Source organism: Lepidochelys kempii, chromosome 11, assembly GCF_965140265.1.
Source record: "Lepidochelys kempii isolate rLepKem1 chromosome 11, rLepKem1.hap2, whole genome shotgun sequence".
NCBI lineage: Eukaryota > Metazoa > Chordata > Testudines > Cheloniidae > Lepidochelys > Lepidochelys kempii.
In genome coordinates this window covers 62,957,789-63,101,967 of record NC_133266.1, presented here as the reverse complement: position 1 = coordinate 63,101,967, position 144,179 = coordinate 62,957,789, and the positions used below count along the sequence as shown (strand labels likewise).

Here is a 144,179-nt window from a genome sequence, read left to right as displayed (position 1 = left end):
AATAAACAATAACAATACATGTCCTGCAAAGCTCCTTTAAGAACAGCTAAGGGAGCCAGCCTGTTTTCACTGGCACATAATCCTTCATGGTTTCGTCTCTCCCCACACAACCTGAATTTCATCCCTAAAATTTGCAAGCGTACATAAAAAAGTACAAAATAACATGCACTGCTTAGAAATTATAAAATTAGTTCCATAGGCAAGGGCTCCATGTCCAATAATTGCCTAGTAATTTGTTATTTTAACCTTTCGCACATCATTTTTTGTAAAGGATAAAAAGGGCAAAGCGAGGGTTCAGTGAGCAGGGTGAGAGTGAGTGACGAAGGGTTATATGGCAGTGGGGAGCTAGCTGAATCCCTTAGCAATTCATCCCCACATTTCTTAGCACTTGGGTTTTTGTAAGCTATAGATTTGGGGCAAAGGAAGTATAATTTTACGGGGTTGTTACCTGGACTGCAATGAAACACACTCCTTAAGAGTATGGCTTCATTGCAGAGTTAACCCAGGTGATTAGCACTTGGGGCTGAGTGCCTAGCTGTGAGCAGCAACATTGCAAAGCCCTACCTGACTTACTGCATGCTCACCAGTGCTGCAATCCCTTGTGTGTTGCTAGGACTTCTGGGGGAACATCCCATTGTTCTTAGCGCTGCAGAAAACTGAGCAGCTGTAGGATTTTTCCCCAGTGAAATGTGGGAGAACTTGTCTGTCCTAGGCACACAGGAGGCAATTGTGGGAAGGCACGGGAGGACTATTAGCACTTGAATGGTTTAGCATGGGTCCACAATGCAAAGCAGGTGGGGAAGGTTATCAGCCTGAGTGTAAGCAGTCCCTGGACTTTAGCTAAATAACATGGCTTGGTTCAGGGCAACATCTGAGTAAGTGCGCAAGCTAACTCTGCAGTGAATACAGGCCTTTTGTGTAGAAACAGCAGAGTTCAGACCATATTTGGCAGTGCACATTCTTTGCGCTAAGTCTGTATTCTGAGGTCTCATGCAGTTTAGGGCGAATGTGCGGTCTGGCCATGAGTCAGAATAACAAACATGTCTGTCAGGTCTCTTATCAGTTCATGCCATTGCTGAGTGCACAGAAATGCATGTCTACACCCCACCCTGGAAAAATAAAAACACTCTGAATTTCACATTTTAGTTTGCGGAATCCCTTGGCAAAATACCTCCTGCAATTGGCAGTGCATTCTTGAATTTACTTTGGGAAAAGCCAGACCAATATATGGAGAGGAAGCCTGAGAGAAAGGGGCTTCATACTTTGTTTAGAGCCTGTTGCTAGGCAAACAGAACAGTCCTTCTGGGCTTGTAGGAATTCAGTATAGAAAAGAAAAGACAAAAGCCCACCGTATTTGCAGACCCTCCCATCCCTTCTTTGCATCATGCTTCCTTTGCACACACACATTCCTGAGGGCAGCAGCCACAGCCTGAAAACACAGTAAGGGTCAGAGAAGGGGCACACCCTGCGTACCTGGGAGCATGCAGACTGTAGGACTCACACACACGCCCACCTGTACCAAAATCATGTACAGGGCTCTGCTGAACAAATCAGGCTCAAGAAGTGATGCTGTGGTGGAGAGCTCTGAAGAGAGCAGAGGCAGCTGGGTTTTGCGATGGAGGAATGGGGCAGCATGGGAGAGGGCCAAAGAGTTGCTGGCAACACACCCAAATCCATTTGCCATTCTCCTCTTCCGCAGTAACTGACCCTTTGGCCTGGTGATCTTTGTGCTACCTGTCCTGGCATGGTTGTCTATCAAGCCTTACTCCAGGAGCAGTGCACATGGGCAGTGCAGAGCATGGCTATTAAGAGGCACTATTATCCTTCATTATCACTAATGGGAAAGACACATAGCTAAGCCTCCACGGACTGAGCCAACAGTTTACTCCCAAGTGTCTAAATCAGACCTTTCGTATCCCTTGTCTGGCTTTCCACTGCACGGGCGGATGGCACCCAACTGCTGGCCAGTCCCATCATGACGCTGCTCCACGGGGAGCTTGAGAGAGCAGGGTAATCTCACAGTTTCCAGCGGGGGTTCCTTTGGCTCCAGCAAGGAGATGTTACGTGGGATGGACGAGAAGGGTGGAAATAGTAAAACAAAGGGAAGTCTGCAGGCCTGGATTCTTCATCGCTCTTCCAACCAGGGGGGCAGATCTGCAGAAGAAGGAAGTATAGTCTTATGGTCAAGGCACAGTATGGGGGAGATTGGGGTTTCATCTTTGGCCCTGCCATAGGCTCCCTGTGCGCCCTTACGCATATGGTTTAGGCTAGGTTTTTCAAAGGTCCCTGTGGGAGTTACGTACCCAAATCCTCCTGGGTTCCAATGGGAGCTGAGCAGTGAGCTAACAGATGTGGGGCCTCAGCTCCCACATGTGTTAAGTGGTGGTGGGGGGGATAATGATTCCACACCGGTGTGCTGTGAGGCTAAATGAGTTAAAGCGAGCCAAGTGTCTGACTTGCCACCTCAGCCTTGAAAGCGGAACCAAACGGACTCATTCAGCACCAAGCTAGCAGGAGAACCTGCTGGTGCTAATGGGAAGCGCTCTTGGGATTCCAGGAGTTACCTGTATACTGCAGTGGGAGAACAGGGCCTCTGGCTGTGAGTGGCAGGTGGCCATTTGGACACCAGGGCTGACAAGCAGTGAAGTCTCTCGCGCTCTCCATGCACACAGTTTCTGCCTATTGAGGCTCCCAAGGCTGCTAATCAAGGCTCCAAACCAGCTTCAGAAACTGGAAAATTACCCAGGGATGCTGCTAATTCTTGCCAGGAAAGCCCCAAGGTCCGGTGTTTTTCTGTTATTTAAGCTTAAGGACCTGGGCGCTTTCCGTGTGGTACTCCTGATTTCCTGTACATTTTTTCGTTTGACTTCTTGCCTGTCTATTCATGGTGCAGTTTTCCTGTAAGCACAAATGTGCTGTAATCTGCTGGGTCCACCCTTTGTCTCAGGCAAGAGGAAAATAACCACCTGTTCTCAACCCTTCCACGCCTTCTCAGCCCAACGTCACCCATTGGTAGAGCTGCTGAGAACTGCGAGATGTATGCCAGGGCAGTGGGCTGTAAAATTAAAGAGGCCAAAACCTGGACCTTTCATCTAACACTACGAATGCTAAATTTTGGTGGTGTGGCTAGGAGGAAGGATGGTCCAGTGATTAGGGCATTACCCTCAGGCTTGGGAAACCTGGCTTCAAGTCCCTGCTCTTACAGACTTCCTGTGAGACATTGAGCAAGTCCCTTAGTCTCTCTGTGCTGTAGCTGCGGATAATAGCACTGCTATACTCCCAGGGGGTTGTGAGGATAAATAGATTCAAGATTGTGCAGTGCTCAGATGCTGTGGTAATGGGGGCTAAATAAGTATCTAACCTAGATCTAAATCACGTGCGATGTTGGATTTGTATAATCAATCCTGACTGATTAGGTCTTGCCAGACCAAAGGTACCTCTCAGCCAGCTCCCATTGAAGTCAATGGAAAAACTCCCCTTGATTTCAGTGGGATCCAGATAGGGTCTATTATAAAGATGGGACAAAACCTGTCTGAACCCTCCCATAAGGCAGGTGGTTTGGATAAAATAGAACCCAAATCCAAATCAGTCCTGGCTTTAGTTTTGGAAAAGCAAAAGCTGACTGGTGAGGTTTCTACAAAAGAAAATCGCCTTTAGTCTGCCCTTTATAGACATGACAAAACCTATATCTGGTGCCTCACTCCTTTCTCAGCTCCCCTGTGGTGGTTTGGGTAAAATGGGATCTGGACCTGGGTTTTGCAAATACGCCATAAAATGGCCTGCTCTTCCCATCTCTTATTAAACTGCATCATGAAAGTCCCTTATGTTTCAAAAAAAAGAAAAGGAGGACTTGTGGCACCTTAGAGACTACTTTCTCAGACACATCCATAGCATCCCATGCTCTAGAGCAGGAGTGGGACTGTAGTCTCTGACTCAGGGCCAGGGTTGGTCATTTATTTATTATAGGCATTTTGGCGGCACCTGTTATTGGAATATTGAAGCAATAACGCAGTGAGCTTCACAGCACACCTGAGAGAGAGGGAAATGTCATTTCCATTCTTTAATGTCTATTTCTTTTGATTTATAAAGAGCGGTTAGTCACAGAGTCAGTGCCCATCCCAGGTTCTGGACACCTTTATGACATGTAAAATGCGCTCCCTCGACCATTGTGCCATTGGGGAAGTGGGGCACAAAGTGGCAAAGCTGCCCAGAGTCACAAGGAAGTCTGTTTCAGAGTAACAGCCGTGTTAGTCTGTATTTGCAAAAAGAAAAGGAGTACTTGTGGCACCTTAGAGACTAACCAATTTATTTGAGCATGAGCTTTTGTGAGCTACAGCTCACTTCATCGGATGCATACCGTGGAAACTGCAGCAGACTTTATATATACACAGAGAATATGAAACAATATCTCCTCCCACCCCACTGTCCTGCTGGTAATAGCTTATCTAAAGTGATCATCAGGTTGGGCCATTTCCAACACAAATCCAGGTTTTTCTCACCCTCCACCCCCCCACACAAATTCACTCTCTTGCTGGTGATAGCCCATCCAAAGTGACAACTCTTTACACAATGTGCATGATAATCAAGTTGGGCCATTTCCTGCACAAATCCAGGTTCTCTCACCCCCTCACCCCCCTCCCAAAAACCACACACTCTGTGTGTATATAAAGTCTGCTGCAGTTTCCACGGTATGCATCCGATGAAGTGAGCTGTAGCTCACGAAAGCTCATGCTCAAATAAATTGGTTAGTCTCTAAGGTGCCACAAGTACTCCTTTTCTTTTTAAGGAAGTCTGTAGCAACACTGTAAATAAAAACCCAGATTTACTGGTTTCCAGTCTAGGACTTTAACAACAAGACCATTCTTTCTCCCCTTTGGGGTTGCCTGTAAACCAATTCTGTTTTTTGGTGGGATAGAAATTTATTGAGTCTAAAGCCAACAGATTTTGGATCCCTGGCTGATCAAAAACTCCCCCCTGCTCCAATAGATGAACTTCATATATCTCATTTTCCTGTGGTAGGGCACTGGACCGGGAGTAAGAAGATCTGGGTTTGAGTCCCTGCTCCCTCACAGACTGTGTGACCTGCGACAGGTCACTTCATCTCTCGGCACCTCTGCTTCCCTTCTCACCCTCTGTCCATCTCGTCTATTTAGATTGTAAGGGCCAGTCTTGATTTCAATGGGAGTTAGGAACCTAAATACCTTTGCGGATCTGGGTCTAAGCTCTTTGGGACAAGGGCTATTTCTTGCTATGAGGATGCACGGTGCCTAACTCAATGGGTTCCTAATCTTGGCTGGAGCCTCCATGGCACACTGGAATACAAACAATTCATGGTAAGTGTAGTTCTCAGAGATACTTTGCGTTAAATTTCTCCCCTACTACTGGTTTTTGGTCTCATCCCACCTACCAAGACGAGGAGTACAGGTAAAGCACTGCAATTCAGGACGGCGTAAAGTAAGCTATTTCCCTTACTCTCCTGTGATTTGTATTTTATATTTTGATGTGTGCTTGGTAAGGCAGGTACTTTTTTTGGACTGACTCACTTAATGAGCTGAGCAGCAGCTCTCAATTGCTGCCTCCGTTGTTTAAACGATGTTCACGGAAACTGTTTAACCAACCCTTGAGAGGCCGAAGGATGTCACTTCCTGTAAGCAGCCTGCCCCTCTCACGGCGTCAGCCAAACCCGCTGTGTGCCTTCAGGGGTGTGTGTTACACCTGTGTCGCCACTCTCTGAGTCAGGACCGAAGTACTGCTCCCTCATCTTGGGGCACAGTGCCGCTCAGGCTATCTGTAGCTTAGATCAGGGGTGGGCAAACTTTATCGCCTGAGGGGCACATAGGGGTTGTGAAACTCTATGGAGGGCCAGGTAGGGAAGGCTGTACCTCCCCAAACAGCCTGGCCCCCACCCACTATCCGCCTCCTCCCACTTCCCGCCCCCGATTGCCCCCCTCAGAATCCCTAACCCATCCAACCCCACATGCTCCTTGTCCCGACTGCCCCCTCCTTGGACTCCCCCCCCCCCAACTCCCCCCCCGGGACCTCACCCTCTATCCAATCCCTCCTACTCCCTGTCCCCTGACTGCCCGGACCCCTGTCCACACCCCTGCCCCCTGACAGGCTCCCCGGGACCCCACCCTCTATCGAACCCACCCTGCTCCCTGTCCCCTGACTGCTCCGACCCCTATCCACACCCCTTGCCCCCTGACAGGCCCTCCGGGACCAATGTTCCCTCTAATTTTTGACAGGCCGTGTGCACAAAAAATTTCTTCTGTGCGAATTGTTGTGCTTCTGTGCGAATTTCTGTGTGCGCAGTGTTTTGCCGTGTGCGTGGGGTTTAGGGCCTGTGGGCCTGCACACACGTGCACAGCTTAGAGGGAACAGTGCCCGGGACTCCCAGGCCTATCCAACCCCCCCCTATTCCCAGGCCCCTGACCACCACCCCCACCCAACTGCCCCCTTCTCCCTGTCCCGTGACTGCCCCCCCGGAACCCCCTGCCCCATATCCCACCCCCCCGCCGCCCGCCCCCTTACCGTGCCACTCAGAGCAGCAGGAGCTCGCAGCCCCGCCGCCCGGCCGGAGCCAGCCACACCACCGCACTGCCCGGCAGGAGTGGCGGCCCAGAGCACCGGCGGCACGTCGCGCTGAGGCTGCGGGGGAGGAGGGACAGCAGGGGTGGGCCGGGAGCTCAGGGGCCGGGAGCTCAGGGGCCGGGCAGGACAGTCCCGTGGGCCGGAGGTGGCCTGCGGGCCGTAGTTTGCCCACCTCTGGCTTAGGTACTTATGTGGCCCTTATTTCTACAGTATCAGAGCACCTCACAAGCTGTAACGTGCCCAGGCGGAAGAGGAACTCACACCCAAGTCCTAGCCAGGCAAGTACCGTAACCAACGGACCATCCAACGGTCAGAGGAGATGTGAAGCTGATACAACGAGCGTTTGTGGCACTTATGCTCACAAGAGTCGAGGTGCCGTCCTTGGGGTCCTAGCCAAACTCCAGCTTAGGGAAGTATATTTTCCTATTTAACCCCCCACCCCACTCTAGCTTTACCTATGTACACTTTATTTTGCATTCTGCCCTAAACTAGTGCATAACAACACTATACACGAATGAACAGCTGTTGTGTTCCACCCCAGAAGGTGCTCCATTCAGTGGGGGGCTAAGTGGTTGCTGTATTTTTTTTTACAAAAATCAATAGGTAAGATGCTTCAGGATCCTTGTGCCCAAAAGCATAGGTGGCCTATTTCAGGTGTCCAAACTGGGACAACTTGAAGGAGCCCAATTTTCAGAGCAAAGCCACATTCCCCGCCCCACCGCCTCCACCCATGAGGCCTCTTTAAAGTGATTCAAGCTGGGCACCCAAAAATTACTAGCCACGTTTGAAAATCTTGGCCATACACAGCTTATTCTCACCCCCTTCCCATACAAGAGAATATATTTCCCATGGAGCCCTCTAGATTTCAGAGCCTTCAATGGAGCAGTGAGAATTTACATCAACTGACAATCTTCCCCCCGCCAAGCCTCTTGCTCAAGCAAGCTAGGAGTGCTCCAGACACAGCCTGTCATCCCCTCGTCCCCGCCCCCCAGAAAGGAATACCTCATGCTGCCTAACCTTTGTCTAGTTCAGGAGTGGTATTGACAAGCTTTGAAAGAAATCCTTGCCAGTTCTCAGATAGGGACTGTGTGTGTGTATCATCATGGGTGAGAAATATCCCTGCAATTAAAACAACCCATCCTTGGATGAACAGCCATGTTTTATAAATCAGGTATCTCTGATCTCACAGCCAGCCTTTGCTCCCAGCCCCAGGCAATGAATGGCTGTATCTGTGAGGACTGAGTGATCCATGTTAATAGATAGTATGTTACATTCATGATAGGGAGCAAACCATATAAGGCCAGATCCTCAGCTCATTAAATGGGTGTTTGACGTTGATGGCAGCAGAGCAGGGCTGATCCACGCTAGCTGACGATCTAGCCCCTGGTTTCTGCAAAGTGGCTGCTACTTCTGGAGCAATCTCCCTTCAAATAACTTCTCCTGTTGCTCTAAATATATTTACTTTGCAATGCTCTTTCTAAATGTTTTTGTACCATTAGAGCTTGGGGTTGGGTGTGCGCTTTGCTACCTCGGTCCCTGCCCCTGTTTGTTTTGTTCTTGCCCTGCCTTTCATTTTGTTTTTACTGGTCTTCTGCCCACTCTTGTTTGTTTCCCTCCTGTGTGTCGGGAGAGGGAAAGAGTCCCTACTTTTGGTCTGTCCTGTGTTTTGCCTGCTTTTGTGATGCTGCCTCCTTTGAGTTTGGCTGTTCCTGCTCCTGCTGCCTCCCTAGACTTTGTTGTGGTTTCCGCAGGGCTTTACGCTGCTTATCTTTCTTGTGCTGCAAAGTTTCCCTCTCTTGTTGCTGCATCTTTCCCTGGATCTAGTCATTTTAGCTGGAGGCCTTCTCTGTCTGCACCTGCTTCCCCTAGAATTTAGGCCTGATTGGTGCCTCCTGAAGATTCCTGAGGCTGCTGCTAGCTGCTCTTTGGTTCAGAGCTTCCTTGACTGTCAGCAGTGTCACTCAAGCCTTCCCTCTTGCTCGCTTGTTCATGACTTACAGCTTGCTGTTCTCCTAAGGTTGGTCTGCCTGGTGGAGTCTGTCTGCACTGCTGGGCTTCCAGGCCATTCCCACAGGCCTGGGACTCAGTTTCACCTTTGTGTGTTTGTTATGCTTGGCATCGCTCTCGTACTGGTAGTGTCACAACTTTCTTCAGGTTCAGTCATGCCCAAGACAGGAGACAGCTCCCTCGGACAGGTCAGTCCATGTATCTGAGGGTGCCCCATAGATGGTGAACACAATTTGGAGATTAGGGATTTAAAAAAACCGATCAGGGCTCTGGGGCAGATCCTCAGGTGATGTAAACTGACATAACTCCGTTGTGGACCTATGACCGCTCACACGGTCTGAGGATCTGGGGAGGGAGGGATAGCTCAGTGGTTTGAGCATTGGCCTGCTAAACCCAGGGTTGTGAGTTCAATCCTTGAGGGGGCCATTTAGGGATCTGGGGCAAAAATTGGTCCTGCTTTGAGCAGGGGGTTGGACTAGATGACTTCCTGAGGTCCCTTCCAACCCAAGATTCTATGATCTGCCCCTCCGTGTTTAGGGTTAACCCCCACATCCGACTGCTATCCCCTGAATCCATTTCTCAGTATTAAGGCTGGAATAAAAGTGATTTAAAAAAAATATTCCCTACACGACCAAGTACTACAGCCAATAAGAGACCATTGGCTCAAATGCGCAGTCCCGGTGGTTAGCCAAGAGCTAGCTTGCCTATCAACATGAGCTCCTGTCATCCCACCGCTGCTGCAGCGTTGACTAGTCAGCTCCCTTCCCCCAGAATACACACATGTTGTATGGAAGGGTTATTGCTTGTAAATCAGTGCAGACCCTGCACCGATGAGGCAAGTCGCATCCTTTGAGTCAGAAATGCAGGTTCATCGTTGCAGTTTTGTGAACTTCTGTACAAGATGATCAAGAGTTACATTCCAGTTCTAAATTCAAAGGGCCAGATCCTCAGCCGGTGTATGCAATTTATGCCACCTGAGAATCCGACCCATGAATTAAACGTTTAATCCAAACCTTTCCCCTAAAGCTGCTATTCCATTATTTCACTGGACTGATTTAAAATCTATTACAGAACCAATGGCCTGTCAACACCCAACGTCAGAATGGCAACGGGTCAGTGGCAGGGCTCCAGCAATCCTTTGTGCCTTGTTCACTCCCTAGAGGATCACAGTGGCCTTAGAATCCGTGAATCCGATGCCACTGAAGTATGGGATGAGGATCACCGGCTATATTAGTGATTTAAAACTCTCTTAACTATGGGCTCTATATTAATTAATGCTTAATTAAGTGAATATTAAATAGAGCCCAGGCGTCTAATACCTTCATTAAAGATTCCTTTCCCCAAATGCTGGACAATTCTTTCTTACTTTGACTGTAAGCTCATTGGGGGAGGGACTGTATTTCTGTTCTTTGTTTGTACAGTGCCTAGCACAGTGGGCTCCTGGTCCATGACTGGGTCTTTGGCAGTACCTCAGTACATATAACTGATAAATAGCCACAATCCCTTCTTGATTTGGTTGTTTTCACCAAATCATCCTGCTTCTGATGGTTTCCTAAATTTCATCATCAGCTACATTTCTTTTTGTTCATCCTCAATCCTCCTGCCACGATCTACAGCCACCAAAGTAGTTTCTTAGGACTTCTAATTTTAACCAAGGCTCCTGCTCCTCCTCATCCTGCCCACCCGTGACTCTGTGGAAGCTGCTGTTGAAAACCACGCAACTCAGTCTCACAAATAATTTATCACTTTGGTTTCTGCTTGGCTTCCTGCTGTTCTTTTGACTCCACCAATCTCTCTCTCCCAGTTCACTCATCTTCTTCACAATGCAGGATTGGGAACAAGAACCAGTTTCATTTTATTGCCTCTCTTGGACATAGCGTATATGAAGCATTGTTGGATCAGTGTAGACTTCAGGCAGAGCTATGATGCCCCCTGGAAGGAATACAAGTTACCAACTTTCAAATCATTAGACAGATTCTTAACCCCACCAGATGTCTTGTTTCGCCTCAGTCAGGTGATGCCAGCCTTCCATTATCTACATTTAATGCCTTTCTAGCATCCTTCTGATTTGCCTGGTGACAAAACAATGACCAGATGTGAACTTTCTTCTGTCATTGATAACCATTCCTATTGCTAGTGCTGGTCAGAAAAAAAAAAAAGGGAAACCAGTTTTCAGGAACATTTTTCAAAATGTTCAAGTCGTTTTCATTCTGCCAGCTTCAGAAAGGAGCCATCTTTTTTCGTTTGTTCAAACTGAAAAAAATGTCACTGGGAACTCTGTCTTTGAAAATGCTCATTTTTAGTCTTTTCAGTTTCCTTTTTTTCTCCCCTTCTATTTTCATTTCTTCAGTCTTTCAGTTTAACTGTTTTTTTGCCCTTGTTTCCATTTTGCCACTGAAAATAAGGAAGGCACAGGGGAAGAGAAAAAAGAGAAAGGAGGGTAGAGAAGAAAAAATTAAAAGGAGCTTCCCCTAGATTTCCCCCTCCCTCCTCCCCACCCTTCCAGTTTCAAAAAAGGGGAACTTTTAGGGGAAAAAAATACCCCCTTTTCAAAATCAGAAACTTTCATAAGGTATTTTTAGACCAAAAAAACTTGACAATATTTTGATCTATTGCCCACCTCCAGAGGGACTGCAAAAGATGCAGATGAGGCTGTTGACACTCCATCGGGTTGATTCTTCCTCCACAGGATGCAAGATCAGGTCCATCTGACCTGATTCTCAGCTGATATAAATTGCCCCCGTGGAGCTACAACAACCCACCAGTTGAGGAGCTGGGCAAAATCATTGACTTTGATGGAGCTAGCCATCATTTCTAGTGTCTTCCTGCAAACTTGCTATGTGCTAGAACGTGTCTGTGATGCTGCATTGTCAAATGATGCTGTTGCCATAAATAGCTATCACAGCTCTTAGTGGATTTAAGCTAAATTAACGTAAAGAAAATGAACACCACTTTACTTGATGGCAGAAATGGAACCACACCATTGTGTTGAAGCCTGCAGCTGTACCTTGGGTTGCGGCGTTGGAGTCCCAAGCTAAGCTGAGTCAGGCTGGATTGACACCTAAAAGGGAGACTTGAAACTTTTAAGGTGAGGGAAAGGGTGTTGGTGCCAGTGTGTGACACCTTCCCCTGAGTGTGAATAATGAGCAAATATCGGAGCGTGAGGCTGGGGAGCAGCGTGCTGGGATAGGTGCCATCTTTTTAATGATGTGCCCGGTACAAGGAGGCCTTGACCACAAGAGGTCATGAAAGGACCCCAAATGCTGTTTGCAAGAATAGATCGGAATGTTGCTCTGATTGTCCACCTGACCAAATTACAAGTCAAGCAACCATGATCTACCTCCCTAAAATATTCCCTTCAGTTGCAAATAGATACAATGGCAAAATGACTTCAATGGGGCCATCCATTATACTAAAAATGTCTATCCAAAACTGCCGTATAAAGTGCTGTTAAACAGAGATGGCTTAATTTCAGTAACAGCTGAAGCAATTCTGGTATGACTATACATACCAATGGATGGGGAAGGCACTATATAAATAAAAACCTCTAATGGTGGAAACTGAAGGAGAAATAAATAAGTTCTACTGTAGTAAATTATTAGCAATTACCATGGTTTTCATGATTCCAGGAGGGACCTTTTTCTTGTATTACCCACGCAGGCTGTCAGTACCCATTACAGGAAGCTAGCTATTCAAAGGCAATCAGAAATCTCCCTCACGCCTCCTTCGGGAGGATGCAGTCAGAGATTTCAAGAAGCTTATGCCAATTATTTTCTCTCACTGTCTATCAGCACAGTGAAGTCTGACATACAGTAATCATACACGTCAGGTGCTGCATAAAGCGTTTTCCTAACCTCCATTCATTCAGTCATTTCTCTTAATTCCTCCCCCGCCCCTTTCTGTATTTTCCCAGCTGTCAATCCTATTTGCATAACTGCAATGCACACACTCAGTCCCAGAGCAGATGCAATACAATGCACCTTTACCTGCCTTCTCTTTTAGCTTTATTATGAATTCACACTCAGACATGAATTTTCTTTGGAAGGACTCACTGAGAACGTAGCCCCTCGATACTCTTATGACTGCCATTTGCCTGACAGCTCCAAGGAATAACCTTATAATCATGTTTTGGGTTGTTTTTTAAAACACAGATTTGCTACAAATTCTATGTGGTGACAACCAGGACCTAGAATAGCCTACAGGAACTCAGGGAAGTGGTCATCAGATATGGAACCTTTACCACTAGAATCCTGGACACACTGAAGTTTAATGGGGCTTTTGCCATTGACTTCAGTGGTACTAGCATGTCACCAGTTTGAATAAGGGGTAAATAGGGAATGATTGAAAGCCATTTCTCATGGTCAGGTGATCTGTTTTTAGTGATAAACCACCATTCTCTCTCAATCCCGATTTCAGAATTAGGATTTGATCCCCAGTTACCGTTCACCAATTCTGCCTCCCCATCCCAAAAGCCTGAGTTTTGAGAATTGTCTCATGAGGCCAGCTGTCATTTTACTTGGCCTATTTGACAACAATGCTGCAGCCCCTGGAGAAAATTTCAGTGCTGGCTGTCAGAGAAGCTGCAGATAAACATGTGCGATAAATATAGCCATTGAAAAATGGCCTTGGGGCCAGATCCTCAGATGTATTTAGGTGCCTAACCCCCACTGAAATCAATGGAAGTTAGGTGCCTAAACACCTTTCAGGACCTGGGGCTAGATCCTTAATGAAGCAGCGTGATGGAACCTGCAGTGAAGATGCCATTGAGGATGCAAATCAATTTGTTGAAGTCAGAAACATTTCACTTTTTTTAACCTTAATGGAGAAGCCATCAGCTTTTATATTCCCTCCCTTCTTCTCCTTCTACACTCCCAGCATCAAAATAAATTGTACAAATAAATCTAATGGATGAGATCCTCAGCCGGTGTAAAACAACATCGCCCCCCGACATCAATGAGGCTATGCTGCTATATGCCAGCTGAAGATCTCACCCAATATTTTAAATGTCCCCCAAAATTACAACTGAATTTTCTCAGCTGAGTTTTAACCAGAAGCCAACAAAAAAAAAAAAGGCCTCCAAAATCAAGTGGCTGCTAGTGACTCTTTGGTGGCCTGAGATGATTACTCCAGTTGTTCGTGGGTAGGTATCCACCTCCCCAACCCCCCAGCTTCATCTGCACTACGTATCGATATCAGAAGACAAAGAGAGGACTGCATTAACTCAGGACATGAACCTGTCCTCCCACCCATATGGGAGATGCTGCCAGAAAGGGGGCTGAAGGTCAGTGCTAGGAAGCCTGCAGTGCTGCGGCCTTTGCTATTCCTGCTCCGTTGATTAACAGGGGACTCTCTGGTCCTCAGAGCGGTCAGCCTAGAACCTCTCACCATCACTAATTTCACTTAGAAAAAAATACAGTCCGTCATTTTCTTAGAAAGGCTGCCCTGTGCTCATGCATCCAGAGGTGTCCTTGTTCGGATCCATCCCTAAGCTGAGCTAGAGCAAATGCCAGTCAACAAGATTTGAAATTCCTTTCGTAGAGTTGAAGGTCACCAGCTTCCTGGGCTTTGATTGCATCATTCAGCCCTCTTACCCTTCAATCCGGTCACTCTGCTCTGAGCCACACTGCCTGATTTTTAAAAATGATGGTAGCAGGTGCCTTTATAACTTTAAAATGCTCATTGCAGCTATTTGCTGTGAAAATGAAGCAATGAAAAGGGTGTGTGCTAATGTGAACTACTGGTCTGTGTGTTGTGTCCCTGTCTGAGCCCGATCCAGAGAGGATCTAGGACCGTTACAGCTCTTAGCTTCAGAGCTTGGAGCTTCAGCTCAAGCTGTAAACGCTCATGCTTTCCGTTCTTCCGTTCCGGTGGCTCCTAGTTGAACTGTCAGTGCTGGGCAGGATGGCAGTGGTCACGACATAGGGCAGGAGTGTGTAATAAGGGTCTGACACACAGGAAGGCTGGTAAGAAATGGAACCTTTCTCGCTCTTCCCTTTCTGCTCCCTCCCTAAGTCCTGCCACTTCTTCCAGCCAGATCCTGATCGCAGTTGCCTCAGAATAACCCCAATAACACAGCAGAATCTGGCTCTTTAATGTCACCCTAAACCACTCCATCCTCACCACCCTCATCGTTAAGATCTTTCTGTAGCTCGATTCAGACCTCAGGCAACTCTTGCCTTGATTGTTGTAGACTCTGCCCCCCTTCCTAGTCTATCTTCTCTCATCGCTCCAATCACGGCTCCCTTCCATGGCCCTTCTCTGGTTCTTGCCTCCAACTGCAGCAGATCCTCTTCCTCCATGATTCTCATTGCCCTCTCCTCACCCCACTGCTCCTCACTGTACCCTTCCTCTCCCAGGCCTGCTCTCCGCTTCTGCTTCCCCCATGCTTAGTCCCCTTTCTTGTTCAACAAATGCCCTCTCTCCCCCCTTGAAGTTCCTCCACACAAAGATGGCTTCCAGAAACCCTTTCTACTCTTATTTCCCCCCACCAATCCCCTCTCCACCCTCCGTTACCTGCAGAACGCATCTCTTGCTTTTGCTTGCCTTGTCTGTCATAGACGGTAAGCTGCTTAGAGAAAGGAACGAATGTGTCTCATTCTGTGTTTCGTCAAATGCTGTGTACGTGTGGGGTGCTACTGACATTATTGTTATTTAGTGACGTCTGAATGGACTGCAAATGTCTATCTCGCAGGTCGCTACAGTACTATCCAACACAACGTAAGCGTGAGCACCACCGTAATGACAATCCTGCAAAAGCCACATCCATTTGCAAAGTATGCCGCAGGACGTGTAAGCTCACTAGCACTGTGAAAGCACAGACAATGGGAGGAAACATGGTACCTCAGATGGGACATATAGGCTCCACACAGCGGTTGGCAGAGTCCCTGAATAGAGGAGCGATGCCAAGTCTCTCCCCTAACTGCCTGGATTTCAGAGGAAACCAGCTATGTGAGAACGTGACTGGGTTAATTAGGGTAATGGATCCTACCCGCAGAACAGCCCAGCCATATGGGAATGCAACTGAACCCCTGGGGGAACCAGGGACAGCTCCTCATTGTGCTGAGCTACCAAGGGTTCTGCTCTCCTGCAGCAGGACATCTGTGGCTGTCACTGAGTTGTGTCTTGTGGAGCAGAATAAGGCAACCTAGTGTCTAAGAGGGGAGGGGTGAAAAAGTCTGTCACAGGGTGCACTCACTGCTGGAACGCACCCTCAGACCAGGGCAGAGCACTGCAGGGGTTCTTCCCCTCTAGTGCCCCCTTATCCATCCTCCTGCTTCCACAATAGTCTGTGGCTTTTGCAACCAAGCCCACTGGCCAGGTCACCTCTCAGTCCCATCCCCTTCTGAGATTAACAGAAGAGTCCAAAACAGGAAAACTCAAACTCTAGCAGCCTCTGAGCCAGGTCCTGAGACTCCATCTGGGACTCATCATTCCTGGCCTCTTTCAGCCCTGAGGCCTGTCCTTCACCTCTTGCTGGGGGAGAGCCCAGATCCACCCTCTCCAGGCACCCTCTGTTAGACTGATTGCTCCTTACAATCCCTCACCACTTCCTGGGGCTGCTCCTACCTTTCCCTGCTGTTCTGTGTCTCCCCCAGGTCTCTGGACTCCGCTGCTCCAACCCTGGATCTGTGGCTCATCACCAAATCTTCCCAACTGGTTACTGAGCGGCTTCCTCAAAGCATCTCCCAGCACCTCTGGTTTCCCTCCTCAAGACAGCAATTCCCCAGCTCTCCTCCCTAGAGCTGGGTTATATCTTAGGCCAGTTGTTGGGCTTAGCTGTTTCTCCTTCAGCTGGTTTCTTCTCCAATTAGTCCTTAGGCTTGGAGGGCTTAGCAGGTGGACCTTCTCCTGGTGCTATCAATCCTTCTATGAGGGAGGCAGCATATATACTGGTCCCCTGTCCAGAGCTCAACCCAATTGGCTGAGAAAGAGGCGAGCCTTGCCCCACCCACTCTGTAAGGCTCTTGGTCCCAGGCCCTTAAAGAAACAGTAATAGGATTTTCTCCCAAACACTAAATGATTCCCAGGACCACCTCCTCGCTACCAATAACTCCTAGGTCCTTGTACATGTCAGACCTCTCAAAATCTCAATGCGCCACGCCACATGCTGGGTGGGAGGGGCTGCCCCACCACTCTGAATGGGACAAACAACCTGCCACAGTGTCAGTCTCTTCCTCAGTGCCGACACAAAGGGCCATGGATTGGCACCAATTTATAGCAGCTCTGAACATGGCCCATTGTGTAAAAACTGAGTAACAAAGAGACCCCCCTAGCCTTGCCCTGATTCTATCTCTACCTTTCCAAAAATGCCATCAGAGAAGTGATGGTCGAGGTGGTTAGCACATTAGTTTGGTGTCTTGCGTGAAACCTGGCCTATCTAGCAACATGCTTAGGCACTGACTCAATACTGACCTCCACTGGAGCACTAACACCCAGGGTACAGAGTTTCCTGGGAGCAGAGGTAACATTATTATTATTCAGGGTTGGGAAAAGACCTTGAGGATGAGATTTTCTGCTGGCATAGATCAGCAGAGCTCTAGTGACCATGTGGCAAAGACTGGCCACAAAGGAGTTACCCCTGTCTATTGTCACCATCACCATAGTATTTGAGCACCTCACAATCTTTAATGTGTTTACCCCCACAACACTCGTGAGGTAGGGAAGTCACGTTTTACAGACTGGGGACAGAGGCATGGAGAGAGTAAGTGGCTTGTCCAGGGTCACACAGGAAGTCTGGGAGGAGCAGAGATTTCAACCAGGTCTCTTAACTACCCTAATCCCTGGATGGTCCCTCCATTCTGGTTGATTTGAACCTACCGAACAAAACAGCTGGTTCTCCATGTGGTATTAAGTACTGGCACTCAAAAGAATAAGAAGCTTTTTGCTATGACAGGATGTGAACTAGGAACCTTCTCTAAAACTGGAATGTCCCTCTGTGTTTCTGACATTCCTATTCATTTCAGTGGAAATCTTGGCCCAAATCCAGCCCTTGTGCAAGTAGGCAGAACTCCCACTGAAAGCAATGGCTCATATTCAATAGTAAATAGAAAAGCTGGGCAAGGGGAAGTGTGTCTGGAATTCTTGCAGATATTTACATGGTTTCATTAGGGCTGATGTGTATTTCAATTTGCGGAGACTCGCACTGTTAGAGGGGAGAAGTTGATTCAGGTTTTTCAAGAGATTTTCATTATCAAGCCTTACCAAGAGCCTTCAGCCAGGATGGGAAAACTACAGGCCAGCTCGAGCAAACAACTGGGCTTCTGTGCACAAGTAAAAAATACATTTGAACAGGGAACTCAGCAAGGCGCTGTTCCAGCACTGCAGAGTGAAAAAGTAGGTCATGAAAGTAGGTTTGACAGAACAGAGAGTTGAACTTGTCACCTCAGATTCCATTGGTGTAGAAATTGAAAACTGCCAGCATCAACTAGCGAGCAGAACGGGGCGTCCTGCATTAAAGGAGCAGTCAGGAGGCAGGGCAAACCTTTATGCTCCCCCGTAAAGCCACCAGTATAGTATGCAGTCCCGTGATTATACCAGTCGGCGACAGTGGCTGAAGATCTCCCAGGAGATGCTTCGGGTTCTGCAGTTTCCAAACCACCAGCTGCACTTGCCTGACTGATAATTGAAGCAGGATCCCAAACCCAGAGCAAAGGCACTAATTACAAATAAACACTGCATTCTAGGAAGCTGCTGGATAGCAGTCAGGCCGCCAGAATGAAAAATTCCTCCTCATCAAAAGGCTTCATTACCATATTTGTGGCTACAAATGGGTGGGTAGTAAAAACACTTGCTTCCTAACACAGGTACCCAAAATGCTAACTTTGCCTGGGTTACCTAGTCGGCCAGCTACCCACAATGTTTTGGATCAAGCACCCAGGATCTTATGCATGGTGCTTCTTTTTAAAGCTCTTCTGTATAAAGCTCCCATACTTCAGCTTCAGTGGAGTCCATTCTCTACTGTTACAGCTCGTGCTTCCCTGTAACATACAAAACAGTTGGTTCCCAAGAGCAGCCCAACAGAAAGCAAGATGTTTGCTAGCCAATTGCCTGCCTCTCTTCATGGCAACAGGGGTAGAAGTGTGTTGGGGGGAAAAAAACTCTGCCCCGATCCATTATGAAATACTTTTATCTGGGCAGACCCTGCCTCATCACTGAAAATGGTCAAACTCCACGCCCTTGTGGTAAGACTTCTGAACACAAAACAGACTTGAGTTGCAAAGTGTTGATCCAGAGCTGAACTTCCCACACCATCTGAAGGTGTCTGGAGCTGGGGATTAGGGCCAGATGCTGATACCCCTATCCATATTGATGAGCACCTTACTCCATAAGCGGGCTCATCAATACCAATGGGATTGTTCCTGGAGTAAGGTACTACTCAGCATTCTTAAGTGTATCAGAATCGGGTCTTCTCTTTGGGCCCAAGATCTCAATTCAATATTCAGCTGGCAATACAATGGTGTCTGGATCCTGATTGGATAGGCACTCCCATAATAATCATTAATATCACCATTATGGAGTCTGAGGAGACCCGGCATAAGTAGATATAAAACATCAAAGTCCCTGGGGTTTTCCCTGCTTATACCAGAGTTGAATCTGGCCCATGATCTTACAGGTGAAGTACTCCTAAGTCTCTGTAAATAGGACCATTTGTTGGACAGCAAGTTTGGAACTTCTACAACTTGGACTAAGCCTCTGGAGTCTCTGAAGCAAGGACAATTTATACCCGCTGCAGCTCTACCCCAGTGGGTTTTCAGGAGGGACTTGAATAAAGAAAGGGTGGATGCCTTGCAAACTGAATAGGGCTGATATTCCAGGGATAGGAGGCAGTGTGGCAGAAGGCAGGAAGATAAGAGTGGGGAAAGGAAACAGACAGTGTAACTAGTCAGTGTACATTGACAGTATATTTTAATGAAAACTGACCTTTTATATGAGCTAGTCATTGATTCTATTAATTCTCCGCTCTCTCCAGGTTCGTACGCCCGGCCGATCACCATGGCATCTGAGTGCCTAAAAGTGAACACTCTTCCAAGCCAGCAGCCTAAGGACATCTTTTAAGCCCACTACAATCCTCCACTCTACCAGCTGAGCTTGGAAAGGACATTGCTGCAGCATATGGTTCTGAGTCTAAATCAGGACTGAGGAGCTATTCCACAACTCACCTGGAGTGCATTACTCAGCTGCTGTATTGGAGGACACAAAACCCCTCACCAGGAAACATAGCCCAACTCTGGCCTCCTAGCTCACAAGCTCCTGTATGCCTTAGACAGAATCCTTTCCTGGAGATACAAGGCTTGCGGCTACCCTGGGGGAAACCGAGGGGGTAGCATCTCACTCAGAACAACTCTCACTTGTCATTGGTTATCAGGCTGAAGGCACAGGGAAAGGCTCCCTGAGAGGAATTTCCCAACTGATTGGATCCCACCTGCACTCAGTGATGGAGGCACCACCAGGGAATTCAGCCCACAGCCATCTCCTCCACTCCCCCTTCCCCAGTGGAGTAACTCTCCTTGGAAGGAGAAAGGACGCACCAAATCTCCAAGCTGACAAGTCTTCCTTGGCAAAGTCAAGGTTAATTTAAACTCATCTCAGCTACTGAATTACTTACTTACTACTCCTCTACCCTCAGCAGTAGCCTGTTATAAGCATCCTTCAGTGGGGGGGGGGTGGTTTGGCTCGGTAGTCTATCCATAAGCAGCCCCTTGAAAACACATAACCTTGGACGAGCTGCATTCAATGCATGTCCCAGCTGCTATAATGAAGATACAGGGGAGTTAATAAAACAATTTTTAGCTTCTTACACTACAAATATCTGTTGTATTGCCTTGGTGTAGCAACACGGCCTCTCTCTCCTCCCTGTTTGAAGCTTGATTCTGCAAGGTATTGAGCACCTTCAGCTCCCACTGACTTCAGTGTTTGTTGAGCGAACTCAGCACCTCACAGGATTGAACTTTTCTTTGTTGTAAAACATCAGCCATTGCTTCCTTCCTGAAAATGGTTGTCCTATTATTGCACAGCTGGCTACAGCTGAAATGATTCTAGTTCCATACTGGGAGGCAGATCAAGACTGGGGGCCTGGCCTATTTCCTCTGTTGCCCTGCACCTTGTATCATTACGGCAATGTGGGTACAAAGCGCTACAAAAATCAGAGACAGCTCCTCAGGTGTTGTCAATTGTCTATTGGATTCAAATGCGTGACACCAACTGAGCCCAGCGGAGGATCCTTCAGTTGAATGGTAGCATTTTACACCAACTTTGCCCTGGTGTAATGGTAACGAGTAAGGGTGAATCAGGTCCTCAGAGAGAGACGTATTCATGGGATCAGACAGTGTAAACTGATGATTTATGTAAGCTGTGCATCTGGCAGGTACCCTGATTCGCTTCTCCCTTGCACCAGTTTTACCCCAGGGGAACTCCTCCTCTGGCGTCAATGGAATGTTGCCCTGACTTACCCACAGTGTAAATCAGGCCTTGTAACCATGAAAAGCAACCGACAGACAGAGAGAGGTGCAGAGAGAGGGTTTCTCTATTTTTGGCACCTGTGACTTTCCGGATGAAATCGGGATGGAAGCGCATCATCCTGCATAGGGGGAAAACGTAGCCAAAGCTTGTGACGAGCAAGGAGAAAAACGTGGCTGGAGTCCAGCGCCTATTTACTAGCACAACAAAAACGCTACCGGTACCACCTGGTTTTCTTGCAACCCTGCAGCTCGGGCAAGCACAGCTGGTGCATTTTCAAACTTTCCATAGCGAGGGTCACCCCTGTGGGGTATTGCTTTCCATGCCACATGCCTGCATTGGTTATTTTGCGTTCACTTGATCTTGCCTTTGTTATTTCTGGGATGTTCCTATTCCAATGGACTCTGAGACTGAAAATGGTGCAATCTCTCTCTCTCTCTCTTTCTCTCTCTCTCTCTCTCTCCTGTCTCCCTCTAACCAGTGGGTCATCATTTATTCACAGGGCTGAAGTCCCTGAAGCAGTCTCCCACTGGCCATCACGCTGCAGGGGACTGATGCAGTGTGGCTAGCCAGCCACCGAGAAAGATGACATCATTTTCATGTCAGGACTGAGGCACGCAGGGGAACGGTGGGGGGAGGGAGGGACTTAGCCCACTTATCATTAGATGTACACCTGCAATTTTCCCTTTCAATCTCATTCCAATCTGGTTACTCCCACATGAGTTACTAATATAGGACACACAACGGGGCTTCTTCCCGTCTGTCCTCGTCTCATACAGTCAGCTAATTAGCTTGTTTTCACAAGGGATCCAAAATCCACCCTCCGCCCCTGGCATTTGGAGCCCTGGACACACAGGACCGGATCGGCAGCTGGTGTAAATCAACACAGCACCACAGAAGTCAATGGACCTAGACCAATTTACACCCACAACGGATATGCTACTATCAGTCTATCACAGGGCCGGATTCGACGCCCATTGAAATGAATGGCAACACCGCCACTGACTTCAATGGGCTTTGGATCAGCCCCTGTATGCTGTGAGAAAGGTTCTTACGCTTCGCTCTGTAATAAACTTCTCAGCTCTAGCAAGGCAAAAAGTGTGCGGGTGGAAGGGAGATTAAGTGACTGACGGGTTCCATTAGCTCTTGAATTTTTACGATCATTGTGAATGAAACCAGAATGGAAATCAGACCTCTCCCTGGAGACAACCAACGAAGGCAGAGAGGCCAATCTCTGAACAAAGGCTTTGCTCAAATTGGGGGTCCAAAATAAAGTTTAGGGGCCAGATTCTCAGCTGGGGGTTAACCAGTGAAGCTCCATTGTTTTCGGTGCCACCCGGCTTCACACCAACGAAGATCTGGCCCTAGGTTTGTGCTAGACTCCGTGTCCCTCAAATCCTTGACCAAATCCAAATCCACAGTCCGTACTGACGGTGCCCTGATACACGGCACTGGCTCTGAAAGTAGGAGGATTAGTTATTGTTTGTTGGCAACGGTGCCTGAGATGTGCTAGGTGCTTTCCAGAGGGGATGGCTTGGGCCCTGAGGAGCTTAGGGCAGTCAGCCAGCCCCAGGTAGGCTGAGTTTAGGGGAGGAGGAACTAACAATAGGGAATTCTGTCGACAAGTCAGCTGAAATAACTCTAAGCAGCACAGTGGCAGTGGGTGTTAAAGGGTGTGTCTACACTGCAGCTGGGAGTGAGGCTCCCAGCCCGGGGCAGACAGAATCTCGCCAGCTCTGCTTGAGCAAGCATGCTGAAAATAGCCGTGTGGACGCTGCAGCGTAGTAAGAGGTAGTTAAATATGGACAAGCAGAAATCTAGGGAGGAAACTTGGTCCATGTTTGAATGCGGTGGTGAGAGAGATGAGAAGCCGTGTGTGTGTGTGTGTGTTTCAGACCCTGCTGTGTTATTACAGTTCTCTCTTCAGCACTGCAAGGAATTTTATTTTTCCTCAGGAAGTGTCAACACTTGTCTTTCAAAAGCAAAGGGGGATGGGGGGCAGAGGCGAGAGAAGAGGATTGTGAAAACAAGTGTTGTGGAGCCCCATTTCACACCCTTACAGCAGATGAAGAGGTAAGAGAGAGAGGAGAGCTGCTAATGAATACGCCAGCTGTGTATCGAAAATTGGCCACAACCAGCCCTCTGGGCTCTCCTTTTGCCACTTGGATCCTTAGCCCAGGCTGCCTGAGAGCATCATCTGATAGTGCCTCAAAACCAGCATGAAGCGGCAACAAGGCTGATTCATTTGAGCTCAGACGGGGGCGGGCTCTCTCTAGCTGGCCAGCCCCAGGGTCACGCTCTCAACAGCCAGCCTGGCAAGACGCAGAAGGTGAAATCCTGACTCCATTGAAGTCAGAGAGAATCTTGCCTGCGGACTTCAATGGGGCCAGGATTTCACCCACAGTGTTTACTGAATGATAAACTGCAGTGGAAGAAACAAAAAAACCGCATGGAACTAGTAAGGCAAGTGCTCGATATCACAGCTCAACCACCTGCTTTTACTCTGTCCCCAGCACTAACCTATGTACCTTCAGATGGTAATTTCTTTGGGGCAGGGAACAGGTTGCCTTACTACCACATCGAACTCCTGGGCGTTTCTAGGTTTTTAACAATAATAAATCTCCCTCACAGCAAACCCTTGGATTGGCAGATCTAATTAGCCCTTTTAATAATGATAATATGATCCACAGTACTACTTTTCATCCATAGATCTCAACATGTTTTGCACAGAGAGGCAAGAACTTATTAACCCTATTTTACAAACAGGGAAACTGAGTCACTCAAAGTGGAAGGGACTAGCACGCAGGTCTGCTGATTATGAGCCATAGCCCCCAGCCCACTGGACCATGCTGCTTTTCCCTAGTCTCTTTATTTTGATTCAAAACAAAATGCCTCGGGACACATTCTTTGTGGAGCAGTGTGATACATTTAGTGCTGGACAAGCGTCTACAAGCCATCCGTTCCCCTTGCCCCTCTGCACCACGGGCCAGTCACAACCCTATTCCTTGCACCCCAGGAGTGTCAAGACCATTTGAGGCTAGTTGTTCCATACTGGCAGGGATGGACGAGGCTGGGAGTTGGTCTGATTTGCACAGACAGGACAGAGAAGTTGGAACTCGAGAAGGGGTGCATAAGCCGCACTGTCTGAAAGCTCCTACTAGCGCAATGTGTCTATGCTCAATCCCCATCATTGCCAATGGATTACATACCACTACGCAGCCTTTATTAGCAACCAGCCAGTAGCAGAGGATTGGCCGCAATTTAGATCTTTCAGTCACCCAGCCATATAGGGATAAATCAACCACCTCACTTGTTGTTAAAGGAACCTTTATTCTGCAGGCAGGTATGCAACTAGCTGAGCCCTGTCAATAAAATCTGCAGCTGGATATGTGTCATATGAGAAAATTTATGATTCCTTAGGCAGGGAATGAGTGGTTAATTACCATGTGCCACTGCTGTTAACCTCTGCAAATATGTCTAATTATCACAGATTAATGAACAGAGCTTAGGCACATCTAAAGAGGCTTCGCTGAGGGTTTTTCATACCCACATTTCATTATCTTCATAAGCACCGCTGTTCCCCGTGCATGCTGTTATATGCATTTTATTATGATCTTAGCTGTGCCCTGTGAAATATCAACAGCAGGTCCCATGCACTAATGGGAAAATTCCCATTATTGTTAATGGGTGTTAAATCAGGCCCTTGTAAAAGGCATCAGTTTCCCAGAATCCTTGAGGACACCTGACAAATCAAACCCAGGTCATGCAATCAGATCTGTTAGCACAGATTTCCCATTGATTTCACAACAGGGATTCACATGGGTACCGGGAGCTGTACTAACAGATCTGACTGCAGGATCAGGGAGCAAGATGCTTTTTACTCTTCATTTTATTAATAATTTAGCTGAATATAAGAATTCAGCAAAATCTTTGCTGAAACATGGGGGAGGGGGAATTGAGTTTGCAAAACTCCCAGAATTGGAGCCATGTGATGTCATTTTTAATAGCTTTTTTTTTCACTCTCTGGATATTTGTGAAGCTTGAAAAGCCACTTTTAGCTGAAAATTCATACTTGTGAAATAAGGGAAAAGAGATGGCAGGAGAGGTGTTTTTTGCTTTTAATGACCTGATTTGCATATTCAAATATTGATCACACACACATCTGAATTTTTTGTATGTGTGAAAACGGCTGAAAATTGCGCGCACACACACACACACACAAAACTTGCAAGAGCAAAACTGTGCGAAGAGTCTTAGGCTTCACTCCTGCAAACACACATGTGTGGCCAGTCCTGGTGAATTCAACAGGACGATTCAGTGTGGCCAGCTCTTGGGATTTTATCTCATGCAATTTGGTGTTTTTCTTAGCCCCTTGTCTCCTGGAGGCCAGTGATTATATGAGTATCTCAGCTTTCATTTTTTAAAGTACATTTCTAGTTCTCCTGGTTGCAGAGGGAAGCTTGAGTGCACGCCACAGGCTCTGAAACCAGAAGACAAAGAAGAGGAACCTCACTCATTGTTTGTTTTTTTTTAAATCTCATGATTTTTAAGCCAATAACAATTTTTTAAAATCTAACTCATGATTTTTGAACATTTGGCATTGGTCGTATTGCATGCACACAATGACATACATGTTTGCAGGATCCCGGCTTAAGAGGCCAGAATGAGGACATTTTGCAAACGTGGACCAGAAATGGCAGAGACACAAGAAAGATACTAGGTGCCATTCTCCAAGCTAACAGCATTAATAAATTATAGGACTTTGAGATCATGTCAGGAAAGCTTGCTCTTTCAGCATTAAATAATGAAACGTTTTTAGCGACTCTGGCTTATTTTCAACACTGCTGAAACGTTGTTAGGGTTGCTAATATTGTCATCATTACCTTCCTTTTAACTGTCTTAGATTCAGATAGATTATCTTCCTATGCAAAGTGTATTCTCATGCTTAACTTTTGGCTTAACTTGTATTGTACACACAGTTTCACTCCTAAGATCTGCAGAGAGAATTTCCCACAGCTGTGCGACTTCTTTCAATATTGTGCCTGGACTAGAAAAGTTTGAGTTACATTCACAAGCTGCATGGATCACAAGAAACCACAGATTTGCTAGCAAATAAGGGATATTCAGATAAATTCTGTGCTTCCTTTGAAACCGACATCTAACTGCCTCTTTGCAGCAGTGTTTTTTGGTGGCCTCAGCTGTGTCTGGCTTAAACATCTCCTATTGTTTCCCTCATGGTGATTTTGCCTCTTAACAGCACACAATCTCTGTGTACTTGCTTTCATGGAACACATTTCAAGATTCTAGACAGTATGGAAGAAATCAACAGATGTAGTGGAGGCTGAATGGGCAAATTAATGGTAAAATAATTGGAGCCACAATTTCAGACTTGATTAGTATGTTGTTCAAATTATAGCTCCGTCTCAAAAAAAAAAAAAGCAACAGTGATTTAATAATAATGAAACTTGTAAATAATGTAACACTCATTTAAATTGTTTCTCATACAATCTCTCTTGAGAGCTGGTGTAAGGGGCGTCTTAATTTTGGGGACAGGATGGCACATGTGCTGTAAGACGCAATGTATTATTAATCACCTCCCCGATGAATCTGACTGTTTGTCAGCTATTCTGCATCTGTGATATTTCCAAAAGCAGTACGGTCCAAAAATGACATTCACAATCAGATGCTGTTTCAATATACGACAGGTGTCACTCCTTAGACAGGGTCCTGGTAGATTAGGGTTAAGTACAGAGTTTATGTCAGGATTGAGCAGCTTTGCTGTACCTATTCTAGGGATAAATAGGGCAGTTTATTTTTTGTGGCTGTCAATCTGGCAAGCTTTTACAAGCCTGGAACACAATTTCCCTCCCCTCTGTCCTACGCAAAGTTAAGGAAACACCTTTCTGTTTTATTTATGATTCTCAATAAGCCAAGAACACTTTACTTGCTTAAATGAAAACATATTTAACCTATACAGAACATTCTCTTCAATTCAAAAATTATTACAGTGTCACACTGAAATTGCCTCTCTATTTACTTAATTATTTGTTGACATCAAAGCTGTTCTGCTTTGTGCACTGGAAATCTCACACCTCGCACACAAAATTAGCATAGCATGCAAATATCTGTGGGGTTATTTTTAAAGGCCAGCACCTAGATTATCTGTTTGAATCAATACCTTACAGCTGCTATGAAAATGACTGTTGCTATGGGTTACTGCAAGACACATGGCAACGATGGCTTGAAACGTCACATCCTCTACTGAGTTAGTGTCTCTCTGGAGGGATGACCTTTCCTTCCCCTTCCTTTCCTTCCCTTGTTTTTTTCCTTTCTGTTTGTGTATTGTGTGTTAAAGAGAATTTATGTTGAGAGAAGAAAGAGAAAGAAAATGCAACACTACTCTTAAATGCGTTAGCAGGCTTCCTATGGTATCCTCGCATCTGTCCTGTCCTAATGTTCACCTGAAATGTCACCATCACCTGCGGTACCTACACCTGAATGCAGGCTCCCAGAATCTGCACCACAGCCCAACACCCCAGCTTTGCAAAGAGGGCAGAGCCATGGAAAATGTCCCATGTGATTTTTGTTTTCCTCACTCCGTTTGCCTGGGCTATTTATCTAACCATTCGTAGTGTCTCCTTCGTCATGAGAGCAGATGGAACCCACAGAAGGAAAAAAACAACCCAAAAACCTGACCAGCAATTACCATCAAACTCAATAAAAACCAGAACAACACAGCAGTGTAGTTTAGATCCTTTGTTTTCCTTATTTTTTTACTGCTGTAACATCCCATTGCCAGAGTTTACATCCTCAAAGGTCCTCTAGGTTTTCTTCTGCCTGCCTCCGTGGCTTTATTTATTGATATATTCAATAATTCAGTGAAATCCTATTTTAAACCCAAAGGGCAGAATTTGCCCCCAGGTTTAAAAACAAATCCCATCCCATCTGGTAAGCTGATGGACAAGGAGGCAGACATAAAGCCCAGACACACTAAAGATATACAATTGCATATTAAAATAATATCTACAGAAATAAATATTCCTTATGATTATTTTCTCATCTGGAACTAAAAGCATGTTTGTAATGTTGCTGTATTGATTTCATTGGTCCTGAAAATCTTCTCATTGGAGCAGTCCTTAATCACATAGTTAGACTTACTGATGTCAGAGGAACTACCGGCATAAGCAAAATCTACCCATTTGAGCAAGGATTTGCAGGGTTGGACCTTTAAGCAGTGAAAATACTTCCTATGTCTACATGGCGTTCATTTAGACCCCAATTCAGGAAAGCACTTAAGCATATGCTTAATTTTAAGCATGTGCATAAGTCCCATCATGCTTAGATGCTTTTCTGAATTGTGGTCTGAAAGGGACTGGACTAGAAACACATGGTGCCAAAGTCAATCGAATTGCACCAGGGATTAATTTGGCCCATGGTTTCTATTGATTGTATGCAGTAAATGCATTGTGTTCCAATACGACGCTAGTTAGGGCAGCTATATAGATATATTTTTAAAGGAGCTTTGTATAGCCCCACGCCTATTTATTTTTCTTTTCTCCTGTCCCTGTTCACATTACACAATCTCACACTTGACCAATTCTCGCTAGCCATCACCTGCCATGTAATTGTTATGGTTTGTTTATAGATAATTGAGAAAGAAATGTAAACTCGCCGAGATGATTAAGATATACACAGCTGGTGTCAACAGAAACTGAGAAAAATGAGAGAGTATTGAGTATGTATGAAAGAAGTGCCGTGCTGTTTCATAATGACTCATCTATGACCCTTAGCTCCCAAATTATGCCAAAGGCAAGTGAGCTGCATTTCAAATCCATGGATCTATGCCTTGTGGGATTTTTCATACATTATCATTTTCGTCTCATTGCTGCCAGTGCTAAAATAAACGTGTACATCGATACAGTAACTCCGAAGAAGAGACTGTTTTGAGAAGATGTGGCATTGCCTTATAAATGTCACCAGCTGAGCAGTGGAGTGCTAAGTCAGATGCTATTGCTTCTATTATTTACCTTTTATGAAAAATACATCTCACAAATAAATACTCCAACTCAAAAAAACCCCCAAACAAAAACCAACCTCATCCTGTATTTCTGGCAAATCTTTTAAAGATCTGTCTAGAAAATGAAGTTATATGTATTTTTACATCATGTAAATGTAATTTAAATTTGCTTTTTAAGTAAGATAGTAAAAAGTGAGGATCTTTGTAAATATTTAATATCAGTGTTTATTAAATCCACTGCATGATGTACATTTTTAGCATTCTGGAGTATTTTATTATGGAAAAACACCACAGGACTGATCCAAAGATTATTGAAATCAATTGGGCAGGGGGAAGGAGGGAAATCTTTCCACTGACATCAGTGATTCGTATCAGGCCATATATTTTGTTTGTGTAGCATATATAATACACTTGCATACAACTGAATGGTTGTGCACTTCAAGGTCAGTCCTACAACAGGCATGACTATATTGTGAATGTACTCATCACACACAGACATAAATAAATGAAAAGCCATGGCCTGATGTGGATTACCCACTGCTCCCAATGACATCTGTGGGAGTGGAAGGCCAGGTGCTCAGCTACTCTCAGGGTATACAAATAGTTTTTTTTATAAATAGTTTGAGAGCCTGATCTTGCAGTCTATACTTGGAAAGATTCTCATTAACTTCTCTAGAAGCATTAGGTTAAATAAGGGGTTTGGGCTCAAATTCCATACACGTTTTAAGTGACTCTTGCCATTAGATACCATACCAGGCTGACAAAGCCCTAATCCTGAACACTGAAGTTATGTGGCAATTTTTACTCTGATTTCAATGAGAGCAGGATCAGACCGTAGGTAGGATGAAATGCAAGGCACAGGAATAATTTGAATCATAAATCTCAGTCTCTATGGGCTTGATCCTGCAAGGTGTTTAGCACCTGCTATGCAGCGCTGAGCTCCCTCAGCTGCTATTGCAAGCAAAAGCAGATTGCAAGAGTGCTCTGCGCCTTGTAAGAGCATGCCCTGTATGGCTGCTGACAGCAAACAGAACGAAAAAAGGACCTGGTAAGAACCATTCATAACAGAACTCAAGTGCGTGCATGTCAATATGCACTGATTCTGTATTCGCCATGAAGGCTATACTGCCTGATTCAATGGGAATTTTGCTTATGTTTGGACAGTCCTATAGGCCTATCATTAGAGCTGGCTGAACATAAAAACATTTTTTCCCCCAACCGAGAATGGCTTTGCAAAAAAAAAAAGGAAAATTTTCACGTTGTCCACAATTTTCTTGTTTGTTGATGAAAAATGGGAGGGGGGGGGGGAGGAATCAGATTCAGTAGAAAATTTCAGTTAAAATTTTAATTTTTCAGTGTTTTTGTTTTTGTTATTTTTGTTTATTTTACTGAGGACGGTTTCCAAAAAAATGGCAAAAATCCCTTTTGGTTTTTTATCTTAAATTTTATTTTTCTGCAGGAAATTTAGGAAAAAATTGAATTGTTTAAAAATTTCCTGTGAAAACTAACAGCTCTACATATGATCTCTCAATTTGAGTATTTCTCTTCCCTTCTACTTACCTTTTCTACGGCTGCTTTATTACTTCAGTCTTTTATAAGGAGTCTTGGAAATAAAATACTTGTAATGTTTTAGGAGGTAAGCGTACTGCATACAGTTTACTGTACAATTTAGAATTTCGCTGATACTATGACCACATCATCTGAGATGCTCTTAAAACAGCAAATTCCCATGCTTTCAGCTGTTTACATTTACTTATACCTATACACCAATAAAAACATTACTACCACATCTTTTATAGAAATTCGAAAGGAAATTGTTACCCATATGCACAGAAACACCAAACACTGCAACACAAATGCCAGACCTATTAAATCCTAAACACCAGCCATTTATAAAATATCTTGTTGCAAATCAAATTGTATTATGGTTAGAAGAGCATTTAATACACGACGAACAGTTTTAAATTAACATTTTGCATTCAGAGTGATTAATGGCACCATATTGTATTTCAATTACTACAAGATACTTCTCAGTAATAAACAATGGCAATAATATTCACATTAAGTCAATAAAAAGCATCTTCAAAAGTGTGATGTATAAGAGCCATTAACATAGCATAATTTGATGGTATCATCCAATGAATTATCAATGTTGTTACAAAAACTGGGGCACTGTTGCTTCTGAGCAGTATTTACATGCACGACTTATAAGCATTATAGGTTATCCAGGTGATTCCTGTGAGCATCAACAGGTATCAGACTCCTTCAGTCTCCTCCTGAGCAACATGGATGACAATATCCACACTACAGGTCACACAAAAGCCTTTCCTCCCGTCTTCCTTTTTGCCCAGTAATTTTTGACTGAAGTTTTATTGGACTCACGGATGTGGCCTCACTGAGAGATATAGAGAGGTAACATTTCTTAACTTCATCTAATATTTTTCAGCTTCAGTCCAGAACAACCCAGTGGCACAGCCAGAAGCTAGGAATGACCAAAACGGCCCTTAGTTCTATTGACTAAACAGAGGGTGTGACTTTGCACTCCATATGCTTTATAAAAATAGGCTCATGAATGTGAATATGATGTAACTAGAATATGCTTTATGCAAAAGGTCTTTTGTAGAGTATCATTACAAAGCTTATAAGCTACTGACTGTGTTCATCCTATTTGTATGACTGTATCATTCTCAGGTCTCAGATAAATTGGTTAGTCTCTAAGGTGCCACTAGTACTCTTTTTCTTTTTGTATCATTCTCGTATCTGAAGCTAGAAATATGAAGTATAACTCCGAGGTCCTATTGTAATTATGCAAAGTGTGGGCCATTAATGGTGGTTTAGAATCTTGATGGCTCCCATTGACTAGGACAATTGATAGTAAATGGGTTATTTACCTGCAAACCTTCCTGTGTATGTGTGGACCAGCCCAGGAAGAATGGAGGCTGGGATCTCACGGGACATGTGACCATGTCACCTGATAATGAAATCGATCTTAAATCTGGTACTTTTCCATTTAGAAGGAGGAGTGGGTACCCAGAGAGACAAAAGATTCCCGCCTTGTGCCAGAGCTATAAAAAGGGGGTGGAGGAGGACAGAGGGGGATGCCAGTCATGAGAAAACCCTTAGTTTCCACCTAAGATGTCTGCTGGAACTAACAAGGTCTGTACCAGGAGAAAGGACTGGGCCCAGACTAGGAAAGAGACTAGTCCGTGAAAGAAACTTATTGGAACATCTCTTAGGGTGAGATATTACCTGTAATCAGTTTCTTAATGTATTAGGCTTAGACTTGCATGTTTTTGCTTTATTTTACTTGATGACATACTTTGTTCTGTCTAAAAGAATGAGGAGTACTTGTGGCACCTTAGAGACTAACAAATTTATTTGAGCATAAGCTTTCGTGGGCTAAAACCCACTTCATCAGATGCATGCAGTGGAAAATACAGTAGGAAGAGATAAATATACACAGAGAACATGAAAAAATGGGTGTTGCCATACACACTATAACGAGAGTGATCAATTAAGGTGAGCTATTATCATCAGGAGAAAAAAACCTTTTGTAGTGAACCATTTGTTCTGTCTGTTATTACTTGGAACCACTTAAATCCCACTTTTTATACTTAATAAAATCACTTTTATTAGTAAACCCAGAGTAAGTGATAAATACCTGGGGGAGCAAACAGCTATGAATATCTCTCTATCAGTGTCATAGACGGTGGATAATTTATGAGTTTACCCTGTATAAGCTTTATACAGAGTAAAACGGATTTATTTGGGGTTTGGATCCCATTGGGAACAGGGTTTCTGGGTGCTGGAGTCAGGTGACCTGCAGAGCAGTTTTTGGTTAAAGTCTGCAGCTTTGGGGGCATGGACCAGACCTGGGTCGGGGTTGCAGCAGGCTAGTGTGTCTGGCTCAACAAGGCAGGGTTCTGGAGTCCCAAGCTGGCAGGGAAAACGGGCTCAGAGATAATCTCAGCACATCAGGTAACAGTCCCAAGGGGGTCTCTCTGTGCCTGAACCGTCACACAGGGTTCCATAGAAATGTAGAGAGGTTCCGTAGCTCATACTCTAAAAACCTATAGGATTTTTATCGTAGGAGCAGAAGCTAGGAGAAGGGCAGGGGCAGGAGCAGAGTGGGTGGAGTGGGGGGGAGAGGGATAAAGAGAGAGGATAGGAACAAGTGGAAAGGGACAGGAGTAGGAGCCAGGAATGGAAAACAATAGGAGCAGGGGTGTAGAATACTGGGCAGGAGTTAGTGACAGAGAGAGGAACCAGGAAAGATAGGGGACAGGGCAGGAATAGGGAGTGGGAACTAGAAGCAGAAGAGAACAGAGAGGCCGAGGTGAATGGAACAGAAGGATCTGTAATATTCTTCTCTAGACCTTGGATTTTAAAACCCATTAGTCCCAAGTTACAACAAATCTTTCGCTGTACAGCAAATACCTGTGAAACCCACATGTCCCTCTACCCAGATCTATGTAGAAGATAATAACCTTCTACGGCTACCAGTTACTCTGTTAGCTCAAGTGGTAGAGGACTATTCTGTGAAGCCAAAGATTCCAATTCTGCTGATGACCAATGGGGGAGGGGGGAACAACAAGGTTCTACATGATGAATTTTTTTTTCAAATATTTAAGGTTATAAAAAAACCTTACAGATTTATATTAAAAATTACACTTAAAGTTGCCAAGTCAAGTACTCAAAAGTTAGGAAATGGGGGAAAAAACCAGTATGTGATCATGTAATTAAAGACATGCATGAGGCTGCGTGAGTCTTACGCCCTTTAAAAAATCCTTCCATGCCACCTTTTAATCACAAAGCAGCAAAATAAAACAAGGGCACAAACCCATTTTTTAAAATAGCTTTTCCAGCTGATCAGTTTTTACCGAATCCACTGCTTGACAACCTCTCAGTGAGCCATTATCTGTAGATCACTGACACAGCAGACCATAAAGGCCTCTTCTGAACCATTAAAGTCTATTGGGTTAATGTGCATTTAGGGAGTCCTTCATCCTGCTGTCACTGGCAGGAAAACGGACAATGCTCCTTTGGAGTTACTGCAGTCTAACCATGGGTAGGGTGTCAAAATTATCCTATGAGGGGAGATGAAGGGCCTGTTTTGCTAGGGTTCATAGCCTAGGTCTGTAGGGCCACAGAGTAACCTCCTTCCACAGTGGAATTCAACTAGAGATTTGCCGTAAAGATAAAGGGTAGAACATGACCCTTAGGTAGCCGCTACATCTTTAGGGCCTGTTCCAACTCCCAGTGAAGTCAATGGGAGTCTTATTGTGGAGTACGAATGGGCCCTTGGTGAACATTAGGCATCAGTGATGAACAAAAGTGCTGCCAGGGCCCATTTGGGCCTGTTGTGTCTGTCCTTTGATTTTCTTCCTTCCCTATCTCTTCCCACTCCCCACCCCAGTTTTGTTTTCTAGTCAGTCCCCTCTTTCTGTACGTCTCTGATCCTTTCTTCTCCCTACATTTCTCGTCTCTGGGCTCCCTTTCCTCCATTGTTCTTGTCTATCTGTTCTTTCCACAGGCAGTGCTGACTTCATATCATTGTGGGCCTCGAATTCTTTCTCCCGCTCTCAACTTCACTACCACACTCTCCCCCAACTCATTCTTCCCTCTGTGCTGGTGCCCAAGACCAACCCTCCTTGGGGGCATCAGGTGGTAGAGTCTCTTGTCCCTACTCTTTGGAGCACTAATGTATACCACTGCCTGTGGGTTCGCTGTGCCTCCCACCCAGTTCCCTGTGCTGGCTGGCTGCACTGAGTGGGGAAAGAGCAAGAGGGTGAAGAAGGAGAGGAGGCATTTAGCAGTCCTAGGTAAAAAGCGCAGCAAAATCAGCTCTTTCATTCCCTCCTGACCACCTGTCCTGAGCACAGCAGTGGAGGAAACCCAGCAGTGGCTCATTTCTCCTTCCTTGGCTCCTGCTCTCAGGCAGAGGACGGGGCAGACAAAGTAGCAGGGCAGGCTTTGGAGAAGTGAACTCCTTTTATCTCATTGGGATGCCAAGTGGCCGCTCCTGATAGCCACATTCCTGCCTCCCATCTCCTGGGATCAGCACATTAGCTGGATGTGATCAGCAGCCAGCGCATGCCCACACTGGGGATTTACCTTGATTCCTGCCACCTGCAACTGGTGTAGCTGCACCCAGGCAAACCCCAACTGAATGAAGACAGGCAAAGTCGCTCCACCAGTGCGAACAGAAGTTCTACCAAGGCAAAGGGCAGCTTTGCCTGCCCACACTAGCGATTTGCACTGGTGCAGATACACTGGTTTCTGGCTGGAATCTCAGCAACCCTCCTAGTATACACAAGGCCTTTGACAGCTACCAATATTGCAATTTAAAGTGACTTAGCATCAATATCCCATTGAGACGAAAGGGGCAACTCATGTCTCTCTTCGGGCAGCCTACAGCACTGTACTGTGCCACATCCAGTAGATTTTCTTCCCAATCAGAAGGTCTGAACACGTAAATATATGTACATATATGTTAATATTACAGTCCACGAATTCTTCATCTTCCAGGGAGGCCAAATTAATACAACAAGAAGGACAGATCCTTTGACTTCCATGGTCTAATTCATCAGTGCATGCCGCTAAGGATCCACTGTACTAGCTGCTCCTTGGTCTTACTGCCAAGATGGGGCATTTTAACCTTAAAAATTGAGAGGCAACGTGACTTACTGGATAGAATACTAGACTGGGACTCAGAAATCTATTCCTGAGTTCTGCTCTGGCCTGCTGTGTGACTTTGGGCAAGTCATTTCCCCCCTCCATGCCTCACTTTCCCCATCTTTAATACAGAGATAATGATACTGACCTTCATATAGTGCTTTGAGATCTATTGATGAAAAATGTTATGAGAGGTAGGTATAATTATTACATGCCAATAATGTGCTATCCTTACTATGCAGTAACCCTGTGGACTAAAACGCTATATGGAAAGTAGTCTGTATGTTTGATAGCAGCCGTTTATAGAAACCCGGACATCACAACCATTCCGTTTTATTAAAACAAATACTCAGAGGAATCAGACTGAGCTAGAAACCTGAACTGCCTCCTGGCAAATCAAGATAACCTATATTATACCCCGACAGAAAGCACTTTATGCTCTGAGACATAAAAGCAAAGACTTTCTGTACATCTGGGAGTCTTTCCCAATCCACTGTTTAAGTACCCCTGAACTCAGACACTCCCCAGTGAATGTGTGACTGAGATCTATGTTAATCACTTACAGACAAATGGGGATAAACCAACATTGATTGAAAATCCTACAGTATAGTTTGTAATTTTCAGGCTTGGGTGAGATGCTAAAAAGTCTCATATGCTGAATAGGGCATTTTTTTGTACTTTAGTTAGCTTGTTGTGTTCAAGTGGAGGCAAAAGCATCCAGTAAATTCTAATCTATCTTCCTGTCTTATCTGTCTTAGGTACTTCTAGGGAGTCATTCACTAAGCGCCAAGCTACTGGAATAATGTCAATGTAATTTTATTAGCTGTCTCCTCATTTCTGAATGCTACATAATGGCTTCTTCAGGAAGGCTGTGTTTGTGCATTTTCTTTCTGTGGGCTGCCTCATTTTACATTCCTAGAAAATTTTATAGTGAACTCATAGTGTGGAAGGGAAAAGAAATCCTGGAATTGTTCTTTTCCATGTAGTAACAATGACAATGGAAGTGTGGGGAAAGCGTTTTGTTGCTGCCTGTTTTAAAGAGGGTGATATTAACATTTGTGTGACTGTTGCTGAGGATTGCAGCAGGACTCTGGGTTTGATTATTGGAAATACTGTGTTACATTCATGGATTTCCTTTGCGACACAGGGTATGTGTCCTTGACTCACTGTTGATGGATGGAAGGTCCCTGAAACAAAATCACCTTGTCCAGTTCCAACTATGATTGACAACATTGGCTTGCAACTGGCAAGTTGAAGGAAAACGGTTCCAAGAATGAGCACCACTCCCTCTCTCAGCAGGAGCCATACCACTAGGGCCAGGAAAACACTGCCCTCACAAATAGCTTCTCCAAAACAAAAACAAAGACATGAAGGGACAAACCTGCCCTGACATACGCCCTCTCCAACACCAATAACTTGAAAATAACTGATATAGGGATTGCTTTTGTAATCTAATTAAGAAGACCTACAGCAACTACTACTAAAAACAGCAGTTCTTCGATAATGATAATTCCTAGCCCTTTTCAAAAGAGGTCAGCATCATTATCTACATTTTACAGACAGGGAAACTGAGACACAGGGAGGTGACTTGCCAAAGTCACCCAGCACGCCAGTGGCAGAGCTGGGAATAGAACCTGAGTCCCACTCCAGTGTGCTATCCACTAGGCAACGCTGCCTCTCAATTTTAAATATGATTGGTTTATGGCCAGATCATAGAACGGTAGGGTTAGAAGGGACCGCAATGGTCACCTAATCTAACCCTCTGCCAAGAGGCAGGATTTGTTGTGTCTAAACCATCCCAAGAGAGATGGCTATCCAGCCTCCTTTTGAAAACCTCCGGTGAAGAAGCTTCCACACAAGCTCCCTAGGCAGTCTGTTCCATTGTCCTACCGTTCTTACAGTTAGCAACTTTTTTCTCAGATTTAATCTCGATCTGCTATAATGTAGTTTGAACCCATTGCCTCTGGTCCTGCCCTCTGTGGCAAAGGGGAACAACTTTTCTCCATCTTTTTAATGGCAGCCTTTCAAGTATTTGAAGACCGCTATCATCTCTCCCCTTAATCTCCTCTTTGTCAAGCTTAAACATACAGTTCCTTCAGCCTTTGCTCATATGGCTCGCATTCCATCCCTTTGATCGTCTTTGTTGCTCAGCTCTGGATCTTTTCCAGTTTCTCTACATCCTTTCTATACATGGGTGATAAAAACGGGACACAGTACTCCAGCTGAGGCCTAACCCAGTAGATCAGTACTATCACCTCCTGTGACTTGCACGCTATGCCTCTATTAATGCAACCTAAAACTGCATTTGCCTTTTTTACAACAGCATTGCATTGCTGACTTACGTTGAGGCTGTGATCCACCACAACTCCCAGATCCTTCTCAGAGTTTTCCCCCATTCTGCATTTGGCTTTTCTTCCCTAAGTGTAGCATTTACATGTCTTTGCTGAATTTCATTTTGTCGTCTCTAGCCCAGTTCTCCAAATTATCAAGGTCCCTCTAAGTTTTAGCTCTATCCTCCAAAGTATTGGCAACCCCCACTCTTCCCACCCTACACCTTTTTATCATCTGCAAACTTGATCAGTATGCTCTCTATATCGACATCCAGGTCATTAATAAAGATGTTAAACAACTGGACCCAGAACAGATCCATGTGGAACCCCACTTGAGACCTCCCTCCAATCTGACATTCCATTAATAGTTATTCTTTGTTTGAGAAAAAAGAAAAGGAGTACTAGTGGCACCTTAGAGACTTTGTTTGAGGCTGTTTAACCAATTATTTATCCACTTAATAGTAGTTCTGTTGAGTCTGCATTTCTCCAGCTTACTGATCAGAATGTCACGTGGGACTATGTCAAAAGCCTTGCTGAAGGTCTGGTATATTATGTCCACCGTGTTCCTCCATCCACCAGCTCAGTTACCCTGCCAAAGAAGGAAATCAAGCGGGTTTGGCACAATTTGTTCTTGGTAAATCCATGCTGCCTGCTCGTGATCACCCCTTCATCCTCCAGCAAACTGAATGTTTTATACATTTCTCTAGTAGCTTCCCATGTATCGAAGTCAGGCTGACTGATCTGTAGCTCCCCAGCTCCTCCTTTTCCGCCCTCCTTTAAAGATGAGCATCATGTTAGCCCTTCTCCAGTCTTCTGGGACCTCTCCTGTCATCCATGAGTTTGTAAATGTTATTACCAGTGGCTCCCAGAGTTCTTCAGCTAATTCCTTCAGTACTCTCAGGTGAACAGCATACAATCCCACTGATTTGAATTCATTCAAATTGGTCAGAAGATCTCTGACTTGTTCTTTACTAATCCCAATCTGCATCCCTTCCCCTTTACTGTCTATGGTAACGTCTCTAGTAATCCGATCACGTTATTTTTCATGAGAAGACTTAAGTAAAGTAGGCATGGAGCAGCTCTGCCTTCCTATCATGTTACCAGCTCACTCTCTCCGCTAAGCAGCGGACCCACACCATCCTTGATCTTTCTTTTTTATCTGCCATATTTGAAGAACCCCTTCATGTTGTCTCCAGTATTCTTTGCCTTGGCTTTTCTGATTTTGTCCCTACATGCTCATGCTATTCCCATGTATACTTCCTTGGCAACATGCCTCTCCTTCCATTTCCTGTATGTATCCCATTTGGTTTTTAGATTGCTAAAAAGCTCCTTGTGCAGCCACATTGGCCTCCTGCAGATCTTCTTATCTTTCCTCTGCGTTGGAACAGCATGATGTTGAGTCTCCAGTATTGCATCTTTTAAGAACTGCCAGCCCCCTTCGACTCCTTTTCTTCCTAATTGGTCTTGCCATAGGACCTTGCCTACTATTTCTCTGAGTCGGTTGAAATCTGCCTTTCTGAAATCCAGTGTCCTTGTTTTGCTGTTCTCATGTCCTCCTTTCTTGAATTCTATCAGATCATGATCACTTCCTCCCAAGTTCCCAATCACCTTCACGTTTGCAACTAATTCATCCCCACTGGTCAAAACCAGATCCAAAATGGAAGACACCCTAGTTGTTTCCTCAACTGTCTGAATCAGAAAGTTGTCCCCTCTCTTGCTCCTATCCTATTTAAGTCAATGGTGAAACTCCCACGGTCTAGAACGAGAGGTGGCTCTTAAAGCAATTGTTTTTCTCAGGAGAATGAAATTGGCTCCCTATCAGATTCTGAATCCCAACGTTCCATTTCCTGGGGCTTTTGATAGTTCACCTTGTTTTACAGAGTTGCGGGGGGGTTAGGGTCAGGGCCCGATCCAACTCCCATTGAAGTCAATGGGTGTCTTCCCCTTGACTTGCACAGGAGCCAGATCAGACTTTCTATGGTGTTGCATTGAGTGCAAATCAAAGAGAATCAATATATTTCTCCTCCCAGCCAGAAAGGTTTGTTTTTACAGGTTGCTTTTACCTCCAGCCCACCTGAGTGTGATATCATGATGTGTTGCCCTGGAGAGTAAAATGATGTCAGAGATAAAAGCAACCACAAGGTCACCTGTTTCCACGAATCTAGGAGAATATACATGAGGTAACACGTCTCTCTCTGTTCTCTCCTGGACTCTGCCTCACTTTATCTCGGATTTCAAAAATCAATATGAATCCACTGCGCACACAGAGATCTCTCTTGTGCTTTATAGAGCTCCAGTGGGAATGATTACACAACAGGTCTAGCCTCACTTCTGTAAACTCACTCTCAAGCCAGGGAAGTGCAGAGCAGGAATGGGCTCCTGGCTACCACATATCTCTTGCATTGCCTCTTTTCCTCTGAAAGAACAATCCTCAGGCTAACATATTTACCTCCTGCTAAAGAGCAGGAGGGAAGCTGGTGACCTGCATTTTATAAAATGATTTCCTGCCCCCCCCCCTTGTAAAATAATCTCATGACATTCCCTGTGGCTTTAATAGTAATAACCAATTACTCACTGATGGCAGCAATTGCTACTGGTAGAAAGGGCAGGGATGACAAACTGCAAGCTACCCTTCTGAGCATCGCGCCGGAGGAAATGACAGCTCAGCCAAGTTCCACCAACTGGGAAATTGACACTAGAAGTCAAGAGTCTACCCCCATCAAAGAGTGAATGGGAGCCTGAGGCTCCAGGTGAAGGAGACGCAAAACAGGTGTAGTCCAATGGCTGGGGCACTGGTTAGGACTTGGTCAAGCTGGGTATTATTCCTGGCTCTACTGGCGACCTTGGGTAAGGCTCCATTTCTTCTCCCAGCGTTTGTCCATTTAGAAGGCAAAGCCCCGGTCCTCAAAGGAATGTGGGCATCGAACTCCCATTGATTCCCATGGCAACTAGGTGCCTAAATACCAGGGCTTATGCTCTTTGTGGCCAGGCCTGTCTCTTATTCTGTGTTTCGACAGTGCCCAGCACAATGAGGCCCCAATCCTAGCAGAAGTGTCCAGGTACTACTATAGTTCCACTACTCCTGATGTATCCATCAGCCTACTCAGGCCCGTCCCCTCCACTTTAAGGCTTAAACAGGGGCAATACACTCTCCTGAGAGTGCTTTACGCTCAAGGCAGAGCTTCCACCCACAGGTGCAAGGGAGTGTAAAATAAGGCACTGAATACGGGAGTTTGCAAACGAGGCTGCCGGAGGTTGCACTGGGGGGTGTGGGGGAGCTCTGCCACTGCTCTGTAGCTTGAAAGGGAGATGCTCTCTCTCTCCGCCGCCCTGCCCGCTACATACCATCGAAGAACGCTACATTTGAGCTGAGTGCTGGGCTCTGTATGTAGTGGGCAGAGGATAGGTGAGGACTGGTCCATCAATGGCTATTAGCCCAGATTGTCAGGGATGCAACTCCATGATCTGGGTTTCCCTAGCCTCTAATTGCCAGAAGCTGGGAATGGGCGACAGGGGATGGATCACTGGATGGTTACCTGTTCTGTTCATTCCCTCTGGGGCACCAGGCATTGGCCACTGTCAGAAGACAGGATACTGGGCTGGCTAGATGGACCTTTGGTCTGACCCAGTATAGCCGTTCTCATGTTCTGACCTTACATACAGGACAAAATCAGAGCAAAACAAACCATATAAACACATGTTCCAGCCTGGGGCGCTCCAGGCAGACAGACACATAGATCCATCCTCTTTTCAGTGCTGGTAATTAGCCACCTCAGTATGGCCTGCTAGGTACAAGGGGCAGAATGCAGCTTGCTCCTTACACTTGGAATGACACTTCCGAAATATTGACATTAATGGCAAGCTGGCACTTTGAGAAATGCCACCCTGTTACCCCACAGCACAGAGCCTCCAGATCCTCAGAGCACCCAGTGGAGCTACGCTGCTTTACACCAGCTGAGGATCTGGCCTGTGGTGTGAATAAACGGATGTGGATTTCTCCTTTCCTCCCTACACATCTTCCCCTTGATCTTGATACTGGGCCGGGCACCCTCATCAAGTGTGCATTTTTGGCCAGGTTGGGTATTTTATTTGCTGTACCTCTCTGTCAGGAAGTCTGAAGGAAGACTTTATAGGCTAGTGCCACGTCTATTAAACCTGTGTGCATCCAGCGTGACTTCCTCTGACAGACAAGCCCGGAGCCTCTACTTTCTTTGTCGCACTCGAAAATCTCCTCATTAATTCTCACATCCATGCCGCACCGTGAAGAGCCATGTCTTCAGCAGCTTGTTATAAGGGACAGCAGAGGAGAGAACCCCCCCCCCAGAGGATGTGGAAACAGCTCAGTAATAGACTCTGGCAGCTCCGGACTGGAAGGCAGGTTTTAGACTGAACACTTTGCATATCCTTCATCTCAGAGTTGTTTAGAAAAAAACAGCAGCGTTGTTTTAACCTCTGCTTCCTTGAGAATTCCAGCCTTTCAGCAGGCAGCAAGCGGCATACTGATGCTTACTGTCTCGCCGTGGTGAGAGCAGCACACATCAAACATTGGTCGGTATGTATCCTATCTGTGGAGTAATGCCATCACTTTACATAAGGCCTGGGCTGGTGATCAAAAAAGTGTGACCCACCAGAGGCGCTGTCCCGTGACACCATCCACTGGGACCTGCCAATGTTCCTTGATTTTACCGTAATATTTCCTATAAGTTATCTGCGAGTCAGCTGGCTTGGTTGTTAAACGTATGAATCACAGGCATGCACCATGTAAACAATTCTACTTCCTCTTTGATAACAACCTTACAGTACCTCCTAATGCATTATTTCCCACCACCTTTGCAACATGGGAATGAGGGGCCAGGAAAGTTGCCAGGGGACTTGATCTGGCTCCCACTGAATTCAATAGTGACCCAAACAGCAAGAGCAGGATCAGCCCAGCAGTAAGACAATTACTGTTTATGAGCCTATCACAGCATTGCCATATCAGACACCATATGTTACCTAGATTGTAAGCTCTTTTGGGGCAAGGACCATCTTTTCATTATATGCCTAGCACGATGGGGCCCTAATTGCTGATGGGGGCTTCCAGGCACAGCTACAATACCAATGATCACAGTGACTCTGCAGCGGGGATGGCTGAACCAAGCAGCTGAAATAAGAGCCAATCAGAACCATCCCCCAAAACTCAAACAACTGTTTTTGCGGGTTATTATTTATTGTTCGTATGGCAGTAGCACCTACAGGGCCTAAGGAAGTGCTCCAAGCCCCACTGAGCTTGGCACTGGACACGTGTAGAACAAAGACCGCTGCTACCTCTCCCAGGGAGAGCCAGAAACATTCAGATAACTTGGATAAACAGTTTTAGTTCTGGTTTCAGAGTAGCAGCCGTGTTAGTCTGTATCCGCAAAAAGAAAAGGAGTACTTGTGGCACCTTAGAGACTAACAAATGTATTTGAGCATAAGCTTTCGTGAGCTACAGCTCACTTCACCGGATGCATACAGTGGAAAATACAGGGGGGAGATTTTATATACACAGAGAACATGAAACAATGGGTGTTACCGTACACACTGCAACGAGAGTGATCAGGTAAGGTGGTCTATTACCAGCAGGAGAGAAAAACCCCAAAACAAAAAAAACGCAACCTTTTGTAGTGATGGTGAAGGTGGGCCATTTCTAGCAGTTGACAAGAACATGTGAGGAACAGTGGGGTGGGGGGGGGAGAAGGGGGAAATAAACATGGGGAAATAGTTTTACTGTGTGTAATGACACATCCACTCCCAGTCTTTATTCAAGCCTAAATTAATGGTGTCCAGTTTGCAAATTAATTCCAATCCAGCAATCTCTCGTTGGAGTCTGTTTCTGAAGTTTTTTTGTTGAAGAATTGCCACTTTTAGGTCTGTAATCGAGTGACCAGAGAGACTGAAGTGTTCTCTGACTGGTTTTTGAATGTTATAATTCTTGACGTCTGATTTGTGTCCATTTATTCTTTATGTAGAGACTGTCTAGTTTGGCGAATGTACATGGCAGAGGGGCATTGCTGGCACATGATGGCATATATCACATTGGTAGATGTGCAGGTGAACAAGCCTCTGCATGCATCCGATGAAGTGGGCTGTAGCTCACGAAAGCTTATGCTCAAATAAATTTGTTAGTCTCTAAGGTGCCACAAGTACTCCTTTAGTTTTAGTTCTGACTTTTTTGCTCACCCTTGTACTTCCTAGTGTTGCACTGGGCTGGAGGTAGACATATGGCAAGGAAGGATGCCTTGCAGTATTCTTGCAGTATTTCTGGTCTGGCGGGAATCAGGAAGTACTTGATATCTCTGGAGAAAGCCTGCCCTTACCTGGTTTACAGACTGGTCTACAGACCCAAGTGGTCTGGATAGTAAGAAAGGTTCAGATAAGTGAGTGAACCTTTTGGTGGGGAAGAATGGATCAGTGGTTAAAAGCTCAGGACTGAGGCCCTCAAGTAAGCCATATAAGCTCTCTGTGCTTCAGTTTCCCCAGTTGCAAAATAGAATAACTCCATGTTACTGATGAACAGATTCAATCCATCACAAATCAGTGTTGTTTGTAAAGTGCTCTGAGTAAAGTGCTCTGAGAAGACTGGATGGAGGATGCTGTTTATGTGCAAAGTTTTATTATATTATTATTCTAACCCATTTTTTGAATCTCATCCGTTGGTTGCCTGTATTCATTTCTAAAACCAAAACCACAGAATGACTGTGCCAAAGCCCACTGCAGTTAATGGAAAGACCCTCACTGAATTCCATGGGCATTGGAATTAACCCGTATTAAGGAGTTTATAATTTAACATAATGGACCAGATTCATTGCTAACTTACACCTCCACTGAGACAAAATGGGCAAGGTAGTATCTTTTATTGGACCAACTTCTGCTGGTAGAAGAGACAAGCTTTTGAGCTCCACAGAGCTCTTCTTCACCTCTGGGAAAAGCAGTCAGAGGGTACATCTACACTGCAATTAGACACCTGCAGCTGACCCTTGTCAGCTGACCTTGGCTCCTGGGGCTCAAGCAAAGGGCTGTTTAATTGTGGTATAGACGTCCAGGCTTGGATGCAACCTGAGCTCTGGGGTCCTCCCACCTCACAGGGTCCTAAGTCCCAGGCTGAGTCTGAATGTCTACACTGCAATTTAAACAGCCTCTTAGCCCGAGCCCTGCGAGCTGGAGTCAGCTGGCATGGGCCAGCTGTGTGTTTTTAATTGCAGTGTAGACATATACAGAGCGTCACAGCTAAATACAAAATGGAACCGATTGTTTAGCATAAGTAGTCAATGCATATTCTAAGTGACATTTCAAAGTGAAGTGGCCCATTAACGTCTGCAGTCATAAGTAAAAAAAGAAAGCTTGTCTCTTTCACCGACAGAAATTAGTCCAATGAACCTCACCCACCTTGTCTCTCTAATATCCTGAGACTAACATGGCTACAACAACATTGCAACCTCCACTGAGGTCAGTGGGCTTATAAATCAGCATCAAATCTGGCCCAAATCAGCAAAATTCCAACTAAGAATTTGTTAAACTCAACAGGTGTTTTGGTATTGACTTTGATGCAATCAGGATCAGGCCAATCCTGAAGTCAATCCTTCCTTCCTTCCAGGATGCCACTTGGTTCACACATTTTACTTAGGAGTCAATGTCACTGCAAGTGATCTAAAAACCCAAGAGCAAACTAAGTAGGAAACCAGCTCCAGCCTGGCTAAAAGTTTTAAAAGGGGCAGAAATCCCTTTTTTCATCCACCCCACCAGAGAGAGTTTCAAACCCTTGTGATAGCCTCCATCGCCCTGTCTAGCTCACATAAAATATCAGGCCAGATTTCCAACTGGTGTCAATCCATTGCAGTCAAAGCAGCTGCACCTCTATCTATATCAGCTAAGGATCTGGCCCAAGGTGCTTTAGCTGAATCTGTTATTTAGTAACACAGGCCTAAGATGCTTGCCCGGTCAGGGTGGACAAGTCAAATATCTCTTAAACATGTCTTACCAAAATAGCGAAAAGCCATACTACAGAGCAGATGCAAAATGAAGACTACTGAATTCAACTGCAGTGGAAGGGGGGAACCTTAGGGTGTAGGAACATCATTAGCTGAGCTGGAATTTGGCCAAGACGCTGGGGTAGTGAAAGCAGTTCTCCAAAAGTGGCTGTATTTTAGCTCCTGCCTAGACTAAGAAATTAGAACCCATAATTCCCCAGAGGTGCAACTCCTGTCGGCCCCCAGAGTAAAGGATGTAGCCTAGCCAGGGATCAGTTTTATTGCTACCGCCATGTCACCTAACACAGTGGTAAGAGCATCTGAGTCACATCGACTTTGCGCCATGTTCTGATGTCCCTGATACAAATGCAGCCACAGAGACGCAGGCTGATCTTAATATGAGTAAGGAGAACAGTTACAATTAGATGAGCTAAAAAGCAATTATAAGGCATATAAACACTTTAGGGCATATAATCCAACCATTAATAGATGGCAAAGTTATTCTGTCAGAGCTCAACCCTATGAGGAGCTCTGCACCCTCCACTCCCATTGATGACAGTGGGAGTCAAAGGAACTCATCACCTTCCAGGATCAAGCCCACACTGTATGGTGGGTTTTAACCTTACATTGAATCATCTGTGCCAGTCCTCTGTCAGAGACAGAGGGCACTGAGCTAGATGGACCCCTGCTCTGGTCTGGGCTATACCTCCTAGGGGCACACTCAATGATTTGTGATTAGTTTGCAAAGTCTGTTAAGCTCTTTGGATGAACTGAGCTAAGATTACGGGGTTAAGTGCGTTCAGTCTTACCTCTGAAGGGTGCTCATTTCCTGCATAGCAATTAGAGCCTTAATGTTATTTTGCCATTTCATTTTCCATGGTTCAATGATCTGAAAGGTACAGAAAACCAATTATGCCCATTTTAGGAATTAGGGAAAACAGGGGAACCTCATTATGCCACAGAATGGAAGTGACCTGCAGTCTGGGAAGGATTCTGCCAACCATTTTGGTCCCTACACATCATGTGGCAGCATGTAGGGGTGACAGACTGGTCACAAGGGGTTGGGAAGCAAGGCCCAGCTCAGAGGAAATACCATAGGTGGAGCTGGGGCAGAAGAAAGTGGATTCTGGTGGGAGCGGGGGCAGCTCCTGATTGCTCCAATTTATACTGAAGGTCACACCAAGTACTAGAGCAGCCAAGCATCCCAGGGCACAAAGGTGACTGAAAGCTACCTTTCACCTTCTTTGCCTTGGGCTGTGCCCTCTGGGCAGCACCTGCTGGAAGGGGAGGACAGACTCTCAGCCTTTGTTTGTTGACAAGTCTCCAGTTGGGACCCGATCTCTCAGCAAAGTAGAACAGAGGGTCAACACACCAAGATTTCAACCTCACTGTCTCTCTCCCTCTCCTATCTCCGCCTTTGTTCAGCACAGCCGAGCAGGCCCTTTTCTCCCTGGGAGAGCAAAGGCAAAACAGCTACCTAGGCACTGGGTCAGAACATGTACATTCGGTTAGGGAAATCAGGGGCTGGCAAAGAGGAGCTTATGCAAAGTGGAACCCGTTTGTTTTCCACCAAAAGGTTGTGCCCCAGGGTGCGCACTAATCCTTTTAAAGAGGTATCGCTCCGGCAATTTAGCAAAGACTGAAGCAAGGATACAAAACATACCCTCAAGAAAAGAACCCCGGAGAATAGGAGATGAAAGTCTCCATATCCGCAGAACAATTCCAGAGATTAAACAGAAGGGGCAACGAAAGGTATATGGAGAACACACGCACGCACACAAATACATGCAAAGCAAGCAAACTCCTAGAACCAAAGCCTCCCCTCTGTAGTAAAAAGCTATACAAAGGAAAAAGCTGTTTTCAAAGAGGAAAGAAGAAACTGCAGCCTCTCATCCCATCAAATCCAGGCCCCTTTGCAAGGTGAAACAACGGCGGTGTGTGTTGATTGAGTGAGGCTGGATGCGCCATACAAAGAAGAGGCAACAGTTCACCTCCATGCTGCAAAAACACCTTCACTTATGGCTCCCAGAGACCCAGAAGGTAGCAGGCTGCCAGTAGCCATAGCAACTAGCTCAGACATGAAAGGGATCTCATGCAAAAGCCCAGTGGCAGTGGATGGCAGGGGGTAAAGCTGGTAGAGAGGCAGTGAAAGTGAGGAAAGCGAGTGGCCAATAGGAATGCAGTCCTAAATCCCATGGGAGAGGACAATTCATTTACAAAGTGTCCTGCTCATAGTTAAAACTGTCTGAAATTTTTCCACTAAAGCAAGCAAAGCAACCCTCCCACCCCGAATTGATAACAAAAGCACAGTTAGTCAAAAGCCTGATTAAACTAACAGCCTGGGGCTCTACCAGGGGACGTGAGCTCCAAAGGTGGGATCTTTCAGCTGCGAATATCCTGCTTCTACCATCCTCGAAATTCTAGTATCACATGCATCTCTCTGGACTTCCACTGTGACGGCGGATCATGGAGGAACAATCCTTTTAGTAACCAGATCCCAGACAAGAGGGTTTTAAGGATTGTCACCTGCACCTTTAATTGCATCAGGAACAGAACCGGTAGCCAGCGAAGAACAAAGAACACAGGTGTTGTGTGTGCTCACAGCAACCCAACTCACTGCGTTCAGCTGTTAGAGGTTCCGTGAGGGCCACCCCAAGGAAAGCATGTTCCAGTTCCCCAATCTGAAAGTGGCAAAGTCATGCTGCAAAAGATCACAGTCTGCTGGCAAGCTGCACACGAGATGAAGACACTATCAGCCACCACGGCTGCCCACCTGTGAAGCAGCAGTGAGGCACCCTCAAGAACCACCAGCCTGGAAAATCCTAGAAAAGGGTAGCCGTTCTACAGTGCGACTCCCTACAAAGTTGTGCATAGAGAACAATGCTAACTGCACCCCTTGGAACTGCCCAGATACGACATATTCTGGATGAATTCATGTGTGCGTGCCCCATGATGAGCCCAATCCAGCAGTCTATACTATTAATTATTATTATTATTATTATTAATAGTAACACCCAAACACCTGGTGCTAGGCACAGTACAAACACATAGTAAGAGACAGTCTCTGCTCCAAAGAGATTTCAACCTACAAAGACAAGACAAAGGGCAGGAAGGAAAACAGAGACCTGCCCAAGCTCACACAGCAGGTCAGCACTAGGGATAGAACCCAGGTCTCCTGATTCCTACGCCACGGCTCCATCCAGTGGGCCCAACTGTTTCCTAATTTTCCTCTGATTAGGCAAAATTCCCACTGATGTTCATTTGAGATGCTCCCCAGTCAGGACTGCGAGACTGGCCCTTCTGGGTTACAAACAAGCGAGACGACACACGCACTCAGAGACATACGTCCAGCCTGCACGCTTTGTTCTTCAGAGGAACTGTCCAAAGGAAGCCCCACATTCCCTGTGGACGTTGGAAAGTTCAGGGGCCCTTTCGGACACAGAACGAGGGCCCAATCAGATTCCTCTGTCATACAATCTCACCTTCCACCAATCTGAATGGGGACAGGGCCATCTGAAGAGGGCACAATGGTATTTAAAGAGCTATCCTGGAGAAATACCTTCAATTAAAAAGCAGAAGGTTAAAAATTATGGGCCAACAAGGATTTCCCTGCCGTAGAAAACCAGATTTCTTGCAGTGCCCCCTCTGCCTCCACCCTACCATCTGCCCCAAAGACAAGGGTCAGAAAAGAAGAGCGTGAATTCTATCCCAGCACTCAACATTGCTAACTCCCTCTTGGTCTGGTCTAGCTCAGCTGTGCAGTCATTCAAATCACCACGCATTTTAAGAGAACGTGTTAGGAAACTTGACATACCAAACTACCCTCCCATTCACCGAAATGCTAAGGGGTGGGAACTATAAAGTCCATCAATAAAGGCCTTCTGACAAGAAGGGGAAAGCTATCAAAACTTAGAGGAAATTAGGGACTTCAAGGGCCTGAAGAAAACTGCTTGGTTCTGGGAAAGGAAATTGTCTCTTTTATGGCTCTTTACTGTTTATTAGGATTTTGGTAAAAACTGCAGCTGTTCAGATGAGATTTAGAGACGTGGAACACACCCGCGCTGGAATCAGATAGCACTTAATCAAAACAGCAATGCCTTCCCAGGGTCTGATCCTCTCCCCTGCACCTTGGGCAGACACTTTACTGTGCAAAGATCCTGTAAACAGCTGCCAGATCAGAATTCTCCACTCGCACTGACTGATGACAGCATTTTACACCCGCTTTGCACAACAAGAAATGACTGCACCAGCGGAGAATCAAGCTCATAGTGTATGCAGAGTGCTTTTTATCCTAATGGGCCCCCAATGGCCCTCAGTCCTGGAAAGGCGTCCACACATGCAGACCCATGCGAAGACTCACTGACTTCAGGCAATAAGCACTTGTGGGTCCCTTCGCAGTATCAGGGCCAATATACATAGAGCATCTCTGAATTGCAGCCACTTCTGGGATGGAGGGGGGCATTGGAGAAGATTAATGATGCAGACAGCAGCCCTGCATATGTGGAGGAAGGGCAAATTTTGGCCAAGACACCTGGGCAAACTCTTACTTGTGTGAAAAGTGCCATGGGATCATTTCTGGCCACGTAGAGCAGACAAGATCTCAGGCTTTAAAATCTCATCATGAAAACTCACACAGTGTAAATGCACAGAATTCAGTTTATTTCTTAGGAATGATGCACAGCTAAGTGAGAGCAGCCAGGATTCAAAAGGGCCATCCCAATGTAATGATTAGATCTCTAAGAAACCCTGAATTGAAACCTAAACTGGTAACAAAACCAATATACCCATCCAGGAGCTTACACCACAGTCCTCAACATAACATCCCGGTTCTTTATCTTCATGAACCAAATCACACTGCATCCTTGCTCATCCAGAGTAATACAACATAGGTGCAAATGTCAACGAGCCTCAGAAACTGGAATTTCATAACATCCAACTGAAACATACCCCAGCGCTGCTCCAGGGCTCAGCAATGCCAGGCTCCAATGTGCATGAAAGATCAGCCTGAATAAAACACCAGGAGCCTGAACAGAGCTACAGAAATAAGAATTATTATTATTTGTGTTACAGGAGCAAGCCAAGCTTGCCAAGCTCAGGGCACTGTTGAGGAGGCACCATGGCTTAGACCCAGATCCTCACAAGTATTGAGGTGCCCAACTCCCACTGAAATCAATGGAAGTAAGGCACCTAAATACCTCTGAGGACCAGTGAATAGGGCACTGGGCAGGGACTCAGGGGCTGGATTCAATGTCCAAATCTACCACTGGTTTCCTGGGCGATCTTAGGCTAGTCACATCCCCTCACTGTGGCTCAGTTTCCCCATGTGTAAAATGGGAATAATGATACTGGCCTTCTTTGTAAAGCGCTTCAAGCTAGACTGACGAAAAGTGCTCTGTAAGAGCGCGGGATTCTTATTATGGTACAAATAGTAAGAGGCAGCCCATTCTTGTTATAGTGTCAGAGGCTGGGGTGGGGCCAGTACTTGCTGCCTGAGGTGCCGGAATGGGAGATGAGGCCTTCAAGTCGCCCTCTGTCCTTACCCAAAAAACCAGAGGCACCAAGGAAACACACGCCCCCCCCAGGACTAAAAGCCACCGTTGCTTTTGGGTGCCAAAAATGCAAACCCTTGGCTGTTGCATGCCCAGCTGTCCCTACCTTCTGTTTTCCCCCTGACACAGTTTTCAATATAGAAGTCTGTGGGATATTGAAAATGTACGGGCAGCATAAACTACAATGACTTTCCCATCAAAATCAACGGCGCAAACCGCTCCCATTGCCAAAGCGGTCATCCGGTTCGCTGAGGATCAGACAACGCAGCTGGGCAGGGGCGCAAGGGGTCACGGGATGTGCCCTAAACTCTTGAGCAGCCCCCTGGACCTTGGGTCTCCATAAGGGTATGGAGGCACTGTGGCCCAGAGCCCCAAAGGTATTTAGGTGCCTTACTCCTATGGGAGTTAGGCACCTAAATACCTTTGGGGCTCTGGGCCTGTGAGCCCACTAATTCCACACCCACAAGCAAGGCTTGGTGGAGGCAGTGAAGCCTAGTGCATAAAACACTGGGCTAAGACTCAGGAGACCTGGGATCTTTCCCAGCTCTGCTACTAGACAGCTGGATGACCTTGGGCAAGTCATGTTCCCCTCTCTGTGCCTCAGTTTCTCCATCTGAATACTGCCTCCTTTGTTGAGCACTTTGTGATCTACTGATGAAAACTAGTCTGTTAGAGTTAGGTGTCACTCAGAGTGCTGGGAAGTATGGCTGGATCATGGGAGGAGCAGCTGCACTTTCTTAATGGTAGTGGCCAGTAGCAGATTACCACCCCTGAAGCTAGGGTGGAGCAGGAAATGACTCCTTCCTTCACTGCTCCCGAGTCAGTCCTTTGCTGGTGCATTTTACACAGGGAAGGTTGTGCAGGCTAAATGGAGTAGCGTTAGTTCCTGGTTCAGACATTTCCAACACTGTCAAAGGATAACCCCCATCCAGCTTTAAGAGAAAGCTTTCTGAACCAACGTCTAAACAGAATATCCACAATGCTGCAGACAATAAAAATTAAACACCTTCCTGGAAACCGTGGAGTGATGCCCTTTGAATCATTTCCAGGCAGGTGGCCAGAATCTTAGCGCAGATCTTCACATCAAGGCTTAAGGCCAAATTCTGCCTTCAGTGACAAGCATGCAGTCCTTCTGAAACTAACAGAAGCTGCATACCTGTATCTGATGGCAAAGTCTGGCCTTTAGTAACCATACAGCCTGACAAAAGACTGCATGCTAGATTCTCAGCTGGTGTCCAGCAGTGTAGTGCCCTACTTGAGAGCAGCCTTTTCCAGGAGAATGGAGATACAGTCATTTCTCCATGCACGGCGTTAGCCAGAGAAGTTTGAAAGAAATAAAATCAAAACAAATAATGACGATCCAAAGCAGAAATCCCTGACGAAAGGTAGGGCAAGAAAGTGAAATTGATCATTACCATATCACAGAAGACTCCTATAAGGTCATCTGTCAGTAGGGATTGACAGCCTGGAGCTTAGAGCAATTTATCCCCAAGCCGTAAAGGCCAAATTCTGCTCTCACTTACACCAGTATAAATCTGGAGTACCCCAGTGCAAATTTGCAATGGAGTTAAGTCAGAATGGAAATCGTCCCTTTCTGAAATCAATGGTATTACTCCAGATGGGCATGGGTGTAGGTGAGAACTGAAACTGGTCTAAATGGAGGCCTGGAATACAGAAAAGATCCTCCCTTCCTTTTAGAAATGGAAAGTGCTGAAACAAAACCACAGGTTAGTCATTGTGAAAGAGGAAGTCCTTAGCTCTGGGGGGTCCAACTGCTGAGCACCTTGCTTTTTATTAAAACTGTAGATACGCACAATTATTAAAAAGCCACACCTGATTGAAGGCTAGAGTGTAAAGTGCTTTTTCAGCCCTGGAAACTCTTAAACCAGTAGATAGAAATGGAGACTTGAATAGTCCAAATTCTGCAAATTCAGTAATCTTCATCATCTGTACCCTTAAACAGGCCACGTACAGCTTCATTACAAGTTTCTTGCTCTGAAATTGTTTTCCAAAGATGATCCACGAAGGACGAATGCTCACTGAAAGCTTTTTCTAAAACAGGTTTTTCTTGGTACAGTAGCTGTGGAACAATTGCCTTGTCTTGTTTCCTATCATATTTGACCCTCTTGGTTTGGGATTCTTTCTTTTCTTGTCCTTTCATTAGGATCTTTACCTGACATGTCATTCTATGTGCTCAGAAAATCTGTCACTACTCTGGGAGACCAAAGAAACCCTAGAAACTGATGACTTCTATCCTCAGAACACCTCCAGCACAGATACAGCCAGTGCAAAGCTTTTCCTCTCCTCTGCCAACTGGGGTGGTTCTTTTACAATGGGCTAGTGAATGGAGAGAGAAAGGCAATGCTTCTTTTCCCACACAGGCCTTTGAACTATCAAACTATCATCAAACAGTAACTCACCATCACCAATGAACTGTGCAGGCTGCAGAGGTGAAAGACTGAGCACGCTTTGATCAACTCCACAAACCATCCAACTATTTTTCAAAACGAACCCACAATCTAAAAGCAATGTGTACTTTTGCAGTGCCAAAGACATTTATTTGTATACAGTCCCCCAAGCCCGCCATTGCTCCTGGTTATTATTTATAGAACCCACAGTTACATCTCCTCCAAACATAAATTTCAGCTACAGAATTATTGCATTTCATGTGAAGTCAATGCTAGAAAACAGCATTCCCCATAATTTGGCCCTGATGGAGACAAAACACATGCAAAATTAATTACTGCCAGACAGCTTACTTTATACCTGAACATTACTGTGAGTTACACTTAAGGGGCCAGATCCTCAGTTGGTGTAAATCAGCACAGCTCCACTAAAGTCCATGCAGCTATTCTAATTTACATCACCTGATAATCTGGCCCAGGAACTGGTGTTGGGTTGCAGAGCTAGATGGTGGCTAAATGTGTTCATCTTATTCATGTAGGGGCAGAAAAGTGGTGATGCAACTGTTGCAAAACCAGATGGCCTGAGAGCACAGGGCAGCATCTGTGGCAAAATCTGTTTATGTTGAGAACCATTCCAACTCCCAACTCAAGGGTCCCTCACAAAAGAGCACTGGAGGGAGCTCTGCCTGCTGACTGATGGTGGGATATGGCCCTGGCTGTGCATCTGATAGGACTCACGGGCCCTTTGAAATTTAAGAGAGACAAAGAGAACATATTTCTTCTATTACTGGAAAAAAACCATCATCTTTAAATTAGCACAGTCACACTTCTGCAATCATTCCAAAAGCAGAAATGCAACTCTGCCCAGCTCCAAGAGCAATTTGGGGAAGCTGCCATCACACTAACCATTTACGGTCAAATAGCTCACTGGCTAACCCAAACTAGTATGCAAGTGAGATCAGGTAACAGCTAAGCCTGGTTAAATGCTTTGATGAATCTCTAATAAATACATGTACATTTATGGAGGGATTCCAGCCTTATTAACATTCAGCACTCCTTCCTTCTCAAGAGGCTGCCTTATCCTTGTCTGGGCTAGATACTCACAACATACACAGGCCCTGGGCACGTGTCAAAAACTCACTCCCAAGTCCTTCGTATTCCAACAGATTTCACACACCGGCTGTAACGCTGTTTAGTCTTCCCCTCTCACCCCTTACAATTTACACATCGGTTTGATGCGCCCTCGCTCAATCAACGGTTGACTGGGAATTTTTTGACAGATCCTCCCCCTTCAGCGATCAACAGGGGAAGGAGACGCGCAGGGGCGCTCCCCGGCTCCCCCAGGCAGCGCGGAGTTAGCCAGCTGGTGAGCAGCACCGCAGATGTAGCTAGATCTGCAGGTTTCAGAGTAACAGCCGTGTTAGTCTGTATTCGCAAAAAGAAAAGGAGTACTAGTGGCACCTTAGAGACTAACCAATTTATTTGAGCATAAGCTTTCGTGAGCTACAGCTCACTTCATGGGATGCATACTGTGGAAACTGCAGCCTAGATCTACAGAACAGGCTTAATCGGAGAGCCTGCATTTAACCGCCTGCTTTTCTTCTCTGATTACACTGAATGTCTCTCTTTCCCTCTCTGCACCATGTTCTCCCCTTGCCCCGGGAAAAGCCCCCCGGTGGCACGATCCAGAGAAGTGCTGATAGCCCCCCCCCCCGGGGGCGGAACAAGACATCTGACTAAAAGAAACCAGCTCCTATTTCCCTCGGCGCAGGGAGTTTTGCCCTCGCCTCCCGGCTGCGCCTTGTGCCCTAAAGGGCAGCGTTTTTCTGCTTACAATGGTCACTAACGAGCAAGCCCTTCTCCCCGAAACCTTTGTGGGTTTGCCATTAAGATGCCACGCTAGGCTGCGGATTGCACAGCCCCTTTGTGGGACGGGGAGCGAGGGGGTGGGGGGTCACGCCTCTGTTGTGGGTCCTTGTGTGTCCACGCTGCTTGCCCCGCTCGCTGGGGAGCCGGGCCCCGGGAGAGCTCCGACCCGCCGCGTCGCTTTACGGACTGCCCGCAGCGTGCGTGCGGGGCTCGCTTTGCAAACCTCCCAGAGCCAGGGCGCGCGGCCCTGCGCCACCCCCTCTCCGGTCCCCGGGCAGGCGCGCGCAGCCGTGCGCCCCTTATATAGCCCTCTAAAAATAGCTCGCCTTACACTGCCTTGTAAGGCAGCGGGGAGATCAACCCCCATCCAATCCGCAGGGCCCTTCCGTGCCAGGCTCCGCCTCCGGCCCCTTCTCTTTGGCCTTCATTGGGCTTCAGTGACTTCATGGGCTCCCCCCACCACCCCCTCTTCGCCTTACATGGTCACGCGTTGTCTTAATGGACAGCTTCCTTCAAGAGCTGACGGCTGCGCGGAGGAAAGATGGGAGGGGAGGGGGACGAAGAGAAGGGGGGGGGGCTCTGAGCTTGCAGGATTGAGGGGGGGGGATTGGCTTTGAAAGGGGGGGGCAATGGGGGCTGAGAAAAAAAGCGATCGCGAGAAAAAAAATGCAACCTCCCAAAAATAAAGAGCAAAGATTGCATTGAGCAGCGAGCAGCAATGCAGAAATAGATGGCAGTTTCGTGTCAGGGAGTTTGCATTCCCCCTTCCTGGTCCAAGAAGTGGAGTGATTAGACCCCTGGAAGGGACTTGCATTTACTACAAGTGGAAGAGTCCCCCCGCTTTTGCTGGCTGCTGTTTGCACTGTACATATTGGGTGCATCTAGCCATTCTCACTGGGGTTTTTTTTTTCCTCCCCTCTCTTTCCTGAATTGATTTTTTTTTACAGTGTGACAGAAACAAAACAAAACAAAAAAAGGGACATTGGATCTATTGTTGTTTTTTATGATCACAAACAAAACCCCACCACAAACAAACAAACACAAAACAAAACAAAAGGGTTTTGCTCAGCAGCAGCATGGATGTGTTGGCTAGTTATAGTATATTCCAGGAACTACAGCTTGTCCACGACACCGGCTACTTCTCAGCTTTGCCATCCTTGGAGGAAAACTGGCAGCAGGTGAACCATTTAAATTACTCCTGTAAATCTTTTAAGTGCAGACAGTCGGTGCGTCGAGGCTGCATTTCTGATTTTATTTTATTTTTCTTTAATACTTAATTTGGAGGTTTTTTTCTGTGCGGGGCTAACACCTTAATTTTTTTTTTTTTTTTTTTTTTTTGCAATAAGAGACAGAGCCGTCCATTCAAAGCTGTCTGCATTCAGTCATATAAACACACCAGGCAGTATCTCAGATCCGGTGAAATTCTTTGGGTTTTGTTTTTTATGATTATTTGTAAAGCTTAGTGATTTTTTTTTGTTCTTTGCTCACTTGTTCCAGCCAGTGTTGACAACTGGCAGCTGGTGGAAGCTGAATAGATCATTCTTTTTTTCAGGTAATTAGTATGTGTCAATAAAAATCCTACCTTAATTTAGAGATGCGCTGGGGGTGGAAATGGTATCAATAGCAAAATACAGTCAGTGAAATCTGGAGTAAGAAAGATGACTTCTTTTTCAATTGTTCTGGACAGATGAAACTTGTTTTTGTATCTTAAACTGGCTTAAGACAATAACACTTCAGGCTGGTTTCAGCCACCAGGGTGCATTGAGACACTATAGGGTTAATATGCAGAAGGAACTGGAGTACTTCTGAAGGTGGCAATCTGGTATTATGGATACATTAAAAGTGATGGGTGACATGCCTAAATAATATCAAGGGGAAGAGTAGTTTGTAGAGAAATGGGCAAGATGTGTAAAAGTCATGACCAGCCCAAATGCAAACCGACCCTAAATAACTATCTACTGGAGGAAAAAACAGGGGACTCCTCCTTATAGCAGGAGAAGAGCTAAGCTACTGTATTGCTTGATATGATTACAGGTTAGTCAGATTGTCAACATTCTGTAAATTAGTGTCTCTTAAAAAAATCGACAAGTCTATATGAATGGTCAGGTGTGGGCAGAATGGCATGTGGTGCTAATGTAACTTACATACCCCAGGACAGAAGCAGGTTAAGACTAATGAGGGCTGGATTTCATTTTGCACTGATCCAGTGCAGTATTTGCCAGCACAAGGCTAGTGTGTGTTAGTTCTCTAGTAAGTGGGCAGTAGGATTTTTTGTTTTTGTTTCTGGGTGGATGATAGGACTCCAGGACAATCTGTGGCACTGCTACCTACTTGGCTGTGCTTGGATACTTGGGAGATTTACCTAGTAAAATTATTTTGGCTTCAGCTTTCTTTTATGAAAGGCTTACTGGCAGCCACAGGGCAAACATTTTCAGACTTCATTCGCAACTGGACAGTCCAACTTTGCTTAATACTCCAAAGGGGGAAACACTTTTTTGTTGTTAATATTCAGTCTGCACCTCGGTGATGGTCACATCTGGTTTCCTTTAGACTTTTAACATGCTAAATTAAACTGAAGAGGTTAATATGATTTCATTTTAGAATCCCCATTTAATTCTGCATTGTCCTTGCTGTTGAATCAGTTGCATATTAATAACAGTCTAGACAGTTCAATGTGAGATAATCTGTTGACATAGCCAGCATGCCTAAGGCAGATACTGTATGTGATACTTTGTCTACTGCTGCCTGACTTCATACAAGGAAGGGAAGCATTTCACTTTCTGCAATAGTGTATCAAAGCAATCCTCTTGTGAGAGCTACATTTTAAAGGAACACAATCACTTAAAAAATCTAGCCAATTTTTAGGAAAGGAGCTAAAACCTTTTTCACGTGCTACCTCCTCCCCTCAGTCCCCTGGCCAATTCTTGTTGTTTTATAGTACATCCTATTTTTATAATGTTTTTCCTCCCCTGTTGCTGTGTGAAGTCTCCATGCAAGCAACTGGGGGAAACCTGGCTGACACAGGGAACAGTGAAACTGAGTGATGCACAAGGTGTAAAAATGTACAAAGTAAACCAACTGAAAAAGGGAGGTGTTTTTTCTTCCTAATCTCTTTCAGTCATAATCTTAGGTTAAAAAGCTTGTGTGTGTGTGTGTTTTCCATTTGTTTCCCTTTAAAAGTGGTAATCTGGAGACCTTGCTTTTGGGAGACAGCTAACTAGTAAAGTCTGTCTTTTCCTCTCCTCTTCCTGGGCAGTAATCCATTCCATGGAGCCCCCCAAGAATGTAAAGTAGCAGCCTTAATTTTAAATGAAAGCTCTTGAATTGATCATTCTAACATCTTCAAATGAAAACCCGGTGCGATATAAATACTACAGTAACGATCCAGAATATTACCTCTTCCACCAGCAGTGCAGCTGTGTTTTGGAAGATTATTCTAGTATCATTTAAGAGGGCAGAGGGCAACAGTATGGTTGTGAGGGTGAAGAGCAAGATTCTTTATCACATTGTCAGCAAAAGTTGTTTCTTGTTTAACATTCTTATAACACTGGTGGTAGAGAAGTTAGTGGGTGCCAGTTTAAAAACTCCTTGTGAGTGATATCTCCTTCTATACTATAAAGACACATCTGGGCTGTTGATAGTGTTACCCTAAAGCTACCTGAAATTGTTGACACAACCTTCTTCCTTTTGTCCCTAGTTTGGCCTAGTGTTTTGTGACTGCTTGATGAAGTGTATAGTAGGGACAGTTGCATGCAACTGCTAGTGTTTCCGATTATGAAATGTGCATCACTAATTGCAGTGACGGCTCAGGCTGGTTGCTAAACACTTGCATGCACTCAACTGATCTCCCCTCCTCCTCCCCCACAACAGAAGTGAGAGGAAGTTTCGTATCTGTGCTTCTCTTAATTACCGTTGGAAGTTAAAATAGGACAGTCATTAGACAGCCCAACCTGTAAGTGCAAAATGAACAGATTTTTGGTAGGAGGCGATTAAAAATGTATTTATATGTGTGGATTTCAAGGGGGGGAGAACATAGCTTGAACTGTAAACATGGGAAGGCTTGTGTGTTTGAAATTTAAGATGGAATCTGAAGGTACTGTGTGTTCAGGTTTTTTTCATGTACATTTTTATGTGGGGGTGTAATCTTTGGTCCCTAATTCTTGTTAACTAATGTTGCAGTTCCTTCAGGCCTGATCTTTTGGTCAGGCAAAACTCCCCTCAGATCAATGGGAATTTTGCCTGAGCAAGGAATGCAGGATCTGGACCACCAGTTACCATGATATTGTTATTGCACCGACAATAGATGTGGTAGGGGCTCAGAATGTTTAAAAATCAGGCCCAGGGTGTCTTTCAACTGCCTGGTAGCTCAGACGGATTCTGTAAATGGCCCGCTAGTGTGTCGCTGTGGCTCTCATTTGAACCCCCTTCCTTGGTATCCATTCCTATGACTTAGGAGCCTGTTCAGAGGGGGAAGCCTGAGCCGGCATGAATCCTCCCTGCCTGTCCTATGCTGTAAAGAACGCTGGGTTCACGTGCACTGTTATGGTGAGGTATTCACCAGCTCTGGCACTCTTGGAATATCGAATGAGAGCTGTAGAGGCTGTGAAAAGTGTGTTTCAAACAATAAAAGGCCAGGAGGTGCCTTTGATCCACAGCATGTTACCCCCAGTGGAGGGAAGGGGTTCGGAAGGATCTGCCTGATCCTGTGAAGACAAAGGACTAGGTGAGCTGTGTGCAGAGGGGATCATCCACTAGCAGATGTGCACCTCCATTGGAAGGAGGCATCCGCTGCCCCATGACAACCACCCCTTCCTTCTTTGGGCCTTAGGAAGAACTTCCCAGGGTGCAGGATCCACTAGTGGGGAAAGAGTCAGGGAACAGCCTGGGGCTGCATTCCTTTTTCTACAAGGCCCCTCATCCCCTTAAAGGAAGACCCCAAGGGATAGCCTCTGGAATGGAAGACTTTGGAAATGTGACTAAAGTGGACCCCTGCTGTCAGAGATGGGGAGCCTGGAGGATGGGCTGAGGCACAGGGTCTCCATGCTTATGGCCTCACGCTTCCAGGGGAATTCTGCAATTAGCAGAGTTTGGGTGTCAAGCCCTTCCCATTCTCCCAGGTTTTGTCAGGGGTGGGGTCATAGATCCTGTTGGCCAGGAGGACTGGAAACAGGATCTCTTCTTCTGATAAAAAGAACTATGGTTCCAAACATAGGGGCTGATGCTTATACTCTGATTTGAATTCCTTCTCTCTGGGATGATTCATTAGTTCTCAGATGAACTAAGCTTTGGTTCCTCTTACACTAGAACAGGAAGAAAGGATGAGTTGAGACATAGGACTAGGACTCAAGAGATCTGGGGGGAGGGTTGGCTCTGCTGTAGACACCCTTCCTCTGTCCCCCAGTGTGACCTTGAGCAAATCTTTGTGCCAATGTTTTCCTCTCTGTTAAATGAGTGATGATAATACTTAATAATACTCACTGGGGCATTGTGAGGCTAAATAGTTTAATACCAGGAAAGTGCTTTGAGATCCTTGTGCTGTGTAAGTGCAGTATTTTATTATGATGTGACTAATCTAGCAGAACTCTGTTAGTTGTTGATTCTGATTTATATTTGGCAGATGGGGTCAGTTTCAGGCCTGAAGGAAAAACTTCCACTGCTACTGGAAAGGAATAAATTACATTGTAGAATGTTCCTACCTCCCCACTGTCCTCATTGTTCTAGTTTAATGGCCACTACATAAACTAAACCATCTCTTCTAATATTGCTATTTCATCTTGGTTCCAGTCACAGTGAAACACATTTCTAAGTGCTTATAGTACATCAGGCCTCCTGAGGATAACTTGCAGAAATGGTTGACTTCCAAGAACAGCCACATGTGTGATGCAATGTATTTGGACTGTGAGCCATGTTCAATACCGGTATACAGGCTCACTGTCTGCTAAATGAACTGAAAACAGGCTCCTGTAAACCCCCCCCCCCCCAAAAAAAAATTACAAAAAATCAAATCAGCAAACTGGAGCCACTGTTCATATCATTTTCTGCGTTCCTTAGTTACAGAAAACATTGCTTTATGTTATTACTTCTTGGCATTTAGTATTGCTGGTATAAATGTGTAGAGACACAAAGGAGACCTGCAAACCCCATAAAAAGGGTAAAATAGCTGATTTAATGTGTGACTTGGGTCTGATCTTCAGATTGGGTAAATGTATTTCTTTTAATAGTGTAAGTACTAAATAAGAAAATATTTTCTATTATTTAGTATAGTTAAAAAGATACAATTACAAAATGCATATTTTTTTTAAAGTGGAAGCTCATGGTCATAAAATCAAATGAGTATTTGTGCTTTTAAAAAAAATAATATGGAAACTATATATATATATATACACACGTACACACATACACATACATATATATATATATATAAGGAGTACTTGTGGCACCGTAGAGACTAACAAATTTATTTGAGCATAAGCTTTCGTGAGCTACAGCTCACTTCATCGGATGCATACCGTGGAAACTACAGTGGGGAGATTTTATATATGCAGAGAACATGAAACAGTGGGTGTTACCATAGACACTTTAACAAGAGTCAGAGTAGCAGCCGTGTTAGTCTGTATTCGCAAAAAGAAAAGGAGGACTTGTGGCACCTTAGAGACTAACCAATTTATTAGAGCATAAGCTTTCGTGAGCTACAGCTCACTTCCTCAGATGCATATCGTGGAAACTCAATATTCCACGATATGCATCTGAGGAAGTGAGCTGTAGCTCACGAAAGCTTATGCTCTAATAAATTGGTTAGTCTCTAAGGTGCCACAAGTCCTCCTTTTCTTTTAACAAGAGTGATCAGGTAAGGTGAGCTATTACCAGCAAGAGAGAAAAAAAACTCCAACGAGAGACTGCTGGATTGGAATTAATTTGCAAACTGGACACCATTACATTAGGCTTGAATAAAGACTGGGAGTGGATGTGTCATTACACAAAGTAAAACTATTTCCCCATGTTTGTTTCCCCTCCCTACTGTTCCTCACACGTTCTTGTCAACTGCTGGAAATGGCCCACCTTGATTATCACTACAAAAGGCTCTTTTTCTCTCCTGCTGGTAATAGCTCACCTTACCTGATCACTCTCGTTACAGTGTGTATGGTAACACCCATTGTTTCATGTTCTGTGTATATATAAAATCTCCCCACTGTATTTTCCACTGCATGCATCCGATGAAGTGAGCTGTAGCTCACGAAAGCTTATGCTCAAATAAATTTATTAGTCTCTAAGGTGCCAGAAGTCCTCCTTTTCTTTTTGCGGATACAGACTAACACGGCTGCTACTCTGAAACACACATATATATGTAACCTATTGTAATATGAGATTGTGTATATATACTTAACCGTCTCTTTCTCTCACTCTCAATACACACACGCGCACATACACAATAAACACAGACTACAAAGAGGTACTATCATTTTGAAATGGCAGCAGATTATCAGTTCCATGCAGTTATAGCTTCACATTTTGGCTTTTCAGGCTGGAGGTGAATTGTCTTTAATATTTTTCTGTATATTGTTGAATCCTTTGAGGCCTTATTACATGGTTCTCCATTGAGGGGAACCCTATTCTCTATTAGCACATATTTCACAGGGACATGGGGAGGAAGCAGCTTCCATTTAAATCTGTAACAATATAAAGTTATTTTTAATTCTTTGTTATAGAGAAGAAGGCAGCTTGTTCATCTTCTCAGGAGAGTACGGCATTAGGGTTCAGTAAATTAAGTGACAGAGTAGAAGATACAGATTTTATTCCAGGTTAAGCCTGTCGCACTTGGACAGTTGGCCCTCATCCACAAAGGGGGTAATTCAAAGCCAACTGGAGTCCATGAGAGTTTTTCCATGGACTGCAATGGACACTGGATCAGGACCATAAAGCCAAACCAAACAGGTGATAATGGAGCTTTGTAAGAATGGTGGTGCTCTCACTCTCTCTCTCTCCTTAACACCCCCCGGTACTTACAGGTGCCTTATGACTATCATCCTATGCTACAGCTTCTTCTATAAACCTGCAAAACGTACCCACTCCATCCTTTCTAGTAGGAGTGGGCAGGCACGGCCCGGGAACAACGAGCGTCATTTCTGCGATTTCTACCCCCTGCCTTGAACCTTAAAGTTCTCCCAGAAAGTGTCCATTTCCTAAGTCTCCATTAGTGTCTGCTAATGATATCAGCCGTCATCTTGGTTAGAATGAATGTGTGTTTGGGGTCAGGACTAAGGAGTTCAGTTGGCCCAGTAACTAAAATCTGTTGAGGAAAGAGCTCCTTCTCTCCCCCACCCTCCCCTGATTTTGACTTAGTTGGAGAATGCGTGTGTTTAACCCAAATGTTTTGTAAAGGCGCGCTATGCCCTTGACCCTACAGTGTTGAAGTTAACTGCCTTTCTGTCGTGGGCTTAATTTTTTATATATTCTTTGCACACTGAGATTCTCAGATAATTACATGATTCCACGAGCTGGAGCTTTAAGAAAACACACCACATGTTCTGAGACTCAGTGAAGTTACCCAAGTTGGCAACATGGCAAGAGACAGGTTGCAAGCCCTTGGGGCAGTGCCTACAACCTACGGAAGAGGGAGTGGCAGCAGATCAGGCCCTATGTAGACTATCAGCCATTATATGCCCAACATTAGCTTGTAAGGAAGGATGGTCCAGTGGTGAGTGTGAGAGCCTGTGTGAGGCCTGTGTTCAATTTCTGCTCCACCACAGGCTTTCTGTGTGACCTTCGGCAAGTCACTTAATCTCTCTGTGCCTCAGTTCCCCATCTGTACAGTGGGGATAACAGCACTGCCCTAGCGCCCAGGGGAGTTGTGAGGATAAAGACTGGGAGGTGCACAGACACTGCAGTGATGCAGACCTGACATAGCTAGCTCCTTCTGAGACGTACTACACTATATTTCCGGTGTTTAATTTCCTATGTTCGTTGGACTGATATCTGCTGAAACTGTGGGACAGCTCCCCATCTCTAATAGCTCTCAGCAGTGCTCACAATCTTGCCTCTGGTTAAAAAATTGTTCTTACATGTAAGCTTAATACCCCACCTCCACTGCCCCACCTCCCAGAATTTATGTAATTAGTCTATGACATCATTAGCGGGTAGAATAACTTGACATAAATTTTGCAGAGAGGTTGAGCTATAAAGGAAGGTGGTGAGTAGGAAACTTATGTCAGACCCCGAAAAAACCCAATCTATTGATCTTTCAACATGCTGTGGTATTTAAAGTTTTTGATTGGGATGGGTACTTACTTTCCCCCTTTCTGTAAATTGAAGGTACCCCCTTCTAATCCAGAACGGTTCCACACCTTGACACTCTTGTATGTAATTGTCTGTGCACTGCATATATTGCTTAGAGAGAGCCATAAGGGCACATATGGCATTTTCTAAAACATGCAAAAAGATAAAGGATATAATTTTCAAAAGCGCTTAAGTCACTGAGGCTCCTAAGTCTCATTGAAAGTCAACAGTAATTAAGCACCTTTAAAAATTAGGACTTTGGGTAAATACTTAAATCACCCAAGTCACAGATTCCAAGGCCAGAAGGGACCACTGTCATCACCTACTCTGCCCTCCTGTCTAACACAGGTCACAGAACTTCCCTGAAATAATTCCTGTTTGAACCAGAGCTTCTCTCTTAGAAAAACATCCAATCCTGATTTAGAAATTCCATGCCTTGAAGAGTTTAAAGCTCCGGACCCGCAGCTGAATCGCCAAAGCTCTGGGCAGCCTTGGATCCAACTGCAGAACAGGGGCCATAAGAAAAGGATACACAGGGGAACAGTTCTGACAGAAACCCTTATTGAAGAGTAGCGGCAGAGCATAGAAGGGCCTTGTGGACAAAATGGATTTTCAGGAGGGATGTGAAGGAAAAGGATATTGGCACACAGAAAATTGTTCCAAGATGTTCCAATAACTATCCGGATTTATAAATTCTTCTCTTATGTACAAGTATCCCAAGGTCAGCGTTAAAGGGGCAATGCCATCAAGTCTGTTTGGCCACGAATTTAGACTTAGCAAATAAGTATAGCTCTTACAAAGCCTACTATCAATAGAAATATTCCCATGGGAAGCAGCATTTTAAAGAAAAACAAAACAAAGAACCCAGCCCAGCTGCTGTTTTTGCAGGGCCAATGTGGCAGTGTTCCAGCCATGTTAACTGAAAGTGAAAGTGACTACTGATGAAAGTGAAAGTGCCTTTGCTGGTTTTTGATTGCCCTGCTGGGAGAAATGTACCGAGGATGACAAGTAAATTAGATTTTCAAAAATGCTTCCGCTTCTAATAAGCTAATGCGCTGTTCGTAGTTTGGTTTTAATAATGTGACATTTAAATGGACAATGCCCCTTTCCATGTGCAAGCAACCACTTGGAGCCCTGCTCTTTTGGGCTCCCCGTCCTTTCCAGGTTCTGCAGTCCACTGACTGTTCCTCACCCCCACGCTAGATTGCCAGGAATCAACTCGCCATCCGATTTTCTGCTGCTGGTAGGAACGAAGAGGGAGGCTGCTGATTGTCTCACTTGACTCCCTACCCCTTTTCCTGGAGGCTTGGGCCCAGTTGTCTGTTGCCCTGCAAAGTGTAAGGCTTGGCTCTGTGTGAGGCTTCCACTTTCTTGCCAGTTCCTTCTTGTCCCTAATTTAGGAACCTGCTGTCCCTGAATGGTTTGAGGTTACTTAGAACCTTCATGCTGGTTCTCTTTCAACCGTGCAGCGGGCGATGAAAAGCTCCCGGTTTTCGTTCTTCTGCAACTGCACAGTTGTTTTACCAATGCATTGGCCAAAGCACAGCTGGCCCTACAAGGCTTTAATTCAGCCAATGAACTGGTTAAAACTTGTTTGTAATGATATATTGCCTTCCATGTCAGGCTGGAAAACACACACTGCTCTGCAAAACCATCCCCCTCAACTACAGCTACTAAGAGCGGCCATGTGAGTATGAAAAAGGGTGGTTGGGGGTGAGGGAAGGAAGATATGGAAAGCATCAAATCAGAAACTGCTTTGTCTCTGACACGTTACCAGTGAAGAGGCTGCCTTCACTGTCTAATGGAATTCCTATGTAGTGCTTGTTTGGCGAAAACTTTTGCATTGTGTGGATTGGATGGGTAGAAAGGTATGCTGTGAATGGCTTTTATTCTCTTTTTTTTTGTGCATTTGAAAACAAGTAATTGGGGAAGCAAAGTGCAATGGTCAGAGTGAATAAGATTGCTTCAGGGTGTACAAAAACTGAGCAAGACTGGTTACACCACTCTCCCTGCCTAGGGCTTAGAGGAGATTAATACCAGTTTAGAGAACTCTATACTTGCTACTCTTACCAGAAACTTACCTCCCACTCCAATACTGTATCACGTGTCAGGGCCCCCCAAAGTCATGAGATTAAAAATGGGAGGTTCTTCTGCTTCGGAGCCCTTTGTGTGTAACTAGGTCATGTTTGCAGGCTTTTCTGCACAGCCATGAAAGCTAGAATTGTATTCGTTTCTTAGAAACATGAAAGCTGATATTCTCACATAACCACATACCTCTAAGAGCTGGTACTTCAAGAGAAATATCATATATTGTGAGATGGGCAATAAAATTGCCAGAGTTGGCAATCCTGCATGTCTGCGCAGTATGAGAGCAATGAAGCTGCGACGCAACTTAGAGGTTGCCTGTGTCTCGGGTTGCGGGGGTGGGGTGAGAGGTGGATGGGTATGGGGTCAGTGTGACAGTGATTTAGGTGCCGACTGAAATAGCTTATAAAAGTCCTTTTAATGGCTTCTGTGGCTGGGAGCTTTGGGATAAGTGGATGTCACATGGTTCTGTACAAACTAAATCTAAAGAGGAATCTACCTAGTTTCCTATGAAAAAATATGGCATATGGGAAAGTCCTATAGAATAGGAAGTGATAAGCTTTCTATAGGTTCTCTTTAAACCACGCTGTTGAATTTAAGTGCCATATTCTTTCTCTAGAAGTTTTTTTTTAAAAAGGTGATTACTCCGTAGGCTTTTTGAGTCATATCTAGAGAACCCTTCAGGTTTCACCTCTGTGATGTTCTACAGGATCTCTCCATTCAGAGTCAGTCTCTTAGCCTAGGTTCTGATCCTGCACGGTTAAAGTTAATGGGAGCTTTGCCATTGGCTTCAGTGAATGTATGATCAGCCCTTTAGGTCCCAGGTCAGTAAAACACTTAAACATTTGCTTAACTCCGCTGACTTCAGTGGGAGTTAAAGCATGTGCCTCAGTGCTTTCATGAATAGAGATGTTTCCCTGAATTGGAGCTCTAGGAATTATGATACTTCCAGGTGAAAGAATTCTATCCACACAGAGCCATGTGAGGAGGCTATGCTAATTGCCTCAAATTCAGTTTGGGCTATTCTACAGCAATGCTTTCTGGTCCTTCTTTGGCTAGGATGACATTCTCTGTGTTCAGTCAGCCCTGGTTTTCCACTTTAACGAGACGGCTTTATGGTCTCAAAGAGTGACTCCTGTATTGATCTTTCTTGAATGATAGCAGATAGGTTTTAGGGTACCCTGATTAAATATTCTGTGTTAGATGTGCTGGCTTGCAGTAGGTGTTTTTATTTTGTTTTTATATCTGATATAAGCCACAAGTGTTTTGAGAAAGAGCAGAGAAATCAAAATGCCAAGTTGAATTCTGATGTGAGGAGTTCACCACTCCAAATATATAGTCTCTAGGTTACTGAAGGTAAGGCAAAGGGTACTTACTGATCTACATAAAGTGGTATTTGAAATATTTTTTTCCTAATACTGGCCAATGAAGAAGGGTATTACAAATGCCTTTTTCTTTTTAAAGAAAAGAATTTGGAGGGGGAGGATGATGGGAAGACGGGCTGAGGTTTTCATCTTGAAACACCTCAAAGGTCCGTTGTTTTTATAAAGGGCTGAACCACCCACCCACTTTCTGAAAGTGGGAGCCATTTTTAAGTGGTCTCCAGTTGGGTATTGACAAAAATCACTAATGTCTTTGGAAAACCACAGCCATAATATTTAGGAGCTGACTGAATGTGGAAAGCCCACTGCAGCATTAGACACAGAAATTATCAAGAACTTCATTGCAAAATGTTGCTACCTGAGCTTTTTGTCCAGTCAGCTTCAGCCTTGATTTGCAGGGATCCTCAACTCAAATTCCATTTACCTTTTCAGCTAATCTGTATCTTCTCTTGAATCAAATTTAGAGTGTAAATCTGGCTAGTTACACAGGTGGGACCATTAAACTGAATGCATATTCGTCTTTACACTTGGCTTTTGACTGCAGCGGCCCAAGGTGCAGGCCGAATGCCATGAAGCTAAATTATCCATTGGGTTACTTCACCTCCCTACTGTAATCGTGTAAACTATTCTACTGTGGTTTAGCAGGAGAGTACATCTTGTAATAAAACTCCATTTTTTGCTATTCTTAAAAGTATATGCTTAGTTTTGAGACCATATCCTTCTTTAATGTCCACTGCCGCCATTGGGACATTTCATCTTAGTGTCTTGAACACCGCTTTCAAGAGTGAATAGGACGTTGTCATTTAGAGACCCTCAACTTTGGGACACTCTCTCTTGCTGACTCTCCATCTTCAATGGTGAGCTCTGCCCCAGTTGCACATCCTCTTTCGTTCGTTCAGGTTTTTGCCACTACATAGTTGTTACAGTTTGTTCAACATTTTAGGCCAGAAGAAACTTTAATAAAGGGTGGCACATTTTCATCTCTTTTCCCCTTCTGTATATTTGAGGGGAAGTAGTCTCACGCAGTCAAGAGACCTTGGACTGGTCAGTTATGTATCATTCCTCCCCCCCTCCCTACATAAAATGAGAATATTAATACCTACTCTGCATTGGGGTTTTGTCTGTATGACTTAGTCAGATCCTCAACTAAGAGCTTGTCTACATGGACTAGATGGGTGTGACTTCTAAAGTGCACCAACATGCTAGCTGGCCCATAGCTAGTGGTCATGCTAGCTGGCCCATTGCTAGTGGTCATTGCTGCCCCACATAGACAAGCCCTGATCGATTTCTGTGGCTCTACATCAATTTCCATGGACCTAAGCTGATTTACATTAGGCCAGATCCTCACCTAATGTCTGTCATGTCATTTGAGACCTCTCTATAGAAGGTTCTATAGAAAAGCAAAGTATAAATAATCACAGCACAGCAACTAGGTGCATTCATTCTACGCACTATACAAGACACTGAGTAAATAAAAATGGGGCAAAAATAATATGCCCATTTTAATGATTGTTTATAAAGAATATAGAAGTTCCTGGTCTTCCATAAGTATTATTTCCAGTGGCATTTTGGAAGGAAATAGAGAATGAGAGAATAACTTAATGTTGTCCATTGACCTTTAAGTCACATCTGACTGTTTTGGCTTATTTCTAGTGAGTATGGCCTTAGGAATTCTACAATCATCATCTGCACCCTTTTAGGTAACAAATAATGGGAAGAAATATATACAAGCAAGGAATTTTCTTTCCAGGAAAAAGTGGTAGCTCGTGAACTTCCCTCTGTAAACCAAATAGTGTAGTATGTTTTTCTTCCTGTGACGAAAATATGGGGGGAAAGGGGTCACATACACACAGCATAACCATGTCCTTCTCCCACGTTGGAAGGGTGGGGAGTTATCTGAGGTATACATTGTGTCAGTTTTGAAAGGGATACATTTTTGTGCAATCAAAACCAAACCCCAAAGTGCAGAATTTGTTTCTTCTCTCTCCCTGTGCCCTTCTAATTGGTGCTTCCTTTCTCTACAGTCATCACCCAGCTCCTTCCCCAGCTGGGTTTCAAATTTATTTAAACCTGGCCCACTGTCCAGATACAGCCAGGTAGCATAACAAGGCCCACCTTAACCATTTCCTTGCCTGTGTGGGGTACACACCTCATCATGGGCCTTACTGCAATTCTCTGACAGGATGTGCAGGACAGTAGGTGAGTCAGGCCCACTTGGAGGCACCTCTGCACTGCGAGTGTGGTGCAAAGGGGCCTTGGTGTAAATGAGAATCAGGATTTGGACTTATTCCGGGGTAGATAAGAATCAATGATTTTTTAAAAAAAAAATCAAAAATCAGATTTTTCTAAATTTAAATCGGGATTTTTTTGATTTTGATAAAATGCATCAGCAGTCATTCCTCCATAATGCCAACTATAACCAACTTCAGAGCTAAGGGTGAACCATTCAAGAAATATACATTTGCTGCTGATATTTTAAAGAAAGTCACACCAGTGAACTGGTGGAAGTCACTTAGGCACTTGGATTCAGAGACTGTTGAAGTGGTAATCTACTTTTAACAGCAGAAGCTTCTTGTGCCTGTGTAAAAAGAATATTTTCTTACTTTGGACTAATTCATTCCAAATTGAGAAATCGTCTGGGACCTGAAAAAGCAGGAAAGCTTGTTTTTCTTTTCCAGATTATGAACAAACAGGAAAAAGAAGATGAAGATGACTGAGTTAGCTGCAGAGGGCAGTATTTTAAGTTTCTCATGTTGACCTGGCTGACAGTTGATTTAATTTTTTTTTTTAAATATTTCCATGGGAAACATTTAACTATTTTAGTTAAAAACAATTTTAACAAAACCAAACCTGATTTTAAAAAAATGCTTGTTTTGTTAAAATATGATATGTTTGCTGTTGTAGAGAAAAATCCAGAATACAATGCTGTTGTTTTAGTTAAATAAAACAATTTAAATGCCTGTCTGGTGATGTTCTCCTCCTAATACAGCATGGCAAAAAAAATCCTCCAAATATTAATGATTAACCTGTTGAATTGGAGATAGTTCACCTCCCAATGACTTCATAAATATCTGCTTCAATTACCTTTGGTAAATGAATTAACCAAACAATCATTCATTTTCTGATATAGCTGTAAAACTAATCTGAAAAGTTTTCAAAATAAATCACTTTAAAAATGTATAGTGTGTATCTTCTAAAAATGAAACCTACATCTATCTCCGAGTTGTGAAGAATCTGTATTAAGGTTATAACAACCAACAAGAATGCACTTTTACATAGAAATCCATGATTAAATCGAGTCTTCCTGACTAGTGATTTAAATCATGATTTAAATCAAATCCACCCTGATTTATTCTCAGAAGATGTAGGGGATGGTGGGAGTGCGCACGTGCGTGTCCACACCCAATGTTTCATTTATAAAATCAGTGTCAAGAGAGTACATTGTATAAAGCATCTGAAGTGGATCTAGAAGAAAACCTTTTAAGGAAAGCCCATGTTTATATCCAATGGGTTTCGGATTAAATCCTAATTCTTTAAAGTCAATAGGGAGTCTTGCCATTGATCACAGTGGGCTTTGGTTCAGGCCTGAGGGCCTCTTCTGCCGATGGTTAGAGTTTGGCCCATATGATGAATAAGTATCTGGAATAGGCGAGGGTTCAGCCTGGCTGATTCTGAAGGCAAATGAGCTGGGAGCATGCAATGTGAAGGCCATATTGTCCACTGCCTTTAGCCAAAACTAGTGAACAGCGTACCCACCCGTTGACCATGTGTGTCAGGGCTGCAGGATTGGGCCCATAAACAGTGGTGCACATGTATAATTTTTTTATTCAGATCACAGAAATTGAGCTGGAAAATCCCTGTTACAGTCATCTATTCTTCCTGCCAATGTGCCATTCCTTGCTGTACACAGACAATACTTCATCCGATCTAATAGACTTCATTGTTACAGGCTGAATATCAGAAAAGACTACTTCCCTTTCCTAAATTGAATCAAATTTCTCCTATTTATATTTCCTTTTACTTCTCTAAAGAATTCCACTGCCTCCTTGCAGTTCAGACCGTTCAGATCTTTATAGACTTATGTCTCCATTCTATTAGCTGTTGCTATACATAAATTAGTTCTCTCAGAGGCCATCTTCTTGTTAAAGGAGTGTGCAGTTCTTAGCACCATTGGGACCGTGATCCCTGACTGGTGACTCTAGTAGCTATTGCAATACAAAGAATAAAGTGTCCCCCCAGCTTCCTAATAATTCCTGTTGCACTTCTTTGGGCACCCTGCAATTTGCCTATAAACCTGGCTTGTATTGAGGGTCACAGAAGTGAATGTAATATTTCCAGGTGACGTTGTACTAGAGATGCCTCCTGCTCCATAACGTGTGTATGAGAATGCATCCCAAAAATTAAACGGACCTTTTTATTGCCATCTCCCACTGTAATCTCACATCTTTTCGGGTTTTAGGTCTCTTTCAGCATTACTACTGACTGGCTCTCTCCTTCCCCTTGAATATGCGTGGCTCAGATTCGCCGAGTCTCCTAGATGTATTAGTCTGCATTTTTCATAACTAAATCTCACCTACTTATTTTCTGCTCATATCTCTGCTCACTCCGTGGATCCCTTTCTATAATCCCTTCACAGGCATCATTTAAAGACAACGCTTGCTTTTAAGATTTTTCTCTGCTTTCTTTGTTTTCAAAGAGAGCTTTATATTAGCTTCCTTTGGTTTTTAATTTCCGTGGAGCATTAGACGCTCATGTGTTCTCCGTTTGTTTGTTGTTTGTTTTAAATTTAGGGATGTGGACTAAAGTAACTGATCTTTTTTTTTAAATGTCAATTGCTTTCGCCCCCCCCCCCCTTTAAGACAGAAATGATCATGAGGAGGGCAAAGTCACATCTAGTACAGATGATATCACTTGTAACGTCCTTGCAAGTAGCCAGTTCTGAATGCTGACCTCTGATAGCAGATAGTGGACAATCTCAGGGCCTAAAAATGTGACTTGTGTCTGGTTGACAGTCACATTGAGTAGAGGAGCAGGGTTCCTGGTGCTAGAATTTTTGTTCCTCCCATACCAACATCAGCAAGTTGACACTGGATGTACCCCACTGCTTTGCATGTTTCTGCTTGGCCTTTTTGTCAGGTGCAATAATGTGTGTGTGTGTGTATATATATAACTAGACCATTGAGTAGGATACCTGAATCTCCTTGCCAGGATTGAGCGGATCTGCCTTCTTACTTTATCTAGAGGGTGGAGGTGGGGTGCAGTTTTTAATTCTGCTAAAGTGCCCTCCTAACTGACCAGAGGGCAGAGGAGAGATGCCAGTAAAAAGGTGGTAGCTGATGGCTGGGATTGCCAGAAAATCCAGACCCTGGAGTTGAGGATGTTGTATGACCTTTGCCTGAATATTAAACCTCCAGAGTCCTAGACCACTAAGGCCCCGAGAAAGCATTGGGCAACTGTTGTTCCCGAGAGTGCTGCTCCTGCATGGACTACTAAAGGCTCCCTGCATGGCACTGCTAAGCCTAAAATACGGTAAGATGCAAACAGAATACAATAAAGACTCTGTTTCAAGCTAGCGCTTTGGATGTCATTGCTGGGCAGGCACTATGGACCTGATCCAGAGGCTGCTGAAGTCAGTGGAAATCATGGGGTTTGGATCAGGCCTGACAGAGATGGGACTAATCCTGATCCAGCGGCCCTAAGGAAACATCTGAGTTTGCCAACAGCATAAAGTGCCAGATGTTTTGAGCTTTGAGCCACTCTTTGTTGAGGCTGGCTACTAACTGCAGGCAGTAGAACCTCCTGCCACACTAGTCTGTCTGTTTCTCTCGAGGAATTTGGGCTGGTTGCTATGGAGGCTTGCAAAAGATCTTCCCTGTTTTTAGGAAGACGTAGTACCAGTCTATCCTGTGTGAGGTGCAACCAAATAACACAGGGGTTGGCATCTTAGGCTTGTGACAAAGCAGCAGGACCTCACTGAATAATTAGTGCACACCTTTGGCTAGATCAGTGGAGCGATGCAGATTTACATTAGCTAAGGATCTGGCCATATCTAATTTGGACACACAAACTGTGGTGTGTCCCCTCTTCTCAGCAAAGCTTGGAGAGCAAGCCCTCTATTCTAGGGAGATCTCAAGGATACTGGTATATTGGGAAGTATTATCAGAATCAAAGCTAAAGTACAGCTGGCAAAGTACATCCTGTGACGGATTATCCTTTTGGGTTTGTTTTGTTTGCATTCCCCTACTAACCTGCAAACTTCAGTGGGTCTCCTGGTGATGAGGGAAAATTAATGCAGGTCTAATGTGAAATACTTATACTTGAGATGTTAATTTAACAGAAAGCTCTTTCAGGGAATGATCTTGTAATCATGCAGAGCATCTACACTGGATTTTTATCTGTGCCAGGCACAGGGATTCTGTGAATACAATTCGTGAAAGACATGCCATGTGTAGGAATTACCTAACAGTCAAAGCTACCGTTCCTATAGACCAGGACCATCGTGCAAACAATAATGCAAAATAATTTTGTTAGCACTAAGGATGCCAAACAAGTGGCTTAAACACAGAGGGAGCGTGTGTCATCCTCATAACTGATTGGCATGACTGCCCTGGTCCGCATATTGGGTATTTCTTACTATTTAACTACTGACTGGGAGAGATGAAGACCCAAGGAGATGCTATAGGTCCAATAATCCAGCCAGTCAGTAACTACTGTACTAAGAAAGGCCAGATCCAAAGGTAAAATGCAAAGAACATAATTGTGGTTGAAAGTTAAGATGCACGTTGGCCTGGATACATAGCTCAGTTTACAGCAGTTAAAGACCTGTAGCAAAGCAGAATTTCATCATCGCTGTTCCATTAAATTTATGGTTTGGTTCAAGAATGCAAAGCAATGAAATCATGTGATCGCCTCGTGACAATCTGGTACCCGCTTACCACAGAGAGCACACGGGGTGCTGGAACAGTTTTTATAGGCAGGGTGCTAAGAGCCATTGAACCAAAGTGGAAACCCTGTCTAAAACGGAAACCACTTCAAGCCAGGGGATGCGGCAGCACCCGTAGTTCCAGCACCTATGCCTTTTACCCTGTAATCTTGCAAATCAAGCTTGGCTGGAATGCTCTTGCTGTCAGTTCTGGAATCAAATTTTCCAGGACCAGTGACAGCTGTCTCAGTAGAGATTCCCTTCCCCCACTGAACGTGCTTTTGGAAATGGCTCCTCTAGTGCCCAGGTTTGATCGCATTCAGATGCCAGGCATTCTTGTCTAATCTAGAGATCATGCTTAGCATTCGCATCATGTTTTTCATTCACTGTTCTCAAAGCACTGGGAAAGCTTCATTATGCCCATTTTACAGGTGGGGACACTGGGGCAAGTCATGAACCTCTATGTCCTGTTGTCACACAGTGAGTCAGTGATACAGCTGGGAATAGATCACAGTCTCCTGACTCCCAGTTGTAATTAAATTATTTTTGTAATGGTCATTCTTGGCAATTTAGTTCCTGAAGCGTGGGCTAGCGGCTGAAATTGTGGCTGCAGTTTTGGCAGTAGGTTATGGGCCAGATCCCCAGGCAGCAGAAATCAACATAGCTTCATTGACTTCAGTGGAGCTCTGCTGATTCACACCAGCTAAGGATCCGGCCCTAATTTATAAACTGTGGGCAGCTTCGTATAACTGGTTTAATTTTTGTCTGTCTAGACACTTCTGAAGCCCCCATCGCTGGAGTAACCATGTCCCAGCAGCTGCATGAGAGTACCATGTGGGTCTGGTAAAAGGTGCTTAATGAACGTGTTGCATAGAGGCAGGACTAGGCATGTATGTGTGCACACAGTAGCTAGACTTTTTACTTTCTCGTTTGGGTTTTGAAAGTCTTCTCTGGGGAGGGGTCTCCGGTAAGAACCAGTTCCCTATAGGAGGCAAATGAATATCACAGCCCCCTTGTAGTTTTTATCCAAGTGAGTCTGAAGCAAGGAGGGCTGGTGCATAGCTAGCGATTTCTGACATCTGGCGTGAGGCCTCCTTCCAGCAGCAGATGAAATACTTCCCTGGTTTTGTCTTTAAGCCTCTTCACACCTTGCTGATCTGATAATTCACCATGACCCTGACCCCTACCTTCACTCCACCAGCGGTCCCACTACTCACCACCCACCAGTCAGCTTCCTCCTACACTGACCCTTGTGTCTAGGGGAGGCACAAGAGGAGGGCAATTCCCTGGTATAATCTGTACAGCCACTTCCTTATCCTCCTTTAGAGACTTGCCAGGGCCCTAAAGCCTACAAAACCTTTATGTCTACTGCTAATTATGAGGGATTGTCTCTCTTCCCTTGCCATACTCTTACTAATTTCTCCATTCCTCTCCCTACCTGCAGTTATGAAGTGTAAAAACAACAACAAGACATGTAACATACAAAGCTGTGCCGTTTTTCCAACATATTCATTTGCTTGTATGATGTCACCATCAGCTGTTTTGTGTCTTTTAGGCTGTAAACCCTCTCGGACAGGGCTTGTCGTTTATCTTTGTGCAGTGCCCACTACAATCCAGGTTGGCACTATTTGAGCGCTACCGTAATATGTTTACTGCTGATAATAATCCCCGTTGCATTTGACCCAAGCCCTCCAGAATAATGGGAGTTGTTGCCAACTGTCATGATCTTATTGTGAGTCTAGTGATATTTGGTATGTCGTAAAGCTTCAGCTCCTGGAATCATGTGATTCCTCAAGACTCTCAGTCTTACTTTTTGTAGGTGTGGAGGAAATGTGTAAGTTCTTGGCTGTCATGGTTGCAAAAAAAAAACAAACGCACCACTTAAAAACATGGTCCCCCAAGCCTCAGAAGGCAAATTAAAAAAACCCACAATGTTATTATTTACAGTGTTGTGATAGCTGTGTTCGTTCCCACATACACCGAGAGAACCTGCCTCAATACAGGAAAAAAACCTCAGACTGCACACCTCTAGTTGCCACCTCCCCCCCACTCTGGAACGCATACAGGGTATCGTTAAACATTTACAACCAATATTCAATGGGGGCCACATCCTGAAAGATATCTTTCCCTCTCCGGCTTTAAAACAACCCCCCCACCCATTCATGCTCAGATGCAAGCTCCCCACTGACCAAGACACACCAAGTCAAAGCAGCACCAGCCTGTGCCATAACATGCAAAACCTGCAGACATATCTTCACCATTACAATGATCAATACCCTCTCCCCAGCACACCTTTCAATATCCCTGGGTCCTAAACCTGCCTGTCATATATGGTATACCTCATCCAATGCTCTAAATGCCCAAACAACAGCTATGCGAGTGACAGACAATCACTCCACACAGAATAATAAAAAGACAAGAACACCACGTCACCCATGGGTAAACACTTTTCACAAAGTGGTCACTCTATATCTGACCTCTCAGCCCTTGTCCTCAAAGGAAACCTGCAAACCACCTTCAGGTATGAGCCTGGGCACTTAAATTCATAATTTTGCTTGACATTCAAAACCAGGGACTCAAAGACACTGGATTTATGGCTTATTACACCAATATGTATCCCACTAATCTCCCCCCCACCCCCACTTTTTTTGTCCTACAGCTGCAGAAGTGTTAACTGCCCATTCCTCCTTGAATGGTCTTTTGCTAAATAGTCTGTTCCACCTTGTATTTAGCTGTGAGACACTGATTAAAATTGTAGAATCATAGGACTGGAAGGGACCTTGAGAGGTTGTCTAGTCCAGTCCCCTGCACTCATGGCAGAACTAAGTATTATCTAGACCATCCCTGACATGACTACATTTCCCAGACCTGAAGAGTTCTGTGTAGCTCAAAAGCTTGTCTCTTCCCCCAACAGAAGTTGGTCCAATACAAGATGTTACCTCTCCCAGCTTGTCTCTCTGACAACAATATAATTTTTAAAGCTCTGGTGATTTTTAAGCCCGTGTTGTGATATTTGGTGGACCTGACTCAAGATTTCTGAACCCTTGGAGCTTAGCAGTATTGCCAAATTGGGCTCTCTCAAAAAGGAGCTTGTGTATGGAGGAGGGGAGGGAAATGTTGTCATTATGAAAAACCTAACAATTTAAAAATGCTTTTTCCTTGGAGAACAGCCATAGTAATTTTCTTCCCCTCTTCCCAGGTTCAGCACCAGCAAGCACTCCTGTCCTCTCTCCTAGTATTGCAGTGTTAATGTTGCTGCTGTATTGATTGAGTCAGGCTCCACTGCCACTGGGGACTGTGGCCGGGGGGGGAGGGGGGGAGGAATTGTTTTTAGTCTTAGCCCTGTGCTTCCTCAAATGCATTTTTTAGCCTTTTCTTGGCAAAAGGGCATTTTGAGCTTTTATTTTTTAATAGGGTGGGGGTGCCCCATTGTCCGTCGGCCGTCTCATCCACACTTTCAGGTAACTCCTGAGGCTGCTCCCACTTGAATTGGCCAGGTCTCAACTTGAGGACCGCTTTAAAACCAGCTCTGATTCTGTGCCCTTGAGAAGCTCCTCAAGGAGCCTGTTAGTGAGCACTGTCGGCTGCTGGAATGTGGATAAACACCGAGTTACGGGAACAGGAGAGGTTTCCTCTTTGTTGTTTTGCTCCCTTTCTAAGCAGTCAGAAAAGCAGAGTGCAAGAAAAACATACCCAGGGTGGGGTTTTCCCTCCTCTCCCCAGGCTGCTATTCATGACCTTGTTAAGCAGCTTGGTCTGCCTCAGACAGCGTAAGCGGTAATTTTAAGTGTATGGAGAAACCAAATGTGGCTTTTATTTTTCCATATGACAAATTGCCAATCGCCGGTTTTACTTGCAGTACATTTTGAGTGGTCTCTGGAGAACGCAGTCACCTTGAGGGGGTATTTATGAGGAAAAATGACATGAGAATTAAAGTTCTTAACACTCACATAAAAATAGCTTTATCGCAGATTTTCGTCTCCAGCCAGGATCTTGCTTCCAGGAATGGATGATTTTGTAAGGGGAGGCTGGCACGAGACAACTCTTGATGCTGCTTTGGCAGATGAAGTGAGGGGCGGGGGTGGAAGGGACGGGAAAGTATGGCTGAGACATTAAAAATGAAGGTGATGCACTCCACATGCACATTGCGGATTCCACAGCTCTTCTCATACGAGCAGATGTTTTCTCTCCTACTCTTTGGCCAAAATCCTCCCCCAGGCTACCTGTTTCCTTCCCGAAAAAGATACATAACTTCCTAGCCAGGGAATGTATTTGTCCCCTGCTCATTATTAATGATTATATATTTCTGGGGTTTGCCTTAGCTAAGTACATCATGATGCTGTTTGCCTCACAGTGCAACTCCAAGGCTTTCTGTGGCTCCCACATTCTCTGCTAAATATATCAGTGAAGCAGGGTTCATGGAAATATTTTATAAGAAAATCTGACCTTTGTGTGGTAGTTTCCAGACCCAACCACCCCCTAGTGGGAAAGTCCCGTGAGTAGAACAGTGGATAAGGAGGTGGGAGACCTGGGTTCTGTTCTCTGGTATCCCCATTTGGTCTTAGGAAAGTCACTTAAGGCAACGTTTAAGATGGGCACCCAACTTGAGGGACTTGGACCCCGACTTTCGTAGGTGCTGAGCATCCACCATTCCAGTTGGAGTTAAGGTGCAGGTGCTCCTTACTTGTGAAAAATCAAGCTCTTCTGGGTGCCCCAAGTTAGCCATCTAAAACTAGAGGCACCCAAAATTAGACTCATTCCAAACCATCCATGTCTCACTTTACCCATCTGTAAAATAGGGATAATTACAATTGTTCCACCTTGGAAGGTCCTTGATGTCTACAGAGAGACAGTGTTGTAAATTATTGCTGCCACTTTTAACGTGCTGCCTCAGGGAGCCTGAGAACAGATGTGAAGTCTCTTGTGACACACGGGAGGGCTGGATAGTGACAGATATTTATTTCTGGCCCCCGTTATATGAAGTAGGCAAGGTTATGAGTCTAGTGGCAACTGTGGCATCTCTTACCTTAGAAGAGCAGAGATAAATGGAGCAAGGCAAGCTAGTTGCAGGCCTAACTAGGCCTATGGTCTGGTTTGTGCCTCCTGCCCTTAATATGAGCTTTCAGCTGTGCCATAGCCAATCTAACAGCTTGCAGAAGCTGCAACTAAGCGATTTCCCCTATGTACAGGGACATTCATGTTGACACTCTCTGGGTGAAATCCTGGCCCACTACAATCACTGGCAAAACTCCTATGGACTCAGTGGGTCCAGGATTTCGTGCTCCGACTCCTACTGGATTCTGTGCGGATTCAGGCTAAATTCATTGCTGTTCCCTGCCATGAGTTAGGGATTGCTTGTGCCTGGCTCTTGTGCGTGACAGCTACCATGGCTTGAACTGGGACCTCGAGAGCAGGAAGCACGAGCCGCTACAGATTGAGCTAGAGAGCCAGACTCTCATCCTCTGTGGATCAGGCACAAAGGGGACATGTAACACACACTGACCAGGGGGCGACATGAGGAAGACGCAAGGAAATCTCACCTCCTTTGGATGCCTCCGTTGACGGGGCTGGGCACAATTACAGCCCCTGTGTTCTCCTGAGTGTAGGAGCTGCGGTCCTCATAGCACCCTCTGAGGGTATGTCTACAATATGCGCTGGATGGACGGGCAGCGATCGATCCAGTGGGGAATCGATTGATCACGTCTAGTCTAGAGGCGATAAATCGACCACCGAGCGCTCTCCCGTCGACTCTGGTACTCCACTGAGCGAGAAGTGTAGGCGGAGTCGACGGGGGAGCGTCAGTGGTCGACCTACTGCAGTGACGACACCGCGGTAAGTAGATCTCAGTACGTTGACTTCAGCTACGTTATTCACGTAGCTGAAGTTGCGTAACTTAGATCGATCCCTGCCCCTAGTGTAGACCAGGCCTCGAGTTTCTGCACTGCCTCTTACTTGGATCTGTACCTATCAGTCCTGGTGCTCAGATCGTAAGCTCTCGTTTTGTTCTGTGTTTGTACAGCACCTAGCACAATGGGGTCCTGGTCACTGACTGGGAACGGCAATACAAATAAATAATTATGATGGACACCCTACATGGATGAAATAGATGGATCAGCAGGAAGCCAAGATTTTCAACAGTGACAGGGGACAGTGGGAGGCTCTGTATTTGGATGCTCAACTGGAGACACCTTAAAGAAACTGCCCTTCGAAGGGGTCTCAGGTTGGGCACCCAGAGTCACTCATCTCTCTTGAAAATCTTGGCTCGAGCACATAGGACAATGATAGCTAGAGGAACCTGTGAACTCTGATCTTGGGCCTTTCATTTTAAAATGCATTTATTTTATTTGCAATTCTGGGGCTTCCCACACCTCCTGTGCCTAATTTGGTTACTTCATTCCTATTTGGGTAGGGGAATATTTAAGAACTTTAATTCTTCCATAGTACTCTGACATTGTCATAGTGTTTTTGGAAGCTGGGCCCAGGTAATATTAAAGTATTAAGGGCTTCCAGAAATTTTACATGCCAAGGATAGGTGCTTGTCCTGTGGTCTCTGTGCTATGCGTCTGCTGGAGTCAAGGTAACTTTCGTATGTTTATATCCAAAATAAAATTGCAGCTCTTGAAAGCTGTAATTTGTACTTGGGGAAAATGATGTTTGTGTTTAGCGGGGCTGTACAAGAGCGTGCTACCAGGAGTCTGAAAATGTTTGTGATGACAACAGAGTCCACTTTGGGGGCTATTAAAAATGGCTTTAACTGGGCAGTACTGGTGATAAACAGAGTGTCAGAGAAATATACCTTGCCAAAGAGGTCCCCCTACCCCAAACTATAGACTAGATCTGCTTAGAGAGAGAGAGAGAGAGAGAGAGAGAGAGAGAGAGAGAGAGAGAGAGAATACACTTCCACTCTTCCCCTTGTAATAAGAAAACACAATTTGCAGATATTCCTTCTCACAATTACATCAGGGGCTTCGGCCCTGTCTCAGAAAGATAAAGAGGGGAGGGGTAAGCAAAACTAAAAGAGGGAAAAGCCAGCTTCGTGTAGCGGAGAAATAAACAGAGGTACATGGAAAACTAGGGGAAATGCAGAATTTAGATAGGAAGTTTACAACAATTGGAAGGACTAGAACTATACAGAGTATGATGTATGTATATGTTAATATCACATATACAACACACTCTCCCTCTTTCCCTTGATCATAAGTAAGGGAAGTGGGTTGCCTTTGCTTGCTTTCTGGGGGGTGGTGAGGGAGCACCCGTGGACGGTAGAACAAGGCAGCCATCCCCATCTGCACAGGGTCAACGGTTAGCAACGATGCTCCTGCATATAAAAAATGAATTCAGTGTCAGAGGGGAAGATTTAATTGCCTAAGCAGCAGGCTGCAAGATTTTGGATTCCCAAGAGCAACATGTTCAAATTCCAGCAGCATCAGCTCAGCCTTTTGTCTCCGAAAGAGAGACACTGAGTTCCAGGCCGTTCGCTGGGAGCAGGTTTCTCAGGGACCTGAGTGACAGAGAATCTTTGTGCTCTGCATGGACATTAAAGAGCCTGTGATACTGATGTAAGAGTTGAGATTTGCCTTTGGCCAGACCCTCCTCCCCACACTGTCTCCGTGCTATCCAGGGGCTGCGGCTGCATTTCTGTTTTCAGAGGGTGGTGTTTTGTGACGTATTCTGGGATCCTTTGGGATGAAAGGCACTATTGTGCGTGGCTGTGTCGTTTTGTAATATATTTTGCAGGGATATTCCGCAATAAGCATAAGAACAAGCAAAGGTGGCAGGGTTTAAGAGATGCAGTGACCCTCACCTAGACGTACTTCTTCCAGTAGGGCAGCATTTGAGAAATGGTCATTCCTACAAGGGAAGATTCATGATGGGAGCGGCCAGTGGGGAGGGGGAGGAGGTGGCAAATAAGATCAGAGAGATAGAACAGAGCCTGACTTTGTGGCGGGGCAGGGGTGTCATGAAAACGCGGGGGAAAAAAAGCTTCTGACTTGGAGACAGACAGACAGACAGTCCCCGTCCCCCCCATTGACTTGGCTGTGCTCATTAGGAGAGAAATCTCTAAAATCTTAGTGTCAGAGCTCCTTTCATCCTGGATACGCCACCACCCGGCCTTCCTTTCCCTGGTCTCTCTCCTAGGTATCCTGCTTCCAATAAACCCAAGGACTCCGTGCGCTAGTCTGCTGCCTCTCTTACTGTATTTCTTATAGGGGCAGAGAAAGCGGGGAGCGTTCCTGGGGCAGGCACGTAATAATAGGCTTATCACAATGACATGACCTAACAAAGCCCCAGCACATCAAGATGTCTTGACTTAACTACAGGAGGGTATGCAACATGGGCACCAGGAAGTGCTGGCTTCCAGCAACAAGACGTTGCATCCCTTCTAGGTTCTGTTTTTACTGACTGCCGCTATTCATGTTTCACTTAAACAGCACTCGCTCATTGGTAGATCTCAAAATGCTTTATAAACGTGGGTAAGGCCCCACAGGCCCATTTCACCAATAGCATATGGAGCTGCAGTAATTTACATCCGCTGATGATATGGCCCAGGTTGCTGAAGTGGCTTGTTCAAAGTCATCCAGAAAACGAGTGGCGGAGCTGGCAAATGGAACATGGGTCTCCTGACTCCAAGTCCCATGCTTTAGCCACTGGCTGCAGTGTCTGCTAGACAGTACATTAACAGAATAGCGATGAGGCACAACTGAGAATTAAGCAATCCCTAGTTAAATGCTTGGCAGGCCAGTCCTGCATTGTGGGTGCACTACCGCCAGGATTTAATAATTGGGCTCAATTCACAGAGGGCTGGAACTCGGGAGCAAATTCTTTATAAAGCAGTTTTAAAAGAGAACTACTTGAAAAACAAACCCGTACAACAACTAGCATCAATTGCCATACAAAGAGAGAAGGAAGAATCAGTTAGACGGTGGCCACGCACAGGTGATGAAATCTATGACTGGCAAGTGACAGTGGATGACGTGGATGTGCAGGTCACCTCGTGAAATCTGGTCCCTGTGTCTGTAGTTGTTGCAGGGGAGGGAGGGAGGTTGGGGGGTAGAAGGGAGCCATAACATTCAAAACCAGTGTGTGGCTGCTTTTATGTATTTCCTGTTTTCCCTTTTTGGTAACACTGGCATTAGTAAAATATGGGAGATTCATCATCAAATAGAATAATTTGTTCTTTTACAGGACATGCCAAGTTCTGCCTTCACTTAGATCCACCCAACCACAGTGACTCTTTATGTGTCTAACCAAAGGCAGGATCTGGTTTGGAATGACTAGAGGCCATCATGCTTAGCTGGTGTAGGTGGGAGCAACTGGAGGCAGTGGGGTGTTGCCCAGTTACACCAGCTAAGGATCTGGCTACCTTTTCCATCCTTTAAAAAAACAAAATCTGATTTTTTTGCTCAGTGTAAACAAGTTGGAAGCTTGAAACTGTAATCTGCTTTTTCTGCACTGAGATTTGTGTTTTATCCCCATGGAATACACATTGTCTTGCATTTGTGAGATAGCTAATGGCTTTAAAAAAAATTACCACCACAAATTACCCAATAGATAAAACCAAAAAAAGGCAAATCATTAGCTTTTTTATTGATTTTGATCTAAGAGTTGTTGGGCTGTTTGAATCTCTAAGCTGAATTCAGACCATTGATCTTAGTGTAACTGGGGTCATAGTTTGGCTCCCATGTGTTTGTTATGATTTAGAAATGGTATAAATGCTCTTCATTCTATTTGTCCTGACTGTGTTCCACAACACATTCCTCTCCTTACCCCTGCTTCCTGTTTCCCAGGCAGGTCCCACCACCTCTTCCTCTCAGCAGCCAAAAATAATATAGAAGTGAACAATTTTTTGAGCCGAAAGATTTAACAGTGAATGGGCATTGTAGGAAGAGAGGACTCACCTAGTGGCTAAGTTGATGTAGCAGCTCTGTCTGCTGTACAGTCCCCTGCTGACAGTAATGCCATCCTGCGGTAGGTTGCCTCATCTTGCGACTCAGCCCTCCAGTCGGGTCACATTTTAGTTCCACACTCTTTCATGGTAACAGAAAGTCCAAACAACTCCACAAGACCTCGTGTCAGGTCTCCGGCCCCTGACTCTGGGTGCAGCAGTCCTTACACCCCTCTCTCTCCAGGCTCTGAATTGTCCCCCTTACATCAGGGGGCTTCATACTGCCTTCCCTGTGGCTGGTGAGGGAACCCAGGCCCACCTTCTTGGTTCCAGTCCAGGGATGCTAAGAAAGCAGCCAAGTTCCACACCGTTAGACACCTTGCCGCTGCCTCCCTGGACTCCTTCCTACCGTGCGTCTTTCCTTAGGCCTTTCCCCTCAGTCCCTTCCTGGGTGCTTGGTAAGAAGCAGCATCTTCTAGGATACTCCTCAGGGGTCCAGTTCCTACCCTTGCAGCAGGATAAGCCAGAGGCGCTTACTCCAGTCTGTGTCTTCCAGACAGCTCCATTTTCTCGTGCCCAGAGAGGGACTGTAAAGTTCTTCCCTCTCCCTCTACAGCCCCTCAAACTCCAGTCCAGTGGCTCAGGACAATCCACCTCTAGTCCCAGGCTTCACTGCTCCTAGTTTCAGACTTCTATCAGCCTTTAGTTACCTTTCCCCTGGGCCTCCTCCCTTGCCTTTCTTTCCACTGCCCTCTGCTCCTGCCTTCCTGAAGCCCCAGCAGGGTTTGATCACCAATTGTGCCCCACACCCCTCCAGGTGCCACCCAGTGGCCTAATTGGGCTCCGGCTCCTGTTAACCCAAAGTTAAGATTGAGAAATCAAGCCTTTGGGTTAGGAATTTCAACTTAATGCTGCTCCTTGTTGATACACCTTAAAACTAGAGCAGAGGAAATAATTCATATTAATAACTTTAGTTACGCCTCATATTTTGAGTTTATTCATCAAACATCTTCTTGAGTTTTTAGTTTATGGTTTGAGTGTGACTGTTCGCAATTTTGAATACAGTGCAGAGTGAAATCTTAATTCGCATATGTATGTTAGTTGATGGGGAGGAAATTTAAGCTACTCATGGATTTTAATTAACCAACTCTAAATAGTACATTCTGAGTCTGTGAGCCAGTCCAGAGCTATCCACCAGCATGGGTTCTTGCCCCACTTGCACCATGTGGGTAGACCCTATTGTGGAATCAGGACCTGGAATATGGCTCTACTTTTTAAAGTTCTCAGCCATCAGCACCGTTTTTATTTAATCCACTTCTTATGGCATTTTTACTGTGCTCCCTGGGACCTGATCCATTGAGTACAGTGGGAGCTGGATTGAGCAATTGTTAGAAGCTAACTGTCTCTTCTGACTATTTATAACTCTAAACGAGAGATGGGCCCAAACAGGAAACAACACTGAAATCTAAATATTAACAAATGTAGGTGAAGTTTGCAGCTAGGCCTAATTTTGCAGCTTAAGGCCATGTCTTCCACTGACACCGAACCATTCTGGTTTGTTACACAAATAAGAGGATTCTTCATCAAAAGTCTAACACTGTATTTCCTCTCTCTTATATTATCCTTATCTAGCTACCTGCAATCTATATTACCCAGTTGTGCTGGTATGTAACTTTGTGTAGGAAACTCTTGTTTGTATTGTATATTTCTATGCTGCTATTTGATGGTTTTCCTGGCTTATGCAGAAGGATAGCATTAAGGTTGAATGCTCAGGTGTAACTTTTGGAAGTTCTTTACTTCTGAATGCTTGCTATACTGACATTACTGGTATTTTTTTTGTTTGTTTGTTTTTTGCGTGGTTGGTTTTGCATGGAATTTTTCTTGGTTTCTTTAAAAAAAAAAATCAACAAAAATACCCTTGGCTATTCTATTTACAGAGTAGCAGCCGTGTTAGTGTGTATCCGCAAAAAGAAAAGGAGTACTTGTGGCACCTTAGAGACTAACCAATTTATTTGAGCATGAGCTTTCGTGAGCTACAGCTCACTTGCATCACGAAAGCTTATGCTCAAATAAATTTGTTAGTCTCTAAGGTGCCACAAGTACTCCTTTTCTATTCTGTGTAGAGTCTGTCCATTTCTTTAATCCAAAGATGTTTATCCAGATACCTTTGGAATTCAGCCATCCTTAACCAAAGCATCTTCTAAGCTTGGTCACGCCCCAAAGTTATATATATTTTAATGAGCAAAACTGGTGTAGCCATTTGGAACAAGGTTTGTTAGATTGTTAACTCAATGACCAGGTTTTGATATGGCTTGATTTGGGATGGCCTGCATTTGGTAGGATCTAGGTTCTGACTGGTTTCTAATTGAGACACTTGGAGCATCCTGGGTTTAGGACTCATTGGCCAGATTCTCCCCTGGTACAAATTGGTGTAGCTCCATTGAAATCAGTGGAACTTTGCCAACTTATGGCAGCAGAATATCTGGTCCTTTGAGTTTATTAGGATCCTTGGAATCTGGGATATCCTTGGCTACATCCTGAAATTATGTCGCCACAGAAGACAGAAAAACTGTATTGTCAGTGTGTAAAATGATGACTCTCTGTGCATTAATTAAAGCTGCAGAACTGGTTTTATTAAAATTTATCTTGACTGCCTTAAGTATCAAGGAGATCTTCAAAACAAGCCAAGTTTGAAGTTTCTGGTTTCAGCATCTTTATGTTCTCATAGATGCCAAAAATTCTGTTTGCAACATCTGGGGAAAGTATAGCATTTTAATTGTGATGGGAACAGATCAGTAAAAAAATGTGTTTTTTGCAGTTGAGTTACACAGTGGCTATTTTTGCCAAACATATTTCCTTGAAAGTTCACCTTTGGGGTGGAGACCATGCAGGGAAAATTTTCAGCACAAAAGGAATTTATTGTGAGCAATAAACCCTGTATCCTGAGTGACACATTAGATCTAAATGATGCAGCAGAGATCACAGAATTATCCAGCACTGCCTTTCCCCCCCGACTTAGTTGCCATCTAGCCCAGTCCAATCGAATCAGTGTCATTCACTGTGGGTAGCTTATTTTGATCACAGAATCCTAGAATATTAGGGTTGGAAGGGACCTCAGGAAGTCATCTAGTCCAACCTCCTGCTCAAAGCAGGACCAGTCCCCAACTAAATCATCCCAGCCAGGGCTTTGTCAAGCCTGACCTTAAAAATATTAAATTAAATTTATTTTATGCCCTCTCAAATGTTACGCTTTCAATGGGCTGCAGATTTTTGCATTGATAATTAAGAACTGCACTATAGGAGCTGCCAAAAAGAAAAGCTTGAGGTTTTGGCAGCTGGGTGAGGGACAGATGATGGCTTTTGGAACCCAGGAAGTCATGATCGCCGGTGTTGGCTTATATTATTCAGGAGGTGGTTATGCCTTTTGGTAATAGGGAGGAGAGGCATCTTTTTAACTCCCTCTTTTGGACAGCAGCAGAGGGAGATTTTGCATTTTGGGGATGGGGGCTTTGCCTAGAATTCCTCATCCCCCACTCCACCCACGGGTTGCCCCACTGTACTCCATTCCAATATCCACCGTTGTGGCCCAAAATGAGAGAGCTACATTAACTCGATGCTACTGCCAATCTGATCAGCAGTGAACTAGTGTATGTGGGCACTTTACACTGTTGTGATCAGACTGCAGGGGATTTTACAGGTTTCCGAATGATTGTTTCAGGCTGTCTTCAGATTCAGGCAGATGTCTCGGTTTTCACGTTCTGCAGGCTTTCTTTGCAATCATGAGACTTGTGCAGTAGTTTATAGATGACACCTTTTTTACATGCAACTGAAAAACAGGAATTAGAAGGGGAGTTGGAAATTGACCTTAACTAGAGCAGGTGCTCTAATAAACTCCCCTACAGGAAGAATCCTTGTAAATAGTGTAAACTGAGTCTGAAGTTCAGACCTGCAGATACAGCACATTCAACATTTTCATTTTCTGTCACAGCCTAATCCAAGTACCAAATTTATTAATTAGGTTTTGGATAACTTCCAGGTTCAGTGCTTGATGTCCCATTATATGTGCAGTAAAATGGCACTTAAAAGTAACTAGCACATTCCAGATAAGAGAACTGCCTATGGTCTGCTAGAAAAATTCAAAATCAAGATGTAATAAAATATAGTGTCAATAAAACAGAAGAATCAGCTGAACAGAGCGAGTAGGTCCCTTATTGAGTTTCTGTCCTAAATTCCTTCTAGGTATTTGGGCTTTTGTTAATCCAGTACTGACCTTTACCCACCCCATCTCCCTTGTGGCTCCCTCACTCCCAAAACAACTCAGACATTTTTAAGTATTATGAAGATTCCACAGAGAAGCTAGATGCTTCTGAACTGAACTTGCTTTCTTAGAGGGCTCAGACATATGGGCCAAATTCTAATATGTTACCCAGCTGTAAATGTGGAGAAACTCCATTGCCTTCACTGGTGTTATCTGAGATATACGCTGTTGTCACGGAGGTCGTGTCTACGCATGGAAAGTTAATCCGGAGTAAGATAGGGTGTGAACTTAAAGTGGTCTAACTATTCATAATTTAACTCCAGGTGTGGTTGCTCTTATTGTGGAATAAAGATGTCCACAATCAAGAATAGCTCTTCTGGATTTTTTCAAGAATAGCTCTTCTGGATAATTGCCCATGTAGACAAGCCCGTAGAGTGCTATTGGGGCAATAGGGTGGGATTTGACAGTGTTCTGAGTTTACCTTACTCTGCTCTCATTGATGTCAGGGGTAAAAGTCCCTTTAACTTCAACAGGAGCAGAGTTAGGCCAGCATGGAGCACTCGTGAAAATGGCACCCATAATATCTCATGTAAGTTCCAACTCAGAGACAAGCACCAGGGCTTTTCTGGCTTTGTGCTGTACAGGCCAGAGTATACTGATGTGTTTCAATAAATAATAATTGTTCCGTATTGAATGAGAGCCAGAGGTAAGGCACTACATAAACTAGGCAGCATATGTTTCTGGATTGATATTGGATCAGTGCTAATACAGCTTTAGGTAGAATCATAAAATACAGACCAGATCCTCTGCTGGTGTAAAATGGTATAGTGAAGTAACTGGAGCTGCATAGGTTTACACCATCTGAGGATCTAGCCCTACACGTTTAAATGGAATACCAAAGTATGCAACACCTGCATTAACTTGGGTGCTATATAGACCACACAGTATTTTAGGATACATTTTAAGGAACCAATTGGCACTGGTAGGCATCTGTGTGAGGGCAGGCAGGGTTCTGTCTGGAACGTGAGGGTTCCTAGCATGTGATGTTCAGAAAGTACTTCCCTTGCAATTGTATTTCAATGGAGAAATCGGGCTGAGGTATTTTAGGAAATGGCCACACGCGAGATTGCCATCCTCTGTTAGCCAGCTCCTTGCGTGAGTATGGAGCCTAGTACAATCACATCCTGTCTGTCACTCGTAAATCATCCTTACTTTGAGCTGGCTGAACTGTGAAGCAAGGTGCAAAGAAAACGATCCCTTGTTCATTGGGGCAGGTGGATTGAAGCCTTCGGTCACTTTTTATCCCTAGCCTGTAAAATCACCCTGATGGCAACCACTGGTCTCTGTTCTTATTGCATACCTGATGTGAGCTATTTTCCTCTTTGAGCGGGAATCTTCAGAGTCTTTATTGCTGTAAATCATATAGATGCTTGCTGATGTTGGCTGCTGAGGTCCAGTAGACTTCCTGCACTTCAGAAACCTGAAGTACACCAGACAGACCTCTCAATGGGCCTTGATTATGGACTGAGTTATTCATTCAGGACCTGAATTCCCCTCTGCCCCATAAAAGCATACTCTTGCCATTTAGAGACAGTCTGCTTATCCTAAGGGATTGACCATCAAAGAGAGGACACTTCACCTATATTAGGGGCGGGCAAACTTTTTGGCCTGAGGGCCGCATCGGGTTTCGGAAATTGTATGGAGGGCCAGTTAGGGGAGGCTGTGCCTCCCCAAACAGCCAGGCGTTGCCTGGCCCCCGCCTCCTATCTCCCACACCCCCGCCTCTCATCTCCCATCCAACCCCCCTGTTCCCTGATGGCTCCCCCAGGACTCCTGCCCCATCCACCCCCCTGCCCCGCTCCCTGTCCCCTGACCGCCCCTGGAACCCCCTCCCCCACCGCTGCCCCATCCAACCCCTCCTCTCATTCCTGTCTGCTCCTCCGGGACCTCTTCCCCATCCAACCACCCCTTCTCCCTGACCGCCCCTGGAACCCCTGCCTGCCCCCCGCCGCCCCATCCAACCCGCCCTCCTTCCTGACTGCCCCCTGGGGACGCCTGCCCCATTCAGCCCCCCCGTTCCCCACCCTCTGACTGCCCCGACCCCTATCCACGCCCCCGCCGCCCACCTCCGAACTCCTCTGCCCTCTATCCAACCCCCCTGCTCCCATCGCGCTGCCTGGTGCACTGGTGGCTGGTAACGCTACAGCCGTGCCGCCCGGCTGGAGGCAGCCACACACCGCGCAGCACAGAGCACCGGGTCAGGCCCAGCTCTGCAGCTGCCCCAGGAGCTCGCAGCCCTGTTGCCCAGAGCATTGCATCAGTGGCGCAGTGAGCTGAGGCTGCGGGGCAGGGGCCGGGGGGCAGCCTCCTGGGCCAGGAGCTCAGGGGCTGGGCAGGAGGGTCCCGCGGGCTGGACGTGGCCACGGGCCATAGTTTGCCCACCTCTGACCTATATCCTCTCCAACCAAGGTTCAAAATCAGCCCAGCTCAGAAGTGAATGAAAGCTGCCCTCTGATGGCTCTTCAGAAGAGGAGTCTGGTAGTCAGTCCAATTCTCAATGGACGGGTCAACATCACACCAGCCACCACCACAAAAATGACAGTAACGGGTGCACTTGCCGGCAGGGCAGCCAAGGACTCAGTGGGCATGGAGACAGAGGTACCCTCTTACCTCGAAAACTGGTCGATAGGATCAGAGCTCGGCATCTGACTCCCTTCAGTCCCTTGGACGATCCCACTATGTTCCTCCAGGTCAAGGCTGAAGGCAGAGGCCGGACTTCATGAACCTAGCAATTAAGAACAATAACAATGCATTGTGGGGGCGGGGGTGAAGGAAAGTGGCTTGTTGTTTAACAATTCGACAAGCGAGGGCAGCAGCCAGAGCCATGCCTCCTCTAGTGACTTGGGGTAGAGAGGAAAGTCAGGTAAGGTATTCAGCCTGAGCAGAAAAGGGCGTGCGGGGTAAAGAAACTTTGTTCCTGCACCAAAGTACCAGCTCTTAGCAAAGGCAACAGCAAATGGGACTGTGGTTGGGGGTACAGGAAGGAGGGTGCTGGAGTTCTCTCTTGTCATACCCCTTCCTTTTTGTTAACGGCTTTGTTTCTAATGCTGATTAGATGGAGGCCTTTCTTGGCTCAATGTTTTTTTTCCTATTGCCTTGGTGGAGGGATGAGGGTAGGAGTTGGGTTCCCCCTTTTCCTGCCCATTATATTGTTTCTTTTTCTTGTGGTTGTTTTCTTTCCCTCTGTGGGGAGATGGGCTCCTTTGGCTGGTTTTGGATTTCAGAGGCAGAAGGCAAGACATGACCAGCTGGTGTCTTGAACTGACACAGGTGCAAAGACGGCGGGGGGTGGGGAGCCAAGAATAATTACAGGTTTCTGAAGCGTCAGGCCTTGCCTGAAAAGGGCTCGCCGAGAAATTGCTCTTTATGGAAAATTGGTGGTGAAGCTGAAAAACTGTCAGGACCACTATTGTTGTCATGGTGGGGGTAATCCTGCCTTAAAGGGACAGTGCCTCTCTGTTCCCTCTGTGGGAAATGAGAAGAGAGGACACAGCCTTTCCAATGTCAGCGCAATTGAAATTTCATGTGACTTGTCATTGGATTTAATGGCCTTGTGTCTCTGTCGGTGTCTCTTTGCTGGAACCTAAGATTATGCTCTGTCTCTCTCTCCAGAGCTTTTTATTTATTAACCCCTGAATCTCTGTGTCTCTCCCAAGAGACAGTGGGTAGCTGGAAGAGAAAGACAAAATGAAACAAGCAGCAGGGCTGCTGACAAACTTGTTTCTTTTTTCCCTAAGGGGGGAGATTTTCAAAGGAGCCCACCTCATTCAAAGTCAATGGGAGCCGGGTGCCTGACTCCAATGTGTGCCTTTTGAAAATCTGCCCCCACTACCTGTTATCATGCATCTGGAGAGATTTGGGATCCCATATTGGATCCACTGCCTGCAGTTCCAGGATCCTAGTTTAAATAGAAAACAGGCCTCCTCTTTTCTGAAGGTGCCCTGCCTTCTTCTTGTCTAGCAAATGCACGAATAGCCCAGGGACAGTAGCTTTTGTGGTCCGGTGCCGCAGATTCTAATTGTGATTCTTGCTGCCTCGGGTTTCAGTTTGCTGAGAGAAGTGGCAGAGTAGGACTGTGAATGACAGGCTTATAAAATTGTTACTGGTGCCCACAACAGCAATATCCATGGGATCTGTAACTGGTTCAAGAAACAGTTGTTCATCTTGCAGCTGATCAATGCTCTCTCATTAGTAGTGCACATTTCTGCTGTGGCTTGTATGATTTGTCAGTGAGTGGGAGGGGAAGAGTAAGTGAATGTCCACAGACTGGGGCCTTTCCCGCAAAAGAAATCCTCAGCATTCATTTAAAGGGGGAAGGCTGCAGCAAAAAGCATCTCCGACAATCACATGTAGCCAGGGAAGTTAGGCAACAGCAACATGTGACGCTCTTACAACTTGCCCAAGTGTTTAATGCTGACTCCAGGAGTTTCAAGCTTCCTCTTCTCCTCCACAAGCAGAGAAACCTCAGAGGATGAAATGGGCGGATGTTCCAGGGGCTGATTTGCATTGTGCAGCAGGAAATGGGAACCCTTCCAAAGAAACTAACTGAAGGGGGGGAGGGGAAGACAAATAAGCAATTTCTCGACTCCTGAAACAGGATTGTCAGCGGAGCCACACATCACAGAGAGATGACAGAAGTCTCAGGTTCTTAGCATCTGTCTTGTACCAGATTAGCTTTCATAACATTATTCTTGGATTTTGCAAATTATCAAACCTGAGGGCCTGGTTTCAGCGCTTCCCGGCCACTGTACTTCAAATGCTAACTGAAAAATAAAGGGATCAGCTGCTGGTTGCAGTCTCTTCAGTTCCTTGTGGAATGTAGCATCCCCAGTGGCAATATAAACCGAGACCCCCAGTGCATCCCAGGAGTTACCCTTCCAATATCTCCAGAGAGAGGTGCTCTGAGGTGAGAGCAGTAGCCTGGGACCTGGGAGATTTGGATTCAATCTCCTGCTGCACCACAGACCCCCAGGTGTGACTTTGAACAAGTCATTTGGGGTCTCGGTGTCTCAGATACCCATGTGATAAATAGGGATAATAGTGCTTCCCTAAAGAAGAGGATAGTTGTGAGGATAAATACATTAAAGATTGTGAGGCACTCACATACTAGTGTAATGCAGGCCACGTAAGCAGATAAATAGACACGTAGAAATAGCCTGTGTCTACACAGGGAATTCGCCCCAGTTTCAGCAGCCAAGGTATCTGTACCAGTGTAGACAAGGAAAGCCTTTGTATGGGTGCAATGATTTGCATGGGTGCATGAAATGATTTATATGGGTCCAACTGCAATAGTTGCTTAGATTGGTGCTAATTCCTATAGACCAGGCCTGAGAGAGCTTTATGAATAACTGTGCTTTATCCTCTTCTTTTGACCTTTCCCCCTTACCATCATACCGGGTGGCAACCAAAGTCAATAGAAGTACAATCATCTCTGTGAAAAGGGCATGTGCTCTTTTTGGAGCAAACCTATGGGATCAGATGTTTACTCAGGGTCCAGGACTCGGCTCAGAGAAATGGTGTGCGCGTGACTCAAGCTCCACATACGATTAGCCAGGCCCCTCTGCAGTCAGCAATGAAACAATTGACAAGATTGCTATCTGAACAGTCACTAGAGTCAGCATCCCAATGAGAGGACAGCATTGGGGCCAGATCCTTGGGCTCATGTAGATTAGTACACATCCATTGACTGCAGTGGAATTACACTGATTGGGGTCAGCCGAGTGTCTGGCTCAGCATTTCTGTTTATTTGCAGATTCAGTGATTGTGTGTACACTAAGCATAATTACAAAGCAGTTCCTATCAGGGCTACTGGTGGGAGCCTGACCGTGGGCAAGGCTCTGGAGGGCAGCCTCCTTTTTATAATCATTTTTTGTTAGACTTTCTTCAAGGCAGGTTCAGCTAAATGGGGATGTTGACTAGAAATGTATCCAGCTGCAAGAGCCTCATTATGCCAGGGTCCTGTTGGTGCCAAAACCAGTTGGAATATTTTGTTGTAAACCTTGCCCAATATAGACAGGGCTGTAAAGACAGCATTGGATTAGATTTCCTTTGGAAGATGTTATTTTGAACCATTAGACTCTAAACTGTTTGGACCAGCGCCCAGCACCAGGGGGTTCTTGTTCATGACCAGGCTCATAGGCACTATGAGAATGCAAATAAATAATAATAATAATAAGAGAGCTACAAACCCATATTTTAAAAAATGGAAGTTCTGCCTTGTGCCAAAGCCCCTGATGGGGCTGCAGGGAAAGTGTTAGGTACTGGCTCAAACCTTCCCCTATCCTACTGTACACGGCCAGTACAAAATACAGAGTAAGGCCAAGACTTTCCAAAGCAACTAGTGATTTTGGGGTATCTCAGGTTTTGGGTGCCCAGCTTCACACAAGGGTCCTAATTTGCAGAAAGGACCGAGCGCTCAGCCTCTCTGCCGTGTCTCAAGTTGGGCACCCATTAGTTACTTCTGAAAACCCTGGCCCTCTGTTATTAGTGGCGGACCACACCATGTTCAAACCCGGGAGAATTAGTGCTTAGCACTTCATTCTTCAAAGTGCTTTTACAAACCCTGTAGCTCAGAACACCCCAAGTGGTGGATAAGGAAGTAACACCTCCATTTTATAGGCTGCAAACCTGAGGCAGAGAAAGAAATGATCTGTTAAAGACTAGGGGGATAGAGGTCAGAACCAACTAAGATTTGATCTGCCGAGCTCCTGGCTCCAGCCCTGTGCACAGAGAGGTAACACAAAACACACAGTTATGTAAATGATATCCATGTGATACACTGCAGCGCCACGTTACTATTTGTTATGCAGTTTGAATGCCTTACCTGCACTGTGCCCATGGCTCCATCTTTCTGCTTCAGGCCTCTAAGCTGCTTCAAACAGCTACCATTTAAAAACAAATAAAAAATGAATGGCCTGCAAAATATTTCCTCCTTTCCCTAGCCATGACATTTCTCCCACAAAATTACATGTGAAATAGGCAATACCCATTCCTAGATCCATGATGGGTTAAAAGTAACTCAGACACTTCCCAGAACTATCAGTGGGAGCTCTTTATACCCCTGCTGATGAGACCTTTATACCGTGAAGCCAAGAGTCTCTCACCTCTCTTCCTGTTTCGGATGGTTTGAGGCTTTTGTTTCTGGCCCAGGTGTTGAAAGGTATTGGATTTACAGGCTTAGATTTAATTGGGCATCCAACTCCCACAGACTCCTTTGAAAAATCTCACACTAATAACCCAACCTTACCATCTATGGTAAGAAAGGATGTGGACAAACTGGAGAGAGTCCAGCAGAGGGCAACAAAAATTATCAAGAGGTTGGGGCACATGACTTATGAGGAGAGGAGAGGAGAGGAACTGGGCTTGTTTAGTCTGCAGAAGAGAAGAGTGAGGGGGGATTTGATAGCAGCCTTCAACTACCTGAAGGGGGGTTCCAAAGAGGATGGAGCTCAGCTGGTGGCAGATGACAGAATAAGGAGCAATGGTCTCAAGTTGCAGTGTGAGAGGTCTAGGTTGGATATTAGTAAACACTGTTTCACTGGGTGGGTGGTGAAGCACTGGAACGGGTTACGTAGGGAGGTGGTGGAATCTCCATCCTTAGAGGTTTTTAAGGCCCGGCTTGACAAAGCCCTGGCTGGGATGATTTAGTTGGTGTTGGTCCTGCTTTGAGCAGAGGGTTGGACTAGATGACCTCCTGAGGTCTCTTCCAATTCTAATCTTCTATGATTCTATGATATGAACATGCTCTTTCAGGGATAATTTGTAGAGGTTTCAAAAATGAATTAGGTAGATGATTTGTCTCATGCCAACTCTTGTAGATTTAGAATCAAGATGCGAACAGGGCCAGGCTTTTCAGGTAGAGGAGTGTGAAAAATAGCACTAATTAAACTCTGTAAAACTTCCCAAACTATTTCTAACTATTTTCTGTAAAAATAAGAATACCTGAGGGTATGATGTGCTGAAAGGCTTTATTGGCCCTCATTTGGCCACTTTTAAGTCAGGTGGTCCTCCTGACCTCAGGGTGAGAAAGCCTTTGCACCACAGCATTATGTCCATGCTCATAGTTTGTAAAAGAGAGGTGATGGCAAGTTTTGTGCAGTGGCCACCTTAACTCCACCATAATCAAGCTTTTTGTAAATGATGTGTGCTTGTTTAAGTAAAAGCCAGGTGTGCTCCACTGTACAGGGAGCCAGAAAAACCTCTAAAAATGACCTAAAATAGCTAGAGCAGTGCTTTGGATTGGGGTAATTTTGGGGGTGAAATCCCACATTTGTGTGAAGAAAGATTAAACAATTCTCTGGAAATGTTACTTTTTAAAAAACTGATGGCTACCTGAAGCTGCTCAGAGGTTTGGCTTGTTAGAATAATTCCATGTGGAGACAGATTAGTGGGCAGAGTGCAGGTGAGGCAATCAGAAAGTGCACCGGACACTCTTCCTATGGCTCTGCAGTTTATTACATGCATTGCATCACAACGTAGTTCCAAAGCTGGTCTGTACCGCAGGAGTAGGTTTATCTCGTTTCTTTGTGCATGACCACTTTGGTGTGTATAAATGTTATCTCTGAACTGTTCTGGACACAGAGAGATTACCATGCCTAGCCTCCTGCCGCAGCTGAGGGTTAATGCTGAGATGGGTTTCTAATGATGGTTTCTTTCCCTCCCTCCCCGTCCCCCCTGCAGACATGCCTTGAGTTGGAACGTTATCTTCAGACGGAGCCAAGGAAGATCTCAGAGAACTTTGGCGAGGATTTGGACTGTTTCCTTCACACCTCCTCTCCTCCAGGCTCAGAGGACAGTATCCGACGGCTGGACCCCATCCTGTTTCCAGTGGAGACGAGTACATGCGACAAAAGCACCAACATGGACCTTATCCTGTCACGAGACAAACTGCTGTCTGCGACGTGCCTCAGCTTGCAGCCCACCGGCTCTTCCATAGAGGGTTACGCTGCTGTCAACCAGGCCCAACTCAACGCAGTGACCTCATTAACGCCCCCTTCCTCTCCTGAGCTCAGCCGCCATCTGGTAAAAACCCCACAAACTCTCTCCGCAGTGGACGGCACGGTGACATTGAAACTGGTGGCCAAGAAGGCATCGCTCAGCTCAGTCAAGGTGGGAGTGGCGGCGGTGGCAACAGCAGGCACGATAAAGAGTGGGCAGAATGACGGTGAGCAAGGAGGGGCAGGGGCCGAGGCATCCCCGGAAAACAAGAAGAGGGTTCATCGCTGTCAGTTTAACGGGTGCCGGAAGGTTTATACAAAGAGCTCCCACTTAAAGGCTCATCAGAGGACTCACACAGGTACTGGTGTAGGATGCCTCTCTCTCTCCTTGTTCTCCTGCCACCTAGCCATTATGGTCTCCTTTTATTTCTCTTTTTTAAAAGCCTTCCTCTCTTCCCAAAAGTCAAAGCCTCTAGCTATGAAATGGGGGCCGCGGTGGAAAAATGTTGTAGGCCTGCATCTGTGTCTGAAGAGAAGGGGGAATTCATGCTTTACCTGTTGTTGTCTTACGTGTCGCTGAGATCTGCTTACCGGGTTCTGGTGCAAAATCGGTGCAGGTTGCCTAAGGGAATGGGATGCCCAATTCCCATTCAAATGGTTGTTACTGAAATATGGGATTTGGATGCCTCGTTTCCACAGGTGCCTTGTAAAATTTTAATTTCAGTCAAGTCTTATTTGGTTGAAATGGAAAATATTGTAGGTAACTTTAAAAAAAAAATCCAAAGATTGTATTCTAAATCTGAAAATATATATATATAGAGAGAGAGAGAGAGAGAACTGGCTGGATACACTCATAAATTCTGGCTCTGTTTGGCTGCTCTAGTGATGCAAAGGAGCCAGAATGTACTGGTGAATCTGAGCGCTGTGTGTGGGTATGGGGAAAAGGGAACAAGAGATTAGGCTGTAAAGAGGGAGATTAGGTGGTTGTTTTGGGGAATATTTAATAATGGGGTGTGTGAGTTTCACGGTCTAAGCTATTTGCAGCATACCAAATTGGCTTAGATTTGGCGATTGAGAACCCACAATCCCCTGTCATCTATTTATAGTCCCTAGAAGCTTTTTGGTTGCAATATTCATTGACAATAATAACTGTGAAATCGACTAGTATCACTGCTTTGTTCTAAGCTTCACATGTGATAGGCGACAATAAATTCCCATTAGCACTATCTTATCATGTGATTATTCTCGTTTCCAGAGGGATTGCTGTAATCAGTTTCTTCAATTTTACATGAAAATGTGTGGCCTCTTAACGATAACTGCACATTTAATTCACGATTGTATTGTACAAGCGGATTCCTAGACGCTAGGTTGGTCCTGCAACGTGAAAAGAAGCACGTTGGACCAGTGCAGTAAATCAAACATATCTGTGGATTGTTGAGAGCTGCATCCATCTTGCTCTCAGTAGCATTTAAGAAGTTACATGGTGTAAAACATAAATCGTAATGTAAAAATGGATTTTTTTTAATCATTAATATGGGCATTCTGAATGCTCCCAGTGGTGGGAGCCATGTTGCCACAAGTAACCTCACTTGTGATTCAGCCAATGAAGGAGTAGCCCCATCAATGTGCGCTTGAGCAGGGGGGTAAATGTTTTACCACCTCTGGCATTAGGCTCCATTTTGAGAATACTTTGCAGTAAGACAGACACCTGTCACCACTGTCAGACTACATATATCAGTCAAAACGTTTACACTGGAGAGAGTGCCCCCACCAGAACCATCAATGTTAATGTGTGTTTCAGATTTGAAACCCTGATCTCTCCAGAGCCAAAGCCACTGTAGCTTCTGCTCTAAAACCAGAAGTGAGCTATCTTCTGGATCCACTTCAGATGTCACACAGGTTGGCAGAGAATGAGACACATTTCACAAGAAAGGGCTGACCTCATGAAATTTTCAATATCTAAGATTGGGGGACTTGCAAAAGTTACTGATCTTGTGAAATTTCCACTGTTTGGAATCAAAATCTTGCAAGAACAGCCCACCGTGTTTTTGATGCTTTTGAACTACAAGCCGTCGACCTGGTTCAACATTAAGCCTGAACTCCAAACCTGTAGCCAACCAAGATCATTGCCTCAGCCCATCTGTATTTCAAATGTTTTATAGTTTATGGGTGGGGAGAAGTGTTTCTCACTATGGCCTTGAATCTGGAGAGCCTTACCTGTGCTGAATAGAGGTCCTAGCCCACAAATCATCCCACTGGCTTCAGTGTGTTTACTTGTGGACTGAAGTGCCAATAGGTGTAAACAAAGATATCAGAATAAGATCACAGATTATTTCTTGGCTTTCGGAAGAGGTCCTACTTGGCTTTCACAGAGAAAGGCCAGTGACAGAGGTGGTTCTGAAAGCATGAAGAATACCCAACTGCGGAACTTTCTCCACGAATGTCCTGCCTATGCTACAGATACAGCCCTAGTGGTGGACTCAGTTACATCACAGCTGTCCCCAGGAACAGTTGTAAAGCACAGTTCTGTTGTGCCGTCGCGGTGGGACACCTCACTTCATTTTAAGAGCAGTGTGAAAGCCATGGGCATGGTTTGAGGATCACTGCATTGTAACAGGATCTCCTTCCACGACTGCATATGTAGTATGATCAGGAGCTTAAATCTGATCACTCCAAACAACAAAGCTAACACAAGGAGAGAGTCAAACTGCCTCCAACACAGAGACAGTAAATGTTAGAGGGGAGTGGCTTGGGAAATTCTGGGCTATATATTGTACACGGCTCAAGCTGTCTCCTCCCAGCCCCAACACCCAAAATTATAGACAAGAAGCAGTCATCTCGCTTGGTTCTTTGTTTTCGCATGCAGCCTGCTTGGATCTGTCGTCGGTATAATGTTGTTGTTGATTGTGAATTTGGCCGACAGTGCCAATGGCCACTAGCCACTTGGCTCAGTCAGTAGCTGAACTAGGGGATCTGAAATGATTGCAAGATATTTTACTTTGGCTGGTAGCTCGCTTGTGAGTAATACAAGAGCCATTTGCCAGTTACTGCTCTGTGCAGAAAGGGCAGGATGGCGCTTACAGACAAAGAGTTCTCAGTATGGGGTTCAGACCAAGCAGAAGGAAGATCACTCAACTCGTGTATAAAGACAACATGCCGGATCAAAAGGATTCACTCCTTTCCATGAAAATTAAAACCATGTCTGTTGGGGGAAGACTTTTATTCCTTTTCGTTTGTATGTAACGCTGACCGGACACTTGGCTGGCTTTATTTAGTGTGTGATGATCCAAACGGAGCCAGGCATGCTACAAAATGATAGCAACTCACTAGATCTGACTTTTTCTTATATAGTGTGTTTATATAAGCAGTAACATTTAGAGGTTTCCTGTCAGGATCAGGATCGCAACATGCTAGGTGCTATACAAACTCCTATTATTCTGCTGCACCATATGTAAGATTCAGGAGATTATTATATGGCACGCTTGATGCAAGATTTTCACTATGAAATCATCAGCCTTTGGAAAGGGATGAACAACTATCTGTATAGAAGAGAACTTAATTTGGAAGGGACAGTATAATCTGAACAAAACAGAAGGGAATGGGAAATACGGAGTAAATGGAGAAATTAAAATGGAGGTTGTACAGACTGAAATGGGGGAAGCCAAGCAGTGGGTAGGCATACGTGTGTGACAATGAACTTTATATGGAAGGAAAAGGTGAGCTGGGTGTCGGGGAAAGTCGTGCAGCTAATGTGGGAGTGAGGTGTGGAATCTAAATGGAATAAATGGAGTCGGGCTGGCTGCAGATGTAATCCAACCGTAACACATTCAATTGCACTTAATCACATAGCAGACATCAGCGCAACGACAGTTTGTTTCTTTGGGAAACAGGGATTTTAGCCCAGTCTTAAATGCATGGAGCTGAATTACCAATGTAGCGGAGAGCAGAGGGGGAGCTAATTGGAATGGTCAAAAAAAAAAAAAAGTCATCAGCCGCCTCCTAAATTAGAAGGCAGGATATTGCTGGCGAGGGTCTGGATGCAAACACATCTAGAATTGAGCTGGCACATGACCTAAAGAAGGGTTAGTCACCACGATTCATTTTGTCCCTAAGCTCAGAGGCCAGTGGAATAGAGGGCCTATAAAGCTTGTCGTATTGGACTTCCTTGTACTAATATGGGGTGGAGGGGGAGTATAATGATGGGATGGAGTCTTTCTGGCCAAAAATAAACACCACTGATGGACTTGCAAGGAATATCCTTAAGTTGGGGATTTTATTCAAGATGACCCTCTGATAGGTCCTGCTTGGGACTCCTTTGAGTGTCTTTTGGGATGTTCTGGGGACTTCAGGATTTTTTTTTTCTTTTTAAAATTGGGATCTGGTGAAATCTAACTTCCCAGTGCTTTCATTTCCCCAGGTATCTTAAGGGCTTTAAGCAGTAGCCTGTCTCACATTGTCTTCCCATTTTACTATATAGTGTCTTTTATCCAAAGTGCTGGGTAAGAATAACCAAACCCAAACAAACCAACCACTTGGTGGTCCTGCAGGAGAACAAATTATTAGAGTTACAAGAAAAAGAAAAGGGAGACATCAGGTCATTAGAAGCAGCATTAAACAATAGGAAGGGATAAAGGCTTCGAGATGGGATTTAAGATAACAATGGGAAAGATATTTCCAAAGAGGAAAAGTATAGTATTTCGAAATGGCAAGAGAAGAAGGAATAGTGGTACGAAGAGAGAGAGGTAACGGGAAGGAATAGGAAGTCAGGGAATAACTGGGGAAATAAGATGATTTGATAGCAAGACCAGTGATAGCATTAGCGTGTGAAGTAATATCTACATTGTACTAATGAGATAGTGCAAGTGGGTAGGAAGCCAGCCAAGCAAGAGGAGAAAGATATGAATAGCCAAGCAAAGCAAATTGGGGGAAAGAAATTTGGAAGAGCTGCGCAGACAGCATGGAAGAAATCACGACCGGAGATGGCCTGCCTTTGGCCCAGGATTACTGCTGTGCCAAAAGAAAGAGTCACGGCTTTATGTGATGTTTAGAAGATAATCTGCAGGGGTTAGCAGCATGACAAATGGAAGGGCAGGAAGGGAGTCCTTGGTCACAGATAATTCCAGGCTTTCCTATGTGTGACAACAGAAACAGTAGGTGCACTTAGCAGGAGGAAATCCTTTCTGGGTTAGATTTACTTTGGGGTAGTTGGGTGTATTTTTGCATTGCTAAACTTGAAGGGTTTTTTTTGTAATTTGAATAGAAGTGAAACTAGAGTTCATCTAGACTGATTAAAATGAGCCTAGTCTGGGTTTTCCCTTCCTGAGTCTGTTTAATGTTCAGCTAGTTTTGGAAAAACTTTGCCATTTCACTTTTGAAAGTGCCCAAGTCTTACGCCTGTGAGAGTTGTGACTGTGGAAATGGGCCCTTCAAAGGTACTAGATCATAGGAGAAGATCTACATAGACGTAAATTACCAATAGATAGTACTTACATTTTAAAACTTTTTCTTTATCTACAGACCAGCTGCAGCAACATGCAAGGTCCCCCATGTGACACGCCAGTCTGCTTCAGGGGCCACCTCTAGTGTCCCTGGGTAGCTATCTCCATAATCATTCAGTCCTTGGTCTCGGCTGAGGCAGAGCAGACAACGGTGTCAATTGTGTGGACAACAATTCTCAAGTAAGGGGACTGAGCCCTTATAATGAGACCCTCGTCTCATTTCACATGGATCTCTATATGACCATTGGCTCATAGTTGTTTTTGGTCACTGCTGTCCTGAGCTGGATTAGGAACGGTGGCTGAGGGGTGAAAGACTTTCTCCTGAGCCAGTGACTTCTCTGAAACACCCGTTCATTCTGAGAGGACCAAATCCTGTCGTCATACAGATGGGCAGTGGGAGGAGCCTTGTGTGGAACTGAGGAGTTTTTTTTCCATAGAAGTCTGGCGACTGGGTGTAGGGAGGTCACTCCCTAGGTTGTGCTTAGCGCAATGCCATGGGGGCTCGTTGTTTGCTGTCACACAGGTCGGCTTGGGACCAGGACCTAGACAAGGAAGATAATTCCTTTGCCCTTCCCTGTGACCTGAGGGGGCATGGTGCTGCTGGAGATGCTGACTCTTGGAATAGATGACCTCCAGTGGTAATTTATGGTCCCATGGCACTTTCTGTAAAGGTAGAGATGCTAACGCTGTGTTCCCAGCCATAATGAAGTTCAGGTAATTGCTTTCTGCTTGCCTAAGTTCTCCCTGCAGTTTCAATTCACCTCCCATTGTGTAGTGGGATTATGCATTGTTAAAGAGTTGTGTTTCTCCTGCAGTGTAACTGCATTTCAGTTTGTGGTGCCTCTGTGTTCACATACCCACCTTACGAAGGTGATGGGAAGCTTAACCTGTGAGATCACTGGATGCAAAGAGGCTACGGACACAAGAACTAGTTGTGTACTGTTAAGGTTCCACAAGATTCTCTAATATAGGAGCTGGGGGACAGAGCATGATATCTACTGAGGAGATGAAGAGCATTTAATGAAAGTATGTGACCAGTAGTAGGGGATAACTTTGGCTTTGGCAAAAGAAGAGCTGGGGCTGGAGAAGGGGGAGCAATCCTTTGAAGAAGAAACTTCAGCAAAAATAAGGTCACAGAACCAAGTACATCATCACAAATGGAAAATACAGATACCAACACCAGCAGCTTAAAAGCAGAAGAGATGAGCAAGTGATCCGGCCAGGAGAGAAGACCTAGATAGCAACAACATTCCCGAACCTAGTAGGAGAAGCGTAATGGGATACAATAACTTCTGCAAAAAGAAAAGGAGTACTAGTGGCACCTTAGAGACTAACCAATTTATTTGAGCATAAGCTTTCGTGAGCTACAGCCCACTTCATCGGATGCATTCAGTGGAAAATAATTTCTGCCTAGACAATCAAATACCTAGCAAAGGGAAGTAATGCACTGTGCAGCAAAGCTAAGGGGGAGATTCTGATACCTGTACTCCCTTTGAGTGGCACCTTACTCCTTGAGCCATCCCACTGAAATCAATGGCACTTCCTGCAGAGTCAGGCAGCATTCAGCAGCAGTAAGGATATTTGAATCTGGCCCTAAACTGTTTCTCTGCATTGTTTTTTCAACATAGGATGATGGAGAAATCTCTACTCTGGCGATGCTTTTCACACCTAGCAAAGGTGAGGACCAGTCAGAGATGGAAACAATTGAAGTTGTTAAAATGCAGTCACAGTTACATCGCTGACTGGATGTGACTGATCTGAGCATTTCAGAGGAAACCAAGGTTGAAGCATCTGAGCCACTAACAAAACGATGTGCTTGAAAATGTGCCCCATGTATTGTGTCCACACCGAACAGAAGCCTGAGGATGACTGTAGGTAATAGAGAACTGTGCACCTGATGTTAGCACCCATTGGGAAAATTAATTTAAAGACAGATAAAGGACCTGGATAGGACGGGGACAACCAAGCATTGTTTTCGTAAGTTATAATTGTGCCTTTCTAACCTGCTGCAGCTGTTGGAGAGTGCGATCAGGACATAGAGTGACCAGATGTCCCCATTTTATAGGGACAATCCTGATATTTGGGGCTTTTTCTTATATAGGCACCTATTACTCCCCACACTCTGTCCCAATTTTTCATACTTGCTATCTGATCACCCTATCAGGACAGGGTCTAGAACCAGGGGGGATCATTTTATTTACTTTTCAAGAAGCTTATCCACGTGCAAGGAATTTTGATAAGCTATAATGTACTGTAATGGATTAAAAATGATTCAGAGACAGGGGCTTCCATCTAAGGAGAGTTTAAATAATAGGCTAGTCAGTTTGGAATGGAGAAGGTAGAAGCATAGAGTACAACCCAAATTATCCAGATTTCTCAGAGGGTATGCAAAAACCTTTGTATGACTGGGGAATCAAGCCTAGCAGGCTTAAGTCTTTCTCTGCTCAGAGTCATCTTTATGTGTTACAAAGAAGCCCAAAGGGGCATAAATCCAATTGTTTTGCTTTGCAAATCAATTTAAAAACAGATGAGAATACTTTTTTTGTTGTTGTTGCTACATCTGATTAACTTGTGCCACTTATTGCTACAAGATCTTGAGGCAAATGGCTGAGTACAAATTAAAAACATTAGATATTTATGGGCTAGAGTTTTAAAGTTGGATGCCTAAATCTGTGTTTAGGCATGTAAGTGCTACTTTAGACAGCTAAACCTTTAGTTAGGCACCTAACTGTTAAACTCATATTTGAAGATTGGGCCCACAATGGAAAACATCTGCAGTTCTACCAGCTAAGATAACCCTTATAAGGGCTTGTGTTTCAAGATAAAAGCTGATCACCAGCTGGGCACAGAACGAACTGTCCCCTCATGGTATAATATTGCACAATTAGAAGTATAACACGGGATTTTACACCTTTCCCTGAAGCATCTGCTCCTTTACCTCTGACAAAAACAGGATATTGGGATAGCTGGACAATTGAGCAGTCCTAGTAGGCCAATTCCCATGTCCATACATGATTATTAATGCAGTAGAGACTTCTGGAAGCAAAATGTTATTTAAAGGTGGATGATTTTATATAAATACTTGTGTATTTAATAGAATGTGTCTATTTTTGTTTAGTTTATTATATGTTGAATTAGCAGTAGACACTATGGCTGCTTGCATAAGCTTTCAGTCACCTTTTAGTTTGCAAAACGTTCACCTTTTCAGGTGTTTGGTCTTTACCCAGTGGGAGTGGTTGGTTGTTTTGAAGTTTGGTTGTTTTTGTAAAAGAGGCAGGAGTAATGGGGAGGGACAGGGCAGGAAAATACTTTCCCATTAGAAAACAATTTTTAAAAATTATAGCACTGTAAGAACTGTGGTTGGAAAGTTGGTATTGGTCATGGAAATAGCCCTTGTGTAGAAGACATACCTTTGAGCATACTTGGTGAAAACTGGTTTGGATTGACTGAGTTATGATTCATTGAAAATTGCTCTTCACACATGTGCAATACAATTAGTACAATTTTATTAGCACTTTTAAGTGTTGTTCAGAGTACACTGAATAGCAGTCTTTTCATTGACTTTGTGGGCTTTGGATCAGGCCCAGCAAGTGGGTATTATCGCTATAGATAAATCTCTCTTCCCCCCCAGCCCATATCATAAGGTTGCCAACCTGATATAGTTTCCAAGTCATCAAATGATACATATTTTTAGTGTATTTGAGTCGCTATTTATCATAACATAGTTAATTACACTTGATGGAGTTAATTACTCCAGATGATTTATGAGCTGGTGTTCTCATCTCCCTTAGAACTGAAGAGAGTTAACCATGCCTGTTTCCAAAATCCAGATGAAATAATGCAATTCCTGATATAAACTTTCCAGCCAATAGTTTGTGCATTTTGAACTAACCCATCTTAAACTGGCTTGCACAATACACTGTAGCAAAAGACTACAGCATAGCATCATAGTAGAACTATTCAACATTTTTTTTGTTCATTCAAAAATGGCCTTTTTACTTTTTTAAAAATCAGAATTTTTCTGGACAAAACTGGAAAATGAGAAATTCTGGGGAGTTTTTCATTTTTCCCTGTCTCCTTTTTCCCCCCTTCTCCTTTTTTCCTTCCTGTTTTTCAGAGGCAAAAGGAAAAAAGGGGGTAAAAATGAATACAAAAAAATTTCAAACAAAAAAAAAGTTCCTTTTTCAAAACCTGCTGCACAAAAAAGAATTAAAAACTTTAGCATATTTTTGTGAAAATATTTAACCATTTTTCCACCAGCTCTAATCACTGATAAGTCTTCCTATGTTGCCTGGAATTTCCCAGAGAATCTATATGCACAAAACGAAAGTCCGCAAACTATAGATCTTTGCCACAGAGTTGTGCATTGTGGAAATTTATGGTGCGTGTTATAAATAGCCCTTTTCATTACTTGTTCTTCAGTGTAACTTGCACAAAAAAAAAAAAAAAGTCTATTGTGGGGTCCTGGAAAAATCTTTCAAAGTGAATTGAAATCTTTGAGTTTTTGCCCCCTGTCCCCCTTCATTTGTTTATTTTGCTGTGGTTGCCTCCTCTTGAGCTTTTAGAGCTCAACTGAATTTGAAACTAAAAGCTCTTATTAGAGGAGATTTTTTTTAAAGTTCTTAGAGCTCAACTGAATTTGAAACTAAAAGCTCTTATTAGAGGAGATTTTTTTTAAAGTTCTTCCAACCTCTCTGGGGACAAAAATAATGGCAGCTTGAAGCAGCAGAGAATCAGTAATTAGGGCAAACAGCAATGCCTAGCATGACTGGGGGAAAATATGAGGAAAGCAGGAGAAGAGTGCAACAGACAGATTTGTACAGCCTGTTACTAGGAAACCACATCAGCATTAAATGCAGTGTGCTAATTGGCTAGCAGTCACTGCCAGGGTACCAACCTTGGCCTGCTACACAGCTGTTTCTCCTCTCTGGTTGCTAGGCAACTGCATCCACTCCCCCCTTCTTCCCCCCCACACTTATTCTAGAGCCTAATTGGCTACTTTTGCTGCTGGTGTTGCTGCTGGGTACCAGTCTGGGCCTGCTGCTCTGCTGTTCTCCCGAGGGGTCTGAGGTGGGGGAGGATATGTTGGCAATTAATGGAGCATAAGTGCAAATTCTACACAATGTCTGGCACCTGTGTCCCCAGTCCTGCTCTTTAAACTAAATCCTTCTGCTCTGAGCACACATCAGAACCTGGAGCATCTTTCTTGGCTAAGCTTATTAAAATATATTTAAAAGAAAATCAGAAGTTAGAAGGCTTTATGGATCTTTATGGGAGAATATACATGGTATTCCTTAGGCTACTTTGTGTTCAGCGTGCATGTCGATGGACAATGGATATTTATTAAATGCTTCTTTGCAAGGAGGGTAGAAAATGGAATTTTTTCCTTTCTTTGAAATTAGTTACATGCTTTGAACCTTGTTGGTTATACACCTGTGTGGGGGGGGGGCGGGGGGGAGGGCAATGTGTATGTATATAGGAAATAAGGTGGAATCAAAATAATTTATTTTCATGCACTGAATGACTATGTGCAGAAAACTGCTACGGGCTTTGTGTGTGAAAGACTCTTATTGGGCCCTTAATTTCTCTTTCCCCACTTCTAAAATGGGCATGAATATACCCACCTTTGTACAGGCAATTTTGAGCTTTTTGGATTAAAAGATCTATACCATGTACATGTAAATCAGTATTAATTTTAACATGTAATCATCCCTATTGACCTAAAAAGAGTCACAACCTTGTCTCGTGTATTTGACACTCCTATCACATTCTGCCTAATGTCCGTTTGCTTTGTACCATCACCTTTGAGGCGGTAGTTATCTTTCTGGCTGGTGCCAAAATGGTAATGAATAAAACAATTCTTATATAGGCAGAAAAGAATGATGAAACAGTTAAATACTCTCCAGTACCCTCTAGTCCTTTGTATATTTAAATAAAAAGTCAGTTTCCATTTCTCAGTAAAAAAAAAAATCAAATAGAGAAGGAAAGGATGTTAAGAGAAGCTGAAATTGATTTTATAAGTAGTTTCACTTTTACTTAGTTGAGGGGAGGCACACAAGTTGCAGGACACAGAGGGTGTGTCTGTGTCTTTTCAAGAGACTTTTCTGTCCCAGCTGTGTGAGCCATACAATTGTAACTTGTAACTCCTCACCTGAAACTGTGGCTGGGGAGCCGGCAAAGGATCTTGGACTACTCCAAATCTGTCTCTAGAGAGACTGGGGTTCACAATAGCCCATGCTCCATCATGGCGTAGAGCGCGCACAGTGAAATGAGAGGTGGGTAGTGGTGGTGCGTAGGGCACTAAGAGGGTTATTATTAAGCTATAAGTCTTTTGGAGGAGTCCTTGAAATCTGTCATCCTTTCTGCAACATGCTGATGCTGAAGATCACTTGGCATCTTTCATAGAAATAAAGGTTTGACCTAATGTCCTTGGCCAACAATGTTTCCTATTGTGCAGTGTGCCGGGTATTCTGCCCGATTACTACCCTTGCCCCAGCAAAGGCTCTGTTTCACTGGTACGCTGTGTATGTAGTTTGTAAAGCACTCTGGGATGAAAGCTAAATGTAAGATACACGTAATGTGATTATTGTATTAGGCTTCTTATTGTGATACAATAGGCTTTTGTTATTAAGACAAACTGTGAGCAAAACCAAATTCATGTATTCCACATCTCCTCAAGGCAGTGTGGGTCGGGAACCATTCACCACTGAAATCCCAACCCCATCCCACCCCCATCTGGAATTCTCGTGTTACTTCCTGTTTCACTAAAGCAATCCCAGAATGCGTTACTCTGTGACCTATGCCTTGGATTGCCTGGGTTTCACTGACATGGACACTTCTGCTGTGTGATGGCCCATTCTAGGCTACTCTCTGTGAAACAGCAAGTACTAAGGATTTTGCAGAAGAGATGGGAAGGAGAACTATTGAAAAGTTCTCTAAAAAGTCAGTGAGGCTGCTCTGGTCCTGATCCTACTCACATAGCTTCCTGCTGCTTGCCCCCCCCAGTTTGCTTAGGGGAGGATTCAGGAGAACGAGCCTGCATTTAACTCCATATTCAGTTTTGCTTTGCAGTTCACCTTTGACTGTCTCTACAAAGAAGCAATTGGAACACAAATTTCTAGCAGTGACTCTCAGCCCACGCAATCTCTTAGTAGCTCAGGCTTTTGAAATTGTTTTTTTTCCCCCCGCACGTAACTGCATTTTATCTCCAATTTGTAAAAAGGGAGGGAAACAGAATTTCCAGTTTTGTACTGGTTAGAAAAATGCACAATTGTGGGTCCTGAAACTGTGTGAAAATAAGTTACAGTGGAAGAGCATATGCTGACTTTATGAAGGTTTTCTAATTTTATGTTTTATGTTTATGACTTTACATAGTATTGAAGAATGAAAGTGACTTCATTTTTTTAAAATTTAAATGAAGTTCAAAATGTACGTCATCAAGGATCTATTTCCCCCTCCCTGCATTCTTAAAATATTTTGGCTGACTCAGCAACACTTGAGGAGAGTCTCCTTATTGTCTCATAGGGGAGAACTGAGAGAAACCATAAGGGACTTATGCCTGGATGTTGCAAAGAGCTCAGTGTGCGTGTGGACCCCATGAATGCAAGGATCTTCCTGCATAGATCAGTGTCTAATACTACTTCAAATAAATGTCATGATTTCACAAAAGATGTTGCAACCAAAATATTTTGACAGTTGCAGTGTTTGGGGCAGGGGAGGAGGGGGTGCACACTCATTCCTGGTGTATTAATTTATTATTTTATAAAGTTACACGGTGAAATCCTAGCCCCGTTGAAGTCATTGGGAGTTTTGCCATTGACTCCAGTAGAGCCAGGATTTCACCATGTACTCTCTTATTCACACGTTTCCTCTATTAAAACAGAAGAGCACATGAAATTCATCCCGCACCATTTTTTTCCACCGTTACCACTAATGAGATCAGAGGGACATCCCACTCCCAGACACCTTTTGTGGGACCAGTAGCCAAGAGAGGCTTTTAATTTTATCTACAATGGGTAAGAGAGTAAAGCAACAATGAAAAGATACAGTTAGTTCTTATCCTTTGTGCACAGAGATGCTCATGGAAATCTCTCCCTACCCCCACCCCCACCCTCCCATTTTCAAAATTGCTATATGGAGGGGGGGGGAAGCTAATCTCTTTTAGGTCTGTGGGGCAAGGATCTCTTTTTGACACGACTTTAAAGGTCACAGGCACTTTTGCCTTTCTGTTATGCCACACGGCTGACTGTAAGCAAGCAGGCTGCCTGGGAGCACAAAGGAGCGCTGTCTGACGGTCGGCAGAACATGGCTAATGTTACGGAGGAAGGGAATCTGAAGACAAAACCGGACTCTATGCTAGGCAAAGACAAATCGGGGACAGAGCCCCTGGAGCACGGACAACAGAGATATGTAGCATGCCACCCATACATGTATTCTAGACAGGCCTAACAGAAGTACTGCTGGCCTCCAATAAGCTAAATACAGCGCTCTACATTCTGAAAGCACTTGGCAAACGTTAATTAGACAAATCCAGCGTCAGTCATAATGCCCACTGATTTCAGGCAAAGACTACAGTATTTGTTAACAACCCTTCTGTTCTGCAGACGATTGGACGTTAGGCTGTCTGTACCTGCCAGTTTTGAACAAGCGTCAGCATCTCTCACTCTCTCCATAACATATGCAACAAATGTACAGCCACGCAGAAACACATCTGCCTTGCCGTCTCCATTGCGAGCGAGGCATCTCTTCTCTTGCAGCCACACAAGCTAAATGATTTTCACCATGCACATTACCCCTCGCACACACACACAAAATTTGTTACTGTGGTGTGTATTGCTTTGAAAAACAACATGTTAGTTGTCCAGTAGAGCAGCAGCTGAATGGTCCACCATCAGGGACAAGCCCAGAATATGGGGTGTCATTTCTGGGTGTCCACTCTCTATGCCAGTGAAGACCCAGGGCAGCATGCAAATCTTGCCCTGGATCTCTAGGGGAGAGCATGTAGGCCGTAGTACACTTGAGGGCAGTGTTTGGGTGAGCCAGCATTGGGGGCAATGCCCGAGCCACGGCTGAGATGGGCATGGGAAGCACCACCTTGCCCGTGATCTAGGCCCTGATGGAAATGAAAACCTTGAATGGCTTTTTGAGCGGAAAATTCCTTTTTAACAAATTTGCCTCAATGCAGCTAGCTTGTTGCAATCCAGCATGTGCTATGTTTGTTCTGTTTTCTCATTGTTACCAGCCGGCGGTTTCTTTAGGATTTCTTTTATTTTTACTGTCTAACCAAATATGGCTGGGACAAACACGCTGCTTAGAAGAGAATTAGGGCATCCTAAATACTACAGCACATATAACTGTAGGCATGTTTCATTGGCCTCTTTTGCCTAGGTCTTGCAGCACACGAGGGTCCTGCTGTTCTAAGGCCTTGTGCTCTAGAGCTGCAGAGGAATGTTACCTGTACAGTGTGGTGAATGTTCATGATTGGCTTAAGATATCTGGGCTCTGTTATATGCACTCTCATATGGTGTTCTGGGGGAAAAAAACCAACACCACCTGCCTAGATTGAGATGCAGGGAGAATGTGACTGGAAATGAAAATCCTGCTGCCTCTTCTTTTTTGTTTTTTCCTCAAACCCTCCCCCATCCACTACCTTTTATTCTTTAGGGCCTATAGACCGTGATTGCTTGACTGATGGATCGATCTGTGCCTTGGCATTTCTCCACCTGCTGCAGCCTCATGTAGGGTTTCCTCTTCTAATAGGAACGATGCAACGCATCCTTTTATGGGTTTTGCTTTTCCAACTTGAGTGGAGGATAAAAGGCTTGAATTGCTGAACTCTGGTAGATATCCCAGCCCATTCTCCTCTCCTCTCCGTGCCAGCTTTCCACTTTATCTTTGGAGCAGCAGAGCCTAGCTTGTAATCAATAACGTTTGGTAAATGACTAGTCACAGAGAAGCTTTTTCTACCCATATGGGGCCAAATCAGTTCCTGGGGTAACTCTGTTGCTGTCAGTGGAGTTACACCAGCAATGAATTTGATCCTCACACACTGACTTGTCCGGTTTGCGTACTGTGTCACTCCTAGTTTTGGGCTATAAACTATTCAGATCTCTCTCTAGTACCTGCTGAATATACTCTGTGGTAAGTACATGACATGGGGAGACCTGACACGCTATATTTGGTATTTAAATCTGCTGAGAGAGATTTAAAGAAACGCCTTCTTAGCAATTTTCAGAATTTAAAAAACAAAAACAATTTTCCCTCCCTGCTTATAATTCCCCCTTTGAGGCTTAACAATGAAACCTGTTTCCTCCCTGTGTTCTTGCTCATCCCCACCTCCCCTAGTGCCGCCAGCCTCTTTTTATCGCTGGGCTGCTCAGGAGGGCTGGGCATAGTGCTATGGCTGCAATGTAGGAGAAGAGCATTCACACATTTATTCTGAGGAGATGTGGTAAACGTGTGCACATGCCCACACTTTGCAATCCTGTAGAGAAAGGGTCCGTGTGGGTGGGGGAGTTTTGGACCTTGACAGCGTCCATTAGTTGGGGATTGGTCCTGCTTTGAGCAGGGGGTTGGACTAGATGACCTCCTAAGGTCCCTTCCAACCCGGATTTCTATGATTCTAAAATGTTAATGGCCTTGGAGTACCGTCCTTGAGGTCATGGGTGCTACAACAGAGCTGCATTTGACCCCCAGAACCTGGTTTGTGGTCAAATGGGGAAAGTGAACACAGCGGAGCGAATTCGGCACTGACTTCCAACCTCTCTGCAGCCCCACTGACTTCAAGGGAATTGTATGAGAGAGAGAGTTCCATGTGGGATAACAGCTGATAAACATATGGTCGTAAATGTGCTAATCAGTCACAATCGCCTGTGGGATTAACAGATTTAAAGAGAACAGTTCTCCTCTAGCAGCACCGAAAATATCATTTGCACTTTATAATCAACTAAGCAGGTGCATCTAAGTGGGGATACAAGACGTGGGGTCTCAGTGGGAGGAAATGCGAGTGCTACCAGGGTGGAGAGTGAAAGGCAACTCCTAAAAGCCAGAACTACAGCAATACTTTTTGTTAAATGGTATTTTAAGCACTGTGGGTTTAATTACATGTGCAGTTGTACGCCTATTTGCCTGACATGCATGGGCAATCATGATGTCTGTGCACAGGACTAGCCACTTGCATGGGCAGTAACCAAATTTGTGCACACAACGCTGACTCAAGGAATTGAAAACAAGCCTACGGCAACACAGCTGTGGGGGTGTTTGGGTTTTTTAAAAACAAAACCAAAAAAACATTGATGGGCTTGAAATATTTCTTTCACCAAGGTAGTGTAAGAATGCAAGATGTAATGAAGTTGGGGCCTGATGCAAAGACCATTCAAGTTGATGGAAAGTTTCCTATTGACTTCAGCGGGCCTCGAAGCAGGTTCGGAATCGGCAATTGCCTTTGGGAGTCTGCCATAGATTTGAAGAGTCTGAGTGAATATAAGTCATTGGTGCTTGCGTGCTAGGCAGCCAGGTGTGGGGCAAACGTGTGGCAACATCAGTGGTGCTCCTGCCCTACGTGGCTAATTGGGAGGCAAAGGCCTGGCTGGCTGGGTGTGGGGCAAAGGGTGGGCAGGTTTAGGCAGCAGTAATTTCATTGCAGTGCTGATTGATCTCTCGTCCCCCTGCAGGTGAGAAGCCTTACAAGTGCTCGTGGGAAGGGTGCGAGTGGCGTTTTGCACGAAGCGACGAGCTCACGAGGCACTACAGGAAACACACAGGGGCAAAACCCTTTAAATGCAACCATTGTGACAGGTAATGCAGCCTTCTAACGCGAGTGTTCAAGCAAATGTACTGCTGCTGAAAGAGAGCACACTGCCAGCCCCCAGGGACCAAAGCCTCTGGCTTTCCACACGGCATACACAGCAGCCGTGCCTCTTTCCTTACAGTGCATGGCCCATGTTTTTTTGCCCTGAAACCCCTCTCTTCCTTAGTGGCCAGCAGGAGTGTTAGGCGTGGTGGGGGGTTCTGGGAAGAGGAAGTTTGTCCGCTAGCATTTGGGCTGGGACCAGCAACTAATTTCTGTACCCAGTTTTCCTTATGGCTCCCCCTAAAGCAGAAGCATGGACTCGAGGCCAGATTGTTGTCCCATCGAAGTCAGTGGGAGTTTTGCCATTGACTCTGACTGGAGCAGGATTTGGCCCAATGCACAGTTTTGTTCAGCAAAATCTTGCTTTAATGTGCGTAAACTCTACCCAGCCTGCTAGCTGCAACAACATCTTGGGCTTTCCCTCTGCATGATCCCATGTGACTTGGGCAACAACAAAAGCCTGAATTCCCAGCTGCCCTCCCTCGCTTACAAAATTGTGGTTGAACTCCACCTCGTGGCTTCCTGGTCCCTGACAAGGAAGTCACCTGAGGACAGTCAAACCTCACAAACCAGTGGGTCAAGGGAGTCAACACAGCCTAAGATGGGGAGTGTGTGATGTTCACAGAGTCTCACATGAATGGCGAAGGTACCCAAGATCTAGAACCAACCCAAGGGGGCTGACAGCATTTTCCCTTTTCTGCATGTTAAATCTATCACTGATCCTCCAGTTCAGTTAACTGAGCACACAGCCCTTTGTTTGCCTATAGGAAGAGAGGCAAACAAAGGGCTGTTGGGGGGGGGGGGGCAGCTCCTGGGGAAACAAAGGGCAACATTTTCAAAAGTGCCTATGTGATTTAAGCACATCTGAAAATTTTACCACAAGGATTTTGGGTGAAATCAAAGGAGCCCTGACTATTCACACTGACTGAGAATCTAGTCCTCTTGTCTTTAAATCACACACGTGACGACCCCCGTTTTATGTGATACTGTAGATTTAATATTTGATCATCTGTCTTTTTAAGCACCTAGATCCAGGGATAAGTACCCAAAGCCAGATTTTCCAAAGAACTCCCCGTCCAACAGCTCTCATTTGGGCAGCTAAAAGTGAGACGGGACTGGGTTTGCCTAGAGAGCTGTCTGCTCAGCAGCTGTCATCCAGAACAATGGGAGCTGCTGGCTGCTGATTCCTGTTGAAAATCTGGCCTCTTAATTTAGGTGCCTGAATGGAAGCAGAGCTCTTTTGAGAATCTGGTCCCGGTTGTGGTTGCTGAGCATTTTTGAAAATCTGGCTCTTTAAAATAAACACATAATTGGGGTGGAGCAAGAGAGAGACTACACAAGGAATCACATCTGACAGTACTGACATTATCAGACAATGACCCTTCCCCCCAAAACTGGAGGCTGGCAATGCCCACGGTGAAGGCTGGATCCAGTGTAGGCATAATCAAATAATGTGCTTGCATCTGAACATGTTATCCAGCTAATCCTATTTATATATATTTTTAAGAGGCTTAAGAAAATTACCCATCTTTTTAATGCAGCACTAAGGTTCTCCGTTATGATAAGAAAATGGTTTGTAATACAATAGAGTTTATAAAGCCTGTGGGCACACCAGACTGGCCAAGAGCAAGCATAGAAAAAGGATACATAGAACATAAACAGGGACACATCCTTTGATGAGAAGGAAATTTGATCATTTGCACATCCTGTCTTTCCAAGATCCTCGTCCTCCTCTCTCCCTCCCCCCTGCCCCCAACCAAGGGCTTCCTCTGTCTTTTATCCCTGGATTATCTTTTGTTTGCTCAGAATGATAAAGGATAAACCAAGCACAGACCCTCTGGAGTCTTGCCTTTTTATAAGCATCTCTGGTGTTCTTTATTTTTATTGTAAGAGGCTGCTTTCTGCTTGTCTTTGCTCTTTAAGAACCAACCAAGTCCCTTTCCGCCAATCCTTTAACCCCCCCAGTAAACAAACCACCCTTTTTGGTTTCTGTTGCAAAAAGACAACAGTTGTGATGATTCAGATCCAAAGAGATCTCACCACTCACTATTAACTCAATGATCTCCTTTAGTCGTTTGTTACATGTCGAATTGGAAGAATAATACCTCTCTCTTTTTATCTAAGTGTTTTTTCTATAGCAGCCACCATCACAGTGTCTATTTGCTGTTTTATTCAATGAATTTGTTCCCTTAAAATTGTCAGTTTTCCCCCCATTTGACCAAATCTATGGCTAGGTAAAAAGTATTCAGCAGTTTAAACTGATCATATGTGGTGAAATCTGTCCATCAATTTCCCACCGCCCTTTCACTAGGTCTAGTTTGGGAAGCTCAGGGACTCACTGTGTTCAAAGTGGTTCAGAGTAATGGCTCCTTTACTTCGCTGGGCCAGCTTTGACTTAACACTTTCTTTCCTTTCTCTTCCTCTTTCCCTCTTCCCAAGTGTGCTCACTGCCCCCTACTCCAGGCCTGTATTCAGGCATGCCCTTAAGCACATACTTCAGTCCATCCGTATTCAGGAAAGCATTTAAGCACTTCCCGAATTAAGGTCCCAGATAGTGAGAATCCCATTTCTCCACCTCTAAACTGCTCCCTCTTCGATTTCTTTCTAACTTCTTCCTTTTCACCCTCCACTAAGGACAGAAGGGTCCTTGCCTATAGTAAACATCTTGGTTTTCTGAGCTTTAAGTAGCCTTAGGTACATCTTTCGGCAGTGTCGGTGTAGTGTAAACCAACTGCACACCACTCTTCAGAGGTGAAGGTGAGTACTTGGGCAATCAGAGCATGAAAATGGTAACTGAACTACTGGTAGGGGGAGAATTTATGTACGTGATCCATCAACGAGTCCATTAAAAACCCCTCTTTCAGGGCTGTGGGTTTACACCACGAGCCTTTTGAATTGTATTCATGCTATCAGCCTAGAGGACAATTTTTAAAACAACCCATATAGGTCAATTCAGGTGTTATACTTTTAGTGAGAAAAGGAAGTGGGGGTGGGGAGACAGGAAGCTAGAAGTCTGTCACTTTTTCTCCCTCCCCAAGTGCGCACGCATGCACACTTTCTCCCTTTTTCAAACAACATTGGTGGCTTCTTTCTAAAGCACCAAAATTTCAGGCGCACACAGTCTTTGGTGTAAATGGAGGTGCCGAGGGCGCGCTCCAGGACCAATGACTTCAATCAGTTTTGTAGCGGACCTTTGGCCTTGGGTGGAAACACAACTCTCTTTGTCATGAAAGGGGATTAACAGCTGAAGTTCCTTTCCTTTAAAATGAAGTGTTTAGTTTTGCCCCCACGTCTTACAGGACACAGATCGTATTGTTAATTTTGGTCGGCAAACTACCACTGATGGGAGGAGCAGCATATGTACAGCGAGTGGTGTATGCTTTGGAGGCAGCCAGGAAGAAAGCAGAGGGAGCTGAAGTAGCCCAGAAGGAGATGAAAGAGTCCACAGAGTGGCTGACGCACCATGAACGTGTTGGTTATTAGCGTTGCTGAAGAATTAGTTGAGAAGCTTTTCAGAACCCTGGGTGACTTTACATACCCTATCAGAACACCTGGGTGAGCCATGGCCACAGCTGTCACATGTGTTCAACTGAGGGAAACGTGATGTAAAACTCTTCAGTTTTATTTTAATATATATATATATGGGTATCCTCCTTGACTGCAAGCTAAGAGCCATGTGCTCCTCTCCACACAGCTGGAGGGGTAGTAGATTGCTAAGAGGACCAAATCTCACTGGGCAGGGATCTGAGCAGAGGAAAAAAGATGGCTGAACATTATGTTCTCTTCCCATCCCAGCTGCCTCCTCTTGTTGCTCTGCAGATGCGGAGATGAAACCCACCAGCCTGTTTGGAAGCAGGCAGTTTATGTCCATGCAAGCCCATCAGGAATGCCGATATTTTTATGCATCGCAAGCTGTCCGTGCTAGGAACAATGCAGGGACACATGCAGCCTTTCTGAATCCTGGGAGGTGGTACATGCTGGGCGTGGGTACAACATGCAGCAATGCCATAGAGCTGGAAAAGTTGTGAAGACAGAGACCTGTCCTGCGGAAGACCAGAGATCTACAGGATTTATCCTTCATGGATCCCTATTTCCGAACCTATTGAGGACAACTGTCCATTCCGGGCCAACCCTATTGCCAGCACCAGTTCCAAGAAGGGAAAATGTGGCTGGACCTCAGCCACTTAATAGCTGCAGATGCGTCTTGGGCTTTTTGATGGTAGCATTTAGCTGTAATATTTTGTGGGGACTTACATAAGAACAACCCGACTGGGTCAGACCAAAGATCCATCTAGCCCAGCTTCCTTTCTTCTGACAGTGGCCACTGCCAGGATGCTGGGCTAGATGGACCTTTGGTCTGACCCAATGTGGTTGTTCTTACGTAAGTGATCTATTCCCTGTCACCCATTCCCAGCTTCTGGTAAACAGAGGCTAGGGACACCATCCCTGCCCATCCTAGCTATTAGCCATTGATGGACCTATCCTCCATGAATTTATCTAGTTCTTTTTTTGACTTTTTTTTTCCCCAGTTGAAACTGTCCTCTGCCTCTAGGAGCCTCCCGAATAGATGAAGCTAACTGAATTACTAGCTGGGAAAGAGCCTGCAGGATTAGTCATGTATCATTTTATGAAGTATAAAAATATTTTGGAGCAGAACATAAGGTTATTAATATGAAACAAACTTTTGGTTCGGTTATTAACATTAACAAATCTTGCCATGTCAGTGACTCAGCAGACTTTTAATCCCCAATATTGCTTCTGGTTATCAGCAGGCATCTGAAAGAAGCAGTGGTCAGGTGGTGGTCTTGTGGCTGGTCATAGTTTAAAATGCCAGCTGGTGCCTGTCTTCCTGGCACCCATACTTGTTTTGGCAGCCATAATATCCATAGCCTGCTGCTTTCTCCATTAACCTGATGAGAGAGATAGCTGTCCAAGGACATATTTGGTACCCTTCAGCTGGACAGTACTAGCTGCGGTGAGCCTTCTGTATTAGAAGCCCACTGTCCATTGTAAGTCTTTCCTCTGTCTCTCCCTCCATTCTTAATGCACATATGTCACCCTGGAACGTAAAAGAATGCTGGATTCCAACTCCATACCATTCTAAAATTATTCTTTTTAAATTTTTCCTGCTCTGCTTTGTAAAGAAGCATGGACCAGATCCTCAGCTGGTATGAATCAACATAGCATCATTGATTACACTGGAGCTATGCTGATTTACACCATTTGAGGATCTGGCCATATATGTGAAGGTATTCTTCTTGCAGATTTTCTGCTCTTACAATATTTATCATATTTGCTCACCCCTGCATACAAGTAGTAGTAGGCGCACAGAGAATCAGAGAGTAATGGCAAAAGGACAGACTAAGTGCACTACACCAGGCCTTTGCCCTCGGATTTTCCTGATTCTTTCTTAGCCTCATGCTGAAGGCACCGAAGGGACCTGTTGCTTTTATCATAGTTTATTCTGCATAAATCTGTTTGTGTGCACAACAAATTCTAGCAACAAGCTTTAAAAAAAAAAAAAGCGTTTGTCAGTGTTTAGTTTGTAATGTAGCTTTGTGTGGCACTGGATGAATTTTCAAAGCATCACAGACAGGTTAATTCTGGAAGTGGCCTGCCACAATGTACACTGGGCTAAGATTCCGGCAACAAGCAGCAAATGTAATTTGTGGTGGATTCTTTTTATCATTACTAAATATAACTTAGAAAGTGTCTTACAGGTTTGGGTGTCAAGAGTGAAGGCCAAGATATTCCGAAGTTCCAAGCGATTTTGGGCACCTCAGGTTTTGAGGGCCCAGTCTGGGGCATCTTAAAGGGGCCTTATTTTTCAGAAAGTGCCAAGCACCTGCCCTCTGGAAGCAGTCCTCTTTAAAAGGGGTCACTAGGCACTTCTGAAAATCTTGGCCGAAGGCTGCTTTGTATATAGTGGCATTTGGGTGGTCGGTGTGAAAGCAGTTGCTGCTCTCAGTCCAATTCCTAGCATATCACATTTGGCATTTATGTTCTCTCTTCCTTGCTGTAAATGTTAGCAGAAGGGTCAAGGATCGAATGGCCATGAAGAAAGAGTTGCCCATTGTCCTCAGAAATTCAGTCACAGTGAATACACTTTGGTGGAGCAAAGCACTGTGTTAATGTTGTGATTGGACAGAGGTTTTCATTCTCTAGGGCTCTCATTCGGAAAGCCTTCCATAAGCACTAACATGCATCTACATTTGTACAAGTGCCAGCATGTTTTGCATGTGGACTAAAGAGAAGATGGCCTTGGGGGATAAAGCCCAGAACTGGGAAGTGAAAGACCTGGATTCTGTTGCTGGGTTTGCCAGACTTCTTGTGGGAACTCGAGCAAATTCCTTATCTCACTGTGCCTCAGTGTCCTAATCTATAAAATGGGGATAATGCCTAGCTTCCTCTCAGGGATGTTGTGAGACTACCTTCATCAATATCTGTATAGCACTCATTCTCAGACAGAAGGCTCTTTGGGCCAGATTTTCAAGAGAGCTCTGCTTCAATTTAGCTACCAAAATGAGCAGCTCAGCCCTCAAATCTGGCCTCTTATTTTGATGCCCAAGTGAGTGCTGAGGTCTTTTGAAGTTATGGCTACATGTAAGGGTGCTGAGCCCTTGAAAAATCTGACCCTATAAAATATGCAAAATTATTTAGTTTTATTACTACAGCTACTTAGTTAATGAGTTAGCTTGCCCATTCCCCAGTTTCTGACAGTATGAATCTAGTGGGGTTGGGCTGAGGGGAGAATAATCTGCTAATGGATGAGCCAACATAGCTACTTATCTTGAATGGTCACCTTGACTTTGTGACCACATGTGGCAGGTTCCAGGGAACTGCTGTAAACCTGGGTGAACATTGTTCTTGTGCATGATGATAGAGGAGCAGAAAGGCCTGTTTTTAAAATCCTTATTTTGTTTGTTTTGCAGGTGTTTTTCCAGGTCTGACCATCTTGCCCTCCACATGAAGAGACACATCTAACTACCTAAAATCCATCAGCATGGCATAGATGTCAGCTGAGCTAAAAGACATGGCATGAAGGGTGGAACTCAGTTATAACCCGCTGCCTTGCGGAAGAAGAGAACTTGATCACATGTAAACCTCTGTACACAGACCACACACTCACACTGTCATGCACCCAACTATACTTAAATACATACATCTGTTCTTTATGCCTTGCCCCAGCTGGATGGAAGAAGGTGCAGGAGAGGAGACGGGGTAGAGGTGAAGTCAGTAAGATAGAATAATTGCTTACAGACTTCATCACCCGTGGATTTGTTTCCAGCTATTGCCAGTAGAAATCAAAGTAAAATGGAAGAGGCTTCTCTGCAGGTGGACAGCAAGTGGGAGGGGCTTATTTAACTCGCTTCTCAATGCAACTCCATAGGAGAATAGGTCGTCTTGAAGTTGCATATTTGTAGCACTAACTTTTCTTTTTAAATAGATGGGGGGGGGGGGCGGGAATAATGACCTAGAAAACCAAATCCCAGTTTGGTAGCCAAAATTAACCTCTTGGTTCCTTTGTTCTTTGTCTGAGAATTCCTAATGCTTGACACGTCAAACTTCTCACAGACACTTTGATCTGTCTTGGTTTTGGTTCTTCCTAGAACTGAGCTATTAAGATCCTTTTAAGTCAATACCAATGGCCTTAATGGCAGTTGACTGTGGAGTGACACCTGTGACATATACATCATCTGTTTGGCCTGAGTTTATGTAGACTTCATGGAGGACGATATTTTTGTTTGGGTATTTTTGTGTTAACTTTTTTTTTACTATTGCATGCCCTATGCACTGGTAGGGATTATGGAAGCTGCTGGCATGACTGAAAAGCGGCCAAAGGAAGAGTCCCTGAAACACGACGTTATATCTCCATAGGGATCACCTTATTGCCATAGCTAGGACTTCTTGTTTGTCTAATGAAAACTTGAAAAGCTCATGTGGAAGCTTAGACATTTTATCTTTTCTCCATGAACAAGTGATCTTCAGAACTCCTTTTCTTCACCTGCTTATCTGTCTTGGACTGGACAATCAGGCATGACGACAGATTTCCTTCAGCACCATGTGAGCATGTTGGCTACAATCCACAGTGATTGACAAATTGTGTTGCGTGTTCTTGTTATTCTATTGACCAATTTAAAACATTGACTTTTAATTTGTTGAAAGAGCACCTGCAAACATTTATTTTCTAAGCCTAACTTTTGGTTAAGCATCTTACAAAAAAAAAAAAAAAAAACCCAAAAATACTACTCTAGTCCCAGAGTGGGAAGGTGAGAACCTCTTCCAAATAAAGTGGCTTCATTCAGCATTAATCTTTTAAAGGAAAGATCACAGTCCTCCTTTCCCACTCGTCAAGGTGATGGTATAGCCCACGGATATTAAAAAGAATTGTAAGAATATTTAAAGAGTGAATGAAGGGTTGGCTTTTGTGCACAGCACTGAGGATTTTCCAAGTGATCGGTCTGGTATTGGTAGCATGGGTCCTATTCGACCTTCAGTCTGTACCATCCAGGATCAATGGAAGCCTCACGCTCACCCTTGAATCCTGTAGATAATTTGACCATCTTGGCTCAAAGTGGACTAAATTTCTTGTTAAAAAAAGAAAAAGTAATATATATATATAAATATAACTTGCATTTATAGCAAGTTGGCACTGGCCCTAACTCCAAAGACTGCCTTTAGGACCATATAAAATGGCCTATGCAAGCAGGTGGGGTGGTCATTGGACAGGTTGTATATTTTGTATATTCTGGGACCCTCCCTACAAGACATGTCTAGAAATGAAACAAAATGGCATATGGTCCACAAATGGTTGCTGCTCTTTTATACTGTACTAGCCAACTGCCCTCCTTTGACTGTTTTGACTCATTGACTGTTAAATATTTCCCTTTTGGGATGCAAAACTGAACTCTTAACAAAAAAATGCATAGCTGTAAAACGTAAGAGCAGTCACTGGAATAATTGGTACTTGCGTTCTCCGCATCTGCGCAACCTTTGTTCCAGTCAGAGATTGAATCTACCTGAAATATGTTTATTTTGCTCACAGTTTTTACAAATACTGACTGTCAGTTGGATACTTTGGTGGGGAATATGATATCTGGTCCATATGGCATGAGATATGGACCAAAATCTAACCATCTTTTTGGGGGGCAATGATGTAACAGTGAAAAAAGTAAGAAAAAATTGAGTTTTAGTCCAAAGATTTAAAACTAACTATACTATTAAAAAAAATTACTGGAGCACTGCTTGCTGACAATCTCGTAGTTCTCGACTTCTGTGTTTGCATACTTCTTATGGCCATTCAATCCAGGAGTTCAGTTGGGTTCTGAGGGCCCTACAACCCAACTTGTGTTTGAATATGTGGAGCATCTTATCAGGATGTCTCATGGGAGCTTGAGGATACTTGAACCTCAGCTGCGTGAAACTATAGAGCATCCATTCAGTGCATTAGATAAAAATTTAGAAAACTCTAGAAGACGTTCATTCCTATAGCATCCTACAGTACATGTGCACATACTCACCACTACATTAGGCTGTGAACCTGTATAAATGTTCTCTTCAGAACTCTAGGTAATCCTGCCTCTAGAAATGTTACTAATAGTCCAGAAGACTTAATATTAAGGGCAATTTAAGTACAAGGCTCTATTTTAAAAATGAAAAAAAATGGAGAGAAAATATTTGCTTCCTCTTGTTAACATCTCATTTAAAATATAGCAGAACAAGGGCCCTTTTGATAAATATCAAAAATTTCTGAAATATTTGGAAACTCTTTTGTTTTTACAGATAGGCCTGAATCAGAATACCCCAAAACCATAGGAAATGGGTTCAGAATCCAAACCAAGACCTGGATTTCTCAGTTGGGCCCTGTCTGTGATGGTCCTCTAACTTTGAAAGAGAAATTTGGGGTTTCAGGACCATCACTGATATTTTTCAGAGACGTTTGTAATCTGCGTATATTGTGTCTCAGCTCAGTGCACTCTGTCAGTCATTTAATAGCAGAAAGTGCACGTTCTAGTCTCAGAGGACAGTGGGTAAAGCAAACAGTTTGGTCATAGTTACGATTTTTCAAAAGTGACTAGGGATTTTGGGTGCCCAACTTGAGACAACTTAAATGGGTCTGATTTCCATGCATTGGTGCTCAGGACTCCGTAGAAAAACCAGGCTCCTTTTAAGTCGAGAGCTCAAAACCTGAGGCACCCAAGATCACTTGCGACTTTTGAAGGTCTTAGCCCATGTTTTTCTGCTACAGTTGCATTCACTTCATTCACATTGTAAAGAATCACTAGTAACAATCTACCTGGGACCCATGAAAAATGGGAAAGAGCTAATCCTCTCTATAAGGCTGCTTTGGGAACCAAGTTATCTAGCAGCTTTTCAAAAGAGCCTTAAAGAGAGGGCTTTACCCTGTTTCCCTTCAAATTGAATTCATGCCCATTTGCAGAACAGAAGACATAAAATGACCAGACATGGCTTCCAAGATCATTGGGGATGGGAACAAATTGAGACACAAGTCCCACAAAAAAACTGATGCCTACAAACTGGTGGAAAAAGAGCACAGAGGAGGAATATGAGTTTCTCTGAATAGTGATGTAGCATTAGTCTGGAGAAGAGCAAGCAGGACACACTTCATATATTAGGACACTGGGGTACCTGAGTTATTCTGGATTTACATTGGTGTAACTGAGCAGAATGTACACCTTAATGGGGTTCTGCTTCAAAAAAATGAGTTAAAGTTTCATTATGAGGCTTTATTTTTTTCTTTCAGTTATTCCATATCAGATTTTCTTAGTGTAGGTATAAAAGCCGGTTGTCTCATAACTCAGTTTGGGATCGGACATGCAAGTTGGGTTTCCTTCTTTCTTTAGGGTCACCTTTTTGATCTGTATCCTCAGCACTCCTGTCGTGTCTCACTGTTCCCATATCAAGCATGGAGGGCCACAGTGCCATGTTTTTAGTCACTTTTCAGAGCAACAAAAACAATCCTCAAAAGTGTACATATAATATACAAAATGCCAGACAATTCCAGCAATTGGAGTGAGAGCCTAGCAAATACTTCAATCCATTACCCCAGAGGTGCTTTACTCCAGTGACCAGCATTCTGTCTGTTGAACTAGAGAATTACATCCTCAATGGTTAGAAAACAAAAGGTGGATATCATTTGCTATTAAATTCCATGAATGAAATCCTAGCCCCATGTCAAGACTCCCATTGACTTCACTGGTGCCCAGAATTTCACTTTGTGGGGTTGATTCTTCGCTCTATTAAACTGGTGTAACAGAATATAGAATCAAGCCTAGAGACCTCTATTAGTTTCCTCCTTATTAAATTCTACAGGACCTTTCTATTAGGAGAGAAGTCTTAGAAAAGAAAAAAGTTATGGAAGTCCCAGTATGACTGTCAGCAGACATTACTGTACCATGCAGCCTATGTCTTGGGTCCTTACCCAACACATTGGAGTTAAATTACTTTAGATCTAATGTAATTTACATCACTGTGCATATGCACATTAGAATACTATCTTTCTTCTCATTGGCAGCAGGCTTCACTGGAATCTGATTTTATTTTATTTTTTTAAAGGCAAGCACCATTTTACTTGGTACCCTGAAACCACTGACCAAATATGGGAGAAGAGGGTAAATTGGAATGTAAAAGTGGGACACACTTCGTTGCTTTCAGGATTCTGTGTTTAATTTAAGCTAAAAGCAACTAACCTTTGATGTCCTGCCTAAAACGGAGACGATGGATGAATATGATGGCTAGTGTGACTGAGTACACCTTCTCTGTGACTTGATCACTATTTGCAAACTCAGAGGCTCTCTCTCTCTCACTGTTCCCCAATTTTGGGCATTTTTGTTTCTTTTAGCATTTTTCAATACAAAGATTGCCCTCCTATTTAAGCTCTTGGGATCTTTGCTTCTCTATGTACCGAAGAGATCATAACAGATGCTTGCAATATAAGAAACAAATCAAGCTTGTTTGTTTCCTTTTTTCCCCTCCACCTTACATGTGTCAAAAAGTATAAAAAAAATATGAGGGGGAAAAAGTTTGTAAATAATTTCACTTTCACAAGGCCAACCGCCAGTGGCTCCAGGGTTTTTAAATCACACTTTTATTCATGCCTCAACACATCTTGATTCTTGGCATTCCCATGTTGTGCGATTTTGTATTTTTAAGCTTTCATATTTGTGGGCAAAACCTCTAACCCAACACTCCCTTAAAATACATTTTGTTGGTTTCTGGTAGATCATATATTTTAAAAAGAACGTGAAAATAACTCTATTCAGTATTGGCTTGAAAAACAAAAACATGAAAATCCTCTACTTCCTAAGATTTTACACCCATTGATCGAAGAGTCTTGCCTTCTCTTACTAGCATTATTTCTAGTCCCTTGGAATGATGATTTCACAATGAAGCTAAAGTGTTTAATCTTCCAAGTGTTGCATTAATAATAACAGGGATAATTTCTGCGATCTTCCTCAGCCACAACATCTCAGTGGCTTCAGTGGCAAGTTTTGCCCATGTAAGAACTGCAGAAGTTGGCCCCCACACACACTAAGGTCTCTCTTATGTAGTGAAACTTTTCTCCCTTCTTTGAGAAAGAGGTCAGTATATTCAGAAATGTGGTGACCATCTGCCTTCTTTACCACCTCAAAAGTGGACTTACCTAATCGAAAACATTCAGAAGCAGGTGTTTTCAAACAGGGTTTTGTTTTTTTCCTTAAAGCTTATGAATAGCATATTTTATGTAAAAATTAAAGTTGGACTGTTCATAATTTTCATAATGAAAGCATTTACTTGTAAGTGTTTGGATTCCAACTTCTGTGTACTGCCAGAAAACAGGTTCTACCCCCTCTCTCTGGGTGTGTATGTATAGCACATACCTACATGGAAGGAGAAATTGGGCTACTGACATTTTCAATGTGGTAGCCAACTGTGCCTATTGCCTTTGGTTTGGGGAGGGTGCTCACTGTTGCCAGTGCATTTTAGAAATAGCGTGGGTTTACATAGGAAGTTTTCAGCCGTATTTGTTGCTGTATATTGTGAGCTAGTAAGCTGCAAACTAGGGGGCGGGAAAGGGAGGGCTCAGACTATACCCGGAGAGTAAAACGGAATGGAGAGAGATGACATTTTTAGCCTTTATCTTTGGACTGTAGAGAAAAATAAAAACCAACACACAGTCCCAAAAAGGCCTATTGGCTGGGGGGCTGATCCTTAGCTTATATTTTAACTCATCTCTCCTGTAGTTTAGAACACGAGCCCTACAGGCCCTGAGAGTAGCTTGAAACACTGGTTTAAACACTACTTTGTTACTGGGGCCTTGTCTCTACCAGAGAAGTTGCACCAGTTTTATAAAATCAAGCTAGTTAAACGAATGAAAACGCCACTACATAGGTGCGCTTAACCTTTGCTCAAGTCTGTTTAGTTTGCATTGGTAACTTTTAATTAATCAATCTTAACTGATGTAAGAAACAGCTAAGCTATTTTAGGTGCATTTATATTAGAGGCTGGCTCTGGTTTAACTAGATTGATTTTAAAAATCAGTCCGATGAACTGTTGTAACTTTTCTCCCATAAAACAAGGCCTTCGTATTTCTGCTCATTTAAACAGAAAGTAAAAAATAATATGGCCAAGATATTTTTCTTTTATAGCAATGTTCACTTTCTGCCCCGCACTCCTTGGTTAAGCTCTTTCTTGGTCCCTACTGTATCACTTTAACAAACAAACAAACAGTACGAGTGCTCCCCCTTTGAAACAAAAACACCCCTCTCCCCCACAAACAACATAGCTTGAAGGATGTTCATTTTGCACTATAATTTTTCTTTTGCCAGATGTGTCTAACAAGTGCATTTGGAGATGCCCTCGGTCACATTCTCTCAGGCCTACTCTGGTATTTCTAATATATCACAGAAGTACCCAATCTTGTAGCCCTCAGTTCTGCCTTTTTTTGACATTTTATTTTTTTTAAGCTTTTTATAAATATATATATATATAAATATAAATATATTACTTTGTCAGTTTTTTTGCTGTACAAAAAGTCTTTAAGATTTAAAAAATATTATTTGTATTATATGATGGTGGTATGTTAATGTTACAAAATTATTAATGAAGAAAAAATTTATTTTTGTTACTGGTCTGTTTCATAATTCTTTTTTAAATTGGTATATTGTAAGATATCTATGCAAAAATGTTATGTGATGCATTTTTATTTAAGAATGTAATATGTGTAATAAACAGTAGAATGTGTTTGGCCTGAAAATGGTCAGTGTGTCCTGAATGTTATTTCGTTATTGGAACTTCTCTGAATAAAACCTCTCCAGATAATAAGGCCTTAGCACTGCAAACACGTACATAGAATCACAGAACTGGGACTGCAAGGGTCATCTCGTCTAACCACCTGCCAAGAGGCAGGATTTCTTGTGTCTAAATTATCCAAGACAGATGGCTCTCCAGCCTTTTTCTGAAAGCCTCCAGTGAAGGAGATTCCACGACCTCCCTAGGCCGTGTGTTCCATTGTCCTACTGTTCTCACAGTTGGGAAGTTTTTCCACGAGATTTAATCTAAACCAGTCATGCTATAGTTTGAACCCATTGTCTCTTGTCCTGCCCTCTGGGGCAAGAGAGAACAATTTTTCTCCATCTTTTTTTATGGCAGCCTTAAAGTATATGAGTGGTCCCACTGAAATCAGGATCAGGAACTAAATTATCTACTTTGTTTTTACTTTAGACCAGCTGAGTGTCATTTACATACGTGCCCGGTTTGGGAGACTCACCCTAAAGGTGTTCCCTTGATTCAAAATGTTCCTGATCCTCAGCTGGTATAAGTCAGCATCACTCTGCTGGAGCTATGCCAATTGACACCAGCTGAGGATCTGTCCCATGGCATTTTTATAACATACAGCACTTGCATAGCACTTTACATCTATAGCGGTCCAAACATTTTATAAAGGGAAGTAAATATTATGATCCCCTTTTACCAGGGGGTCAGAGTCACAAAGAGATTCAGTGACTTGCTGAAGGTTGAACAGCTCAGTGACGGAGGCAGGGATAGCATTGAGGTCTCCCGACTCCCAAGCCTGTGCTCCTGTCTATGGAGCACATTCCCTCTCAAGGTGCTATAGAGCAAAATTTACATCTCTGGTCTCACTTAGTCTCCCTTTTTTTGTGGCTGCAATTTTGCAGGCACTATTTAGTTCACTTGGATGTCCCAGCCCCTGACTGTACCAACAAATCAAGTTCTTGGATGGCCAACGACAGTAATTGTGGACAACACAAATAATAATTGGCATAAAATAAAGAGGCTAACTTCTTAAAATCGGTCTTGAAATCCTTTATGTTTATGCTGGTGGAAGTGTATATTCAACCCCACCTGCCTCATTGGGAATTGCATGCACTCATCCTATGGGCTGGTTGGGCCCCTATGATGCAATCTATCTGTTTTTCCTCCCTGGGACAGCATAGCTCATTACCCCAGGGAATTGCTAATAGCACGATTAGTGCTAGACACTTTGGATCTGATCATCCAGTCAGCTGCGTGTGAACAACTCCCAGTGACTTCTATGAGATCCCAATTGGGCTTCAGATGTTGGTAGTACATCCATGGCTTGGTTTTGATTTCAGTGATATTGATCAAAACTGATGTAAGTCCTCTACAGTCATATCTGGGGGAAGACTAAAGTGGGTAACCACGGTGTTTCCAATACCCATGGGTGGTAACTATTGAATGAGCTCTGTATTATAAACCTACATTTTTAATAAGGGCTTCTGGTGAAACATAAAAATGGTGGGTGCTGTGTGTTTTTGGTCAGAGAAAAGCTATCATTTTAAAGTTCCACATAGACTTATGGGGCTTGTGAAAAAGAGGCATTTGGGGGTGGGACTGTTGTAAGCACTCAACACTGATTTAATTCTTTTTCCCATTTAGGTCAATAGTGAAACTCCCAACAACTTTTATGGAAGAAGAGCTAATACTGAGCACTTCTGAAAATCCTACCATAGGTTAGGAGACAAAGACTCCAGCTGGGTGGATAATCAGCAGGGCTTACTTTGTAATGAAATGGGTGCCAGGGCTCAAGCAATTTTTTCCCATTCGTAGCTGATGCGGCAAGCCAAAAGATGCTAGGGCTATGGACTGCCAAGCCTAGAGATGCCGGGGCTCAGCCCTACCACAAATTAAGGACTGGTAATCAATATGATGGCACAAGTCAATGCTTCATATTTAATGGTGACCACTTCATGTCCTATATGGGAGTATATTATTAGTTACACTTCTGCCAACAAAGAATGCAACACTTGTTTAAGTGCTGAGGTTGTGTTCGTTTCTCTCTGCTGATCAAATAGTAAACCTGATGTTGCTTTAAAAAAAGCCATTGTATGTTAAATGAAACATTTTCTTATAGTAAGTGTGAAATAGTCTGAGTACTTTGACATCATGCCACAAAAATACAGGGCTGAAAAACTTGTCCATTTATTATAGGTGGAAATACTTGTATTATGTGGCTATAATTATAGCAGTGTACATAATTATTCCAAATGTCTACAATGTATGGAATTATAACCATATAATAAACATTTTATAGCATCTTTCATACAACCCTGATGCCCAAATCCTTAACCTCTCTCTCTCCCTGGGTGCTGTGGAAGTTTTGGGTTAAGTAAGTGTAACCGTCATCACTAAAACCTTTGGTGCAATTTGACTGACTTCTGCCTGCCTAGCCTGTAATAAAGGACAGAGCCAAGCCTTTGACTAGTGTATCAGATGCAGAACTCTCACTTACAGGTAAACACTTTAATAATTTTGTTCTTTAGGAACTTTCAGAAAATCCTATCCTTTACCTTATCATATTTCATTTCCTTTTAGGAGCCGCTACGTACTTAGTCTACAAGAATAGCAGTCACATACTTCCCTGGACTTAAGGCCAGGAAAGCTGATCATATAAAGAAACATCTTCCCCCTCAAGCTGTTCAACTAACAGAAAGAGAACAAGCTCCTTCAACAGCTTCCACTGCCATTGCTCTTCCTGCAGAGGGGCAAGAATCAGTACTACATTCTCCCCATTTAAAACAAAAATCTGCATCCATTGATGCTAGGGTCAGTCCCCGCCTTGTTTCCCACCCAGATTAGAAGGGATACCCTCCCTCCAAATACTCCAAGGCACATCAGCTGGAACGGGGTGGGGTGAGAGCTGAACTGGTAAGGCTGTTCCTTCATGCTAAACGAATCCAATCATCTCCTGAATAAACTCAGCCTCTTCCCAGTCATGACTCCAAGGCTATCAGGTGGACAGTACAAAGTGTCATAGACGGCTGCCAGCTTGCATTTGTTTTCTAGAAAGAAATTAGATCTGGTTGAAACAAAATGTGGGGATGGTTTTGCAAAAGAAAATGAAGAAACTATAAAAATTAGTGTGTTACTTTTTTCTACCTTTTTCCAGTCGAAGGTTTTCCCACCAAAAACAAACAAACAAACAACATTTTGAAGTATTTTGAATTTTTTTTTAAAAGATAAAAAAAATAAAAAAACCCTCCTTTTTCAATGAAAATTGGACCAGGCTCCCTCCCCGGCTTTCCAAAGACCCTCCACATTGCTGAGTTAAGTCAGTTCTCTCTCCAGCTCTGTCTGCTGACGCAGCATTGGCATGTGTGTCTTCACCGGAGTGTAGGGAGGCAACTAGAGTCATCAGAGCTGTGAGACATGGGGGCTCTCGAGCGCAAGGGGTTGCCGATTTGCTTCATTTTGCTTCAAATCACGTAGGATGTTTCCTGAGTTCAAAGACCCTTCCTTGGCATCCAACTGAGCAGATTCAAATTCTTTTATTGTTTACACTGGTTGGCTAGTGTCCAAATTACCGTATAGCAGTACCAGCGCAGGTTGTAGTGGGTCTAATCACATGGATTCACAGCTCCTCAGTGTTTGTTTTTTCTTCCACCAAACGCACTCAGAAACTTGACACTCACCAAAAGCTGCTACATTTCATCTGGAAACTATCCCATATCATAAATCCCTATCTACCCTGTGGGGTGGGGAGGAGTAGCCTCAAACTCAGCCTGTGTTCCCAAAGCAGCACAGAGTGTTGACTTCAGGCTGAAAGCCCAAACCAGGCAGATTTCATCTGGTCTGGGGCTCATTATGAAGTTTCTGAACAATATCAGTGTACCTCAGGATTCAGGATACATCCGCCCCTTAGTATCCAGTGGTTCAGAGAGAAATAATTAGGAAACATTAGGAAATTCTCCCCGATACAAGGACATTGATGGAAAGTTGCTTAATGACAGGGCCTACATTTGGTGGCATGATTCTCCTATCACTCATCCTGGTGTAAATCAGGGGTAACCCCTTTAAAGTCACTGGAGTTAAAGTGGTATAAAACTGGTATGAGCTGGAAAAGAATCTGCTAAGGGGATTTTAGCCCAGCCCTTACTAGGCTGAACAATAGTCCAGTGCAGAGTACGTACTCGAAGGGAAGTATGGTTAGAATAGAAGCCTGAGAGTCAGGAGACCAAGGTTCAGGTCCCTGCTCTCTGCCCCTCCCTCCCCCCTCCCCGACAGACACTTCCCCTGGGAACTTAGAAAGTCACTTAAGCCTCTCTGTGCCTCATTTTCCCCTCCTGTACAATGGGGATAATAGCACTGCCCTACCTCACAAGGTGCTGTGAGGACAAATTCACTAAAGACTGTGAGGTATTCGGACACTATGGTAATAGGGCCACATAAGTACTGCAGATGGAGTGTGCTAAATGAAGCACTCTTTCAAAACTGAGGTGGAAAAGAATTTTTGGATGCTCAGGAAGGATTTCTGAAAATAGGCGGCTTCCTACTCTCCAAAAAACTCCACTTAGCTTAGGAAGTAGAAAGCTGGGGCAGAGTTGGGAGTCAAAATCTTAGCAAAAAGGGCCTTGAGTAACAGAATCACTCTGAAAGGCCAAATGCAAATCTCTCTCCAATGCCTTCCTCAGACCCTGCAAGGATATGGTTAGCGGAGGACACAGGAAGAGATCTGCAATAGCTGAGCTAATCTGGAAAGGGGAAGATAAAACAGCCCTGGTAATCGGAGCAATGATGCATAGCACTGTGGGAAACGTTTATGAACTCTCCGAGCGCTGTAGGGGAGGAGTAAGGGTTCCTTTTACCTCTCCATCTAAATTCAAGGTAGTAGCTCCCGGACAACTCCATCAACACACACAAAACCCAGATCATCTCAGTCATCACTTTATCCTCGGATGAACAGATTAGAATGCTTTGCTTGTCTACATCTGGTCTTCTCAATGTTTCTCAGCTTCATGTTTGCCGTGTTGGTCTCAGGATATTAGAGAGAGACAAGGTGGGTTAGGTAATATCTCTTATTGGACCACTTACTATTGATGAGAGAGGACAAGCTTTTGCACTCCACAGAGCTCTGGATAGCTCGAAAGCTTGTCACTTTCACCAGCAGAAGTTGGCCAGTAAATGTTATTAACTCACGCACCTTGTCTCTCGAATTCATCTCAATCTCACTTGGACGTGGCTCATCCCTTGCTGCCATTGAGAGAATGTCAGGTTTTTAATATTACCTGGAGAAAGAATACGTTGGTACTTCTGCCTGACCTCTTCAATAGGCTGTTTCCTTCAAGTTTAAGAGGCTCTTCTTACAGGGAGCACATGGGCCACCAAGAAACAATGAGCACGATGACCTGGTCTCAGTCTCCACAGCTCAACAAAGAGAATGATGCATTGGTGAGTCAGTGTGACAAGAGCCAAAGTGTGTATGTGTGTCAGGTAAAACAGAAGACTTAGCTGCTTTGTCCTAAAAATAAAGAATGAAGGAGGGGCAGATTTTCACAATACGTGTACTGTATCATTGGGCCATTAATGAATGGTGAGTTCTTCTAAGTGCCTGGGTAATTAGACATCACTAGAAGGAACTTCCCTATGGGGACACTATCCATCTATGTATTTATATGGCCGTATCCTCATCATAGTATCTGATTACCTCACAGTCACTAACGGACGTTATCCTCAAAACACCTATTTCAGGCAGGGAAGTATCATCCCCCTCTATAGGATGGGGAACCGAGGCACAGTGTAGATTAAGTGAACCGTTCAAGGTCACATAGGAAACCCATAGCTGAGCTGGAAACTGAACCCTGGTATCAGTCCAGTGTTTTATCCACTGGACCAGCCTTGCTCAGGTGTGGTACAGCTGTCAATCTTCTCTCCTCCTCCTCAGCATTCCTCCCTCTCTCCACGCTGAAGGGCGCACACTTCCCTTCATTCCCACCATAACTAGCGCTCAGTGTCGCGAGTTAAAATTCTTTTGTTGCTCAGAGATCCCTTCTCTATAAAGTTAATTGTTTTCTTGGCAAGCCAAATAGCATTGCCTCTCCTGGGTGGAAATGTTTACAATTTTCTTTGCTAAGTGCTGGGGTTATTTTTTCCACATTAGAAACCTAATTTCCTGTGATTCTTGGAGAGTACGGGCAGGAAGAGGGGTCAGGAAGCTCAGCACAGAGTGAGGCAGTGATTAAGAGAGAGGGCTCATTTGCTTTCTCTTCCTCCACAACTATTGGAAGGAGTTTTGTATGTTCCTGACCCGATAGCATTTTGCATTTCCCCAGTTAAGGGCACCACTTTGTAGCCCCTCACATAGCAGGGCCTGAGCAAAGGCAGAGAAAACAAAATACTAAATCGCACCCCTCAAAATATAAAAGCAAGAGGTGGGAGAGGGCACGTATTATCACCCCCATTTCACGGACAGGGAACTGAGACACCAAGATCCTGAAATTTATTTCGGCATGTATCTGCCTCTTTAGGAAGCAAAGTCCACCATTTAGGCCCCACTGACATTTTCAAAACCGCCCCGCACGCTACCTAACCCCGCAGAGGCCTGAAAGTTTCTGCTGGTGATCTTTTGCAAAGGCTGCTAAACCCCTATGCGCTAACGAGCAGCTCTAAGCCCTCGCTCGCCCTGAAGCAGGATTCTCGGGGGAACACCTTTCTTGCCAGCAGAGCCCAATCCTAGAGGCACGTTCAGAGCATACCTAAGGCCCAATATCTGTCAGACCCAGCAGCAGGAGGGCCAGATGTAGCCGGGGGAGGCAGCAACACAGCATGGACACAAAAGAGATAGTTGGACAATGCAGGGAGAGAGTGAGAAAAATATCGAGCAGGAGACGGAGGTTGTTTCAGATGCTAGGACATGGGCTTCCTAAGCAGCTGGCCTGGCTTAGGTGCCTAACTTCAGGAGAGTGCGTGTGGCGGAGGATTCCAAGTGAAAGGAGGCGCCTCTCTCGGTCCCATCAGACGGGCACCCGAGGTTGGCCGCTGAGGCGCCTCTCCCCACCCCCCTCCTCGCCACCTCAGGCAACTCCCCGTTCAGCTTGCTGGCTTCTGAGGATCCTAATTCTCCCCACACATTCTATAGGGAGCCTGGGCACCTGGCTGAGGATTCCACTCTGGGTTAAGCGTTGCAATGCTGAGCAGAACAATCCCTCAGTACCTTTGGGGATCTGGGCCCGAGAGATTAAACGACCTGCCCAACACCACACAGGGAGTTTGTAGCAGAACTGGGGTGGACTGAACCCAAGGTCAGTGCCTTAACCACCAGGCCTCTCTTCCTCCAGCAGGAAAGCTATTGAATTTGTGGGTGGAGAGAAATTACTACGTGGTACATTGAGTCTTGGGGGGGGTCTGATCTTGCCTCTCTTGTACAACCAACACTCCCTCACTTCAAACGCAGGAGCTGGCCCTGATCATCCTGGCTGGTTTGGGGAAAAGCCTGAACAACTCTTCTTGAACTAACTGGAAATCTCTGCAGAGGAAGCAAGACCTGTGATGGAGAAGGGGAAACTCAACAGGAAACACAGGTGAAGCCAATCTTTTCACGGAACGTGGAAAGCATGATGTTCTCTCCCTGCGCAGCCATTTGTTGACCTTTCCCTCCCCCCCGTCCCCCGCTTCAGTTTCTTGCAGCCCCTTCCTGCTGCAAAGCCAGCTGCGCTTGTTGCCGAGTCTCGAGTTTCTCTTGCAGGGTTGGTTACTAAATAAATTATAAAAATGCTGCAGTTGGAAATATTCTTCTCGGCCGTGATTGTTTTCAACCCCATAGCTGCAGGTCTCTTCGTCATGCTGACATGCCGGCTCTTTACAATGGACACAGCTGCTATCTCCAGCAACACAGCCTGGCACACCAGTTGCTAGTGAAAGGCCGGCATATACAGACACTGGCGGACTGCACGGCTCCCACAGACTTGCCGTTATTCTTACAGTTGTAAGCAATTGTTGGCCTTTTAATGGTGTATGGGGAGCTCAGCCACAGAGAGCAGGTGTTACCCTTAGTACCTGTTGCCCCAGGGTTGAAAGGTGACCTGTCAGCGCCCCGATACACTCAGAAATGCGGCTCTGGCCTCCATGCATGGGGCCCTCTATAAGCTAGCTGTGCCAGACCCCAGCAGTCAGGCTTGGGATCGTCTCCTTCTTTGTCTTGTGCTTTGAATTAAGAGGCAAAGAGGAGGGAAATCCAGAAGGAGGTGTGGGAAAGAGTGGGGGCAACTACAATGGGAGGGCAAACAAAACATCCGGAGGCAGAGCAATGTGTTATCAAGAGACAGAAGCAGCCCCTGGGCAGTTGCTGCTTAGCCATCCTAAGGGGGCTGTTCTCCCTTTGATGTTAGTAGGAATTGTATCAGGCACATACCAAGGGGAGAACATATCCCTAATTAATCAGTAATCGCTGGCAGCAAGTCCATATGTCAAAAGGGGTTTGGCCAACCCCCTCTAAAAGACTTAATTTCCAGTTGGAAAAGAAACCAGGAGGAAGCTACAAGTAAATTGCTTATATGTTTGTGTCCAGCATGCTTTCAACACTGGGCATTCTATTTTAAAAGAGAAATAGACACAACTCAGACTCCAACAGCTTCAGGATTTTTTGCAGCTGTTGGGCCAGGGAGAGGGATGAAGTGAAAATTAGAGAGAAAAGATCATGCACAGATTTAGAGACAATGAGACCTCTACAGAATTTTGTGGTGAAAGAGTGGATTAGGACTCTGGAGAAATGAGTTCAAATTCCTAGCTCTGCCACAGATACCCTGTGTGACCTTTGGCAAGTCACTTAATCTTCCATTGCCTCAGTTCCCCATGCCCTCCTCCATTTATGTGCTCAAACTCAGCTAAATGAAATAATTCCCCTCATATTTACAACTCCAAAGTCACAAGCTGGTAATATTTGCCTGAGACACCTCACCTGCTAGCAGATAAGTGGATTCCATTGCCTCACTAAAGTAGGTTGCTTGTCACCTCACCAGAATATAAGGTGGAATGACTTGCTAGAACAAGAAGATCTAGGGTGAGGGCTGAGCAATAGAGAGGGAGGAACCCTAGGAGGAACCATGCCTGGAAAGAAGTTTTGAGCTCTTATTTGTTCTTATTTATTTCCGTGTTAACAAATCCAAAATTCCAGGAAGGGTAAGTTTGGAGTCTACATAGCATGGGAGTTGTATTTGACAGCAGCTTGGGAAAGGCACCTCTCACTACCTACTCCAATTCAATGTATTTAAAACATGTATTAGAATGCTATTCATTGTTTACATAGCCGCCTCTGACACTATTTTGGAGGAGAAATTTCAGTCATTCCTGTATGTTTTTTTCTAAAGAGATCTTGTAAATAATCACAGAGAACTCACTGTTCCAATTGAAGGATGTTTTCCTTCATGCACCTCTGCTCTTTTTCTTTCTCTGATTACACTGCCACGTCTCTTATGATGAAGTAACATTGAAAACAAGAGCTGACTGTTGCCCATACACCCTCCCTCTTGTGAGGTTTTGTTTTTGTTTCGTGTGTGTGAATTTATTGCTGGTGAAAATGCGAAGAGTCCCTGTCCAGAGAAAAGAACCTTCCTAATACCTCCCCACCAATGTGCATCTGCCTTGACCCAGAGCCACCTCCTCTAGGATTGAAAGGATAATTTAATCTCCATTTCTAGTCAGTCCTTGTCTTTGCTGCTTTGACTGCCTACAACTATGCCAAGCAATGCCAATTGTGAAGGTAGATCCACGTCCAGTAAGGGTATGTTTACTCTTCTGGTGGTGTGCAGAGTACTTATACTAGAGGCCCAGCTAGCTCAGGTATAAACAGCAGTGTAGCACTGCTTAGGTGGGCAGAGTACCCTATACACCTGAACCTCAGGGTGTGTGCCCTACATGGCTCTCTACATTCTCAGGCAGTAGCTCTGATGGCCATACTCATAGAATATCAGGGTTGGAAGGGACCTAAGGAAGTCATCTAGTCCAACCCCCTGCTCAAAGCAGGACCAATCCCCAATTTTTGCCCCAGATCCCTAAATGGCCCCTTCAAGGATTGAACTCACAACCCTGGGTTTAGCAGGCCAATGCTCAAACCACTGAGCTATCCCTCCCCCCCAATTCTTAGCAGTGTAGCGTTCCATTGCTGACTCATGGCCAGAGCCTTTCCCCACTGCCTCTCCCCTGCCAGCAGTGAAAGGTTCCAGCAGCAGGAACCTGCCATCGCTTTTCTACTCTGCCTCCCCAAGCCAGAGCCTTTCACTGCCAGTTGTAGCTACACACAGGGTAGCCATGCAGAGAGCATGGACACAGCCAGGCTTTCACTGTGGCATGTAGCTAAATGTACACTACACGCCGACACAAGTATAGGCAAGCGTAGACAAGGTCTAAGAAACAGTCTGGAGTTACCAATCCATTTCATGTGTGTAGGACACCAATCAGCTATCAGATAGTTTACAGATGGTCACAACCGTCCGACTCTAGATTCAGCCTGGAGACGTGGTTGTGAAAATCCCTATCCCCTTTTACCTCTCCTCCAGGGCTGCCATCTGTCCTAACATTTACAGGACAGTACAGATAAGATTATGAACTCATACAACATCATGGCCTCCTCGGGCAACGTCACAGCATCAAAATGTTGCCCTGGATGATATCAAGAGAGGTGAGATGGCAACACCATCTCTAGCCTAGTTTCCTGTCTCATTCTCCCACCTCCACTCCTACCTGCAGCAAATGAAGAAGGATGGTACAGTGGTTATATTAGTCTAGGACTTATGAGTTGGATTCACTTTTCTGCTGTACCAGAGACTTCCCACATGGCCTTGGGAAAGTCAGCTGCCTCAGTTTCCCACCAGTACAATGGGGATAATACCACTGTCTTACCTCACAGGAGTGTCATGAGGATAAATACCTTACAACGTGAACATGCTACAGTAAGGGGAGCCATATAAATATACTGGACAGAATGATACCCCACCTCTGACTTTTTCCATGCCCGCAACACCCTCCCCCAAGACTGGCTTCATTCATATCCCTCCTAAACACCTACTCCTTTGTTGACTAGAGAAACAACTTAATTTACCATAAAATAAGATTAAAGTTAATGGAAACATCAGGATATGCAAATACGACAACTCAACCACCCTATTCCTTCCCCATTTCATGCTCTCTATTGTTTGTTACTGTCACTTGTTGCATCACATCTAAAAGCTTTGCTGGGCAGTGACAGTATCTTCGTGTGTGTTCTGTGAAGTGCTTAGCACGCTCTCACAAACTGTGTACACAATAATAAACCTACTTGTGCACTATCCTTTCATATGACAGCTACAGATAGCAGGGAGCAGTGGATTGATTTTGGGGCTGGGAGCTCTTGAGTTTCAATCCCAGCTCCTGCCACCAATCTGCTGCATGGTCTTGGGCCAGTTATGTGGCCTCTATACCTCATCTACAACATGGGGATGAATATCTGCTTATCTGTTGTATATTTTAATGTCTATACAACGCTTAGATGATGCTTTACAAGTGTAGAATCATGATTCCTAAGCCTAGCTTCAATGCCTATTTGTTTGTAGCTGTAATCTATAAGTAGATCTGTGCAGAATCCACAAATCTCAATCTGCACCAGAAACAAAACATGCACCCTGCTGCTTCCATGAAAAGCTTGGAGATCAACAACTAATGCATCTTGTCCCTCCTAGGTAACAAAGAAGATTAATCGCTCCTCACGTGTGTGTCACTTTCCGCAGCATGTGTGCAGCACATACTTGCCTCAGGAGTGCTTGAGCATATCAGTGTATGCTTCAATCTTTCTCTTTCCTAGAGCATCCTGGGTAGCAAGTATTAAAGCTCATGGGCATTCCACGCATATGGGAGAGGAAGAGGAAGGCGGAGGACTTTGGCAGCTATTACTCTGTTGGGTTTTTTGGGGGTGGGGGCTGGGGGAGGAAGTGTGAAACCATCTCCAAGGAGAGGGAGAGAGAAGCTCAATTATTGCATCTCTGAGCAGCTAAATACAGTGTGCAGTTTTCAGGTGCGAATCAGAGGCAGAGCTCCCATCTCTAAGAATTGTTGCTAACCTGGAACCTGATCCAAAGCTCACTGACAACAAAACAAACCAATGGAAAGTCTCCAACTGACTTCAATTGATTTTTGATCGGGCCCATAATTCTTGATGCTGAATACTGAGATTTTCCTTCCTCGTACCATGCTTTTCCAGCTTTTTGGGGGGCATAAAATAAAAACAAAGAGCAGATAATTTAACTTAACTCTCTCTGTATGCACCCATGATCCTGGTCCCCCAAGCAGCAAGTTCTTGTGAAGACTCTGCTCTTCTGCACAATTCTGATTTTAATAAGAACAGCTGGAGACAGAAAGCAATGTTTTCTACAGGGACCACGCAGGGCTCAGCATTAATAATGTACTTGGAGAATGTTGTTAATTTGCTACTTCTCCCTTGGGTGATGGTGACCCAGTGTGCTGAACTGCCTACAAAATTATGGTTTATGGCTAGAGTTAGATTCCTTCCAAGTGTATTTATAGCAAATGCTCCAAAATGGTGCTGAACATACTTTATTCCACATATTTCCATGTGGCAATAATGAAGGACTTCTTTTCCAAGTATTACAATGACTAGGACATGTTTTTTAATTCACTCTACTGTGAGTGGTTTTCTTCTCAGCTTGTGGGTCACTAATCCCCCCTGCCAGTGAAGCTGTGTGAAATCTTTCGGGCAAAACCCAAAGCCATGATATTCTCCTGGAATTCATGTAGATTCTCAAGCTGAGAGAGGCCTTGGGACAGAGCAGTGGTTCTCAACCTGTGGCCCAATCAACACAGAGCTGCGGCCCATGTGACATCCTCAGGGCCACAGAGGCAGTATTGGATGCGGCCCACAATGGTAAATAGGTTGAGAACCACTGGGATAGAGTGAGGCACTGACAGAGTGGCAAGTTCTGTCAAGGAAGTTCGGAGTGCGTGGGCATTCAGAACTGAGCGAATGGGGCTGCTCAATTAGTTGTTAATGGAACTAAAGAAACTGCCATTTTGTGTGTGAAATTAAAAAATAAAATCTGTTTTTCAATTTAAAAAAAACAAACAAACAACAAAAACCCAAAACTGAAAAATGTTAGTTTCTAAAAACCATTCTGGTTAAAAAAAAATAAAATAGTTTATTTTAAAAATGTTTGAATTTCAGCTTCAGCTCAGGGCTGATAGGCTAGTCTTCTGTGAAATGCTTTCAGTTTCACCCACAGGGTCAGCTTAGACAGGGGAAAATGAGAGGTAAAGTGCATGGATGAGAAGATAATTCAATTTCCCCCTCCACCTTTTGAGTGGAACAGTGGAAAAAAGAGAACGGGGGGGGGGGGGGGGGAGAATAAAGAGAGACACCCCCCCACACACACACTTTCAAAATTCCTTTTTTAATGAAAAATGTTGAATACACTGAAAAAGCATTCCTTTTTGCAGCAAAAAAAAAAAATAATAATTTCAATGTTTTCCAGATTTGTTTCCACAAAAACTCTACCACTTTCCAACCAGCTTCATGGAGATGTCAATAATAGCATTAGTCAAAACATTTCACATCTGAAACATTTTTAATTTTAAAAAGTCCTATATTTTGACCAGCTCTAGGCTATCGCTGCTCAAAAAAATGGTTTCAAAATTCATGGATGATAAAGGGAAAGCATTACTGTGTGTCCCCCTTTTCAACAGCTTTAGTCAGTAATATAAAGGCAACCGGGTACCCAGTAATGAGGGATAGGAACAAGAATGGCAGCTGACCTTGAAAAGGGAGAGGTGGACTGAGACCATATTGTGGAAAAGTAATAAGGAGCCAGACAAACATAGTTGTTTAAAAATAGATACATAG

The 144,179-nt window shown here is 44.5% G+C and overlaps 1 protein-coding gene across 3 annotated transcripts; it reads left to right on the top strand.

Annotated features, from left to right (window-relative positions):
* Positions 1–56,529: 56,529 nt before the first annotated feature.
* KLF7 (KLF transcription factor 7) lies at positions 56,530–123,487 on the top strand. 3 transcript variants are annotated; one of them, XM_073306620.1, is made up of 4 exons: positions 56,530–57,065; positions 98,433–98,861; positions 115,860–115,983; positions 122,971–123,487. In XM_073306620.1, the coding sequence occupies exons 1-4, from the start codon at positions 56,964–56,966 to the stop codon at positions 123,006–123,008; spliced, it is 693 nt and encodes a 230-aa protein (XP_073162721.1). In that variant the 5' UTR covers positions 56,530–56,963; the 3' UTR covers positions 123,009–123,487. The 3 variants fall into 3 exon arrangements, with proteins under 3 accessions (XP_073162721.1, XP_073162719.1, XP_073162718.1); XM_073306618.1 differs by having other exon boundaries at positions 98,433–99,048; XM_073306617.1 differs by lacking the exon at positions 122,971–123,487 and adding an exon at positions 119,338–119,888 and having other exon boundaries at positions 98,433–99,048.
* Positions 123,488–144,179: the final 20,692 nt, after the last annotated feature.

Excerpts from the sequence above, each read along its gene's own strand:
- KLF7 (XM_073306617.1), top strand. The coding sequence starts at position 56,964 with ATGGATGTGTTGGCTAGTTATAGTATATTCCAGGAACTACAGCTTGTC. Across the intron at positions 99,049-115,859 it reads TCATCAGAGGACTCACACAG|GTGAGAAGCCTTACAAGTGC; the intron begins GTACTGGTGTAG and ends GTCCCCCTGCAG. Across the intron at positions 115,984-119,337 it reads AAATGCAACCATTGTGACAG|GACACAGATCGTATTGTTAA; the intron begins GTAATGCAGCCT and ends CACGTCTTACAG.